The 144,179-nt window shown below is 36.9% G+C and overlaps 1 protein-coding gene and 1 long non-coding RNA gene across 2 annotated transcripts; both read left to right on the forward strand.

The window, feature by feature from the left end:
• The first annotated feature begins 13,249 nt into the window (after nt 1–13,249).
• Nucleotides 13,250–78,498, forward strand: LOC128583725 (uncharacterized). The gene is made up of 3 exons (XR_008379538.1): nt 13,250–13,539; nt 76,392–76,548; nt 78,314–78,498. It is a non-coding gene; the product is annotated as an uncharacterized LOC128583725 (long non-coding RNA).
• A 30,320-nt stretch (nt 78,499–108,818) lies between these two features.
• Nucleotides 108,819–138,101, forward strand: TDRD15 (tudor domain containing 15). Its single transcript, XM_053589313.1, has 2 exons — nt 108,819–115,044; nt 132,941–138,101. The coding sequence occupies exons 1-2, from the start codon at nt 108,819–108,821 to the stop codon at nt 132,967–132,969; spliced, it is 6,255 nt and encodes a 2,084-aa protein (XP_053445288.1). The 3' UTR covers nt 132,970–138,101.
• The last annotated feature ends 6,078 nt before the right edge of the window (nt 138,102–144,179 follow it).

The following is a 144,179-nucleotide window of genomic DNA, read 5'->3' on the forward strand; positions in this document are numbered from 1 at the left end:
TACTTGGTAGAAATGATATCAAAACAAAGGCAAAAACCAGTATATTATTTGTCAGAGTAGTGTAACTGAAACCATCGGAAGTTTAATTCCATTGTTGTCAAAGAATTTACTCTGTATAATTTCAATTCCTTTAGATTTATTTTTTTTATTTTTTTTTTCCTTTAGATTTATTGAGATTTGTTATGGCACAGAATATGGCAAATGTTCCATGAGTCTTGAAAAAAATGTATATTCTGCTGAGTTTGGGGTACTTTTCCATAAATGTCAATTAAGTCTTCTTGGTTGATGATGGTATTGAATTCATTTATATCCTTGCTAATTTTTTTTATTGGTTCTATAAATTGCTGAGAGTGGGGTGTTGAGGTCCCCAACTACAAATGAAGCTAGAACTCAAAAACAAAAACAGTAAGTTCTCTTAGTATCAATCAATCAATGAATCAGCAGCAAAGCATTTATTGATTACTTTCAGCATCCTTAGCCCTATACTGGGTGGTGAAAGAATGAGGAGATATGGGCTTAGTTAAGAAACCCAGGTGTTGGGGCAGCACCTGTGGCTCAAAGGAGTAGGGCGCTGGTCCCATATGCCAGAGGTGGCAGGTTCGCCACAAAACAAACAAACAAACAAAAAAGAGACCCAGGTGTTTACATCATGTATGGAATAGATCCGTGTAGGCTCATGTTGGTATGCTGAAACATTTTTGACTTCCAATTCTAAAGATTTTTACATGTGTTCTATTGATTCATCTGATTATCCAATTTGGTTCTGGGTAAGCAGATGGAGCAAAGTGAAGGAAGGCAGGGCTTCCAAACGCTGGGTGGTCTTTGGAGCAACTTACTTTTGTTAGGAAACAAGTTAATCCCAGGCAGACCCAAAAGATTTCCACGAGTTACTCAGAGCTGGGTATGGATGCCTCCTTTACCCATAGGCCTCATGTTTTAAGGGCCTGGACCCGCAGAATGGCTAAGAGCACACACTCTGAAGCCCATTCTCAGTGTGGCCATTTATGGGCTGTGTGATTTGGAACATGTTATTTAATCTCTCGTGTCTCTCCTCCTTGTCTGTGAAAAGGAGATCATACTAAACGGTACCTATCTGGTAGGGTTTTGTAATTATTAAATGATTTAATACTGGTAAGATCCTTGGCACAGTAAAGATGAGTAAAAAGTTTTTTCTGCTAGTTCACTCTGTTGTGGAGGAAGCAAGGTCTATATGAATAGTCAAACTGTAAGACCAAAAATTGCCTTAGCAAAGATGGGACAGGTGCCAGAGTCGTGGGTGGTGGCTATGGGAGGTAAACCGTTAGGAGAGATTTGCAGAGATTATCATTCCTTGGATGTGAAATGGATGGTCAGTTTCCTATTTTACTTGTGTTTTACTAAATATGTCCATGTTTTATTTTGTTTTTTAGTAGGTGGAATTTGTCCTCTCATTTCATATAGAAATACTAACTTCTCATTTTATGAATATCTTCTTCAGATTCTTACGTGGTATCTTTATGGTTTCAGTGGAGTTTATGCAGAAAGCTTACAACTTTCAAATCTTTTTCAGGTATGCTGTCCCTTTATCTAGATCTAACACTTATGAAAAATAAATAATTATTTTCCCATGAAATTATAAAGACGACATCCTCATAAGTATCATTATGTGATAGTGTTTATAATCCAATTTAAAAATCCCTGGTTGGACTGAAAGTTGAGTTGTCTCAGAGCCTCCTGAATGTGTGGGAATGAGCTGGGCTGCCCTATTTTCAAGACCCAGCACCTAAGACCTAGTCTTCAGGACCCAGTATCCCAGACCTAGACCAGGATGAAAAGTGTACCCTCACAGTGAAGTTTGTTAGAATATCCTCATGTGAAATAATTCAGAATCAGAATTCATGATTTTGTAATGGTAGGAAAATAATTTTCAAGATTGTAGTTTCATAAAAAATGAATACTATTACTAGATGGCAAAATGCATCTTCCTGTCCACTCATCTAATCATTCACACCAAACCTGCTTGAGGCTGTGACGCTCTCGGACAAGCCACAATACTCACCTCCTCTGCCAAGGAAAAAGGACTTTAAGCCCTTGGGCAAAGTAAGTATCTTCTTTACCCTCAAAGTATGGGTGTTTGACTAAGTCATCCAAGATCCTAAGATTTTGTATTTCTTGCCCTCTCACTCTCTGTAATTCTATACTTATTATAGAGTTATGTAAAACCACACTATCATATCATTAAAAAAGTGGCCCTGGGCGGTGCCTGTGCCTCATAGGAGTAGCGCGCTGGCCCCATATGCTGGAGGTGGCGGGTTCAAACCCAGCTCCAGCCAAAAACTGCAAAAAAAAAGTTTCCCTTACAGGACCTTGTTCCAGCCTGCATATACAGGTGATCAATGTATATTCATGACTTGTCAAGGCTCTGGTATGCCAGGCTAAGAGTGCTAGACCCGCTATGAGCAAGGAAATACAGTCAGGGATTCTATGCCTGGAGAGATGAATCCAGCAGCAACAAGCACATTTAAAGGGAGGACAGGTAAAAAGGAGCACGAAAAAGGAAAGGCCAAAGAAGCAAGAAAGACACAGGAGGGGGAGGTGGCACCCGGCCTGTCCGCTCGTCATCCTGCCCACCACCCCTCCCACCCCCACCCCCCCCACCCCGTCCTCCTGCCTGCCCCCAGGCCTGGCCCCTACCCCATCCCCGTCCTATCAGGCCCCTGGCCTGCCCTTGGCATCCTGTCCTCCCACCATCCTGTCCACACCCGTCCTGCCAACCCCTGTCCTGCCCCACCCCTGTCCTGCCCTCCCCTGTCCTGCCCGCTCCCCATCCTGCCTGCACCACCCCTGTCCTGCCCACCCCCCATCCTGCCCGCCCCCCATCCTGCCCGCCCCACCCCTGTCCTGCCCACCCCCCATCCTGCCCGCCCCCCATCCTGCCCGCTCCCCATCCTGCCTGCCCCACCCCTGTCCTGCCCGCCCCCCATCCAGCCCGCCCCCCATCCTGCCTGCCCAACCCCTGTCCTGCCCGCCCCCCATCCTGCCTGCCCCACCCCTGTCCTGCCCACCCCCCATCCTGCCCGCCCCCCATCCGTCCTGCCCCACCGCTGTCCTGCCCACGCCCCATCCTGCCCGCCACCCATCCTGCCCGCCCCATACCTGTCCTGCCCACCCCCCATCCTGCCCGCCCCCCATCCTGCCCGCTCCCCATCCTGCCTGCCCCACCCCTGTCCTGCCCACCCCCCATCCTGCTCACCCCCCATCCTGCCCAACCCCCATCCTGCCCGCCCCCCATACTGCCCGCCCCCCATCCTGCCTGCCCCACCGCTGTCCTGCCCACCCCCCATCCTGCCCGCCCCCCATCCTGCCCACCCCCCATCATGCCCGCTCCCCATCCTGCCTGCCCGCCCCCCATCCAGCCCGCCCCCCATCCTGCCTGCCCCACCCCTGTCCTGCCCACTCCCCATCCTGCCCGCCCCCCATCCTGCCTGCCCCACCCCTGTCCTGCCCACCCCCCATCCGGCCGGACCCCATCCTGCCTGCCCCACCCCTGTCCTGCCCACCCCTCATCCTGCCCACCCCCCATCCTGCTCACCCCCCATCCTGCCCGCCCCCCATCCTGCCCGCTCCCCATCCTGCCTGCCCCACCCCTGTCCTGCCTGCCCCACCCCTGTCCTGCCCGCCCCCCATCCAGCCCGCCCCCCATCCTGCCTGCCCCACCCCTGTCCTGCCCACTCCCCATCCTGCCCGCCCCCCATCCTGCCTGCCCCACCCCTGTCCTGCCCACCCCCCATCCGGCCCGCCCCCCATCCTGCCTGCCCCACCCCTGTCCTGCCCACCCCCCATCCTGCCCGCCCCCCATCCTGCCTGCCCCACCCCTGTCCTGCCCGCCCCCCATCCTGCCCGCCCCACCCCTGTCCTGCCCACCCCTCATCCTGCCCGCCCCCCATCCTGCCCGCCCCCCATCCTGCCTGCCCCACCCCTGTCCTGCCCGCCCCCCATCCTGCCCGCTCCCCATCCTGCCTGCCCCACCCCTGTCCTGCCCGCCCCCCATCCTGCCTGCCACACCCCTGCCCTGCCCGCCCCCCATCCTGCCCGCTCCCCATCCTGCCTGCCCCACCCCTGTCCTGCCCGCCCCCCATCCTGCCTGCCCACCTCCCATCCTGCCCGCCCCCCATCCTGCCTGCCCCACCCCTGTCCTGCCTACCCCCCATCCTGCCCGCCCCCCATCCTGCCTGCCACACTCCTGTCCTGCCCACCCCCCATCCTGCCCGCTCCCCATCCTGCCTGCCCCACCCCTGTCCTGCCCGCCCCCCATCCTGCCCGCCCCACCCCTGTCCTGCCCGCCCCCCATCCTGCCCACCCCCCATCCTGCCCGCTCCCCTCCTGCCCGCCTCCCGTCCTGCCCGCCCCCGTCCTGACCGCCCCCGTCCTGACCGCCCCCCGTCCTGCCTGCTCCCCATCCTGCCTTCCCACCCCTGTCCTGCCCTCCCCTCATCCTGCCCATCCCCCATCCTGCCTGCCCCCACCCGACCCTGGTGAAGATGGGCACAGACGGCTAATGTTCAGGCTCTAGAGGCTCCGCCTGGGCCCTGAGCCTGTGAGACCGAAGCTCATGTCACCTTTCCACAAGTCACCCCTTCATCACTAATTGACAAATTCAGAAGTGGGTCTTCCTGTCCTAAACCTGGTTCTGCTGTGCCCAGGAGGCCCCTGAACCCTATGCCCTAACATATGGGAGAGCTGATTATACAAATTGGGTCATTCTTGTCATTCTTGTCACCCAACCAAATGTGACTGGAGGGGCCAAGGGGAAAAAATCACTTGGGACACGAAGCACCAGCTTCAGGAATTAAATTTCTTACAAGTCCAACTGCTGAAACTCAAAGACCAGTTTTTCCTGGTAGCTGCTGAAACAACCTGCGTGACACTTGGACTAGCTTTCCTACCACCGTCACTCACCAATAAGAGATTGCCAGCTCCCCAGAGCTTCTCTACTGACAGTCAACATTCTTTCAAAAACCATGTGTAACGTTACTCTTTCCAATAAACCCCCCAGCCTTCTCTTTGTTCGTCAAATGTACCAAAGACCAGCTCGTCTGTGTGTGCCCCAAATTTCAATCCTTGCTTCCTAAGTAAAATGTTTCACATTTAGAGACCTGTCTTTGTAATTATTATTTGACTTTGACAGATACAGCCTCTATGTCAGAGCAGCAGCCCAGCGCAGGGGTTAAGAACATGACACCTAAAGCCAGCCTGCCCGGTTTGAACCCTACTTGGGCACTTATTAGTCATATGACCTTGAGCAAATCACTTGAATTCCTTATGCTTTATTAATAGTTTCCACACTATAAAAATGAGAGTAATCACAGCCCTCTCTTATAAATGGGTGTAATCACAGCTGTAATCACAGCTCTATCTTAGAGCCTTCGTGAGATAGGAATCTTATTATAAGTAATGCATAAATAATACTTTCATTTGCTCATGATGTAGGTTAGCAGTACCTAGCAAAAGGTGGCTAGGTCCGATACGAGGATAAGCTCTAGACACTGTTGCTATTACATGTGGTCCAAACCTTGGTCTTCAGATCTCCCCTACAGGAGTTGGTACAGTTGATGTGATGCCTGTCTAGACCTTTCTGGCTCCTCTTCTGTTGCCCTTTGGTTCACCCCGGATGGATTTTTTTTCTGGAAATGAAACACAGCACCTATCTATTTAGCTTGAATCATGTATGACATTACCATTTTTGTAAGTCACAAATTATTAAATATTTCCTGTGGTTCAGCCTAAAGTAAGTAATGTTCTTGGCATAAAATCTGCTCACTAAAAACCTTTGCTTAACACTGAATTAAGATTTTGACCAACTCTACTGCCTTGTCAACTCCCCAAGTCCTGGCAGAGCTCATTTTTGGCTTGCTGCTTCCTCCATTAGCCTAGAACTGAGGAATAATAATAATTAATAATAATAACAAAGGATCCTTTATAGCTGAAGTCTATATGTGAAAAGTCTAAGAGGAACAGAAATTACCTCAACTTGGAATAGTGTGGCTGCTATTTTAACCCTCCTATTAGGATACAAGTATAACATAAGCATGGCTAATCATATAGTCTTTTACCCCATCTGCCTCATGTGGGTCCCCAACTTTGAAAGACTAATGTTCTTCAGCAAGCTACAGAAATTATGACAGTCAGTAAAACAATTAGCCAAGCATTGTAGCTTGTGCCTGTAGTCCCAGTTCCAGCTTGGGCAGCAAAGCGAGACTCTTTCAAAAAAAAACAATAGTGACTATTGAAGGGAAAAAATTCCACGTGTTTTAGTATAGTGGATGGTTTTTAGCAACTTTTATTATCTGTCTGGTTTGTCTTACCATAGAGAATGTTTATCCTTTGTGGCTTATGAAATTGCTTGCAGCTCTATACTTTAGAAAACATTGTTATACTCTGAGAAAAAGCACAGAGTTTACTTCTTAATTCTTTTTTATGATTCAGTAACGAGATACAATATTTTTACTTCAATAGAATTCTTTGGGATTTATAAAAATGAAATATTTGGAATTGGAAATATAAAATTTCTGGTACATGGACCACTAGCTCACTATTTAAGAAAAAGAATCTATCAGTTTATAACAATGAAGCATGAAGCTATAAAGAGGGTAGAATATATTTCTCCTTTCTGAGCTGTCTGAAAAATGCCACTGTACCAACTTTAGTCACTATTCCCATTACCATCTAATGTTTTTTTGAAATACAGAATCATAAATGAAATGAATATTTTTAAATCGCCATGTTACATTTTCACTTTTAATCCATTCGTGGTTCTAAAGCTGACTCATACTATTTTCTGTTATCTTAGTGGCCAATCAGAGCTTATTTTGTACAAATCTTATACAATTCTCCAAAATCAATATTAGATAACTAAAGATACATGGTATGGTTAACTGTTCACTTTCCCTATCCTTTATTACTCCATTAGTAATGACCCAGTTATGATAGAGATAGTTATTGATTTAGAATGTTGAGAAGAATAAATAGGGGACATTGTCCTCTTTCTAAACCCAACTTTTTCACTGTTGTCAGATCACTGCTTTTAGTAAATGAATTGATTTTGCTAATATTAATTATCTACAAGAAACTTATTACTCTAAATCATTAGGATTAAAACAAGCCCATGGTGTGGCATTGCTTTCTTTAGGTGAGGTATTATACAAAGAAAAAGAAGCAATTTCAGATTAGATATCGAATTAATTTTCTGTCGACTTGGGAAAGCCACAAGCTGGGAAATTAGGCTGTGGTTAATCTTCTGATACAACAACCTGGATTTAGATTACATAATTGTTTAAAAGTTATTTGGTAATTTAGAGGACAATTCCTGCAGGGAAACTTTTCTGCACAAGTTCTTCTGTAATAAGGTTATCTGAGGTTAAGAAAACAACAAACAAAAAACAACTCTCTCCACCACAGGTAAAAGAGAAGAGAAACAGTCTAATAGCTTAAAAGAACAACTTTTTGGTTTGTTTAGATTCATATTTTTAAAAATCAGATGTATATACAAAGTCTGATCAAATATACAATTAGCTGGATATGGTAGAATCAACCTATTCTTTTCTCTTAATATTTCTTTTTTAATTTTTTTATTAAATCATAAACACATAGATCATGTATACATTCATGCATTCCTGGGGTATAATGTGCTGATTTCATATAGAATTGGGAACTCTTACATCACTCTGGTTAATATACACCTCATCTAATTTACTTAGTTATTGTGTTAAGACATTTATACTCTATACTAATAGATCTGACATGTATCCTTGGATTATGCACCATAGGTGTGATCCAACCATTCACCCTCCCTCAATCTGACCTCCCCCTCCCCTCCCATCTTCCCCTTCCTCCTTCATCTTGGGCCATAGTTGTGATCTATTCTTCATAGGAAAGTGTGAGTTATTGTAAATTGGTTTCATAATAGTACTGAGTGGATATTTTTTCTTCCATTCTTGAGATACTTTACTAAGTAGGATGTGTTCCAGCTTCATCCATGTGAACATAAAAGAGGTAAAGTCTCCATGTTTTTTAAGGCTGCATAGTATTCCATGGTGTACATATGCCACAATTTATTAATCCATTCATGGGTTGATGGGCACTTGGGCTTCTTCCATGACATGGCTATTATGATCTGAGCTGCAATGAACAATCTGGTAAAAATATCTTTGTTATAAAGTGATTTTTGTTTTTTTGGATATATACCTAGTAGAGAAATTGTAGGATCAAACAGCAGGTTTACTTTTAGTTCCCTGAGTATTCTCCTTACTTCTTTCCAAAAGGGATGTATAAGCTTGCACTCCCACCAGCAGTGCAGAAGTGTTCCCTTTTGTGCACATCCACTCCAACATCTGTAGTTTTGGGATTTTGTTATGTGAGGCACTCTTATGAGAGTTAGATGACATTTCAAAGTGGTTTTGATTTCTCTGATGATTAAAGATGATGAGTATTTTTTTATGTGTCTGTAGGCCATGCGCCTGTCTTCTTCAGAGAAGCTTCTGTTCAAGTGCCTTGCCCACAATAAAATGGGATTATTTGTTCTTTTCTTATTAATAAGTTTGAGTTCTCTGTGGATTCTGGTTATCAAACCTTTGTCAGAAGCATAACCTGCAAATATCCTCTCCCATTCTGAGGGCTGTCTGCTTGCTTTACTTACTGTGTTCTTGGCTGTGCAGAAGCTTTTTAGTTTGATCAGATCCCAGTAATGTATTTTTGGTGTTGCTTCAATTGCTCAGGGGGGGTCTTCCTCATAAAGTATTCTCCAAGGCCAATTTCGGCAAGTGTTTCTCCTGCACTCTCTCCAAGAATCTTTATAGTTTCATGTCTTAAGTTTATAGTTTCATGTCTTAAGTTTAAATCTTTTATCCAGTGAAAGTCAATTTTTGTTAACGGTTAAAGGTGTGGGTCCAGTTTATAGCTGGAAAATCCCAGGGACTCAACCATAAAACTCTTAGAAGTGATCAAGGAATACAGTAGTGTCTCAGGATACAAAATCAATACTCACAAATCAGTAGCTTTTATATATACCAATAATAGTCAAGCTGAAAAAACAGTCAAGGACTCTATTCCCTTTACATTTGTGCCAAAGAAGATGAAATATTTGGGAATTTACCTAACAAAGGATGGGAAAGATCTCTATAAAGAGAATTATGAAATTCTGAGAAAAGAAATAGCTGAAGAAGTTAACAAATGGAAAAACATACCATGCTCACGGCTAGGAAGAATCAATATTGTTAAAATGTCCATATTACCCAAAACAATTTACAAATTTAATGCAATCCCTATCAAAGCACCACCGTCATACTTTAAAGATCTGGAAAATATAGTACTTTGTTTTATATGGAACTAGAAAAATCCTTGAATAACCAAGACATTCCTCAGAAATAAAAACAAATCAGGAGGAATCATGCTACCAGACTTCAAACTATACTATAAATCGATAGTGATCTCTTAATATTTCAATAACAACAATCATAGTGACAGAGTCCACATGGGGTCATCTGCACTGTTCAGACTGATGGCAGGAGTGGGATTGGCTGTATTACATAACAAATAGTTGTTTTCAACTTGTTTTTAGATAATGATGCTCTGGCAGTATGGAGGTTGGAATGCTTGCAAAATGCTATCCTCAGTAGTGACATATGATACTACATTTTGTAGGAAATCAAGGTCGGCCCTTAGATTTAGTCAAAACACTTCAAATTGATCTTCTAGGGAGTAGATATTCCAGGGATATTCTGATTCTGAGAATCTACTCTGGCTGCCTGTTCACTAAACCAGATGGAAACCAGCTTCTATAACTCTAAAGACCACCTCCAGATAGACTACCATTTCAGGAAAAGGCAGTGTTTTGAAATAAAATTACTTGAACAAAGCAAAGCAAAACGGAACAACAACAACAACAAAAATAAAGACTACCTCCTTTCCTTTTATCCAACGTTATAGGACTAGTTTTCATACTATGAGAATATATAAAAAATCCTCTGGGAGAATATAATCATTCTTAAATATTTTTTGACCACTGAGTGCTTTGATAATCTGATAAGAGGCAGCATCCTTTTATAAATATCTACAGAAAATGCCCAGAAAATTTTGCACTGAACTTCAAGAGGTTCTGAAGCCCCTGAAATCCATCCATGGACCCCAACACCTCCTTAGTTAAGATGTTTACTGTGATAACTAGAGGACCTGGTTCATATTTTCTTCATCTCAGTGTCTGACGTGACTTTTAGCCCCAATCCAGGGCCTTCAGTATTGCCCCAGAGACCTGCGTTGCCTTGACAGTGCCTGTTGGTAGAGCCATGCCAAGTCCACAGGCAGGTTGTGTCATTGATGGTTCATCAGTGCAAATACTGAAGTTTCTGTAACTACATCCTAGTGGTGAAAGTTCACTCCAGTGCAGAACATCCAGAGTACAAATACAGCAGATCCGGGATGGCAGATTTCTGCCATCCTCCCCCTCCTACTCTGTCGTGACTGTGCCAGGGTCATTGGGAAAATGATCCAAAGGAGAAGAAATCCAGGCGATGCTTGTGACAGCTTGTATAATAGTTGCGGTAAAGCAGGCAAGCAAGAGCTCGGGGATACGGGAAGTTGGCAAAATGTTTGCCTTATGTGTATAGGGCTTGCCTCTGAGCCCATCAAGTGGCTCCACACTGTGGCTCAGGCAGATGGCTCTGACAGACCACCCTCTCCCCAACTGGGCTCTGACTTCAGCCTCTAGTCTGGTTCCTTCTCTTTTGTTTCTCCATGAGCCAAATCCTACGCCTATTGCTCTGAACAGACCCTCTAGAAATCTTGTTGAAGATCTTAGCTCATCTTAGACAAGTAACTTAGCAAAGAAAAAACAAAAAGGAAGGAAAGAAAAATTCCTAGCTCTACCTCCCCTTCAGTGGTCTCCTGTTACTGAAGAAAAATTAATTATTACCTAACTATTCTGTTTTCTCTAGTTGTTTCTGGTCATTCTACTTCTGTGGCTAGGTCTTTGGGAACAAGATGTCCATAGGTACCACCCTAAGGGCATAATCGAGAAATATAGATTGAATGAGTTCAGAATCCAAATATTGAATTATTAGACTAGTAGCAGGGCTGACTTCAAGTAATTTTATGGACACTGGAATGGGGGGACTTACAGTCATCTCAGCATTTTTCAAACATTTTGGCATTTGCCATACTAACAAATCTTTTTTTCCATCACATTAGAGTATATACAAATGTGTATAATAGAGACAAAATTTACCTGAAACAAAACTTACCTGTACTACATGAAATACACTCTATTTTCTATTCTGTTACATTTCATAAAAAACAAATTGTGGTCACCACCCATTAAATTGATTTTCATGACCCACTTTTAGGTTGTAATTTGTTTGTAAAATATTGGTTTATCCTATGGGGTTGTAGTAATACTGACAAGGAATTCTACTTGCTTTGCATTCTTCTCTAACATCCATAAAAGGGTTTTCTATTTGTTAATTTATAATAACCAAAATGAATCTTTATAACAGCTTTGAACGGAGTTTTACCAGGATTCATAGATAACAAGTAGTGAACTTTGGAGTCAGAACTAGTCTTAAGATTCCAAAGTGAGGGCTATTTTCACTTTATTATGATGCATTTATCACCTCACTTTTGCCTTTCTACACTCTCCAACTTGCCTGGAGGTGCCAAAAGAGCTGAGAATGTACCTAATACCATGCTGGGTACCAGGAGGTAATGAATATATGGTAAACAGGATAGAACAATACCTTTGGCTAAAAGTCATGTCTGGGTTCGACATGATGTTTTGATATGACATCTTTGTGCCAAAACCTAATAATTAGGGGTTGACCAATGAGTGCACATGGGTACAAAGAAATGTCAATGTTAATGGAAATCAGGAAGGGGGGAGGGGTAACCCCCCATGGGGTCCAATGAATAAACACTCTTCAGGTGAGGGGCACACTAAAACCCCAACTGAAGCACTGCAAAAGGTAACCACATAAAGAATACATTTGGATCCCTTAATATTTTGAAATTAAAGATAGAACAAAAACCTTATGTAATGCTTTATGATCACATTTCCTACGCTGTGAGACATTTGTTGATGGTTTGGCAATTAAAAGTCTCCTAAGCTTACAGGGAATTCTTCAGTGAACTCGATTTGGTCCCTGCCTGTGATTAAACTTCTCCCAGAGCTCAAAGAGTCTCAGAATGGCCAATAAAAGCACCAAATGAAGGTTTTTGTTTCTGCTAGTTTTCCCAAACAGCTGGTTTCCCTGAGGCTGTAGTTTACAGGCCTGGCTTTTACCAGACTCTGCATCCATAATCAATGATAAGCTATCAAGAACATGCCCTTGGGCTTTTCCAGCCAAATCCAATAGCCCCGGGGACACCCCAAATATATATATGTTATAATGTGTATGTATATATATATTTCATACACACACACACACACACACACACACGCCTTGTGTACAGGGAGGTAGAGGACTCCAGTCTAGGACTTGGTACTGAACAAGCACAGAATATTTGCTGTATGAATCATTGAATGAGTATATAGATAAAAAAATTAAAATGTGAATGCCTGCTATATGTCTGCTGGTATTTGGGATTTTTTTTTATATGTATCTATAGGGAGCTCATTTCTTCCATGACGTAGAGGAGCAAAGATGATAATAACACAGTCCCATGGGCACTTGGGAAAGAAAGGCCAGGTGGAAAGAGGAGCAAAGGGAAGGAAAGGGAAGGTAAGAAGGGAAAGAAGAAAATCGGAGGAAACATCTGGCTGGAAAAGCAGGAAGGAAGGGGCCCAGCAACTGAATATTGATCACAATCTTGTTAGCTCTAGAATCATTTTTATCTTAACCTGTTACTCTGTTGGACTTTGTCAGACTCAAAGTACATGTTTCTAAAGATGGAAGTTCTTTTGTTTACTTGTCCTTCCTGAGTCAATTTTAAAAAGCCTGAGCATCTCTGTACGTTTTTTTTTTTTTTTTTTTGTACCTGATACACTTGTGAGCTGGGGTAAGGAATGGGAAGCAGTGGCCTGGTGGCTTCTACATCGAGTTCTTAAATGTCCTTCTCTAATGCAGAATTGACCAGAACCTTCTGGGCAGGAGGAAAATAGGTGGTGTTGCAGTGACAGGGCTAACCTTTCCACCTCATATCCGATAAGGTTTTGAGAAAAGAACAACATTCTTTCCAAAAGTCAGGTCAGAACCCTCTCTACAGTTTGATTTCTCAATCCAGCACCTTTAATGTCAAATAAAATCAAGGGCCTTGCCCCAAGTGAAGCCATCAGCAAACATCAGGACTCTCCTGGGGATTGTATTCTCCCACAACAGCTTTCAGAGTTATCACTTCCTAAGGAAAACAGGGCTTAATCTCTCCCTGAGGCACATGGAGATAGAATTGAAGCCAGGGTGGGAGGGCTGAAGAGAAGGCTGGTGCTGCTCGTGTGCCCTGGAGGAGCAGCAGGAGGAAGAGCACAGCCTGTGGAGCCAGACTGCCCGGATCTGAACCTGGCTCTGCCAATAGTATGTAAGTTCTAAGACCTTTTTGTACTTCATATGTGAAAATGGAATAAAATAGGAATAAATGAGTCAATAGGAGGGGCCTACCTAAAACAGTGCCCACACATAGCAGGCTTTCAGTGAAGTGCTATCCACTCCTAGGATGTAAGAAAAGAAATATTCATTTGCTAAATTCAAAGTTTATTTTGGTAGTTTGTTTCTTTACTTCAATAAGGACCAGCGGTTTCAAGGATTCTAGAATGTTAGAACTGAAAGAAACTTTAATTTTCCAGATATGTATATGAGGCCCAGAGAGCTGAGCTCTCCAAGGCCACACCGCTACCTGGTGAAAGATTCACGTCTAGTCTGGACTTCAGGCTTACTGATTCTGCACACTGTCCACCGTACCACACTTCAGGTCTAGGCCCAGAACTGAGACAGCACTGTCAGAGTGATGATAACAATCAGAGCTGCAGTAGCACCTCCGTGAGCCCCCTTGCCCCTCCAGAGATAATCTTCGGTTGGTTTTTTCATTCATCATTCACTCACTGATTTGAACTATCCTTAGAGAGTACAGTAAAGTAAAAGTAAGTCCTTGTTCTTAAAGGACTTCAGTTGAAAGTGGAGCAATGAGATATGGAGATAAAAAAAATTACACAGTAATATAATCATTTATATAAAATGCAAAGTATTGTAGTGCATCTTACAAGGGTACATGAGAAACTTAGTAAATGTAGAATGTAAATGTCTTAACACCATATCTAAGAAAATGCCAGGAAGGCCATGTTAACCAATGTGATGAAAATGTGTCAAATGGTCTATAAAACCAGTGTATGGTGTCCCATAATTGCATTAATATACACAGCTATGATTTAATAAAAAAAAATGCAAAGTATGAGAGAGTTTGGGTTTCTGCTGTCTATCTAGCTGACGCCAGTACAAGAGTTTATGATAAGGCGAGTACATTTATGAGCAACTGAAACAAATGAAGCCAAGCAAGGGAAAAAGATGCACAGATTATTTTTAAGATTAAATAAGCAAAAAATAACATCTGACTTGAAGGGTGAGGAAAGTCTTGGTGGAGTAGATAGTATTCCATATGAGCCCTGAAACATGAACAGGTAATGGAATTAAAATGCAACCCTTTCATCTCACCTCCATGAAGAATTGTTTTCTAAATATTGATATATACATATGCAAACATATATAGATACAAAGAAATAAGTTCTACATACATTTTCTATAGAATGTAGAAAACAAGTAAAAAAAAATATATTAATACAAAAGGCAAGTGCTTCAGGCACTTTCAGTTTTATTCCATGCTAGCAGGTCATCACATGTGACCTCCTAGTCTGTCTCTGGGATACAAGGCAAACCAGTCCTCTCAAGGCAGAAGAATGATCATGATCTGATTTAAAGAGACAAGTTGATAGACTGGACTACCCACTACGCCTTGTGTATCAGTGGAGGTTCCAAACACATTATGGGGTGTGATACTGCAGGCAGACACTCAGAGACCAGTGTAGTATTCCAGGCTACCCAGGGTGATGGGAGTAGAAATAGAACTATAGAAATAGTTCTATAACTGCTGGATTGTTTTCCAAAGAAGCTACCCCATTTTACATTTCCACCAGTAGTGACTGAGGGTTCCACTTTCTCCACATCCACATTATCTGTCTTTATATCCTTAATGGGTATGAAGTGGTTAACTCCTTGTGTTTTTTATTTATATTTCCCTGATGGTTATTAGTTATGCTGCGCAACTTTTCATGTGCTTGCAGGCTATTTATATAACTTCTTTAGAGGAATGTCTTCCACATTGTTTGCACATTTTAAAATCAGGTTGTCTTTTTATTATTGAGTTGTAAGAGTTCTTTATATATTATGGCAACAAGTTCTTTACCAGATATATGATGTGAAAATATTTTTATCTAATTCCTTGGTTTATCACTTTGTTGATGGTATCTTTTGAAATGCAAATATTTTAAAAAATTGATGAACTCTAATTTATGCATTTTTTTCTTTGTCATATGTACTTTTATTGTCATTTCCAGGAAACCACAAAGATTTACTCCTATATTTATTTCTAACAGCTTTATAGTTTTAGCTCTCACATGTAGGTGCACGATCCATATTGAGTAAGTTTTCTTCGTATGGTGTGAGAAAGTGATCTAACGTCCTTTAAAAAAACAATAAACTTCACTCTTTAGAACAATTTTAGATCTGCAGAAAAATTGCAAAGCCAGTACAAAGAATTTCCATATGCACTACACCCGGTTTTCCCTATAAGTGTGGTATATTTATTACAATTAATAAATCACAATTGATAAATTATTAACTAGGCTTCATAATTTATTCAAATTTCCTTAATTTTTATATCATTTCTTTTTCTTCCTGTTCAGTATCTCAGCGAGGATACCACATTACACTGGGTCATCATATCTCTCTAGGCTTTGTTTGGCTATGACAATTTCTCTGACTTCTCTTGCTTTTGATGACCTTGATAGTTTTGAGGAAGACTGGTCCAGTAGATTGAAAATTGTAATTATAAAATGTCCTTCTATTAGGATTTAAATGACATTTTCCTCAAGGATAGACTAGGGATACATGTCTTTTCACTGGAGTTATGGATTGTTTAAAGGAACACCATAGATGTGAAGTGACATTTGCATCACATCATATCAAAAGTACTTATTATCAATAAGACTTACTACTCTTGATGGTGACATTGATCACTTGGCTGAAATCATGCTTCTAGATTTCACTGTTGTAAAATTATTCTTTGATTTCTTCCTTTACATAATGTACTCTTTAGAGGGAAGATACTCTGTGCATTCCACCGTTAAGGAGTAGGGGGTTCTGTGGCATGTCCTTGAGGATGGAGTGGCCATGTAAATTATTTGGAATTATTTTGTGTGCCAAATCTATCTCTTCTCATTTATTTATTTACTCACACAATCATTTATTTGTATCTGCATGTATTCATGGATATTTGTCATAAATTATAATCCAAATACTACTTTACATTTTTGCTCAATTTACTCCAGCTTTATCCATTGGGGATTTTTATCATTTGGATCCAGCGTGCCCTTTTCACACCCCCATGGTTTTTTGTATGTGCATGTATATGTGTGTACTTGTTTAATGTCCCAGTCCTACAATCAGCCATTTGTCCAGGGACCTCTGGTTCCTGTTATTGGAGAATGATATTAGAAATCAAAGTCTGAGCACTCACTGCTGTTGAAGTATTATTGCTCTTCAGAGAGCAAGGAAATATGTGCCTATATTAACCAAGGCATATACACAACACATGTTTCTGAATATTTTATCTGCAACATCTCTACCTATATTAAGGGAAATGTGAGTTCCTACTATGTCTTCTAGTCTAATCCACATAGGTCATTCGATCACCTTTCCCTGGCTTATTTTTTAACATCCCGTGCCAGTACGGAGAAACCTGGCTCATGCTGTCCTCCATCCATTTCCTTTATTGTTGAAATGCAGAATGACACAGTATCAGAATTGTTAACTTGCCCTTCCAAGGGAAAGAAATTTTATCAAATACACCTAGAGTACAATGCAGACATATAGCTTCCTTAGCCATTAGTTTTACAGACTCCACTCATTTTCAAGTTACTTAGGTGAGTTCCATTTCCCTCCTCTCACTTCAGTGAGGTTGTTTCATACATTTTTAATCATTAAATTGATTTGTAATATTATTCATTTCATTGTGGGATTTCCCTGACCTCCTAAATGATTTTTATAATATTTGTATAGATGAAGACTTTCTCTTTGTGCTGTAAAATTCAGTAGGTTTTTTAATTTTTTTATTAAATCATAGCTATGTACATTAATGCGATCATGGGGCACCATACACTGGTTTTATAGATGGTTTGGCACATTTTCATCATACTAGTTAACATAGCCTTCCTGGCATTTTCTTAGTTATTGTGTTAAGACATTTACATTCTACATTTACTAAGTTTCACATCTACCCTTGTAAGATGCACCGCAGGTGTAATCCCAGCAATCACCCTCCCTCCGCCCACCTCCTCCCTCCCTCTCCTCCCTTTCCCCTTTCCCCCTATTCTTGGGTTATAACTGGGTTATAGCTTTCATGTGAAAGCCATAAATTAGTTTCATAGTAGGGCTGAGTACATTGGATACTTTTTCTTCCATTCTTGAGATACTTTACTAAGAAGAATATGTTCCAGCTCCATCCATGTAAACATGAAAGAGGTAAAGTCTCCATCTTTCTTTAGGCTGCATAATATTCCATGGTGTACATATACCACAATTTATTAATCCATTCCTGGATTGATGGGCACTTGGGCTTTTTCCATGACTTAGCAATTATGAATTGGGCTACAATAAACATTCTGGTACAAATACCTTTGTTATGATGTGATTTTTGGTCTTCTGAGTATATGCCTAGTAGAGGAATTATAGGATTGAATGGCAGATCTATTTTTAGATCTCTAAGTGTTCTCCAAACATCTTTCCAAAAGGAATGTATTAATTTGCATTCCCACCACCAGTGTAGGAGTGTTCCCTTTTCTCCACATCCACGCCAACATCTCTGGTCTTGGGATTTTGTGATATGGGCTAATCTTACTGGAGTTAGATGATATCTCAAAGTAGTTTTGATTTGCATTTCTCTGCTGATTAAAGATGAAGAGCATTTTTTTCATATGTCTGTAGGCCGTGAGCCTGTCTTCTTCAGGGAAGTTTCTCTTCAAGTCCCTTGCCCAGCCTGCAAAGGGATCACTTGTTCTTTTCTTGCTTATACATTTGAGTTCTCTGTGGATTCTGGTTATTAAATCTTTGTTGGAGACATAACCTGCTAATATTTTCTCCCATTCTGAGAGAGTTTGCTTGCTTTACTTACTGTGTTCTTGGCTGTGCAGAAGCTTTTTAGTTTGATCAGGTCCCAGTACTGTATTTTTGGAGCTGCTTCATTTGCCCGGGGGTCCTCCTCATAAAATACTCACCCAGGCCAATTTCTTCAAGGGTTTTCCCTGCACTTTCTTCTAGTATGTTTATAGTTTCATGTCTTAAGTTTAAATCTTTTATTCAGTGAGAGTCTATCTTAGTTAATGGTGAAAGGTGTGGTTCCAGTTTCAGTCTTCTACAGGTTGCCAGCCAGTTTACCCAGCACCATTCGTTAAATAGGGAATCTTTTCCCCACTGAATGTTTTTAATTGGCTTGTCAAAGATCAAATAACGGTAAGTAGCTGGATTCATCTCTTGGTTCTCTATTCTGTTCCATACATCTACCTCTCTGTTTTTGTGCCAGTACCATGATGTTTTGATCACTATCGATTTCTAGTATAGTCTGAGGTCTGGTAGCGTGATTCCTCCTGCTTATTTCTTATTTCTGAGTAATGTCTTGGCTATTCGAGATTTTTTCTGATTCCATATAAAACGAAGTATTGTTTTTTCAAGATCTTTAAAGTATGACAGTGGAGCTTTAATAGGGATTGCATTAAAATTATATATTGCTTTGGGTGGTATGAACATTTTAACAATGTTGATTCTTCCCAGCCATGAGCATGGTATGTTTTTCCATTTGTTAACATTTTCAGCTATTTCTTTTCTTAGAGTTTCATAGTTCTCTTTATAGAGATATTTCACGTCCTTTGTTAGATAAACTCCCAAATATTTCATCTTCTTTGGCACTACTGTGAATGGAATAGAGTCCTTAAGTGTTTTTTCAGCTTGACTATTGTTGGTATATATAAAGGCTACCGATTTACGAATGTTGATTTTGTAACCTGAGACACTGCTGTATTCCTTGATCACTTCTACGAGTTTTGCAGTAGAATCCCTGGTGTTTTCCAGATATACAGTCATATCATCTGCGAAGAGTGAAAGTTTGATCTCTTCTGACCCTATATGGATACCCTTGATTGCCTTTTCTTCCCTAATTCTGGTGGCTAATACTTCCATTACAGTGTTAAAGAGCAGTGGAGACAATGGGCAGCTTTGTCTGGTTCCTGATCTGAATGGAAATGATTTCAATTTAACTCCATTCAATACGATATTGGCTGTGGGTTTGCTGTAGATGGCCTCTATTGGTTTCAGAAATGTCCCTTCTATACCAATTTTTCTTAAGTGTTCTGATTATGAAGGGATGCTGTATATTATCAAAAGCTTTTTCTGCATCAATTGAGAGAATCATATGGTCTTTGTTTTTTAATTTGTTTATGTGCTGAATTATACTTATAGATTTACGTATATTGAACCAGCCTTGAGACCCTGGGATAAAACCGACTTGGTCATGATGTAGAATTTGTTTGATGTGTTGCTGGATTCTGTTTGTTAGGATCTTGTTGAATATTTTTGCATCTATATTCATTAGTGATATTGGTCTATAATTTTCTTTTCTTGTTGGGTCTTTTCCTGGTTTGGGGAACAGGGTGATGTTTGCTTCATAGAATGTGTTGGGTAGTCTTCCTTCTTTTTCTACATTTTGAAGCAGGTTGAGTAACATAGGTACTACTGGTTTGGGGAACAGGGTGATGTTTGCTTCATAGAACGTATTGGGTAGTCTTCCTTCTTTTTCTACATTTTGAAGCAGGTTGAGTAACATAAGTACTACTTCCTCTTTAAAGGTTTGGTAGAATTCTGACATGAAGCCATCTGGTCCCGGGCTTTTCTTTTTAGGGAGGTTTTGTATGGTTGATGCTATTTCAGAACTTGATATGGGCCTGTTCAACATTTCCACTTGATTCTGGCTAAGTCTTGGAAGGTGATGTGCTTCCAAGTATTGGTCAATTTCCTTCAGATTTTCATATTTCTGACAATAAAGTTTCTTGTAATATTCATTAAGGATTTTTCGAATTTCTGAGGAGTCTGTTGTTATTTCGTCTTTGTCATTTCTGATTGATGAGGTTAGAGATTTTACTCTTTGTTTTTTGGTTAGGTTAGCCAAAGGTTTATCTATTTTATTGACCTTTTCAAAAAACCAACTTTTTGATTTATTGATCTGTTATACAATTCTTTTGTTTTCAATTTCATTTAATTCTGCTCTAATTTTGGTTATTTCTTTTCTTTTACTGGGTTTGGGGTTGGAATGTCCTTCCTTTTCCAGTTGCTTGAGATGTCCCATTAAGTTGTTAACTTCCTCTCTTTCCATTCTCTTGAGGAAGGCTTGCAGTGCTATAAATTTCCCTCTTAGGACTGCCTTTGCGGTATCCCAGAGGTTCTGATAATTGATGTCTTCATTGTCATTTTGTTCCAAAAATTTGGCAATTTCCTTCTGAATCTCATCTCTGACCCAGCTATCATTCAGCATAAGGTTATTTAACTTCCATGTTTTTGATGCGTATGCAGATTCCTGTTGTTACTGAGCTCAACTTTTATTCCACGGTGGTCCGAGAAGATGGAAGGAATAATTTCTATTCCTTTAAATTTACTGAGGTTAGTCTTGTGACCTAAGATGTGATCGATTTTGGAGTATGTTCCATGGGCTGGTGAGAAGTATGTATATTCAGTTTTTTTGGGATGAAATGTTCTGTAGATGTCTGCTAAATCCAATTGTTGGATGGTTAGGTTTAAATCTAAAATTTCTTTGCTCAGCTTCTTATTGGAAGATTTATCCAACACTGCCAAAGGAGTGTTGAAATCTCCAACTATTATGGAACTGGAGGAAATCAAGTTGCTCATGTGTGTTAGAGTTTCTCTTATAAATTGAGGTGCATTCTGGTTGGGTGCGTAGATATTAATAATCGAAATCTCATCATATTGAGTATTACCCTTAACAAATATGAATTGACCGTTCTTATCCTTCCTTACTTTTGTTGGTTTAAAGCCTATTGTATCTGCAAATAAAATTGCAACACCTGCTTTTTTCTGATTACCATTAGCCTGAAATAAGGATGACCATCCTTTCACCCTGAGTCTACATTTGTCTTTTAAGATAAGATGTGACTCTTGTATGCAACAAATATCTGACCTGAGTTCTTGTATCCAGTCAGCTAACCTGTACCTCTTTAGAGGACAGTTTAAGACATGCACATTAATGGAGAATATTGATAAGTCTGGTAAAATTTTGGGTATCAATTTTTTCAAAAGTCCAGTGGACATTTTTAATCCTTTCACCACTGTGGAAGTTGGAGTTTGATCAAAAGTTTCTGAGTGAGTTTACTTTTGTGGTGAGGATTGGGTTGGTCTGTATGGAGGATAGGTCTGAGAATATCATGAAGAGCTGGTTTTGTTATGGCAAATTTCTTCAACATATGAATGTCATTAAAGTATTTAATTTCTCCATCCTAAATGAAACTCAGTTTAGCTCAATACAGGATCTAGGGTTGAAAGTCATTTTGCTTTAGGAGATTAAAAGTCGATGACCACCCTCTTCTGGCTTGAAAAGTTTCAGCAGAGAGATCTGCGGTCATTCTAATATTCTTCCCTTTGTAGGTAATGGATTTCTTACATCTAGCTGCTTTCAGAATGTTCTCCTTCATATTAACTTTAGTGAAGTTTATTACAATATGCCTGGGGGATGTCTTAGTGGGATGGAGTCGTGCTCAGGTTCTGAAACTGTCTGCTATCTGAATTTCAGAATCTCTTGGCATGTCTGAAAAATTCTCTTTCATAATTTCATGGAGAAGGGCCTCTGTGCCTTGCGAGGCTGCTGCATCAGTTTTAGGGATTCCAACGAGGTGGATATTAGCCTTCTTCGACTTATCCCAGAGCTCTCTGAGAGAATGATCCGTTTTTGCTCTGCATTTCTCTTCCTCTTTGAGAGTTTGGGAGCATTCAAAGGCTTTGTCTTCAATGTCAAAAATCCTTTCTTCTGCTTGCTCCACTCTGTTACTGAGGGATTCTACTATATTTTTCAGATCTTTGAGGGCTGCAAATTCTTGTTTCAGTACGTCAAAATCTTTGATGGTTTTGTCTTTAAATTTATTAAATTCTTGAGACAACTTTTGAATTTCTCCTTGAATTTCTCATTCCGACTTTTGAATTGCTCCTCGAATTTCTAATTCCAAATTTTCCTCCATTTTATTACTCTTGTTTGCAATCCAAATTCTGAATTCGATTTCTGACATCTCGGCCAGCTGTTTATGAATGGGATCTTCAGTTACATCTGCCATATCTTTCCTTGTGGGGGTTGATCTATTCTGGTTATTCATGTTACCAGAGTTTTTCCGCTGATTCCGCCCCATGATTGTTTTACACTGTTTGATTTTTCCCCTGGAGCTTTGTCAAGTACCCATACAGTGCTATGGCCTGAGAAACTGGGGCCCTGTTTGGTGTGGTGGGGCTAAGTGGTTCCGTCTTGTTTTCAGCTGATTTCTGTTCGACCCTAGTGAAACAGTTACTCTGGGTTGACATCTCAGCTGTGGAGAAATACCAGCAATTAAGTCACCCCGCCCCCCACAGGCAACAATTGGAAAAGGAAAATCAAACCTTCCTACAACCACACACCCAGGGCACCACCTGAATAGTCCTCAGGCGATTGGCTCAGTTCAACAGGTCCAAATCAATTGTCTCAGTCAGTACCTGTCTCAGGTGGGAGGGTTTAAAATGTCTCTGGCAACTGGATCACAGGTGTCTGGTGACTACTCTGATATGGCTTGCTCCAGTGCCGCGTGGAGTTAGCAGGAGCCACCCAGCAAATAGATCAGTCTGGGAAGGTTGATGCCTCCTTCCCTACCTTGCATCTCTGTCACTCCCAGTCACTGATAGCCCCGCAGTTGGCTGACCCAGTTGCCTGTAGTGAACAAGCTATTCCAGGGGTTTGTACCTTCCTGGATCACAGGGAAATCTATTTCTTCTCAGCCAGGCCACTGTGCTCTGCCTCTATCTAGCAGAGGGAGGTCAGTCTTGACAACCTCGGGCACTTGATGGAGGCTGGGAGGGTGTTCACTCAGTTCCAACCCTGCCCTGATTGATGTTACTGACAGAACAGAACAACTTTGAGGGAATTTGTTTCTGTCGCTGCTAAATTCCCCTGCAGAAGAGAAGCTGTTTTGATTTCCCAGAGCTTGTACCTCAGGCCCTGTCTTTGCTCTTGCAGGTTTGTATTCGGTTACCTGTCAGTTCTAGCCTCCTGTCTTCCTTTGTCTACAGGCAATCCCCTGAGGGCCGGGTGTGTCCTAGGCTCAGTAAAGCGGTCCTCTGGGTCAGCCCTACCCTGGGAACTTCCCGGTCTGTGAGGGCGTTTCTAGTCCCTGCTCTCCACCCAGGTTGGTACCGCCTCAGGCAAACCCTTTACTGACGGCGCCTGCATTTCCATCCCAGATCTGTTCTGTGGTGGTTGCCACCTGAGTAGATTATCGGCCTCCTCTGGTTGCCCAGGGGGACAGGGGATGTGGCTTCAGAATATCTGGGAGTGAGCCCTATTGTTGCCAAAAGACGGCTGCTTCTCTGTGCCTTGGGGCACTGCCGCTCCGGTGTGGTTCCCTCTCAGCCAACCATCATCTCCTCACTCCTGTGCCCCAGAGTCAGCACTGACCAGCTGCATTTTAGGCACTGTCCACACCCCTCAAGAAATCACCCAAGAATCTGGACTCCTGTGGGACAGGCCTGTGGACCTCAGAGTGAGAGTGGAGGGGAGTTCTGGGAGCTCAGAGTTGCAGGTAGAGAATATATACAGTTTTATATGGTTTTATGCTTGGCAGGAGAATGCCCTGGCACCCTAGTAGTGGAGGTAGGTCCAATTTTTAGAGGGTCTCTCCCATGGAGTGTAGTGGGAGGACTTTTGAACTCTGCTCGTTTGTTTGTGGGGCACTCTGAGCCATTTTCATGGGGGAGGGGACTCCCGTACACTTGGTGATGGATTTTGTACCTTTTGTTTGTATCCTTGGGGTCACAGCTTGCCTCAGTGGGGTTGATGTGCATTCTTCAACCTTCTCTCTTGGTGCAGCTCAAATCCAGCAGGTTACTTGCTAAATTTCTGTCCTTTAACTCTCCTTCTGGATGGGAGCCTCTGTGGAAAGCTGGCTTCAGTCAGCCATCTTGTGTCCACCCGAAAATTCAGTAGGTTTTGACAAGCACGTAGTACCCCAAATCCATAATTAGTGTATCATATATAATAGTTTAATTGTCCTAAAAAGTCCCCCATACTTCACCTATTCTAACATTCTTTTTCTTCCCTCAAAACCCTGGAAATCACTGCTTTTTAACTCTCTCTATAGTTGTGCTTTTTCCAGAATGTCATAGAATTAGAATTATTTTATATAATTCCATATATATGACACAGATTGGATGGGCTTTTTTCACTTAGAATATGCATGTAAGATCCTTTTTGTGGCTTGATAGTTTATTTTTTTAATTACTGAATAATATTTCACTGTGGGGATGTTATCACAGGTTGTTCGTACATTCACCCATTGACAGATATCTTAGTTGCTTTTAGTTCTTGGCAACTAAAAATACATGCTGTAAATAATTGTGTGTAGACTTTTTTGTAGGCACTAATTTTCAAAATAGCTGGCTAAATACCTAGGAGTTGCATTACTGTACCATTCATTAAGATCATAAGTTTAGCTTTGTAAGTCTTCCAAAGTGGCTGTACCATTGTGCATTCCTACCAGCAATGAATGAGAGTTTCCACTGCTTTGTATCTTCACTAGTAATTGATATTGTCAGTTTTTCAGATACTAGCCATTCTAATAAAGGTATAGTACTATATTAATCTTGTTTTAATTTGCAATTTCTCAATTAGATACGATGTTAACCATGTTTTCATATGCTACATTTTCCATATGCATATCTACTTTGGTAAGTTGTGTGTTTCAGGGGTGGCAAAACTTTTTTCTTCTCTGCCATACATTGGAAGAATAAGAGTTGCCTTGGGCTGCATATTAAATATAAAAACACCATTAAAAGCTGATGAGCAGATACAAGTTCTGTGCTTGCTTTGTGCCATATTCAACACCACAGATTAGCAAAAGAGAGCTCAAATAATCAGCACAGTAGATCTTTTGCCCATAAATTAATTGGGTTGCTTTTTAAATTGTTGACTTTTAAGAGTTCTTTATGTATTTTGAATACATGCCTTTTATCAAATCATGTGTTCTCCAAATATTTTATCCCAGTCTGTGTATGGTCTTTCATTCTCTTAACAGTGTCTTTTGGAGGGAAGAAAATTTTAATTTTAATAAAGTCCAATCTGTCATTTTTTTCTATGTTTGCTTTGAGAAGTTCTCTAGTTTTGTGTTTACATTTTTGTCTATGATCCATATTGAGTTAAATTTATAATATGGTTAGGGTCCGTGTTTACTTTTGCATTTTAACTTACATAGACTCATAATTGTTTAGTTTACATAGTTACACAATTTAACTTACTAATAGTTAAACTAACTATTACAAATTAACTAATTTAATAGTTACATAATTTAACTTACAGAGACTCACAATACATTATAGACTTACATAGACTCACAATTGTTTTAGCACCACTTGTTGAAAAGATGATACTGCATCTATTGAATTACCTTTGTTCCTCTGTCAAAGATGATTTGACTATACGTGTGGGTTTATTTGTGGGCTTTCTGTGCCATTCTAATGCTTTATATGTCTATTCTTTCCCCAGCACTACACTGTCTTGATTACTATAGCATCATAGTAAGTCTTGAAGCTGGGCAATTTCAGTCAACTGATTTTTATTTTTCTTCAGTATTGTGTTGGCTGGTGTATATGTTTTGCCTTTCTGTATAAACTTAGAATTAGTTTGTCCATATCCATGATAAAGCTTCCTGTGATTTTGATTGGGATTATGTTGAAAACATAGATCAAGTTGTGAAAAATTGACAATATTGAGTCTTCTAATATGGACAATGTCTCCATTCATTTAGATCTATAATTTCTTTCATCACAATTTTTCAGTTTTCTCCATAAAGCTCCTGTGCATATTTTGTTAGATTTATTTCATTTTTGGGTGCTATTGTAAATAACAGTAGTTTTTTAAAAATTTCAAATTCCAGTCTTTCATTTTTGGTTTAGGAAAGCCATGAACTTTGTATATTAGTAATGTAACCTGCAAAATTGGTATTATATAATCACTTTTAATTTTTTGGTTGATTATTTAGGATCCTCTACATAGACAATTATGTTATCAATACATGAATATAGCTTTTTCCCTTCATAATTGGTACATTTTAAAATTTCTTTTTTTGGTCTAATCCCAGTAGCTAGAATTTCCAGTGCAATGTTGAATAGGAAATGTGAGAGACATTCTTGACATGTTCATAATTTTATTGAGAAAACACCCAGTTTTCAGTATGATGCTAGCTGTATTTTTTTTTATAGATTTTTTTTTTAATCAAGTTGAGGAAGTTCATCTCTATTCTTAGTTTATTGAGTTTTTTTTAAATTAAGAACTGATATTGCATTTTTGTCAAATGCTTTTTCTGCATTAATTAATACAGAAAGTGGTGTATTTTTTCTTCTTTAGTTAAAGTGGTGGGTTATATTGATTTGAATGTTGAGCCATGCTTGAATACTTGGTCATGTTTTGTAATTATTTTTATTATTTTTATATATTTTTGATTTGATTTGCTGATATTTTTAAAAGGATTGTTGCATCTAGGTCCATGACAGACATTGGTCTGTGGTTTTCCTGAATCTTCTTATAGGCCACTGATGCAATAGTAACATTAGGGAGGGGAATAATTCCATAATTTTATGGTTGATTATCAGTGTTTTAGTGTGTCTGGGTCCCTGGAATGTGACTTTTATGTACCCTGTTTTCCCGAAAATAAGACAGTGTCTTATTTTAAAGTGTGCTCCCAAAGACGCGCTAGGTCTTATTTTCAGGGGACGTCTTATCTTTCCTGTAAGTAGGTCTTATTTTCAGAAGATGTCTTATTTTCGGTAAAACAGGGTAGCTTCCCCCCACTCAGGTAAGCCAGGAAGTAGAGAGGGGACTGGAGGCAAGCCAGTGTACTTCCCTCAGGTAGGATAAGGCTCTGGGAAAGCCTTTTCTCTGCAAAGTAGGCCTTGGTTATAGAGTGGGTGATGAACTTATCTCAAAATGAGAAATTTTTCCTACCACCTCCTACAGCCATGGGATTTTTCTTGGTTCTTCACCATGACAACCTAGTGGAGTTTCTAAAGGTGAATCCTGTAAACATATGGAATTCCCTTATATAACTGAGGCCCCTGGGGGTGTCTCACTTTCAGACTAGTCCACATTCAGCCTCTAGAAAAATTTTTTAAATTATAAATTTCTGACTCTAGGGACTTCTGCTGAAGATAAACAGATCCCTGTGATTCTCTGGATTCAACTGTCTAGATTTTGGGGTGGATGTTTGTCCTAAAACTTCAATCCCCTGATAGATCCAAGAAAAGCCTTTGACTTTTGGTTTATTCCTTTTTTTTTCCTGCAATAATAAGATTAAGAGTGATGAATTCCAAGCTCTTTACACATAGAGCTGAAATGCATTCTTTGCATTTGGATATGAAAGTGCACCAGCACCATTTGTTGAAAAGACTATGTTTTTATCCACTTGACTTTTGTGGCATCCTTGTCAAAATTATTAAATGATAAATGTGAGAGTTTATTTCTGGATTCAGTTTTATTCCATTGATCTGAATATTTACTCTTATGCCAGCTCTATACTGTCTTAATTACAATAGCTTTTTAGTGAGTGTTGAAATTGGGAAGTGTGAGTCCTCCAAATCTACTATTCTTTTTCAAGATCGGCTCTATTAAATTTCCATAAGAATTTCATTTATTTATTTATCTATTTTTATTTATTTATTATTAAATCATAGCTATGTACATTAATGCAATCATGGGGCACCATACACTGGTTTTATATACCATTTGACATATTTTCATCACACTGGTTAGCATAGCCTTCCTGGCATTTTCTTAGTTATTATCTTGAGACATTTACATCCTACATTTAGTAAGTTTCACATGTACCCTTGTAAGATGCACCGTAGGTGTGGTCTCACCAATTACCCTCCCTCCGCCCATCCTCCCCCTCCACTTCCCTCCCTCTCCCCCTTTCCCATATTCTTAGGTTATAATTGGGTTATAGCTTTCATATGAAAGCTATAGATTAGTTTCATAGTAGGGCTGAGTACATTGGATACTTTTTCTTCCATTCTTGAGATACTTTACTAAGAAGAATATTTTCCAGCTCCATCCATGTAAACATGAAAGAGATATTTTAAAATCAGTTTTATAATTTTTGCAAAGAATCCAATGAAATTTTGAATAAGTTGTATTGAATCTATAGATCAATTCAGGTAGTTCAGTTCTGTTAATAGTATTAAGTCTTCAGACTCATTCTGTTTATTTAGGTCTTCTTTAATTTTTTTTCAGTGATATTATGGTTTTTAGTGTATAATTTCTACACTTCCTTTGTTAAATTTATTTCTCAATATTTTATTCATTTGTTTGTTTGTTTGTTTATTTATTTATTTATTTATTTTGAGACAGAGTCTCACTATGTTGCCCTTTGTAGAGTGCCGTGGTGTTACAGCTCACAGCAACCTCACTCTCTTGGGTTTAAGTAATTCTCTTGCCTCGGTCTCCCAAGTAGCTGGGACTACAAGTGCCCACCACAATGCCCGGCTATTTTCTTTTTTTTTTTTTTTTTTGCAGTTTTTGGCCAGGGCTGGGTTTGAACCTGCCATCTCTGGCATATGGGTTGGTGCCCTACTCCTTTGAGCCACAGGCACCACCCCCTGACTATTTTTTTGTTGTAGTTGTCATTGTTTTTTAGCAGGCCTGGGCTGGGTTCAAACTCTCCAGGCCCAGTGTATGTTATCTATGCACCAAGGTAGCTTTTTTCCTTTAACCCTAACCACTGAGCTAAGGGTGCTGAGCCTCAATATTTTATTTTTCAATGCTACTATAAATAAAAATATTTTTCTTAGTTTAATTTTGGGATTGTTCACTGCTGGTATATAGAGATGAAAATTTTTTGTGTGTATTGATCTCATATCCTGCCATATTGCAAAACTTACCTATTGGCTCTACTTACTGTTTTTTATAAGATTTTTAAATGATTTTTGCGTGCTTCTTTTATGTCACTTAAAGCTTCCTTAAGGTTCAGTGAAAGTGGATATAAAATTGCCCCTGAGATTTACCAATTAGGTCCATCATTATTCTAAGAAAATTCACTCTTAGTAAAGTGTTGGTGATAACATAAACAGTAGCTAGAATAAGTCATGGAGTAGAGAGGGAATTTTTTTCTTTTTCATGAGCTGGTTAAGAAGAGGGTATTTATAGCCTAAAGCCAGGAGCCAGTGGGGGGAAAAAAAGAATTTGATAATAGAGAAAAATAAATGGCTGATAAAGACAGTGTCAAAGGAGTCAGAAGGGCATGGGGTAAGCTAGACACTGGTTTTGAGATGCTTTGAGGGAAGCATCAAGGTATGGATCTGAAGGAGTGTGCGGACTAAAAAGTACATTAACACTACTGACAGAAATCAAGCAGGTGGTGGAGAGCATGCTCGATGACTTCAATTCCTCCATGGACTCCTCCCTCTATGGGAGTCCAGGTGATCTCTGTGGGGAGGGGTTTTTGAGGAGATTGGTAAAATTTGCAATAATTATTTGGAAAATAATTTGGAATTTAGGGATTAAAAAGTAGGTCTTTTTAGTAGAAACATGTACTAAGTATAGAATATAAATGTCTTAACACAATAACTAAGAAAATGCTGTGAAAGCTATGTCAACCAGTTTGATAAAAATATTTCAAATTGTATATAAAACCAGCACATTGTACCCCATGATTGCATTAATTTACACAGCTATGATTTAATAAAAGAAAGTTCTCTAAAGTCTTTTTAATAGAAAGAAGTCTATTTAAAAAGAATAGGAAATTCTCTAACGTCTTTTTAATTAAAAAAAAAAAATCCTCATTAGTACTAAGGCAACTGAAACTAGACCAGAATAAAGGCAGATGTATAAAAGATCCCTGGTGTAATTCCATCTTCTGGATGTTTTGCCAAGAAAGTCCAAGGCCCACTTGGCTTTGCATCCCCACCATGCCATGCCTTTCTGGAAATCTTTATTGTTTCTGAAGTGAATCTATGAGGAAATGTTTTTTGTTGTTTTTTTCCCAAGGCTCTAATGGGGAAAATAAACCTGCTATATGCTTGATAGGAGGATCCTGTTTCTGCCTCAGAACTTAAACAGAAAACCCTGGAATATATCTTGTGACTTAAAAATGAAATCCCAGCTTAAACATAAAATCCTGGAATAAATTTCTTAACATCTGTTCCAACAGAAATCAAAGTTTGAGAGAGTAATTTTTTCTTTCCCAGAGTTTGCTTATTCACAAAAAGGAGTAATAGATTGAGTATTGTGTTCCCTTCCACCCACAATTCATATGTTGAAGCCCTAACCCCCAAAGTGATGATATTTGGAGATGGGACTTTTTGGTAGTAATTAGGGTTGTGATGAGGTCATGAGAATAGGGCCCTAATAATGGCAATAGTGCCCTTATATGGAGAGAAACCAGAGGGCTTGCTCTTTTCTCAATGATTGCACATGACACCATGTGAATACACCCTAAAGAAAGTGGCATCTGATCACAATGACAATGATGGCACTTTGATCTTAGACTTCTAGTCTCCAGAATGTGAGAAAATAAATGTCCGAATAGTATGGCATTGAAGCCATACATTTCATTATGGCAGTCCAAGCTGATTAAGACTGAGAAGTGGGTGCTGTTGCAACCTACATGTGTGTAAGCAGCTTTGGAACTGGGTAATGCGTAGGGGGTAGAGACTAGAAGAATTCTGAGCTATACGCTAGAGACGTGAACATTAAGGGTGATTCTGGCACAGAGACAAGAAATATGTTATTGAAAACTGGAGGAAAGGCAATCCTGATTATAAAGTGGCAAAGAACTGGGCTGGACTAGGTTCTGGTATTTTGTGTGAGGTAGAACTTCTAAGCAATTGAAAATAGATGCATAGCTAAGGAGATTTCTGAGCTAAGTATTAAAGGAGCGGCGTGGTTCCTCCTGATTGCTTGAAGTGAAATGCGAAAGGAGATGCATGAATTGAGGAAGGAATTTTATACATGGTCTATGTGTTTATGACTTAATACAAAAATTTATGGAATGATTTTTCAGCCTATTTTTATTACAAAAAATAAAATAAGAGAGGTTGTTCTAAAGAGAATGCTAAGGGTGTGGCAAGCAAGCATCCTTATCATTTTGTCCAACTGGTTGCAGTAGACATTCGCTGTAATCAATTGACCAGGTTTCATGAATTTGGACCACCAACCAGACACCGTTAGCTTTTTTGGATGAATATTTGGTTTTAGACTGAGTTTTGGCAGTTCATCTTTATCCAACCATTGTGTTGAATGCTTGCAATTATCAAAAAGAATCCATTTTTCATCACACATACAAATGGTTTGCCTTTATGTTGTGACAGCAAAGAAAGGCAAGATTTGAGATGTCTCTTCTGATGCTTGTTTAATTCAAACAGAATCTGTCTATCCAGCTTGTTTATCTTGCCAATTTGTTTCTAATGGTTCAATATCACTGGTGTAGTGATGTCAAATCTTGATGCTAATTCACACGTAGGCTGAGATAGATTTGCTTCCTTTACAGCTTTCACCTCAAAATTACCCACCTTGGTCTCAGGTTGTCCAAGTGGCTCATTTTCAAGATTAAAGTCACCAGAATAGAACTTCTCACACCAGTGACATAATGTGCATTATTAGCTACATCCTTCCTAAACTGGGCTGATATTTCCAGCTATCTGCGCTGCACTGGTTCCATGACAGAACTCATATTTGAAAGTAACATGAATTTTTTACTTATTCTTGATTTCATGAAAATTACTCTAAAAAAATTTGAAAGATAATCACAAACCAAAACGTGCATTTGAAAGAATGAGGATGTGCCTTCACAATAAAAATAAAATGAGAAGTGTCATAGTGAGCTGTCAGAGATCTCAACTGTCAAACTTAGTACTGAAGGAAATTAGACATTTCATACTTAATAACCTAAATATATTTCATTGATCGATTTGTCTATTCACATGCTAATTTCAAGCTATTTAATATTTCCATAGCAGAGTGCTAAAATTCAAAGCCTCTGGAATCAGAGTGCCTGAAGTCAAATCCTCATGTCACCATTTATTGTGTGTGACTTTGAGATAGCTACTAAAATGTTATATTCAACTTCTTCATCTTTCAAAAGATATCAAAAATAGTATTTGCATTTGGCTTTCTTCCCTATATCTTTTTTCTTTATTTTTTTTGAGACAGAGTCTTACTCTGTCACCCTGTGTAGAGTTTAGTGGCATCATGGCTCACAGCAACCTCAAACTCTTGGGTTCAAGTGATCCTCTTGCCTCAGCCTCCTGGGTATCTGGGACTACAGGTGCCAGCCACAATGCCTATTTTTCTATTTTTTGTAGAGACAGGGTCTTGCTCTTACTCAGGCTGGTCTCAAACTCCTGAACTCAAGTGATCCACCCCCTCAGACTCCCACAGTGTTGGGATCATAGGAGTGAGCCACCTCACCTGGCCCCTTTCCTTCCCTCTTCTGAGTTGGACTATGTTGAAGGGTATCTTCAAGCCCTATTCAGAAAGTAACAAAGAACCCATAAGGATTCTTGGGTAACAGAAGTGTGCTGCACACCAGATCAGGTAACTCTGAGGTCCCACCCAAGCTAAAGTTTTCAAGTCCCTATACCACAAGGCTTCAAATTATCTCATCTTCTGTAACTCCTTGATATAAACATTATCATCATTTTTTCCCACATACTTGTGCATTTTTGCCATTAAAAATACATTTTCATATCAATTTAGAATGCATGTGTTTCAATACTTAGGAAGCTCAAGAGCAATGAAGCATTTTTCCTGTCCTTAAATGAATTCATTAATGCAGCTCTTCACGTTCCATAAATTTTCATTAATTTGTTAATTTGATGAAAACATTTACACACAAATATTCCACTAAAATGTGAAGTCTATAGACACCAAGAAGTTGATTGAGCCATTGATATAATCTTATAATAAAATATCCTGAACAAACACAGATGAATAAGACATGAGAATATAGTAGAAAGGCACTTATTTTGGAGGAGTTTGATTATACAGTCTTTGAGATAAAATTTCATTAGAACTACCTCTGTCCATCCTGTTTTATTTCAAAGACCTTTTATATAGTAAATTGTTTTTATGCTGGGAGCTTAACATTAACTCTTTTATAAACTTGGTTAATTATTTCCTCTTTTTTTTTTTTAAGATCTGAAATATTGGAATCCCAGCATCCATTGCAAAGCTTATAAATTTCTAAGCTCTTCTGGATTCTTACAAATTAAACCATCTTAAATAGCTACTTTCTGTGTAGCTATTACTTTAACACTAACATTTTTATTCACTTTATTATTCCAAAAGAAATCTTTCTATAATTAGGACGTCCTCGTGAGAGGATAATGAATGCACTCCGTATTTTTTTTTTTTAAACGATTCAAGGTCATTGCTAACCTTTTCACCCTTTCTCTTTGTTTTAGTCCTATTTTTGGAGCAGACATTGAACAAAGAAGACTACGTTGATGCTGTGTTTGACAGGAGTTCTTCCATCTGTGTTCATTTTTAAACAATTTAAACTTCAATTTCGGTATTTAGCCAATGAATTATTTAGAAGTGACTTAAAATATCTATATGTCTGGATTCAAGTTTTTTAAATTTCTAAGTTTAATATACTATGATTTGGTCAAACAGTCTTTAAAAGAATTTCTTATAATTTTCTTTGTGGTCTTTTATAGGATCCTTTTTTATGTTATTTGAGTAAATGAACAAGGTGTGTGTTCTCTGTAGGGTGTAAGGTCTTGGTGTATCTACTAGCAGAAGCTTGTAATTTTATTATATAAATACTCCCTATTGCTATTCATGGTAGATCATAGTAAGAGGCTTTAACAGACCACTGGCATTGAGATTCATTACTTTTCTGTTGTGATTTTACCCATTTTGTAGGAATTTCAAAATGATGTAGGGATACTAAAGTTCTCAGTATTATATCTTCCTAGTATATTATTTAACAACATGAAATGTCTTTTTTTGATACTTTTAATATTTTTGACTTTCAATTTTGTTTTGTCTGGTCATGTGTTGCTGTTACCAACTTTCTATGAGTACCTGCACCTGGGCGGTAAAGGTTTTCAAGCTTTGAGTCATCACAGTTTTCCTTCTCTCTATTAAGGTACACATAGCTAACCTCTTAAACATCCAACTGTATATTTTACCTTTTATTGCACAAAATTTATCAAATTCATATTTATTATTATTTAAAAATACACTCAGTCCTATTTCTTCACTGCTATCTTATTTTGTGTTTGCATTTTACCTTCTTTCTTTCACACTTTGTTTTCTCTTTCTAGCCTTTTCATGGATGAATGGAATTTTCTTTGTTCTTTCTTTGGCATGATGGGCACTTAGGTTGCTTCCAGGACTTGGCGATTATGAACTGAGCTACAATAAACATTTTGGTGCAAATGTCTTTGTGGTTCATTACATTAATAGAGGTCTAAGCCTTTGATTGTGTTTCTTTTTTTTAAATCTTGCTCTATAGTTGGTGGAACATTTCAATCTGAAGACTTATATTTTTCTTCAACTATAAGAAATTCCATTTTGTTATTTCTTCAGCTTTTACCTTCTTTCTCTTCTCACTATTATCTGTTAAGTAGATGTTATGGCTTATGGAACTCTTCTATGTTTTTTAAGTTCTCTCTTTTGTGGCATTGAGCCACATTCCTTGGCTCTGTCTTTCAGATGTTTATTATGTTTTCAGCTGTGCCCATTTTTCTAATTGTATTTACTGATTTTTTATTTTGATAATTACAGTTTTTTTTTATCTGCAAGGTTTAAATTTGGTTTGTTCCGTAACAAATGGTTCCTGATTCATTATTGTGATGTCACCTTATATTTGAAGACACCATACTTCTTAAGATAAGTCCTTTCCTTACACTTCATTAACTTTTTCATAGGTGTAAGTCTGCTGGGTTGTTTTTCACGGAGGCTACATGCCAAATGTCGAATCTTGACTGTGAGCTCATCTTGGTGGTTAGAAATCCCTGCTAGACCCTTTCTTTATACTTCTACTCAGCCAGGCTCAGGGGTGGTATAGAAATAGCTACTGAGGTTTGTGCTCCCATTGTGTTCAATGAGAGTGAGGAAAAGTTGGGATGTGTGCTGGGTGGATGCCCTAGAGGTCAGTCTTCTGGGCTTAGTCATTCTATCTAGGCATTGCCATGCCCTGCCTCTCCTTTTGTCTGGCTTCTCCCCTAAGATAGAGATGAATGGGCAGAAAGGAGGAGAATGGGGGTATACAAGGCATGGTCAGTGTGGGCACCCCAACTCATTTCCCTGTCTTTTGCCTTGGTTTTCACCTCTCCCCCTAGTCCTGGCTTCTGTCACCTCTAGGCACTGGTACCCATGATGGTGCTCCCACCTTCTGTGGTAGGACTTTCCATTAAAAGAAAACCATGAAGGCATGGTTTTGAAGGATTTTGAAAGACTTTCAAGACTGCATGGAGGAGAACTATCTGATGACCAGAAACAATAGGTTTGGACCAAACTCAAGTGAGTAATAAGCTTCTTTGGTGTCTGTCCAAAGTATGACAGGAGCAAAGTACAAGTTTGCTTCAGGTTTTTAGCAGCTATCATCTATCTAGCTAAGGAAGGTTCCTTCCATTCCTAACTTACCCACAGCCTCTGTTTTAATCAGGAATGTGTATTAAATTTTATTAAAAATTTTTGATATCTATCAACTATTTCTTACAGATTGTTCCCTTTAAACTTCCAATGTAATAAATTGCAATTATAGAATTAATAGAGTCCTCCAAGTAGTACTGTGTTTAAATAACACCATGATATAGTATTCTTTTAATGCAATGCTGGACTTGACTTTGTTTATAATTGCTGTAAATAAATTCAAATGTTTATTGGTTTATAGTTTTCTTTTTTATCCTTTACCCAATTTTGGCATTGAGTTTATGCTACATAAAAAGCATTTCAGCTTTTTCCTTGTACTTTAGCAATTTATATGTCATGAGTCATCAAGGCCTGGTGCCTTTTTAGGGGTATATTTTTTTACTATGGCTCTAATCTCCTCTAGTGTTATTGTTCTGTTCATGTTCTCCACATATTCCTGAATACATTTTGGTAATATTGATTTTAGAAATATATATTTTTGTTAGAAATATATATTTTTCTTCAGACTGTAATATTTATAACTATATCGTCCCTTTCAATTTAAAATATTTTAAAATGTTATTAGTATATCCCTTTTAAAATTCTTGTGCACAGTTCTTCTTGATTACAGCTTTTAAGGGTTTATATATTGTCGAAGAATGTGAGTTTTGATTTAACATTCATCTTTACCATTTCCAACTTGTTTACTTTTGCTTTTATTTTTATTAATTTCTTCTTGCTGCTTTCCTAGGTTTTATTTTGTTATTTCTTTCTGTTATCTTGAGTACTGTTCATTTCTTTTCTTTTTCTTTTTTCTTTTTTGGGCTTGTTTAATTAGAAGGCATCTGGGGCTATAGAGTTCCCTGTATTCCACAACTATTGATTCATAGAATTTTTTTCTAACATTTTCTGAGTAATTTTTTAGTATTATTTTTCTAATATCTTCTAAGTAAACTATTAGTTTCTAAAATTCAATATTGAATGGCTTCTATAATAAGAATTTTATTAGTGTGCCTATGTCACTCACTTACAAGTAAAATATATATTTTTTTCTGTTTTTCCATGGATTTTGGAAGTGTTTTGGGTAATACTTTTCATTTAGAAACTTGTTTCAGGTAAATAAGGAACCTAACCATCCCCACATTCCTCTATGATATACATAGAGGTACAATTTATTGAGGCACAATTTATTCATGCAAATCTTTTTGAGAATTATAGGAACAAACAAAAAGGAATGTGCATCTCTATAAGTGGCCTATTTCCTTTTTCTTTCTCATTGGGAAATGTATACATTGACCTACCTGTATGTGTATATATATATTTATATATATAACATCTGTATTCTAAAATTATCACAAAAGAGAGCTTTAAATAACCATTTAAAATTCCATTTTAAAATATTTTAATAGCCATGTGTATAAAACAAAGTATCTTGTTAATCTGACATGACAATTTATATTTTGTTACCTTTTTCTAAGGAATTAGAGCTGGATAGAAACTTAATATGACCATAAAAAATCTTTATATGATTTGTTATAGGGATTTAATGACATATTTTCTTTTGTTTCCTTTAATCATCTTGTCCATTAAAACTAAAGTTACATATTTTTATACATAATAAATCAATTGCATAGGAGCCTATTATATTTCATCTCTGCTCTACATTATTGCACCAGTGACAATACTTATAGGCTTTGTGGCACTTAGCAAGTATCTTAGCCAATTTGTATTTTAGTTTCCTCAAATGTAAAGTGGAGACAACCATGATACCTACCTCATAGGATTTTCCCAAGAAAATCCTAAATTAAGAGTCCATAATATAAAGTACTTAGAATAGACTTGGGGATAATGTTGGTGCTGTATAAGGTAGCTATTTTTATTATAATCTAGAAACAATTACAGGAACCTCCATTGAAAATATTATTGCTAATTTTCTTCTCATTATTAGCGTACCCTTTATTTGTGAGGGATGTTATACAGATTGTCATCATCTTCTCCCAAAGTCAGTGACGTAGGTGTTGTTATTCTCCATACCAGAAGCTAAGTGAAGTAATTGTTCAAATTTCTGAGTAATAAGTGATAGAAGTCGGATTTGAGTCCATGTCTGTCTGTCATCTAAGTCCACGCTCTTTCTATTAAATCACTTGGCCTTCTGCCACCACTCTCTGCAAAGTCTACCTTCAGAACCTCTTTCTGTCATCGCCAAGCAGAGCTTTATCTTTTTTTGCACACTAAAGAGACTGTGCTCAGAGAAACAGTGTTATCACTGCACTGGGATACTGTAGGCCTCTGACAAATTTAATGATTTACCACTGCTTATCTCAGCTTACTCCAGATAATTTGTCAATCAATATCTGGCCTTTGGGTTTTCTCTATACCATTTTTCCCAGTTCCTACTTTCAAAAAGGTATTTATGATTGCCTAGCCAGAGTATAGTATCTCTTGCTCTCTGCTACGCACTATAAAATTTCACTGAATGGATATTGTATAGGACTTCTAGAATTCAAGTTGAAACAATAGGAAAATGGCTGATTTCCAGGGTGGGGAGCGGTGGGGCAGTTCCTTGAAAAATGCTTCTTAGGTCTGAAAATAAATAGCTGTGGTTTGTGCCTGTCAACACGTGTGCTCAGCCTAGGGCTTCACATCCACGAGGGAAGCCTTCTTTAGTCTCTCCAATCCAGCAAGCTTACTACCCCTCATCTTGCCTCTCACAGCAGCCTTCAATCACAAAGTAGTTGTTTAGTGTTCTTGGTTGTTCTATATATTTGTCCAGTTTCTCCAATAAAAAGGCAACTTATATACCTTTTCTTTTGTATCATATCCAGAGTCCCCATATGCTCTGCCAAATAAGGACCATGTAGTGACGATCAGCTGCTTCTTTTTAACTGTAGCAAAATATACATAAACATAAAATGTATATGTACATTTGGTTAAAATGTTAATGTTTTAACCATTTTTAAGTATACAGTTCAGTGGCATTAAGTAGATTTACATTATTGTGCAATCATCACCACCATCTGTCTTGAGAACTTTTTCATCTTCCCCCAAACTCTGTACCCATTAAATGACCTTCCCTCACCCCCTAGGAACTGCCATTCTTTCTGTCTTCATGAATTTGACTCCTCTAGGTATCTCAAATAAGTGGAATCAAATAATCTTCCCTTTGTGTCTGACTTAGGCCACAAAACAGCATAATGTCCTCAAGATTCATTCGTGTTTTAGATATGCCATAACTTCATTTTTTCTTAAGGCTGATTAATATTCCGTTATATATGTGTGTGTGTGTAAATGGATATACACACACACATACGACTTCTTGCTATCCATTCTTCTGTCAATAAATTTTTGGGTTGTTTCCAACTGTTGGCTATTGTGAATAATGCTCTATGAATATCTGTCTGAGTCCCTCTTCTTTGAGTGTATACCCAGAATGGGATCTTACTGGCTACAATTACATTTTTTGAGAAACTGAAATACTGTTTTTCACTCTTTTGTCCTGGTTTACATTCCCACCAGCAATGTACAGGGCTCCAATTTGTCCCCACTTTCCTGTCAGTTGTTACTTTACCATCGCTCTTCTGACTTAACTTGCATCACAAATGAATAATTATTACTGTATCTAGTATCTGCCTTGTACTTCACAGTTGAAAAATTTTCTGCATACATTACACTTTTTAATCTTTATATAATCTTTGGTTTAAATATTTTAGCTACATTACAAAAGAAGAAATTAAAGTTTAGAGGTTTTATATCTCTTGCCCAAGATCACAGAGTTAATACAAGGAAAAGTCAAAACTATAATTTTAACCCTGATTCTTTTTATTGTTTGGAGAATTAAACAATCTATATTCTTTGCGATTGTCCTCTGCATGCTTTGTTCACTCTGAGTTATAGCAAGCGCAGCTCACACAATGAGAAAAGATTCCAGAGAAGGAGACCTACTGTTCTCCCATGTCTCCTGGGATTATCAAAGAAAATAAATGGCTTAAATAAGTAGCAGGAAGATTTAGGTTAGATATTAACTAGGTGGAGGGTGTTGGTGTGACATTGGAAAGGATTACCAAAGGACACTTTGAAGTAATTGACGTCCTGAAAAATGATATAGTTTAGGTTTCATCCCAATGCATGCTTGAAGGCACAAGAAGTAATTACATGAATCCTTGATAATTACAGTAGAACCTCTGGAAGTTGACTACCCACAGGGAGGTAACACACTGGTCTATATATGGAGGTGGTTGACATACGGGACTAGGCTTGATAAACTGATATGTACATGTGGTGCATGTCTGATCTATGAAAATTAAGTCAGCTTAAAGAGATGGTTGGTGTAGAAAGGTGGTCAACTATTGAGGTTCTACTGCATTTGAAAATAGGGGTTAAACTGGATGATATTACATAGTTTCTTTAAATTGTCTGACTTCATAACATAGATTATATCAAATGACTTTGGACTAATGAGGTAAGTTTCTTTTGGGGTTTGAGGGTGAATGCTATTTCCTTGACCCCTTCATTCTCAATCTATGGAGAATGCAGACCCCCAAACTCAGTTCCATTTTATGCCCTTGGAGTTCACTAAGTTCTCAGAGGAGATGTTGGAGATGATCAAACTCACCTGGGGTCCTGAGCCACTCCTTGGGCAGGTAACATTCTATACCCTGTTGTTTCATTCTGCTCCCTTGGAAGATTTGAATTGGACTGAGATTGAAGGGGATAGCTTCAACAGCCAACCTTTTTGGGTTGTCAGTGCCAAAGCAGAAAGTGGAGAGAAGGTAGCTCATTCAAGAAAGTGGGCTTAGAAAAAAAAAATCTCATGAGTAAATAAATTATGTGAATATTTAGCTAGATGCTACCACCAATTAGCTCTCTGCCTTAGAGCAATCTGTAGAGAATTTAGATATCTGTATGGTTCTACTCATGTCAGGCAATTCCTCCCCTCTGCTGAAGAACTGTAATGACCCTATATGCGAGTGACCCTATATGCAAGACCAATTCTGTAGCCTCGATGTGTGTAATATCCATGTATTTTTCTTCACTATTCAAAAGGAGGAATCATAACTTCTTACTCCACAGGTACTAGAAAGAAAAAGAATGAAGTGCATATGAAAAGTGGTATGTATTCTCAGCACTCTGCAGACCTTTCCAAAAGCATGTAGAATTTAAGGGAAAGGGCATGTGGTGGCTCTGGCCTGTAATCCCAACCCTCTGGGAGGCCAAGGCAGACAGATTGCTTGAGCTCAGAAGTTCAAAACCAGCCTGAGCAAGAGTGAAACCCTATTTCTACTAAAAATAGAAAAATTAGCCGGGCATAGTGGCACACACCTGTAGTCTCAGCTACCCAGGAAGCTGAGGCAGGAGGATCTGAGCCCAGGAGTTTAAGTTTGCTGTGAGCTATGACGCCACCGCACTCTACCCAGGGTGACGGAGTAAGATACTCTCTCAAAGCAAAGAAACAAACAAATAAAAAAACCCCAACAAAGTTAAGGGAAAACTAGAAATCATTTAAGAAAATGCTTGCTGAGAAATGTGAGGCAATGTGCTATGTAAAGAAAGGTGGTAATCAGTTAATGAGCAACATACTTCTGCAATTCAAAAAGATAAAAATAAGAAACAAATTATTGAAAAAAAAAGCAAAAATCCTGTCTCTCACTCACATCCTTTTAATTTCCTTTCCTATTCTTTGAAGCCCCCTTGTCAGGGGCCCTAGGCCCTTCTGAAGTAAATGGCTGGCAAAGAACTGGACTGAGAGGGCCAATCACTGAAGCACTGCTTTAGTAAATATCCCCGCTTTTGAAACAGGCCAGCACTGTGGACCTGGACTAGCGATCACATTGTTGCTGCCTGATGCAGCATGGTGAGTCTTTAGATCCACAGAGCACAGAAGGCACATCTGGGAAGAGTCCTCCGTGGTGAACCCATCCAACCCATCATTGTACAGATGATGAAACTGATGGCAGCAGAAGTGCCAATTATTTTTCTTTTAAATTTCAGAGTTAGACATTGAAGAATACAATGGAAATGAAGGTGAAAAGAGCAGGGGTGTACACAGTAATCTTAGATCCAAGGAGCCAACATCTGTAAGTAGATCTGACTTTAGGTGGCTCCTGGTATTCTACAGAGCTAACATAATAATCTAAGATCAATCCAGACCAGGTATTGTCTCAGTAAGTACCTGGGGCTAAGGTCAACAGAACCTAGTTTAGCATGTAGCTGATTCTCATTCTTCCCAGAACTTTCTTCTAATGCCCAGATAACTTCATAGTTTGTCAGATATCACCTGTGAAAGCTCGACCTCTTTCCTTCTGCCAGGCAGGTGGAGACTTCTGTTTCATCCTAATCTGTGCACGATCAACAAAAGTCTGAAAATCCCTCAATCACTCTTCTGTTTTTACTACTCAATCTCTTTCTCTCAATTTCAAGGGCCTAAATTTTAGTGTCTATGCTAAGAACTCAGTGGTGATATCAAGCACCTCTGGAACCCCTCCACTGACTGTGGCCATGCCCTGCAAGTGATGATAACAAGATTTGGCCAATTAGGAGTAAAGGAATTTCTTGGCACTACCAGCACCTCAAAGAGGATGCGTGCTGTGCACACTCCCACGGAGCTGGCTTGATTTCACAATTTTTCACACTCTATTACAATATACCACCCATTTCAAACAAGGTTCCTGTCTAAGTAGGCTTTGATGTTTTATGTAATCAGCTGTAAAGTTCAGGGTTTAAAACTCAAAAGCAGAAATCCACATTTTTTTTCTGTTCGGTAAGATTTCACATGTGAATTTTATCTTTTAATCACAGAAGAGCACAGTGAACAAAACGTTGTAATGGGAATATGAAACATTTTTTCTAACACTTCTCTATATTTAAAAAAATGTTCTACAATGAAAATGTATTTGTGAATTAGAAAAAATATTTTATCTTGCCAGGTGTGGTGGGAATTGTTGGGCTTTGTGAAATGGAATCTTCACCACTCAATCAATCAGGCAATAAAGTAAAACACGGGGTTGTTTGTTGGCTACTTTGAGGTTTTAGGACTCCATGAGAAATCTACACTTTTCATCATCAAAAGTGAACTTGGAGGGCCTGGGAGATGATTTTGACATGAATTTTATTGTTTAAAACCCATAATTCTCCAAGAAACCTCTATTTAAGAGGCTGAAAGGGAGCGGAGGGTGCTCCCCCAGGACAGGGGTGGACAGTGTCAACCCTCCCGTGGTTTCTGCTTCTTTGGTGTTTTCCTCAGTGTGACTAATTTAAATGCTCTTTGTTCTTTGTTCCTGAGTAAGAGACATCCCTGCCACGCAGCACATGGGTTTATAACTCTGGCCAAAGGTTTCAACAAATACAGATTTCTTCAATCCAAAGTTCACCTGTGTGTGTTCCCAGAAATAGAGAACAGCGCATGTCTGCCCACCACTCTCTAATCCCGTAGGCCTAGGGAGCAGCAGCAAGACGCGTGAGGTCCCAAAAGGACTTCTTATAGCTCAGGTGATAAGTCTGGTTCAGACAGGACAAGTCTGCCTTGAGGACACCCATGCACTTTATTTATTGCTCTCTTTTTTTCAAACTGAGATAGCACTGACACAGTTCAGAATAAAGAAACCATGTCTCTGTAACATTGACTTAGTCCGTGTAAAAGTTATAGCCAAAGATTTGATGAAAACGTGCTTTTGGTCCAGACAATGCAATATAATGTAATTGGTCGAGTTCTACTTAGGGAAAGAGAATGGGTAGAAAAAAAGACTCTAAGCAAGCAAAAAAAAGGACGAGATCTGGGATTAAGTCTAGGGATATGGAACATGGAAGGGATACAACATTTCTAATTTGGTATTTGGGATCTGGGTTCATGTCTCCCACCCCCAGGGATACCCTCCTGTGAAGAAACAGGGAAAGTGCATGAATTCTTTCGGGCCTTATGGGTGTCACTGACTAATTTGTTCCTTTAGCGTCTCACTAAGCATGGCTAGAATAACAGATAAAGCTCATCAGGGTGTGTATCGGGGTAGTACAGCTAGAATGTCTGAAGTCCATGTGAAATACCTCCTGAAAAACATTTGACTTGAAGCCAATGTAATGATATTAAACCAACCGTAGTGGGCAGCTTTGTATACAGCATCCATTTTGGAGCTCAGAACAAATACCAGGGGAACTCAGTATTATGGTACAGTCTGATTTATCACACGGTCTTTTGGCAGAGTCGAGGTACAATGTCAACCCTTGAATTACCTAATATGGGAAAGAGCCAGTTGGCCTATGGAACATCTGAAAATGAAACTCTACCTACCAGAGATGGGAAACTGTGGTTGCTACAAACTCTGATAAGAGGCTGTTGGTAACAGAACACCACATGAATACCAGCAATAAATCTCAGTTCTTGAGAAATTCACTCTCCAGTGGGAGAAGCAAATAAAAAATAACACTATTAAAAAATAATACTTTTTCAAGGCATGGTGACACATCCCTGCTATGCCACCTTTGTGGGAGGCTGAGGTGGGAGGATTGCTTGAGCCTAGGAGTTTGAGTTCAGCTTGAGCAATACAGTGAGACTGTTTCTAAAAGTACATACATCCACACATATATGTATGTATATTCTATATATTGATTCGAAGTGTAAGATCCAGGGTGCTTTCAGAACACAGAAGAGGGATTACCCAATCCAGACAATGAGGGTTGGGGAAGGTTGCCACTATATTTAGTTATCAGAAAATGAGAGTATAGTTGATACATCTTATCTTGAGGATGACACTTGTTTTTCCAAATAAATCAAACTCTTCCCAGAAATATTCCAACGGGCTTAACTCTTATTAGCTCTATGCAACAATCCCTTCAATGAATAGAAGGGAGGTCAGAAATGTGTGTATTTTGAGATGAATGCCAGTGTCACTGTAACCCCTGGTCACTGCCTTGTCTGCTGAATTAATATTTCTCCCTACACATTTGTCTTTAACAAGCCAGTTCTTTTCAAACTGAGCCCCTGGTTCTTTTCATGTAATTTTACAACATATCTCCATCTAACAACTTAAACTGTCTTGTTTCACTCAACATTATTTCTTCTAGAGGATAAAAGTATAGTGGCTTTAGATAATTTTTTTGGTAGACATTATGCAAGATTGTACTTTGCTTGATATTTGCCATTTTCCCTTCCCTGCCTTCTGCTATTTCAAGGTCTCCTGAACAATCAGTGCTCAAGCAGCATGAGCCTGACTATTATTTGCAGTGCAAGGTCTTACTTTATAACTGAAAACCTAGAAATATGTTCATTTACTATAAAGTGAACTGAGTGGACTTTAAAGTTGGAGAATGGGCTCTACCTGGAGGTGCATGGAAAACTCAAGGCCCTAAAAGTGAACTTCATTTTCTCAAGTTCCAATGAAGCTATTTATTTTCCACCACTTAGCACTTTATATCCAGAACAGGGTTCAACCAGCCTGACTCATGATAAAATTAGTCTGGTTATTGGCCACCTCTTATCTTTTTATTTTTCATTTTGCCAGTGTTCATGCATCCCTCATTCCTCTGGACTGGAGAGGCTGAAAGAACTCAGGAATTACACAGATGGACATTTTCAGTTGCAGGATGAAGTTATTCCAGGAGTATCTGTCACATGTATATACTTCATTCTACAGTGGGTTTTATAGTGGGATGCTTTGTTGTTGAGTAAGGGCCACACTTGAGGATTTTCAGCTGGAGCTTAGGCACAATGCAGGGTCACTTCAGTTATCCTGGAAATGAGCATAGAGGTAACCAGTGAAGAGATTATTTTGGAAAAAACATTTGCAAAAGACACTGCTAGTTCAAAAATAAATATTAGGCCCCCATTGATATCATGGAGATCTGCTAATGTGTTGGGTTATATTGAAAGATTTCATAACTGCTTTATTGAGATATAATTCACATCCTATAAAATTCCTTCAATTAAAGCATACAATTCAATGTTTTTTAGTATAATCACAGAGTTATGCAACTATCAACACAATCTAATTTTAGGACGTTTTTATCACCCTCAAAAGAAACACTATACCCAATGGCCCTTACACACCACATCTCCCCAGTCCATCCAAACCTTAGGCAATCATCAATCTACTTTCAATCTCTACAGATTTTCCTCTATTCTGGACATTGTATACATGTATAAATGGAATCATATGATATTTTGTGACTGGCTTCTTTAAGGTTCATGTAGATTGTAGCATTTATCAGTAGTTCATTCTTTTTTCTTGCCAAATAATTTTCCATTGTATAGGTAGATTATGTGTTGTTTATCCATTCATGGACGTTTGGGTTATTTCCACTTTTCGGATATTAGGGATAATGCTGCTATGAACATTTTTGTACATTTGATTGTGTACACATTTCATTTCTTTTGTATATATGCCTCGGAGGAAAATTGCTGGGTCATTTGATGATTATATATTTTGACCTGTTAAGAATTGAGACAAAACAAACAACAGTGAGAACTTTCCTAGGAGAATAGTAAGGATTGTAAAAGGAGATCATAGTAGGTACTGAAAGGGTCTGTCTCCAGCCAGACTGGATAATCTGGATATAAAGGGTGGCAACAAAAGTATTTCCTAAGCAGCCCTTAGAAAACAAAACCACAAGTAAACTTCCCTTTAGTTATAACTTTCTAAGATTTTTTTCTGATTCAGACATGAAGTAGGTCGATTTTTTTTTTTTGAGACTGAGTCTCACTATGTCACCCTCAATAGAGTGCTGTGGCTTCACAGCTTACAGCAACCTCTAACTCTTGGGCTTAAGGGATTCTCTTGCCTCAGCCTTCCAAGTAGCTGGGTACCTGCCACAACACGTGGCTATATTTTTGTTGTAGTTGTCATTGTTGTTTAGCTGGCCAAGACCAGGTTCAAACCTGCCACACTCGATGTATGTGGCTGGTGCCATAACCACTGTGCTACGGGGTGCCAAGCCAGTAGTTAGATTTTTTTTTTACTCTTGTAAATAATTTGTATGTGGCAGATCTCAGAAACATTTAGTTGGAAATCATATGGATTCAAATGCCTACACTTAGATCTGGATCTTATAAAGCTATACTGTCCAATAGAATGATTGCTAGCCATATGTGACTTCTAACATTAAATTAATTAAAATTAAGTAGAATTTAAAATTCAGTTCCAAGTCACTCTAGCCACACTTTGAGTGCTCAATAGCCACCTGCTGTTTGTGGCTACATTTATCAGACAGTGCAGATGAAGACTATGTCCTTATTCCAGAAAGTTCTGTCAGACAGGGCTGGGAAAAAGAACTAGGCAGTGGTTCTCAGATGTTGGTGATTTTACCCCTGAGAGGAATCTGGCAATGTCTTAAGACAGTGGTTCTCAACCTTCCTAATGCCGCAGACCTTTAATACAGTTCCTGTGGATTGTGACCCACAGGTTGAGAACTGCCGTACTTAAGACATTTTGATTTTTATAGCTTGGGGAAGGGAGTGTGCTACTGGCAGTCACCTGGCCAGCACTCAAAATCCATATGCCTGGGTTCCACCCTGAAGATTCTGATTAAGAAAGTTATGAAGAGGCTCTAGGGATTCATGTTGTTAAAAACTTTCCAAGTGATTCTTGTGGTTGGCCAGATTCAAGAACTGCTGTGTTAAAGTAGACTGACTCTCATCTCTCAATTTAGAAGAAAGTCACTTGGCAAACATTAGTGGTACTTCCAGGATAGGATAATGACTCTAAAGCCATTACCTCTTCTGTTTAATTCTCTAGCTATTTATTTCTCAATTAATGGGATCATTAAGCACTTCAGGTTTGCATTCATTTCCCTCCCCTCTTTTAAATTTTTTTTTCATTCTGCATAAGTCTAGTTTGCAAATGATGACAACTTGTTAAATATCATACACTTCCTGTTTATAAACAGAACAAATGACCTAGAAAATGTTTGGCAGCTCTTTGTTCAATAGTGTTTAATAGGAGACAGCTGAGCAAACAGGATTGGCAGTCCTCTAGGCAGTATGGCAAGGTAGATTATAGTCCATTCCTTTGCCAATAAATAACTTAATATGAGACCTGACAATTAAGTTTGCCAACTCATCCTAGAAAAAGAATTACATACTTCACTCCTAAATATTACTGTGGTTACCTTTAAAGTACTCCCCTATGCACTGACACCAGTGCCTAGTCTACTCATTAAAGCAGTTTTAGAATTCTTTCTGGAATGACCATCAGCGTGGTCTTAGTACAAGTTCTGACAATTAAGTTTGTGAACTCTCCATTGTGTGCTTATGTTGACAGCACTGTACAAACAACTCAGTGAGGTTTCATAACCTTGGTATATCAGTGTCTCACAACTGTGTTCATTTTAACATGTAGTGGGGGCTTGCTGAGTGGCATTCATTATTATTGTTGGGTGTCTTTGTATGCCTTAGGATGGTAGCTCTGGTCCAGAAAGAATTCCAAAATTTCTTGAAGGGTAGACCATGTGCTGGTATTGATGCATAATTTCCCAAACGGAGTACTTTGAAAGTGATTGTAGTGATATTAGATAAGGAGGTATGTAGCACTTTTTCTAGATGAATTTACTAACTTAATTGCCAGACCTTGTGCTTGTAAGTGAAATTCATTTTAAATGGTTTGAAGTTGCATACTTCAAGGTATGTATAATTCTGCTAAACTTAGAGGACTGTCTAAAAGAGTTAAATTTAGGTTTAACATTTTTTTCCTTTCTGCTTTCCATAATTCTGTAAGAAATTACAAAAAGGAAATAGTCCCTGTTATCAAGAAATTTCAACAGTAGTAAAATGAATTAATAGAAAGTACACATAAATACAAGTAACTATGAGAAAAGATAAATATTCTTGGAGGAGATATAAATCTGAGAAGAGATCCTTTCAGTTGAAGATCTGGGGAATTTGTAGGAAGCAGCAGTTTCTTTAGCTTCTGCTTCATTCATTCAATAAATTCTCGCTGTTGTCTTTTTCATGCAAGGTCCACCACATGAAGAGCTGGGGATTAGCAGACGTGATTCCTCTACTCATGGAATTTAGTCTCCTGGAGACTAGTCCATCAGTTAGCAATTATTTATTGTGTGCCTACTGTGTGCCAACCCTGCAGGCAGACAGGCAATTATGATTCAAAATGATAAATGTAAAGATAAAGGAAGGAGATGGTACAATTAATTCCTGGCTGGATTTTCATTGCGTTGACTCTTTTCTAAGTACAGACATTTCTCTGACCTCATTTTCCAAGGACAGGATCATAGAGCACTCACTCACCCTTAGCAATAATTAATCATGATATGGAATTTAACAGCTGCCATGTAATGATATATTGCAATTACCTAGTAGGCACTAGTATTAATTCTGGCGTTCTCTAGAAGTCAGTAAAGAATTAAAATTAAGAATCTGCTGATATAATTCTCAATTTGTTAATAACTTTGAGAAAATTTTCAGATAAAACTGATGTGTATTAACTTTTGTCTATGCCAATTTTGAGATTATTCAGGTATATGATCACTGTACAGGGTGTCACAGAAGTACAGATTATTTTGTAAATGCCCATATTTTGTAAAATTTTATGATGACCTTTGCAAATAAAGGTAGATTTAGCTTCAATTTTCTATTTCCCTATGTGTGGAGACTTTAAGGGACACTTTTGGGATGACCAGTACAAAACACTTTATTGTATGAAGTTTATAGTAATGGCTGGCTTTAAACAACCCTTAAATTATTTAAAATTATCTAATGTTTAAAAACTACACAACATGCAGAAGGTAATATAACAGACACCTATAGAAAATAATGAAAGATAATATATATTTTGCTTTTTATTGCCTTTAGCTTTCTTTGTCGGTTTCTTTGTAACACGAATGAAATAAAATATTAAAGCCAAAGTCCTCTTTTGTACTGTCCCTTCCATTCTTTCACATGTCCTTCCTCTTAGAGGAAAGTTAGTACATTGTTATATATTTAAGTTTTTATGTATTTCAATTTTTTCTAATGTATTTAAATTCTAATTCTTATGTATTTAAATTTTTTCTATATATGTATGCATAAATAATGCTGTATGCTATTGTTTAATATTCAATTGCATTTATCCTTTTGAAACTTGTTATTTTACTTCAAAGTTATTTTTTCATGATTTTTGGATGATTTTTTTCAGTTCCTACATTTTAACTGTAGGACAGGAGTGTATTGATTGCATGACTGAGGCACTTGACCCTACTGAGAGATAGGGCTTATCCTTTTTTGTATTCCTAGTATTCAGTTGACCTTATCTATAGCTCAGATCTCTTTTCCCTGTAATATTTTTTGTGTCCCTCTTCTTTCCTTTATTTGATGACTCCAGCTAGAGATCTACTTCATTAATTTTTTCAAAGATATAGATCTATTTTTTTTCTTATTTATTAATTCCTGTTCTTTATTATTTTGGAATATTTATTGGTTTCATCTTTATTTTTTTGGTCAGCTTTATCCACGTAGCATTCATATATAGTAAAAGTCACCATCTTTAAGTGAGTAATTCCATGAGTTTTGAAAAATGTTTACAGTGGTATGAGTACCAATGCCATAGCGGGGTGCGGTGGTTCATGCCTGTAATCCCAGCACTCTGGGATGCTGAGGTGGTTGGATTATCTGAGTTCATGAATTTGAGACTAGCCTGAGCAAGAGGGATACCCTATCTCTAAAACACTAGCCCCAGTTGTGGCAGGTGCCTGTAGTCCCAGCTACTTATGAGGCTGAGGCAAGAGGATCACTTGAGCCCAAGAGTGTGAGGTTGCTGCGAGCTATGATGCCATAGTACTCTACCCAGGGCAACAAAGTGAGACTGTGTCTCAAAACCAACCAACCAACCAACCAACCAAATCAAACAAACAAGGCCGTCAATATTCGGGACCTTTGTATCAGCCTAGAGAGTTTCCTCATGCCCTTTGCAGTCGATTCCATCTCTCTTATTCAAGACCCCAGGAAAACATTAAGTTGCTTTCTATTATTACAGCTTTGCTTTTTCTGAACTTCATAAGACATAAATACTATTTGGTCCTTCATGTATGGCTACTTTCAGTTAGGGTAATGCTTTTGAGTTATATCCGTGTTGTTATAAATATCAGTAGTTTGTTTCTTTTTAGTGCTAAATAGTATTCCATTGTCAAAAGTGACTCTGTTCTGTTCTGTGAATCTATGTCTCTACACAATTCACTGTCTTGATTATTTAGGTTTAGAATAAGTCATGGTGAGTAAATCTTGTAACTTTGAAAACAGCCAAATTTGATTTTGACTGGGATTGTGTTGAGTCTAGACATCAGGGAGAGCTGACATTTTAAAATTAAGCTATCAGATCCATAAGCACAGAATATGACATCATTTATTTAGGTCTTCTTTAATTTCTCTCAGAGACATTTTATAATTTTCAATGTCCAGGAATTATGTGTATTTTATTAAATTTATCTCTAAGTAGTTTATATTTTTGATTATATTATAGATGGTAATTTTTTAAATTTCAGTTGCCAATTTTTCAATTTTAACATGTATAATTGCTTTTTTAAAAAATTGACTTTGTATCCTGTTACCTGCTAAATTTGCTTAAAAATATAATAGTATTTTTTTATGGCTTTCTTAGGTTTTTCTACAAATAGGATCATGTCAACTGTGAATAAAGACAGTATTACTTTCCTAATCTAGATGCATTTATTTTGTTTTCTTGACGTACTAAACTGGTTAGAACCTACAGTACAATGATGAATAAAGTGTTAAAAATGAGCATTCCTTCCTTTTTTTATGCTGCTAGAAGAACATATTCAGGTTTTTTTAAAATTAAGTAATGATATTAACTGTAGGATTTTTAAAATCAAATTGAAAAAGTTTCTTTCTATGAGTAGTTAGTTTGAGGTTTTCATCATTAATGGGAGAGGAATATTATCAAATAGATTTTTCTGCCTTTATGAAGATGATTATATGGCTTTCCTCCTTTACTAATTTGGTGAAATATATTGATAGATTTTTTAAAATGTTAAGCCAAACTTACATTCTCAAGATAAATACCATGTGGCATTTCTTTATATATTTCTGATTTGATAAGCTAATATTTTGCTACGGTTTTTTGTATTCTTTCTCATAAAGGATATTCGTTTATAAGTTTTCTTTTCTTTTCTTTTTTTTTTTTTTTTGTGGGTTTTTTTGGCCGGGGCTGGGTTTGAACTTGCCACCTTTGGCATATGGGACCGGCGCCCTACCACTTTGAGCCACAGGCGTCACCCTATAAGTTTTCTTTTCTTTTATGGCTTTTTCTGGTTTTGATATCAGGGTAATTCTTGCCTCATCAGATGGGTTTGGAAAGCATAGTCCTTTTATTATTATTATTATTTTCGAGAATTATGCATAGGACTGGTATGCTTTCTTACTCAGATATTTGGTATCATTCATGAGTGAAGACATCTGGGACTAGATTTTCTTTGGGGGATATTTTTTTCCTACACATTCAACTTATTTAAGTGCCTTAGAGCTGTTCATACTACCAACTTCTTTCTGAGTGAGCTTCTATAGTTTGTCTTTTAAGGACTAACTTTGGTAGTTTGTCAATTTCATCTGAATGGTGTAAATTACTTATAATCCTCCCTTACTATTACTTAAATACATGTTTCATCTGTAGCACTGTTCTCTGTATCATTTCTGACACAGGTAGTTTATGTCTTCTCTCGTTTAATTATTAGTTTGAATAGAGTTGTTCATTTTAGTGGTCTTTTAAATAAGCCAGGTCTTAGTTTCTTTTATCTTCCACTATTGTTTATTTTATTAATTTTTGCTCTGATTTTTATTATTTCTTCTTCATGTTTAATTTAATATCTTTTAAGTGAGTTAGTGTAAAAGTTTAGAACATCATTTTGATAGCACTTGATTTATAAATTTTCTCCAAAACACTGCTTTAGATGTATTACATACATTTTGATACACTGCCTTTTAATTTTCACTTGGTACAACATATTTTCTATTCTCTTGTGATTTTTTTCTTTTACTTTTAGTTACTTAGAGGTGTATGTTTTAATTTCCAAATACTTAGAGCTTCAGTAGATATCTGTTTGTTTTGACTTCTAATTTAACTACTGTGGTCACAGCACATACTTTGTATGAGACTTCTTTTAAATTTATAGATTTGTTTTATTATCAAGAACATGGTTTATTTTGTTACCTGTTTTGTGTGCACTTGATAAGACTTGTGTATTCTGTGGCTGTTAGGTGAAGATTTTGTTAAATGTCAATTAGGTCAACTTAACTGAAAATACTGGTTAAGTCTTCTATACCTTTACTGGTTTTGTCTCTCCTTAGTCTATCACTGTTAAAATCTTCAACTATAATTATGAATTTGTCAATTTCTCCTTTCAGTTTTAACAGCTTTTGAAAGGTGTTTTGAATCTCTGTCATCATTTGCATATATATTAAAAACTGTTGCATTTTCTTAATGAACTGAACTTTAGACCATTATGCGTTCACTATGTTTTTCCCTGGTAAAGTTCCTTGCTCTGAAACCTAGTTCATCTTGATATTACTATGACCACTCCAGCAAAACAGCTGATTGTGGGGGCATGGTATTTATTTTTCTATCATTTTACTTTTAATTTACCTCTGTGTTTATGTTTAAAGTGAGCTCCTTTTAGACAACATATACTTGATTCTTGCTTTTTAATTCAATCTGACAACCTATGCCTTTTATTGGAATGTTTAAACCATTTATAATTCATGTGATTTTTAATATGGCTAGGTTTATATCTACTGTCCAGTATACTCATATCTCCTCCCTCAATTTTTCGTCTTCTTCTGGATTAATTAATTGATTTTTATAATTCCATTTTTATCTTTGCTATAAGGGTTTATGGTTTACATTTCTAGGGTTTATAGTTACATTTCAAGCTATTCGCAGTCAGCCTTTTAATAAAAAGGCTTTGGATAGAGTAAGAAAGAACTTTAAAGCAGTATACTTTCATGTCTATCGCTATTGCTGTTATAAAATGTACTTCTAATATGGTATCTATTCAATAAAATCTTTGGTTTTTTGTTTTATTTTAAACAATTACATTTAAAGGATTTTTTTTAAGGAGAAACAATATCTAATGGTTATTTACATATTAACATTTCCCAAAGACTTTTTTATGTAGATCTAAATTTCTACCTGTAATCACTGTCTTTCTGCCAGAAGAAGTACCCTTAGTATTTTTTGTAGTGGGAAAATTTGAAATTCTCTGTGAGTGATTACTTCTCTCAGCATTTGTCTATGTAAAAGTGTTTATTTAGTTATAATTTTTGAAAGACAGGTATTTTTACTTTGCATAGAATTTTCGATGGCCAGATTGTTTTATTTTTTATTTCAGTATCTTTACGGTATCACAGCATTGTCTTGAAATCTGTCTGGTTTCTGATAAGTTGCTTTTATTCTTTTCTTTCCTACTCTGTGCTGGGTCTTTCCTGCCCCTCTCTCCTGTGTCTTTGGAGATTTTTTTATTGATTATTATTTGTCATTAACTTGATTAAGAAGCATCTTAGTATGATTTTCTTCGTGTTTTTTTTCTGTTCGATTTTTAATGGGGTTTCTGGTTTTGAGGTTTTACAGTTTTCACCAAATTTGAAAAATTTCAGAGATTATTTCTTCACATATTTTTTGACTCCTTGTTTGATATGGTCCTACAGCTCACTGATACTCTTTCCTTTTTATTCCCCTCATTGTTTTTATTCTATGTGTTTCATTTGGATAGTTTTTGTTGCTATGCCCCCAAAGTACACCAATCTTTGGTTCTTCAGGGTCTAATTTGCTAATTTAGTGTATTTTTCATTTCAGATACCGTATTTTCATCTCTAGAAATTCAATTTGAGTCTTTGTTATCTTCCATTTTTTCTTCTTCATGTTCACATTTTTCTCTATCTTTTTAAAATGTGGAGTTGATTTTTAATACTGTTCTAACATCCTTATCTGTTAAATGTATCATCTATGCCGTTTCTGGGATGTTTGTTTGTCTTGATTGATTTCCACTCCTTCTGGTTATGGGTTGTATTTTCCTGCCTGTTTGCATAACTGGTGATTTTTCCATTGGATTCTAGCTACTGATGGGTGCTGGATTTTGTTATATTTCTTTAGATATTAATATTTTTAGGCTTTATTCTGAGATGTAGTGAAATACTTGAAATCTATTAGATAGGTTTTAAGGCTGGTGCTTTAAGCCTTAGGTGAATCCAGAGCTGCTTTAGTCTAAGGTTAATTTGCTCCCACATCTGAGGCAATACCTATTTGAGGATTCACTTGATGCTTTATGTATTAGATAGTCTTTTCACTCTGGCTGGTGTGAACAGGGACTATTCCTAGTGCCAAGTGAGCTCTGGGCATTGTTGTACCTACTCTTTTCTATATGGTTCTTTCCCTGGCCTCAGGTAACTTCCTTGCTTGCAAGTGTAGATCTGTATTCAAGCAAAAACTGGGAAGGGAATCCCATTGCTGATCTCTGGTGCTCTCTGTGTCCATCTCCTACCTTTTTGATTTTTCTGCCCTGAAAATGTTAATTGCCTTGGACTCCTCATATTCTCAATCCTGTCTTCTCAAGTCAGCAAGCACGCTGGGCCAATCTGGTCTTCCCTTCCTTACACTATAGTGTGGAAATTCTCTTCAGACAGTAAGCTGGGCAATCAAAATGTTTCCCTTACTTGTTTCCTTTCTCTTTGCCATCACTGTGCCTGTGTTCCAATGTCTGAAAACCATTGTATCATATTTTCTCTCCTTTTCTAGTCATTTCAGATGTTAGAATAAATCCCATCCCTATTTGCCTATCATGTTTGGAAGTAAAAATCTTCCTGAAAACTTTTATAGTTTTCCTTGTTTTCTCTCTGGTTTCTTGACTTGAAAACCTATTTAATAGGGGCGGCGCCTGTGGCTCAAGGAGTAGGGCGCCGGTCCCATATGCCGGAGGTGGCAGGTTCAAACCCAGCCCTGGCCAAAAACCACAAAAAAAAAAAAAAAGAAAAGAAAACCTATTTAATATAAATATATGTAGGATAATTAAAAAATAAATATCATTAAATAACATATTCATTTTAAGTAACATAATAAGTATTATCAAGGCTAGCCATTTATTTTTTTCACTCACGGATTTTATTGGTATTTGCTTTTACTTGAAATTGACCCTGAAATTTGAAAGAAAACTGCTGGATATTGACAGTTGTTAGAAAGTTGTTATCAATAGCATCACCCATTTTCTAAGGGCTAGTGTCAGGTAATTACTGTCTTAATTTAGGTATTGAATATATGCCAAATATCTTTATTAAAGTGGCTTCTAAGAATATATTTCTATAACCTCAGTGAGAAAAGATGAGAACATTTAAAACTCCTCAGGGAATTTCAGGTGAACTATTGTTTATAGAGCGTAGGTTTTTCTGATTTTGTTTTCTGGGAGTATTTAGCTGGGGAATAGAATGTCAGCAAGAAGAATGTGCAGAACTATACATTGGGATGCTTTATGCAAATGAAACTGCAATTTAATGAGTAAAGTCACTGTAGGTGATTTTAAAAATTAAATATAAGGCACACAGCCCTTCTAAATTAGGCACTATGTTACATTATGAAATTAGTTGTATAATTATTTTAAGAACTGAAAATGGCAGAGAAATGGAAAAAATACTAACAAGTTCTGATGAAGCAGAACTGATGATGCTGGATGATGATAAGCAATTTCTGGCTATTATATGAAAAGTCATAAAATATATGTTTTAATTTATTAAATATTTTCCTCCAATACTTCCACATTAGCTTTAATTAGTGAAGTAAGATGAGGCATTGAAAGAAAAATTTGTAAACAAAATCCCTAAGTGATTATAGATCGGAAGATTTGATCTTTACTGTAGGGAATGCATCAATCAATGATCTTTTAGTGACTGGAACAGCTCCTTTCAAATGATTTCATTTTTTTCATAGCCATATTGATTGCTATACATATTACTGTTGATCAGACAGTCTTTACAACAGTCCAATTTACTTAATACAATGTTTTAAACCACAAATTATCTTATCTGATTAATTTTGATTTTTTATGATTAGTTTTGATTTATGATTAATTTTGATTTATTTATATGTCTCCCCACTCTAAGTTTGTGTACCACACTGATAAAACCATTTCTGTGTTAACTATCTATGAGTGATTTTCTGCGTTTGAAAGCCATCTACAGTTATGTATATTTGCATGCCTATTTTGTTTTATTTTATTTTTACTTCAAAATATTAAGGAGGTACAAATGTTTTAGGTTACGTGGATCATTTTGTAATGACTGAGTCCTGGATATAGGTGTGTCCATCACCCAAACAGTGTTCATAGTACCCACTAGTTAAGTTTTTTCTTCTCCCGTTCTTCTGCTTTCCCCTCCCCTGCTTGATTTCCACTGAGTTTTACTTTCCTGTGTTCATGTGTGCTTATCAGTTAATTCAAATTTAAGTTATTACATGTGGTGTTTGTTTTTTCATTTTTGAGACACTGCCTTTAGGAGAATGGTCTTCAGTCCATCCAGATTGTTTCAAAAGGTATTTTTTTCATCTTTTTCCATAGCTGAGTAGTACTCCATGGTGTGTGTGTGTGTGTATCACATTTTATTAATTCAGTCATGAATTGATAGGTGCTTAGATTAATTCCATACCTTTGCAGTTGTGAATTGTGCTGCATAAACATTTTTTTTTTTTTTTTGGGCCGGGGCTGGGTTTGAACCCACCACCTCCGGCATATGGGACTGGCGCCCTACTCCTTGAGCCACAGGTGCTGCCCTGTGCTGCATAAACGTTTAAATGCAAGCATCTTTTATAGTGACAAGTGTTTTTTGTCCTTTGGGTAAACGCCCAGTAGTAGGGATTTCTGGATTGAGTGGTCGGTCTACTTTTGGTTCTTTGAGGAATCTCCATACTGTTTTTCATACAGGTTGTACTAATTTGTAGAACCACTATCAGTGTATAAGCATTCCTTTCTCTGTACACCCACACCAGCATCTATTGTTTTGGACTTTTTGATTAATGCCTTTCTAACTGGGATAAAATGAAATCTTACCCTTGTTTTAATGTGCATTTCTCTGATGATTAGGGAAATTGTGCATTTTTCATATGTTTATTGGCCATTTGCCTTTCTTCTTTTGAGAAAGTTCTGTTCATGTCTTTTACCACTTTTTAATAGGTTTGTTTATTTTCATCTCACTTATTTGTTTGAGTTCTTTGTAAATTCTTGTTATTAGCTCTTTATTAGATTTATACTTTGTAAATATTTTCCCCTATTCTGTAGGTTTTTCTATTTGCTCTGTTGATTATTTCCTGAGCTGTGCAGAAACTTTTTAGTTTAATATCTCATTTATTAATTTTTGTTGTTGCCATGCTTGCCCTTGGGGTCTTTTCATATAAATTCATTGCCTATGCTGATATCTAGAATTTTTTTGTTTATTAAATCATAGCTGTGTACATTAATGCAGTCATGGGGTACAATGTGCTGGTTTTATATACAATTTGAAATATTTTCATCAAACTGGTTAACAGTCTTCATGGCCTTTTCTTACTTATTGTGTTCAGACATTTATATTCTACATTTAGTAAGTTTCACATGTACCCTTGTAAGATGCACTGTAGGTGTGGTCCCACCAATTACCCTCCCTCATCCTCTGCTCTCCCCTCCCCTCCCTTTCCCCATATTCTTGGGCTATAATTGGGTTATAGTAGGGCTGTCATAGTAGGGCCGAGTACCTTGGATACTTTTTCTTCCATTCTTGAGATACTTTACTAAGAAGAATATATTCTAGCTCCATCCATGTAAACATGAAAGAGGTAAAGTGTCCATCATTCTTTAAGGCTGTGTAATATTCCATGCTGTACATATAAGACAATTTATTGATCCATTTGTGGGTCAATGGGCACTTGGGCTTCTTCCATAACTTAGCAATTATGAATTGGGCTGAAATAAACATTCTGGTACAAATATCTTTGTTAAGGTGTGATTTTTGGTCTTCTGGATATATACTGTTGCGTGATCAGAGACGCGAATGAACAGCAGCTTTGCCGTGGGTATAAACTTGCTCCTGTAATTATTAAATCAAGAAACAGACTACACAGTATGGGATGGCGTGTAGCAAAGTTCTTTATTCAAGGTTTTGATTTTATACCTTTCTAGTCACATACACACTTAATCTATCATCTATTATTTTCACCATTACCTCATTTTACCTATCTGAAATTAACTTGAAAGGAAATATCCTGTTACCATATCAACACAATCACTTTTGCAGTAAACATCTTCTTCTAGACACTGACTAATCTCTGGGCAGGTATCTAAATAAAGATCACAAAGAAGAAAGTAGCCACAGGGGAACAGAGTTAATGGAAGAGTATCTTCAAGCGTTCACCCAGTTTACTCAGGATGAAGTAACGACTGTGTCTTTCCTCAGGGCAGAGCACCTATAGACCTCTGACAATATGTTGTTAACATACATCAATCCTCTGGCCCGTATCTCTGAGGAAGGGCAGCATGCCTTTTGATCTCAGGCTTCATGGGGTGTACAGCTTCAGAGAATTGGCTTGTGGAATTTTTAACTCCAGGCAAGCTAAATCTGCGTGTGTCCCAGGGGGACGCAGGTCCCTTAAGCCTCTGGAAGAATAGAAAGTCATTTTAAACTCACACTTAGTTCACTTTATGTGCTTGATGTAGGATATGTTTATTTCTAAATATTATCCTACATATACCTAGTAGAGAAATTGTAGGATTGAATGGCAGGCCTATTTTTGGTTCTCTAAGTGTTCTCCAAACATTATTCCAAAAGGAACGTATTAGGTTGCATTCCCACCAGCAGTGTAAAAGTGTTGTCTTTTCTCCACATCCACGCCAACATCTCTGGTTTGGGGATTTTGCGATATGGGTTAATTTTACTGGAGTTAGATAATATTTCAAAGTAGTTTTGATTTGCATTTCTCTGATGATTAAGGATGATGAGCATTTTTTCATATGTCTGTAGGCCGTATGCCTGTCTTCTTGAGAGAAGTTTCTCTTTAAGTCCCTTGCCCAGCCTGGGATGGGATCACTTATTCTTTTCTTGTTAATACGTATGAGTTCTCTGTGGATTCTGGTTATTAAACCTTTGTCAGAGACATAACCTGTGAATATCTTCTCCCATTCTGAAGGCTCTCTGCTTGCTTTACTTACTGTGTTCTTTGGCTTTGAAGAAGCTTTTTAGTTTGATAGGGTCCCAGTAGTGTATTTTGATGCTGCTTCAATTGCCCAGAGGGTCCTTCTCATAAAACATTTGCCCAGGCCGATTTCTTCAAGAGTTTTTCCTGCACTTTCTTCTAGTATCTTTATAGTTTCATGTCTTAAGTTTAAATCTTGAATCCAGTGAGAGTCTATCTTAGTTAATGGTGAAAGTGTGGGTCCAGTTTCAGTCTTCTACAGGTTGCCAGCCAGTTCACCCAGCACCATTTGTTAAATAGGGAATCTTTTCCCCACTGAATGTTTTTAATTGGCTTGTCAAAGATCAAATAACGGTAAATAGATGGGTTCATCTCTTGGTTCTCTATTCTGTTCCATACATCTACCTCTCTGTTTTTGTGCCAGTACCATACTGTTTTGATCAGTATTGATGTATAGTATTGTCTGAGGTCTGCTAGCTTGATCCCCCTTGCTTAGAAGAATTTTTTTTCTGCATTTCCCTCTAGAATTCTTATGGTTTCATGCTTGTATCTAAGTCTTTTATCCATATTGAATTATTTTTTATGAGTGGTGAGAGGTAGAAATCCACATCCTTCTCCATGTGGCTATTCGATTTTCTCAGTACCATTTATTGAATAGGGTTTATTGTCTGGTTTGTCAAAGAGCAATTGACTGTACGTAGATGGTTTTATATGTGGATTCTTTGTTCTGTTTGATTACTCTATGTTTCTATTTTTGTACCAATACCAGGATGATTTGATTACTACAGCCTCATAGTGTTTTGAAGTCTGGTAATGTGATGCCTAACAGATTTGTTCTTTTTGCTTAAAATTGCTTTGGCTATTTGGGCTCTTTTATAGTTCCAAATGAAGTGTACAATTATTTTTTCTAGATCTGTGAAGCATGACTTTCATAATTTAATGAGGATTTTACTGAATTTGTAAATCTCTTTAGGTAGTATGAACATTTTAACAATGTTTATACTACCTATCCATGAGTATGATATGTTTTTCCATTTGTTTATATTCTCTGTAATTTATTTCCTCAGAGTTTTGTAGTTCTTCTTGTAGAGATCTTTCACCTTGTTAAGTATATTTCTAGGTATCTTTTTCTTTTTGTAATACTATGAATGGTACTGCATCTTTGGTTTGACTCTTGGCTTGACTGTTACTAGTATATAAAAATGCTATTGACTTTTGTATATTGAATGTGTATCCTGAGGCTTTGCTTAATTTATCAATTCTAGGAGACTCTTGGTGGAATCTATTAGGTTTTCTAGATAAAAGATCTTATTGTCAGTAAAGAGTAACAGTTTGATCTCTTCTTTCCTGATTTGGATACTCTTAATATTCTTCTCTTCTCTGATTGGTATGGCTAGAACTTCCAGCACTATGTTGAGTAGAAGTGGTGACAGTGGATACCCTTATCTTGTTCCAGTTCTTAGGGGGAATGTTTTCAATTTTTCTCCATTCAGTATGATGTTGGCTGTGGGTTTGTCATATATAGCTTTTATTATATTATGAGATATTTTACTTCTATGCCTATTTTGTTGAGTGTTTTTTATCATGGAAAATGCTAGATTTTGTTGAATTTTCTTTTATATATCTATTTACAGGATATATGATCTTTGTTTTTGCTTTTGTTTATGTGGTGAATCATTTTTATTGATTTATGTATGTTGAACCATCTTATATCCCTGTGATGAAGCCACTTAGTCCTGGTGATTTTTTTTTATGTGCTATTAAATTTGGTTTGATATTTTATTGAAGAGTTTTGCATCTACAGTTATAAGGAATTTTGCTCTGTAGTTTTGTTGTTGTTGTTGTTTCCTTTCCTGGCTTTGTTTTCAAGATGATACTGGCTTCATGGAATGAATTGGGGATGATTCCTTCCTTCTTGATACTATGAAATAATGTTTGTATTATTGGTACCAGGTCTTTTTTGTAGGTCTGATGGAAGTCAGCAGTGAATCCATCGGGTTGAGGGGTTTTTTTTTGGGGGGAGGGGGAGGTTTTGAATTACTGTTTTGATCTCTCTGTTCATTATTGGTCTCTTTAGGAGTTCTATTTCTTCCTCACTGAATCTTGGGAGGTTATGTATTTCTAGGAACTTGTCCATTTCCTCTATATTCTCTAGTTTATATGCATAGGAATTATATAGTATTCATGGATGTTTTGTATTTCTGCAGTATTAGTTGTAGTATCACCATTTTCATTTCTGATTAAGCCTTTTTCAGTCCTTTCTTTTCTGTGCTTGATTAGTCTAGCAGGGGTCCTCAAACTGCAGCCCGTGGGCCACATGAGGCAGTGTGATTGTATTTGTTCCCGTTTTGTTTTTTTATTTCAAAATAAGATATGTGCAATGTGCATAGGAATTTGTTCATAGTTTTTTTTTTTTTTTAAACTATAGTCTGGCCCTCCAATGGTCTGAGGGACAGTGAACTGGCTCCCTGTTTAAAAAGTTTAAGGATGCCTGGAGGGAGAGGCCTGCCAATTTTGTTTATCTTTTCAAAGAAGTAACTTTCAGGGTGGCGCCTATGGCTCAGTCGGTAAGGCGCCGGCCCCATATACCGAGGTTGGCGGGTTCAAACTGTCCTGGACAAACTGCAACCAAAAAATAGCCGGGCGCTGTGGCGGGCGCCTGTAGTCCCAGCTACTCAGGAGGCTGAGGCAAGAGAATTGCCTTAAGCCCAGGAGTCGGAGGTTGCTGTGAGCTGTGTGAGGCCACGGCACTCTACCGAAGGCCATAAAGTGAGACTCTGTCTCAACAAAAAAAAAAAAAAAAAAAAAAAAAAAGAAGTAACTTTCAGTTTCTTTAATCCCTTGTATATATCTTTTGTTTTCCAATTCATTTAATTCTGCTCTGATCTTCATTATTTATTTTCTCCTGTTGGCTTTGGGTTTGATTCATTCTTCTTTTCCTTGAGATGTGACAATAGGTTGTTGGTTTGTGACCTTTCTGTCTTTTAGATACAGGCTTTTAAAGCTATTGATTTTTCACTTTCAGGAATGCTTTTGCTGTGTCCCAAAGATTTTGTTAACTTTGTCCACTTAGTTGTTTAATTCGAAGAATTTTTTGATTTCCATTTAATTTCATTCTTAGCCAGTAATGATTCAGCAGCAGATTGTATAAATTCCATGACTTTGTGTAGGTATGGATGTTTTTCCTGTAATTGATTTCTACTTTTATTCTGCTGTGTTCTGAAAAAGTGCATGGTATTACTTCAATTTTTTTTTGTATTTGTTAGAACTGTTTTGTGGTCTAAGATATGATCGATCTTGGAGAATGTCCTAGGTGTTGCTGAGAAGAATTTATAATCTGTACTTTCTGCATAGAATGTTCTATAAAAATGTCTGTTAGGTCCTTTTGATTTAGAGTATGGTTTGATCTTTCTTTCTTTCTTTCCTTTTCTCTCTTTCTTTCTGTTTTGATGATTTGTCAAGCTCTGACAGTGGAGTGGTAAGGTCCCTGGCAATTATGATGGTGCTGTTTATTTCTTTGCTTAGCTCTAATAAAATTTGCTTTATGTATCTGGGAGCTCCATTGCTAAGTACATATATATTTATGATTATTATGTCTTCTTGTTGGATAGTTCCCTTTACCGTTGTATAATTACATCCAGCTAATTTTTCCTAATTTTTGTAGAGATGGAGGTCTTATTCTAGTTCAGGCTTGTCTCAGACTCCTGAGCTCAAGTGATCCTCACCCCTCAACCTCCCAAAGTGCTAAGATTATAGAGTTGAGCCATTATGCATGGCCAGGAATGTATTTTCAAATTTCAAAATACTTAATAAAATGTATTTTGTTACTTTTAATTCAGAATCAGTGAAACTTTCAAATTGCTAAAAATTTTGTGAATAGCTCTTTGATTAGTTTTTATATTGCCCCATATATATTTGAAAAGTATGCCTGTTCTTTCTATGTTATATATGTATATATCTATTGGGCCAAATTTGGTCAAACTTATACATCCTTACCAATTATTTTACCATTTGGGTTTATCAATTTAAGATAAAGATGTGCTAAAATTCCCTGCCATGATTTGATTTGTTAACTTCTCTCTGCAGTCTTCAGATTTTGCTCTGTATTTAGGTATTTTATTATACTTGTTTTGTGCTATACTAAGTTTCTAGTACAATATAAAATAACTCCAGAATCTCAATAGCTTCCAGCAAACATTTATTTCTTACTTACAGCTCTGTGGGTTGGCTGGGGTAACTATGATTTGGGCTGCTGGGTCAGGTCTATTCCATATGTCACTAAATCTAGGACCAGTGATTGCTCAGGGCATAGTTGTTTCAAAGAAAGAAGAGAGTCCCAGAGAAAGAGCCAAGTTACACAAGTATGTTTAAAGCTGTTAGATGTTATTTCTCTTCAAATCCCATTGGCTGAAGTAAATCATATAGTTAACCTCAACACCCTCTGACCCAAGGGTGGGACCACAAAACTATATGGTAATTGGTGTTAATACATCATTCTCTAGTGGAGAAAATAAAAAATTGGAAATAAGAACATAATATGCCAACAACAACAACAAAAATATATATATTCACAATTTTGATATCTTTTTGGTTATTAATTCACTCAGCAAAAAATTTATAAGTGAGTACAAAGTTTAAGAGATTACTCTAGGGCGGCGCCTGTGGCTCAGTCGGTAGGGCGCCGGCCCCATATACCGAGGGTGGCAGGTTCAATCCTGGCCCTGGCCAAACTGCAACCAAAAAATAGCTGGGCGTTGTGGTAGATAGGAAATATTAGTGAATTCCTACTCTAGGTAGATAGGAAATATTAGTGAACATAAAGGATAAAATTTTTACACCCTAATGGAACTTGCATTCTTTCAGGGGAGACACATACTGAAAAATAAATACAATGAATAAGTTGTAGTATTTTAGTTGCCATGGAACAAACAAACAAAAAAATGCAAAGCAGGTGAAGGGTGCTTGGTTAACAGGAGGGAGAAGAAGGAAGACTATGGTTTTAAATAGGGTGGTCAGGGCAGAAAAATTGTTTTATTATTAACTACTATTTTCTGTTCCCTTAGTTTTTTGTCATAAAACACATTTTGACTGATATTAATATGGTTAAACCTGCTTTATCTCCATAAAAATGTACATAATAAGAAAGGTTACTTTCAAAAACTTTTCTAATTCTTTATTCCCTCCTACAGCCAAACACTTTTCCAAGTACTTGCAGACGTTTTCCTTCTTTTCTTTTCTTTCTTTTTTTTTGGACAGGGTCTCACTATATTACTCTTGGTAGAGTGCTGTAGCATCACTGCTCATAACAACCTCAAACTCTTTGGCTTCAGTGATTCTCTTGCCTCAGCCTCCCAAGTAGCTGGGACTACAGGCACCTGCCACAATGCCTGGCTATTGTTGCAGTTGTCATTGTTGTTTGGCAGGCCTGGGCTGGGCTCAAACCCACCAGCCTCGGTGCATGTGACTGATGCCTTAACCACTGTGCCAAGCTGGCTTTTACTTTCAATTGAAGCTTATTTCCCCTCTTCATTAAACTGTGTTAGCCTTGTAATTTACTTCAGTCAGTTGAATTCTGTGGAATGAATGATGTACCAGTTCTGAGCCTAGGGTTCAAAAGGACTGTGCACTTGCCTCTGTCCTTTCTTGGAACCCAGCTGTTGCCACAAGTAAAATCCCATTGTAGCCTGCTGTATGATCAGAGACCACAGGGCAAAGACCTGAACCAGTGATCCAAAGTCCTACATGCTTGAGGGAGCAAAAACAAACCATATGCATTGATGCCACCAGATGATCCCATCTGAAGACTGGGAATCAGATAAATGCTTGTTGTTTTATGTGGTTGTTTGTTGTACAGCATTATTGTGGCAATGGATACTTGTTACATATGATATATAAATATATATATATTTATCTCTTCATTTTCAATTTTTGTATATGGTGCTGTTTGGGTATGTATTTTGCAAGTCTCATATAACTGAATTCTTTTTTTTAATATTACCTTTAGGACCTGTATCTTTACATTATAAATAAACTTATTTATACTTACATTTTCTTATAATGTCTAAAGTTAATCATACCTATAGCCTCATTGCACCAAATGAGATAATTCTTTTAATAAACTTTATCCTTGCCCCTATTGACGTCATTAACAGCTAGTTCTAGGTAATCATTACATTTTTTTACATGGTATTCCAATATTTTGAGGAATCCACACTTAATTTTAAATTATTTCACTAATGTGTTAGCAGCAATTATTTAAAGTCATGCTAATGACTTAATTCTAGGAGAGTCTTTTCCTTCTCATTTTAACCCTTCTGATACCAAGAGACATCTCAAAATTAGTATGTACATCTTATGAGGTGTCTGTCCTTCTTCCCCACCTTCAGAAAAGGATGCTATGAAATCGGTGCTGTAAATTAAAATTCCTGGTATCTTAGAAGTGGGTCTGCTATGTATACGATAATGCCAAACTCAGCTCTTACTTCACATGTGAATCCTTCCTTAAGAAATATTTGTTGAGTATCTATGTGTGATGCACTATGCTAGGTGCCAGAGCAATTGGTGGTGAACAAGACAGCTGTGATACCTGCCATCCCTCACCTTGCTGTACGTCTATAGTAAACAGTCACAAGGTCTCATCCATTTTTCCTTCTAAATAATTCTTGAATCTCTGGATCAAAACCTTGTCACATCTCACATTTATTACTGCAAAAGACTCCCTTGCACAATTCCATTTTCCCACAAAGTTTCGCTGATTTGGCTTCATCACTTCTTATATTTTAGTGGCTCTGTCATCTGTTCCAGGATGAAGTCCAAACTCTGTAAATCATCTTTGGCCTTCTAACCTGATTCCTGCTACTTCTTGGCTATATCTGTGAATAAGTCCCTCAATTTACCCTTGAATGGAATTGTTCTTATTTTTCTATGCATTCCATGGTATTTTTCTCTTCCCTGCCTTGGATTATATTATTCTGACATGCATCTATGTTTCGGTCTCTGTCTGGCCAACTCCTCATCCCTAAAGGTCTAATTCACTGTCACCTACTCCAAGAAAACCATCATCAACTTTTTAGCTCCCACCTCTGTGCCTTTAAGCTTAATCATATTTTAGTAGAAAAGCTTCATTCCTCATCAAGAAGAGCTTTTTCTTTTTTTTTTTTTTATTGTTGGGGATTCATTGAGGGTACAACACTGATTACATTTGTTAGGTAAAGTCCCTCTTAAAATCTTGTCTTGCCTCCAAAAGGTGTGGCACACACCAAGGCCCCACCCCCCTCCCTCCATCCCTCTTTCTGCTCCCCCCCCATAACCTTAATTGTCATTAATTGTCCTCATATCAAAATTGAGTACATAGGATTCATGCTTCTCCTTTCTTGTGATGCTTTACTAAGAATAATGTCTTCCACTTCCATCCAGGTTAATACGAAGGATGTAAAGTCTCCATTTTTTTTAATGGCTGAATAGTATTCCATGGTATACATATACCACAGCTTGTTAATCCATTCCTGGGTTGGTGGGCATCTAGGCTGATTCCACATTGTGGTGATTATAAATTGAGCTGCAATAAACAGTCTAGTACAAGTGTCCTTATGATAAAAGGATTTTTTTCCTTCCAGGTAGATGCCCAGTAATGGGATTGCAGGATCAAATGAGAGGTCTAGGTTGAGTGCTTTGAGGTTTCTCCATACTTCCTTCCAAAAAGGTTGTACTAGTTTGCAGTCCCACTAGCAGTCTAGAAGTGTTCCCTTCTCTCCACATCCACACCAGCATCTGCAGTTTTGAGATTTTGTGATGTGGGCCATTGTCGCTGGGGTTAGATGGTATCTCAGGATGGTTTTGATTTGCATTTACTAATAGATAGGGATGATGAACATTTTTTCATATGTAGGTTAGCCATTCATCTGTCTTCTTTAGAGAAGGTTCTATTCATGTTTCTTGATCATGGATATATGGGATTGTTGGCTTTTTTCATGTGGATTAATTTGAGTTCTCTATAGATCCTAATTATCAAGCTTTTGTCTGATTCAAAATATTCAAATATCCTTTCCCATTGTGTACGTAGTCTATTTGCTTTGATTGTTGTCTCCTTAGTTGTACAGAAGCTTTTCAGTGTAATGAAGTCCCATTTGTTTATTTTTGTTGTTGTTGCAATTGCCATGGCAGTCTTCTTCATAAAGTCTTTCCCCAGGCCAATATCTTCCAGTGTTTTTCCTATGCTTTCTTTGAGGATTTTTATTGTTTCATGCCTTAAATTTAAGTCCTTTATCCACTTTGAATGAATTTTTGTGAGTGGAGAAAGGTGTGGGTCCAGTTTCAGTCTTTTACATGTGGATATCCAGTTCTCCCAACACCATTTATTGAATAGGGAGTCTTTCCCCCAAGGTATATTCTCGTTTGGTTTATCAAAGATTAGGTGGTTGTAAGATGTTTGTTTCATTTCTTGGTTTTCTATTTGATTCCAAGTGTCTATGTCTCTATTTTTGTGCCAGTACCATGCTGTCTTGACCACTATGGCTTCGTAGTAGAGCCTAAAATCTGGTATGGTGATGCCCCCAGCTTTATTTTTATTACTAAGAGCTGCCTTAGCTATATGGGTTTTTTTCTGGTTTCATACAAAACACAGAATCATTTTTTCCAAATCTTGAAAGTACGATGTTGGTATTTTAATAGGAATGGCATTGAATAGGTAGATTGCTTTGGGAAGTATAGACATTTTAACAATGTTGATTCTTCCCATCCATGAGCATGGTAGTTCTTCCATTTGTTAATATCCTCTGCTATTTCCTTTCTTAGGATTTCATAATTTTTTTTATAGAGGTCCTTCACCTCTTTCGTTAGGTATATTCCTAGGTATTTCATTTTCTTTGAAACTATGGTGAAGAGAGTTGTGTCCTTAATTAGCTTCTCATCTTGACTGTTATTGGTGTATACAAAGGCTACTGACTTGTGGATATTGATTTTATATCCTGAGACATTACTGTATTTTTTGATGACTTCCAGGAGTCTTGTGGTTGAGTTTTTGGGATTCTCTTAAGTATAAGATCATGTCATCAGCAAAGAGGGAGAGTTTGACCTCCTTTGGGAGAGTTTGACCTCCTTTGCTCCCATTTGGATTCCCTTTATTTCCTTGTCTTGCCTAATTGTATTGGCTAGAACTTCCAGCACTATGTTGAATAGTAAAGGTGACAGAGGACAACCTTGTCTGGTTCCAGTTCTAAGAGGAAAAACTTTCAGTTTTACGCCATTCAGTAAAATATTAGCTGTGGGTTTGTCATAGATAGCTTCAATCAGTTTAAGAAATGTGCCACCTATGCCTATACTCTTGAGTGTTCTAATTAGAAAAGGACACTGGATTTTATTGAATGCTTTTTCTGTATCTATTGAGAGGATCATATGATCTTTATTTTTGCCTCTGTTAATACAGTGGATAAAGTTTATGGACTTGCGTATGTGAAACCAGCCTTGCATCCCTGGGATGAAGCCTACTTGATCATGGTGAATGACTTTTTTGATGATAAGCTGTAATCTATTGGCTAGGATTTTTTTTGAGAATTTTTGCATCTATAATCATGAGTGAAATTGGTCTGAAATTCTCCTTTTCAGTTGGGTCTTTTCCTGGTTTTGGTATCAGGGTGATGTTTGCTTCATAGAATGTGTTGGGGGAAGATTCCTTCCTCCTCAATTTTTTTGGAATAATTTTTGCAGTACAGGAATAAGGTCTTCCTTGAAGATTTGATAGAATTCTGGGGTGAAGTCATCTGGACCAGGGCATTTTTTTGTTGGATGCTTTTTATTGTTTCTTTAATCTCAGTGCTTGAAATTGGTCTGTTCAGGAGCTCTATTTCTTCCTGGCTAAGTCTAGGGAGAGGGCGTGATTCCAAATATTGATCCATTTCCTTCACATTGTCAAATTTCTGGGCATAGAATTTCTGGTAGTATTTAGAGATGATCTCTTGTATGTCTGTAGGATCAGTTGTTATTTCCCCTTTATCATTTCTGATTGAGGTTACTAGAGATTTTACTTTTTATTTATAGTTAGTCTGGCCAATGGTTTATTCATCTATTTTATTTATTTTTTCAAAAAACCAACTCCTTATTTCATTAATTTTCTGAATGATTCTTTTGTTTTCAATTTCACTGATCTCTGATTTGATTTTGAAGATTTCTTTTCTTCTGCCGGGTTTAGGCTTAGATTGTTCTTCTTTTTCTAATTCCATAATATGGGTTGTGAGTTTGTTGATGTGCTCTCTTTCTGTTTTTCCAATGTAGGCATCTGAAGTGATAAATTTTCCTGTCAAAACTGCCTTTTCAATATACCACAGGTTTTGGTAGCTTGTGTCTTCATTGTTGTTATGGTCAAGGAAGTTAACGATTTCCTGTTTTATTTCTTCCTTCACCCATTGTTATTCAACAGAAGGTTGTTTCATTTCCATGCCTTTGTGTGGGGTCAAATGTTTTTGTTATAGTTGAGTTCTGCCTTTAGTGCCTTATGGTCTGAGGAGATACAAGGTAAAATTTCAATTCTTTTGATTATGTTGATATTTGTTTTGTGTTCCAGGATATGATCAATTTTGGAGAATGAGAAGAATGTATATTCTTTATCTTTGGAATGGAGTGTTGTATATGCGTCTATCAAGCACAGCTGTTCCAGGGTCTCATTTAAATCTCTTATATCTTTGTTTAATTTCTGTTTAGAGGATCTGTCCATCTCTTTAAGAGGAGTGTTAAAGTCCCCTGTTATTATCATATTATCAGATATCATATTGTTCAGACTGAGTAAGGTCTGTTTCAAGAATCTGGGAACATTTAAATTGGGTGCATAAATATTTAGAATTGAAACATCTTCCTGTTGTATTTTTCCCTTGACCAATATAAAATGACTATCTTTGTCTTTTTTGACTTTAGTTGCTTTAAATCCAGATGTATCTGAAAATACGATTGCAACCCCTCTTTTCTTCTGAATTCCATTTGCCTGAAAAATGTCTTCCAATCCTTGACACGGAGTTTTAATTTGTCTTTTGAAGCTGGGTGTGTTTCTTGCAGACAGCAAATGGATGGCTTGTGTTTTTGAGTCTTACGTCTCTACAGTGTGGAATCCAAGCCATTAACATTTATTGACATAATTGATAAGTGTGGTCGTATTTTATTCATCTTATTTTGTGAGAGTCCATTGCTGAGTTTTATCTTTTGCATCAGTGTGGAAGTTAGGTTCTGTCCTTTAATTTCCAAGTTCTTACTTTGCTGCTGATCCATTGTGATGGTCAGTGTGTAGAAAGGTTGAAGTATTTCCTACAGAGCTGGTCTTGTTGTGGCAAATTTCCTCAATGTTTGTATATCTGTATAGGATTTGATTTCTCCATCAATTTTAAAGCTTAGCTTAGCAGGGTATAGAATTCTGGGCTGGAAATTGTTATGTTTAAGTAGATTAAATATAGATGACCACTGTCTTCTTGCTTGGAAAGTTTCATTAGAGAATTCTGCAGTCACTCTGATGGATTTGCCCCTGTAGGTCAACCGGCACTTACTCCTGGGAGCTTGCAGAATCTTTTCTTTTGTCTTGACTTTGGACAGGTTCATCAGAATGTGTCTTGGAGAAGCTCAATTAGAGTTGAGGCAACCTGGGGTCCAACATCCTTCTGAAAGCAGTGTGTCAGAATCTTTGGTGATATTTGGGAAATTTTCATTTATAATATTCTATAGTATGGCTTCCATTCCTCTGGGGCATTCTTCTTCCCCTTCTGGGATTCCTATAACTTGTATGTTAGAATGCTTCATAAAGTCCCATAATTCTGACAGTGAACGTTCTGCTTTCTCTCTCTTCTTTTCTGCCTCTTTAACTATCTGAGTTATCTCAAGAACTTTGTCCTCTACCTCTGAAATTCTTTCTTCTGCATGGTCTAACCTGTTGCTGATACTGTCCATTGCATCTTTAAGTTCCCTAATTGACTGCTTCAGTTCCTTCAGCTCTGCTATATCCTTTCTATATTCTTCATATTGTTCATGTCTTATTTGATTTTGTTTTTGGATTTCCTTTTAGTTATTTTCCACTTTATTAGCAGTTTCTTTCATTGTTTCCATCATTTCCTTCATTGTTTAAATCATGTGTATTCTAAATTCCCTTTCTGTCATTCCCAACATGTCTTTATAGGTGGAATCCTCTGTATTAGCTACCTCATGGTCCCTTGGAGCGGTTGCTCTGGACTGGTTCTTCATGTTGCCAGGAATTTTCTGCTGATTCTTCCTCATCAGTGACTTCTTTTATCTGTTTCCTTGCTCTACTTTTCCTTTCACTTCCTCTTTCTCTTTAATTTCCTGTGCCTATGGACTAAAGTTTCGATGAGTCCTTTTGGTAGAGGACCAGAAGGATGAGAAGGTTGAAGAGCAAGAAGGGATAAAAGAAAGAAAATAAAAGAAAGAAAGAAAAGTAAATATGGAATGTTATGCAGCCTTAAAGGAAGATGGAGACTTTACCTCTTTCATATTTACATGGATGGAGCTGGAACATATTCTTCTCAGTAAAGTAGCTCAAGAATGGAAGAAAAAGTATCCAATGTACTCAGCCCTACTATGAATCTAATTTATGGCTTTCACATGAAAGCTATACTCCAGTTATAACCTAAGAATAGGGGGAGAGGGAGAGGAGAAAGCGGGGAGGGTGGGCGGAAGGAGGGTGATTGGTGGGATTACACCTGCAGTGCACTGTACAAGGGTACATGTGAAACTTAGTAAATGTAAAATATAAATGTCTTAACACAATATCTAAGAAAATGTCAGGAAGGCTATGTTAACCAGTGTGATGAAAATGTGTCAAATGGTCTATAAAACCAGTGTAATGTGCCCCATAATCGCATTAATGTACATAGCTATGATTTGATAAAAAAAAAAAAAACAAAAACAAACAAATAAAAAAAGAAAATAGAGAAAGGAGAGGGGGTGATAATAAAAGGGAATATTGACAAAAAGAAGAGAGGCACAGAAAGAGGGAGACAGAATAATATAGGTGTACAGTAGGGTATTTTGACACAACTTTAAAAATTCCCAACCTCTGGGGGTGCCTGTTTGGATAGTTCTTTTGAGGTCAGCAGCTCTTTGATAACCTGATTGGACACAGTACCCTACCTCCACCAAGTAGAGAGGAAAGACAAAAGTGCTATAAATCAAACCAAAACAAGCAAACAGAAAACATTACAGAATAAAATTGGGTGAAAAACCAAATAATGGGGGTAGAAACACTAGCAGAAATGAAGTTCTAATTATTGAAAAAGGCAGCAATGGGAAATTGTATTTAAACTAGAAAAATGGAGACAGAAAAGAAAGACAATGAAAAAAAAGGAAAATAAATTTTGTATGGAAAAGGTTGAAATTAAAAAACAAATCAATAATGACAAAATAAACAAAAGACAAACAAACAATGATAACAAAACAAGCAAAACCAAAGCAGTATATATATCTTTTTGAATATTGTCTGGGCAACAGGTGGTCTTCTGGGATATGAGATGTTAATCACAGTACTGATACGACTGGAGGCCTCCGCTGATTTCTCAACCCCCACAGAGTGGAGACCCTAAATCTCTGTTCAGCCCTCTTAAAAGGCACTTTAAACTTCTAAACTTGGCTAAGCAGAGGCTTTCCGAGGAAAGTGCTTGACATTGGGATCACTTCTGAAGTGGCTATCTACTTACCCAGTGTGCCAAAACTGGTCTCACTCTGCCCCTGAGGGTTAAGGCTGTAAGGCGGCTCAGTCCCTGCCTTTAGGCTACTCAGTCACTAGGTTACTAGCTCCCCTCTGATCCTTGCTCTGTGACCCTGAGGGCTCCCTGTGGCCCACAGCTGAACACTATTAGGTCCATCCAGTTCAGCGGCTCAGTGTGGGGCCCTAGACAGCACCCAAAGTTCTCTGCACTCCTACTCAAGCTCTCCCCAGGGCAGTTCAACTATGTGCCAAGTCCAAAAACACCAAAACAGTTCACAGGTAAGGCCTTTCCAGTTTGGTACTGCTGCTGCTGCTGTACTTAACAGTTGCCGGCAGGATTAGACGGATCGAACACACGCACCACTTGCCAGTTTTCCACCATTTTTGTCCTCCTCATGGGGTCCAGAAGTCTCTCACTGACTCCCTGCATCCTCAAAGGGATGATTATAGGCAGATCCCTCCAGCCAAAGATGCCTGGAGTCTTATCTCCCTGGACTCACAGTGCCTAGTTGCAGGGAAGCTGTTACTCGGCCACCATCTTTCTGTAAGTCCCTCCAAGAAGAGCTTCTTAAGGGAAGACGTCTTCTATTGAGTGGGAAGAAGCTCAAAGGTTCTAACTATTGTTCACCTTATTTTTTTTTCAGACCTACATATTTCTAGGTACATATATAATTAATGCATGAGTTTAAAAGTATAAATGAAACAACAAATTGGAAGGTAGATTTCGAGAACTGTTAAGGGTCTGAGATTTTACCTTGCTGCAAGCTAACAAGTCAGCTTGCTACAATGTCATGAACACTGCAAGAAGAGTCAGAGTCAAAACCTATTATTATCCAGTTAAAGCAGCATGTGGGATGTGAGCATGGGTGCACTGGATCCTGGAGCTCCAGACTTGCCTGCCACTTATGTATCATGTTATAGGACAGGAACACTAAGTATAGGAAACGTGCCTCTTGACAGCGGCCTTGGTCTGGGAGAGGAGGTTACTGCATCTTCCAGGTTGCTCTCTGGAAACACAACCTTGAGAAATATTCCAGATAAAGAATGTCTGGACCTTGCCTTCTTGCCATAACCAGCAAGACATGTAGGAGCTTGAGCGATCCATGGAGTAGTATTTCCCAATAGTTAGAGAAAACAGTGAGATGCAGATTTTTTTTTTTTTTTTTTACTGTTATGATAGCCGAACAATAAAAAGCAGACTGAAAGAACTCCTACATTTCCATTTCACTTCTTTGGGCTATTTAGTGTGGGGGTAACACTTTCTTCCTTGGCCTCCACTGTACCATGATGTAAACTCATGATGAAGACCTTAAATTATCAAGTAACAGTTAAAATATCTAAGAAGACAGGAAGTGTAGAGTATAATACATTTACAGAAATTCTAGCTAAAATTTTTACAATAAAGATTTGATTCTTAAAGAACTATGAGTCAGGAAATTAGATAGTTAAGGTGTATGGAACTACTCAATCATTGATAACAATGGATAAAAACATTTAACATTACTTATTGTGACATTTAAGGCAATACTATGTTGCCTAAATTGATGTGTAGCTATATTACTAAAAACGTTATTTTCACATACTTGTCAGCTACTTACATATACCTTTTCAGCTGCTTATTGCTATACTTCAAATAAATACTGCATTTTATTCAATTTACCTTGACATCTTTAGATGATGTTGTGAATAGTGTATGAAGTACCTGCTTTTTTGTTTCATCATCAGTAATATGATCCATGACAGCATCAAAAAATGGTGTTTTCTACTTAAGGCAATCCCTGATAAGAGAAATTATTGCTCTAACCCACACCAATAGAAACACCAACATGTATCATTTTTCATAGTTCAATTTCTAATGTCTCAAAGAATCTGTCCCACAAAGACCACAGTGAATTTCAAGTGATTTTTTTTTTGTGTGTGTGTTTTTTTTGGCCGGGGCTGGGTTTGAACCCACCACCTCTGGCATATGGGACCAGCGCCTTACTCCTTGAGCCACAGGCGCCGCCCTCAAGTGATATTTAAGATTTAATTTAAATCAGCTTAGAAAAATATTTACTTGTATGTGGTATTATTTTTCTTCTTTTCTCCCACTACTCTCTAAATCAGTCATATTCAACTGGTGTGCTGTGAGAGGATCTTAGGGGTTTGACGAAAAATTTTAAAGATCATTAATTCAATTAAAGAACTGAATTAATTTCAATTGAAAGAAGTTCAAAGCACAGTAAGTACATTCTCTTTTCTACTCTTTTTTTGATCAACATAATTAGAGTGTGCCACAGAAGTTTAACTATAGGTTCAAGAGTGCCCTTAAAAGGTTGAAAATCACTGCTCTAAATCATAGAACTCACAGGAAGTATTAACTAACTTTTAATTTCCATCTGAGAAATACGTCACTTTTCTAAGTTCTTATCCTTGAATTTAACTAGATCCTGAACATTTGTGGAAAGAAATTGGCTGCCACATATTTGTGACTACTGTTTGGAAAGATGAACATCTGAACCTCATCACTGAGGCAGGAATGTACTAGATGACATTTAGGATGGCTTCCTAAATATCAAACAAGATATTGGAGAAACTCTGATGGTAAAACATATTACATGACAAGGAAACTTTACTCAAAAGTGAGGAGGGTTATAAGAAAAGAAAGAAATGGGGCAGAACATAAAAGGGCCAGTAAAAAGGAAAGTCCAGGGGAGAAGTTCCCAGCACAGGGGAGGCAAGGGCTATGGCTAAGGGGCTGGAGAGGTAACAGGGACTTTCAAGGACACATAGGAGGCTGGAGGCAAGAAGTGAGGGTCACGTGGGCTAGAAATAATTAGGAAAGACTTGCTCTAAGGCCTATGAGTCAGCACATGACAGGACAGAAAGACAGACCAGAGGTTAGGAGAAGGGGCAAAGGTGGGATTGCAGGAAATGTTAAGAAAAGGGGCTTGAAGGCAATAAGGGTGGAGCTTACAGCTAGCCCACCTGCAGGGCTATGCAGGGTAACCAGATGGAGCCGTGTGGGAAGCAAAGGGAGAAGGATGAAGCCTGGGGTTCAGGGAGCAGTAGAGGGAACACTATAGAAAGCTCCTAGAAAAGTCTGAATGTGCAGGGGAAGCCTTAGCCTTCTGGCTGTCTGGAAAGGGATCACATACGCTGAGCCCGGACACAGTTTCTGGCACTAAGGAAGAGAAATAGTGTCATGGAAACAAATGCTGCCCTTCCACATACCACTTAAAATGGTCCTGTGTGCCACCTCTGCTCATATTTTCAAACAATATTATTTTAAATGCCACAGAGTCATCCATATATGAACTGAACACTTTTGTGATGGACGTTTTATTGCTTCTAGTTTGTGTTGGTATAAGCATACTGTATTGGATGTGTTCCTGCAACTCTTTGCCTATAGGCACAATAATTTCATTAAGAGAAATTACAGGGGGTGGAGAATGAATTTGGGGAAGGGGAATGCCAGAGCAAAGGGTTTAAATACGTTTAAGGCTTCAGAAACATAATTGTCATATTGCCCCGGTTAACATTCTACTATGAGCATATGATGATATTTGCTTCCTCAAGTCCTTGTTAACACTGGGTATTATGGTCAGGTGTAATTACATCTTAAAGAGAATAGACATCTTCTAGGGTGACAGAATGACTGCAGATGCACAGGCATTAAGGGAGAGATTTTTTCACTAGTCAAGTTCGTGCTGCCTCCTGGTGGCACATAGGAAAAAATGACAAGACAGAAAACCAAGTCCAACTAGATAGAGACCATCTAAACAAGTCATCAATGTAAATTTATTTAGGGATAAAGGTCTAGAAAGTGGGTAGAAGAAAGGCAGAAATAATGGACTTGACCTTAGGATTTTAGAAAGTATTGGAACTAGAAGGAAATTCTTATTTATAAGTAGAATATGTGACAAAATTGTGCATGAGGCAAGATTTATTAAATGTAACAATAACAAAGGAAAATGATGTTGCGATGAGAGGCTCTGAGGAAAAGTCCCATGCTGATTCATTGAAGGGGTGTGGGACTGCCTATACCATGTGCATTTTGCATCTGTTTCTCCTACAAGACAGAGAAGACAGTGAGGTATAGAGAGATTAAGTGACTTGCCCAGCATCACAGGGCAGTTTTCTAAGGTAATTGTTTCACTGAAAAGAATGCTTTAAAACAGCAGATATGAACTCTGTATCTAGACTAAGTTTGGCAAAGAAGGTTTATTTTTACTTTGGAATCGTTCCCCTATGCAAAACACTATGCTCCCTAGGGACACAGGAGGAAAGGAAGGGGAAAAAGCTGCACAGAAAAATGACAGTGGTCGGTTGTCCTAAAAGGAGCTGCTAATCTATTGCTGTTTTCCAGAGTTCCATCCTCTGCTCTGTTTTCCTGTTCCTGGATAATCTCATCTGCTCCCAAGACTGCAAATCCCACCTGCACAGGCATCCATCTGCTGCTCATTCACTCTTTCACTTAGATTCACCACGTATAAGCAGTCTGCTCAGTACTGTTTCTCTGAGAACTGAGGTTGGAGAAAGACATCAAATAATCACAGGAATAAATACATATTTACAGACTTGACAAATAAAAGTTCATGTTACTATGAAAAAGTACAGTGCTTTTAAAACTTTTTCTTTCCTCTCATGCCTCTAATGTGCTCATATCTCTAATGATTTATTATTAATTGATTAATAATTGAGGTGTTGCCTAGAGTCTTTGATTGTTTTTAAGTGCTAAAATTAGAGATATTTGACTTAAAAGCTGATATTCTACTTAGCCATTAAAATCATTCTGATCGTTAATTTTTGGAAGGTTTAACAAAAAATAATTCATAAAAATATTATATGTGTCATCTTTTCACTTAGATGTGACTTAACAGATATGCTCAGAAAATATACCGTTAATTTCAACATACCTTCGCACGACTTTTCTTTTTTCATTCAGGAATGACATACATGTATCAAAGGGTATTCATTTGCAGTATGTAGATAATGATTATTTAACATGTAGATATCATTAGCAATGAGGTCTTTATAATGTGTTTATAATTTCTTAATTCTATAATGTGTTCATTTCCACAAAACCTTTGCATTGGAGTTTGTGGCCTAGATGAAATAAAGTACCTCTTCTTTAAAACTTCTTACCTACACTGTTAGGTTTGCTTTAACAGAATTCTCTGTCAGGTACATCCCATCATTTAAAATGGGAAAGTGATAGAAAAGTTCTTATTTTTCCTAGGGTTTCCAGATAAGATATACAATAGCTGGTTAAATCAGAATTTCAGAAATGGAATTTTTTTCAGTGTTTTAGTATATCTGGGCATTTATTTGTTTATTGTAATTCAAATTAAACTGGTTTCTGTATTTTTATTAGCTAAATATGGCAATTCTACTCTTGCTCAATGTCACATTATATTTAATTATTACCAGCCCAACATGCATCACAAATACTGTTTCTAATGCTGTGCTTTGCCTCTCACAGACATGTCAATAAAACAGGGAAAGACACAACAAACATACAAAGGTGGTTTCACTAAAGCTAGTATTTTAAACTCCTGCTTATTTGGTGTTTTCAAGGGGAATTTATGCCCCAGGGTAGGAAACAGTAATAAGTACAGGTAATGGGAACATTTTTATTTTATAAATTGGAGAACTGGGCTATAGTGAAAGGGAAAAAGAAAGGGAACTAATCAGCTGTTTCTGGTTGGTAGTAGGCTTGTTAATTAGGTGATCAGTATTAAGAAAGTACACATAAAAGGTGAGGATCTAGAAATTGATTCCTTTTAGATCGTTTTGCCTGTATACCTCCTTGGGAAGTCTTTGGGTATTTCTAAGTGAATGGTACTCCAGTCTGATGATGACTACTTACCCAAACTCAAAAGTCTTTTCAGAGGAAGTAGCATGGAAGCTACGAATAGAAAAATGAGAATGAGTAAGTCAACTGAAGCATAGGAAACATTATGGTTGATCAGATGTTCACAGAGACTTCTTCCAGCAGATCTCCAGTAAAAAGCATATAAGTCAGAAAGGGGTGTGAGTAGGTTGTCTCTTCACTTTATTGTTTCCTTTGCTGTGCAGAAGCTTTTTAGCTTGATATAATTCTATTTGTCTATTTTTGCTTTTGTTGCCAGTGCTTTTGAGGTTCCAAAAATTCTTGCCCAGAAAAAGGTCTTATAGCATTTTCCCTATTTTTCTTGTAGTAGTTTCCTATTTTTCAGGTCTTACCCTTAAGTTTAATTTTGAGTTGATTTTAGTATATAGTGAAAGATGGGGATCTAGTTTCATTCCCCTGAATATACAGATGTCTAGTTCACCAAACACCATTTTATTCCCAATAAATGTTTTTGACCTTTGTAAAGTATGAGTTGGCTGTAAGTGCATGCCTTTTTTTTTTGTTTTGTTTTGAGAAAATAGTTGCAAACTAACCTTGCTACAAGGCATTAATAACCAAATATATAAGAAACTCAACTCAATAGCAAAAACTGTCCCCAAATAAACTCATTAAAAATTAGGCTAAAGACCTGAATAGACATTTCTCATAAAAAGACATGCAAATGGCCAACAGACATATGGAAAAAATCTTCAACATCACTAATCACCAGGAAAATGAAAATCAAAATCACAAGAATCCTCTTACCCCAGTGAAAATGGCCATTATCAAAAAGACAAAAAATAACAAATGCTGGCAAGAATGTGGAGAAAAGGGAAATGCTAGTATACTTTGGAGAGAATGTAAATTAGTATAGTCATTGTGGAATACAGTGTGAAACTTTCTCTAAAAGCTAAAAATAGATCTAATATATGATCCATCATTACGTTACTATGAATAGTGCTGCCAAAAACATGAGTGTGCAGATACCTTTTCAGTACTGGACATCAACCTCAATGTCCATCAGTGGTTAAGAAAGAAAATGTGGTATATATACACAATGGAGTATTATTAAGCCATAAAAAGAATAAATTCAGTCATTTGCATCAACAGGGATAGAAGTAAAGGTCATTATGTTAAGAGAAATAAGCTAGACACAGAACAATAAATATTACATGTTCTCATGCACATGTGGGAGCTAAAGAAGCGAATCTTATGGGGGTAGAGTAGAATGGTGATTAACAGAGGGTAGGGAAGGAAGGGAGAGATGAAAAGAAACTGGTTAATGGGCATAAAAATACAGTTAGACAGGAATGAGACCTAGTATTTGATAGTACTGTAGAAAAATTATAGTTAACAATAATTTATGAAGTAGGTAGAAGAGAGGAATTGTAATGTTCTCAAGATAAAGACAGATAAATGTTTGAGTTGATGGATATTACAACTATACTGACTGGATCATTACATGTTCTATACACATATAGAAATATCATACAAACATGACATATCAACAAAAACTTTTTGAAAAGGAAAGAAGGGTGTATGTGTGAGGGGGTGGTAACTATAGTTAAAATGTCCTAAGTTCCATCTGTTGTCTAAGAACGAGGTAGAGATATTGATTAGAATTTGTTCAGTTAACAAAGCTTAAAAGTTGTAGAGTGATCACCAAAAGATAGTGCCAGAATTACTAACTCTCCAAGTGGTACAGAGGAAAATGGTGGGGATGCGTATAGCAAATGGGGTAGGGAAGGACAGGCCAATGAAAATGTTCAAGCAATCCAAGAGAAAGCAGTACTAGGGAAACCTAGAAAACATGTCAAAAACTTAACATAGAACATGGTAGGACTGCATCACAAAATATCAGAAATCATAATCAATGTCAAGGGGCCAAGGATTGTTGTCTCTACCTGAGACAAGGTTCTCAGATTGAGCAAACCACCAATAAGGAACTACATGTTATTTACAAAAGCACAATATAAACATAAGGACATGAAGAATTAGTAGATAAAAAGAATATAAAAATATATACCACAGCAACCCCAACTAAATGAAAATTGGCATGTCTAAATATCCATCAGGTCAAATACTATAAAGTAAAACTTTTTTGGACATAAAGAAGGTTATTACAACCTGGTGAAATGGTCAATTCATCAGGAAGAAATTTTAAACGTTTATGTAGTTTATAACATAGGTTCAAAATATAGAACAGAGAAATTGGTAAACTTACAAGAAATTGACAGAAATTACTTTCTATAACTGACAAAGCTGAAAACACATTAGAAAGGATATAGAACACTTGCAAACAATTAACAAACTTACTTAACAAATATATTTTATAAATGACCTGGTACGAGGCCATGAAGCAAGTATCAAGAAGCTTTAAGTAATGGTCTCATTATAGGCTATGATGGAAATCAATTAATGCAAATTAGTTAGAAATAAATACCAAAAAGCTAGTAACACATTTCTGCATTTTGGGAAATTAAGAAAAAATTATCTTTGACCCATCCATCTCAAAGGAAATATCATGGTATTTAAAAAATTGTAAACTGAATGATAAAGAAATTATGCCATAAAACTTAATGGATAGATACAACAATAATAGTACTTGATGGGAAATTCATAGCCTAAGTATATTTTTTAGAAAATATGTTGAAAATTAAGACATTAAGCACTCAACTGAAGAATTGAAAGTAAATAACAGAACAGACTCAAAGAAACAGAAAAAAAGGAAATAGTACAAATAAGGGGAAAAAACATGAAATGCAGAACTACAACAAGAAAAACTAATAGGGATGATTAATAAGACTTGTCAAGACAAAAGACATAAATAAATAAAATACAGAATCAAGGAAGGAACGGGCAAAAGAAACGTACTTGATGATATTTGTGAGCATGAAAGAATTAATATGGAAGGCACAGATTTTGTCTCCTTCAAAATAAGTATTCAGACGACTTTATAGTTGAATTACTAATTTTTCAAAAGACAGTTTATTCCTATATTATTTAAATTGCTACAGAATACAGAAAAACAGAGTTTTAGACAGTTTATTCCTAGATTATTTAAATTGCTACAGATACAGAAAGAATTGCATGGCTTATTTTATGAGGCCAGTGTAATTTTTTAAATTCATTTTTTAAAGTAATTTCAAATTTTACAGGAAAGTTACAAACAGAAAGAACGTGTTCCCTCTCCATTTGAAAGTAGCAATCAGTGTAACCTGGCTTATTGTACCCTCAATGAATCCCCAACAATAAAAAAAAAAAAAAAAAAAAGAAAGTAGCAAATTGTTGACATTTTGTAGCGAATTACTCACAGTAATTTACTGTCTATTTCCCATAAGCAAGCACTTTTTTCCTACATAATCGCAATACACCACTGGGATCAATAAATTAAGATCATACATTAAAACCATCTAACATACGGCCCAATTCAAGATTCTCCATAATAGAGAAATAAAATTAAATCCAATAACATATGTAAATATCTCATTAACTGGTGCTCAAAAAATAGCCATTCCTTCTATTAATCTGTTCCTTCCTTGGGGGCTCCTGGGTTTCTACCCTGGGTGTGGCTGCAGTTGCATGTTCTCCAACCCGTGCACAATCAGAGTGCCCCTTATGTCAAGCCATAGCCTCTACACGGCCTTGGTGCAGAGAATTTCCGTGGCCTGTCCTGAGTTACAAGTCTGTGCGGCTGCCCACCTGAGCTTGCGTTTTCACCACCCCACAGCGCCTCCACCTGTACAAGGCGAGACTGAGCTGGGAAGCGCACCCCGCGCAGCTGCGGGCATCCTGTTCCGCACGCGGCAATCAGGCTTTGCGCATGCGTCTCGGGCACCTGCAGCGCTACAAAGGGCGGGAGCGGCTGCTGCCTCCCGCCATCTTGAGCCTCGGAGGTGTTCTTAGAGTTCCGGGGAAAAAACGGCCTGATCCGTGCTGGGGCTCTCGGTAAGTCCGCGCTCTGCTTATTTATGGATAGCTCTCTCTAGGTCTTTCGGTTTCAAAGATTCCTGCTGCCACCTTCCAGCATTTTCTCCCTAGATTTGCAGTGGCTTTGGCTTCTTGGGGGCGCCTTGCCCTCCGCAGTTCGGTCCGTGGCAGGTCCGCTCAGCTCCTTCCTCCTTCCTCCCTCCTCCCCCTGACCTTGGCCTGAGCGAGCTCAGACTCACCAGGGGCTGCTTAGTCCTGCCTGCCCAGGAGCAGCTGCCCTTGCCCAGGACACATGCAGACTTGCGGAGGTACCCCTCCCCCCAGCACATTGGCTGATCCTAATGCTGTTTAAAAAAGTTTTTTTTTCTACCCAGTTAAGAACAAAGGACATAAACAGCCAAGGTTTGGATGGGTGTGCTATTTTGAAAAATTTATTTTTCATGAGTTACGTAATTGTAACACTTTAATAATTTTTTGAACGTTGGGAATTAAAAAAAAATCCCATCTGTTTGCAGCTTGTTGGAGGGTAACCTCCCTGATTTTCCAGTGCTATCTCCTAATTTATGTTGGTGTGGACCCTTCACATCTTCCTCTATGTGCACGCAAACACCTGTTCGCATATATGTGTTGGATATCATTTTTCTATTCTGTATCCATTACCCTGACAGCCCTCCTCCCAATTTAACAGAATTCCTAAGGTCTATTCAATTAAAGCCAATAAAAGTAGATTTAACTTAACTGTTTTTGAATTACCAATAGCAAGGAATAAAATAGAACGAATGCTCTCAGCAGTCGTTCTTAACTGGCCTAATTGCTGTAATATAAATGTATTTTTATTGTTAAACAGGGGTCGCGGCCCACAGGTTGAGAACTGCAGCCTTAGACTCTCTTAGAATCTATGATATATTCTATTCACCTATAAAAAAATCATTCAGGTTGTGTGCATCCACGTGTGTTTTACAGCTTTTCTGAAAACAGTAAAAGTGTGATCAAATATACATATTTGTAGTGTACAATTTGATATGGCACATGTAGAAATACACAAAGCCACTGATATAAAGATGATAAAACAACCCTCCCCCCAAATAAGTTTCCTTTGGTCCCTCTTCATCCCACATTCTCCTCCCCTCAGACAATCACTGATTTATGGCTATAGATTAAGTTTGCAATATTCTACGTTTTATATAGGTGAAATCATACAATATGTAATCTCTTTGCTTTCACTCATAATTATTTTGAAACTCATCTGTGATGTGTATCAGTGTTTCATTCCTTTTCATTCCTTTTATTCCTTTCCATTTCATTAATAGTTTCCATTTTATGCTATAAAGCTGGCAACTTTAACAGTAAGGTTCGGTCCATATGATTACATATTGAGTTTATTCAAGTGCAGGGTTTGAGGACAGTCACCAAGGAAGACATAGATTCAAAAAGCCTGGGGTTAATGCTGTGAAGTGGGGAGGGCTGGAGGATGGAGGGTCTCTTATACAGGAAAAGTCTGGGGAGGATTTCATCTTTTTCCACAATAGTTTCAGCAGTTTGCTTATAGGCAGTGTTTTTCTTTTCTTTTTTTTTCTTTAAAAAGGTATATTAATACACAATAAGCATGTAGTAGTCAAGGGGTCGTCTATCTCAGGGTCACTGCAAGGAAATAAAGGAAACAAGGAAATAAAGGAGGAAGTTAATCTATAACAAAAGGTCAGTAATTTAAGAGGACAAGCTCCATGACCGAGTTTTCAAAGTCTGCCTTCTTCAGGGCCTAATAACTTTTAGAAGCTCCTAGACTGTCTGTTTTATTTTCCAGTAGACATTTTATGGTTCCATTGTTTGTTGTCTTGAAAACACATTTGACTTGTTTTCAGTTTTTGGCTCTTACAAATAAAGTTGCTATGAAAATGTTTTTGCATGGACATATACTTTCATTTCTCTTGGATAAATAAATACCTAGAAGGGGATTGGCTTAGTCGTGTTGAAGGTATGTATTTTAAGTTTTTAAGCAATTGCTGAACCATCTTCCAAATTGGTGGTGGCATTTTATGGTTCCATCTGTAGTCTGTGACATTTCCACTTACCTCACACCCTCACTGATGGTGGGTATAGATACCCTTTTAATTTCAGCCATTCCAGTGGACATGAAGTGTTATTCTAGTGATTTAACTTGCATTCCCCTAGTGACAGTCATGTTGAGCATCTTTTTCAAGTGCTTATTTTTCATCTTTATATCTTCTTCGATGAAATAACTAAGTATTTTTCCCATTTATAAATTGGGTTACTACTGTCTTATGAGTTGTACAAGTTCCATTTTACATAGGTTAGAGATGGTTCTAGGTTAGCTATGTTTTGCAAATATTTTTCTTATTTCAGTTTTTTAGAAAGCATCTTTGTAGAGTGAGCATTTTAAATTTTGATGGATTCTGGTGTATTGATTTTCCCCACTTGTAATTCATATATTTTGTATACTATTTAAAAAATCTTTGCCAAATCCAGGTAATTAAAATTTTCTATTTTTTTTCCCTAGAGCAGTGGTTCTCAACCTTCCTAATGCTGTGATCCTTTAAGACAGTTCCTGTGGGTCATGACCCAGAGGTTGAGAACTGCTGCCCTAGTGGTCCTGTATATTTATAGCTCTTAACATGTAGGTTTATGATCCTTCTAGAATTTTATGATAATGAAGTCAAATTTTGCTTTAAGCATATGGCTATCTAATGGCTACATCATCATTTGTTGCATTGCTTGGCCCCTTGTTTGAAACCTGTTTCATCTTTCATTGACCTTGTATCTGTGGATTTTATTTCTGGATTCTCTCTTCTATTCTAGTGCATTTTATCTTCCCATTCCAATACCACAGTGTTTTGAGTACTGTAGCTTTGAAATTAGTCCTAAGTCCTCAAACTTTGTTCTTTTGCAGGAGTTTATCTGTTTACGTTGTTCTATTCTTTTGCATTTCCATAAAAGATTTAGAAACAACTTTTCAATTTCTACCAAAAGTCATTCAAGAATTTTGAATGGGATTGTGTCAGCTTTGTAGAGGAATTTGCGGGAGAATTAATACTTTAGTATTCACTTAGATAGAATGATAGAATCTTTGATAGAACAAATTTTTTAGTTTTATAAACAGTGCTGCAGTAAACATCTTCCAGCATGCATCCTTACATTTGTAAGGATAGATTACAAGAGTAACCTATATTACTATAACAAAATATGTGAGCATTTTAAGATTTAATTGGAACCACAAATTTACGTTGCTAAAATATAACAATTTATTCTCCTGCTTGGAACCTATGAACGTTCGTTCTCCAACTCTTGCTGTGAATATAATCATCCATTTATAGTTTTTACTAACCCAGTGAATGAAAGCAGAATTATTATTGTTTTCCCCACTAGAAATGTGAAGCATATTTTTATGTTACATTATTTTATTTTTGTTATTTTTTATGATAACTTTTTATCTATATTCCATGTCACAATTTTTATAAAACATCTGTTGTCTGTTCATGTGATAGTTTTGTTTATGTAGGAAGTTATATATATTGATCTCTGTTCATCATTTCTTATATGATGGGTTTCTGTCTTGTCTACCTGATCCTAAAGTATTTGAAATATTTTTAAAAATTTCCTTCTAACTTTATGGCACTTTTGAAAAGAGTTTATTTTTTTCTTGTCAGAAAAGATAAGTATAGTCCTCTATCTCACTGCCCGTCCCGCTTCAGAGGCTAATATTTCAGGGAAGATAGTAAAGCATTAATTTTCTTTTTTGGCATATTTCTATCCCTGGTGTTTTACTACTGAAATACCAGAAAGTGCTGTGTTTTTAATGCCAAAGAAAAGAAAAATGGATGTAGAAAAATCAGTAGAAAATCACTTCCATTCAGAACAATCCATGGGAAAATACATTTATGTTTTTTTTTCACTGTTTTAAAATTTTGAACTATTCCAAACACACATAATATAAACCCATTAACACAACACCTAGAATTAATGGATATTGTTATTTTGCCACATTTGCTTTAGCTATCTGAACTGGCCGGGGCTAGGTCTGAACCTGCCACCTCCGGCATATGGGACTGGCGCCCTACTCCTTGAGCCACAGGCGTATGTATCATTTTCATACTTGTTTTTACATTTTTACTTCAACCTTTATATAATGAAGTAAAATATGCAAGTAGTACATCGCTGTGGATGTGTATATTTTAGCAACTCTTTATTCAAGTTACATTTTTGAGATACGAAGTTACACAGTTTTGTTCATTTTCATACTATGTGGTATCTTTATATGAAATTACTCCTCTACCTAGGAACAGTTTATAGGTTTTTGCTCTTATAAACAGTGATACAAGGAACATCTCTGTACATTTATTTCTTTAAGAGAATGTTTTGAATTGTGTACCTTAAAAAAACGTTGAAGTCCTAACTCTAAGGACTCTGATCTTATTGAAATAAGATTTTTGTAGACGTAATCAATTTAAAGTGAGGTGGGTAGGGTCAGCCCTAATCTAACCTCACTGGTGTTTTTGTAAGAAGAAAATAAAAACAAAGACACACAGGTAAATGGCAGAAGTTGGAGTGACACAGCTGCGAGCAAAGGAGTGACAAGGATTGTTGATCATCACGAGAAGCGAGGAGAGAGATGTGGACCAGATTCTCCCTTAGAGCCTTCAGAAGGAACCAACCCTTCAGACACTTTGATTTCAGAATTCTGGCCTTAAAAACTGTGGGAATAAATTTGTTGTTTAAGCTACCCAGTTTCTTGTACTTTGTTATGGTCTGATAGACATAGACTATTGCGATAGGGAGGCATACAGAAATACCCGCGCAGGGGGGTATTTTACTTACTGGGTGATGCAGAATTGCCTTCCAGGTAGATGTTTTACTGCCAACATTGTACTCAAGTTTTCAATGTACTGAGTAATCTAACTCAGTATATTTAGATTTGTTAATATTTCTCTAATGGGTAAAACATTATCTTATTTTAAAATTTGTATTCCTGTGATAAAACAGTGAAGTTGACTGTCTTGTATTTACAAATTGTATTTTTCTATTGGGTTGTTTGTATTTTTACATTAATAACTGTCCTTTGTGAAGGATAGAATTCCTTTGTTCATCCACTGAAAAAATATTTAAGTGCCTTCTGTGTGAAGGAATTGTTCTAGGAGGTGGATACGGATAGTGAACAAAACAGACAAAAATTCTTGTTCTCATGGAGCATTCATTCTGAGTGTGAAGAGAAATAGAATGTACTCAATTCTAATATGAAGGCAATAGATGATCTAATAAAATAGGGGGTTGGGGAAAGAGGGATCGAGGAGAGGTGGAAGGGGTTGGGGGTTACAGTGTATGGCACATCTCTTGGGGGCAGGACGCAATTCTAAGAGGGACTTTACCTAATAACTGCAATCTGTGTAACCTAATTCTTTGTACCCTCAGTAAATTTCAAGCAATAAAAAAACCAAAATTGGATGACTAGGTAAACTTTATTGTCTATTACAGAAGCTCTCAAGGTGTGGTCCACAGATCCTCAGGGGTTCTTGGGTCCCTTTTAAGGGATCTGTGAGGTCAAACTTTCCATAATGATACTAAGACATTATTTACCCTTTTTTTTTTTTAAATAGCTTTATTGATATATAATTCACCATTTTAAAGTTAAAAATACGGTAGGTTTTAGTATGTTCATAAAGTTATGCAACCATCACCACTGCCTAACTCAGTGTTTTTTGTCATTTTATAAAAGAAACCAAGCAGTCACTCTCCATTGCCCCCCAGCTTCTGGCAGCAATAATCTATTTCTAAGAATTTACTCATTCTGGACATTTCATAGAAATTATGTGGTAATCGTACAACATACAGACTCTTGTGTCTGTTTTCTTTCACTTAGCATTGTTTTCAAGGTTCATATAGTATGCATGGGTACACCTTTTTTTTTTTTTTTTTTGAAAGGCTGAATACATTCCACCATATGGATGTTACTACATTATGTTTGTTTATTCGATAGCTGATGGGTATTTGGGTAGTTTTTGCTTTTAGCTATTACAATATTGCTGTGAACATTCTTGTGCACATATCTGTGTGGACTGGACGTAATGTTTTTTTCAATTTCCTTTGGCATAGATCTAGTAGTGGAATTGCTGTTTAACTTTTGAGCAACCGCTAAGGTATTTGCCAGAGTGGCTTCACCACTTACAGTACTACTCCACTTACAGTGCAGGAGGGTTCTGATTTCTCTGTATCCTTGCCAACACTTGTAATTGTGCCTCTTTTATTTGTGAGATAGTCTTTCACTGTCACCCCACTGGAGTGCCGTAGCATGATCACAGCTCAGTGCAACCTCCAACTTCCCAACTCTCATGCTGAAGCAGTCCTCCTGCCTCTGCCTCTGAGGTGGTATGCCATTGTAGTTTTAATTTGCATTTTCCTAGTAACTAATGATATTGAATGCCTTTTTAATATACTTATTGGCCTTTTGTATATCTTTTTTGAAGTGTGTAGTAAAATCCTTTGCTCATTTTTAGATTGCAATATTTTTTATTGTTGACTCTAAGAGTTGTCATATGTATTGTTGATTAAACTCTTTATCAAATATATACTTTGCAAATAACTTCTGCCATTTTGAGGATTGGCTTTTCACTTTCATGATGGTGTCCTTGGAAGCATAAAATTTTTCAATTTTCCTGGTCTTCATATCCGAGAAGCCATTGTCTAGTTAGGTTATTGTCTTGGTATGTTTTCTGTTTATAACAGATTACCTGAAACTGAGTAATATTAAAAGGAAAGGAATTTGATTTTCACAGAAAGTGATACCTTACAGTAGAAACCGTAACTCCCTTGTAAGTTGTCAGGAGCTATTTGACTACAATGTTGTTATGTCCTAATAGACCCACTGTAAAGTCCAAGAATTGTAAGTTGAACCTTCCTAAATTGGGACTACCTGTATATTGTGAGAGGTAGGGGTCCACTTTCATTCTTTGCATGTGACGATTCGATTGTTTTAGGATCATTTGTTGAAAATATTCTTTCCCCATGAATTAATATGGCACCTTGTCACTACTTACTTTTTTTGGTGCGTTAATATTGACAGTGGTGCAAAAACAATGGTGGGTGAAACTGCTGGCACCTTCCTATCAATGGTAGCAGACTGCATCATTTTATTCTGCACTACAAACACAGTAATGTGAAACTGGTACTTTTTTTAAAGGGTTCTTGATTGAGCAGTAAAAATGAATATTGTTAAAGGTTGACCCTTGAGGACATTCCTTTTAATATTCCTTATGACATGGGAAGTACTCATAAAAGCACTTCTGTTGATACTGAACTGTATGGATTGACTTGAGGAAAAGAATTTGGTATTATCTGAGTTAAAAACTGAAGCAGCTTTTCCCCCCAGCAATACTATTTTTACTTCAAAGAACTAATAACTGTGTTTGTTCAGATTTGGATGTTTTGCAGAGTGAAGCAAGTTTGTTTTCGTAGGGAAAACTACTATTAATAACATTCAAATTTATAAGCAAAAAACTAGAAAGTTTGGGAAACTTGTATCTGCTACTTTGGGCTTGATGGCTTCCCAATATTTGATGGTTTCTGATCTAGCAGGTGATGTTAATTAGTTTGATTTGGACATGTTGGATAATGTCTTATGTCAACACATAGAAGATAAACTTAGTGAACCAATATTTTCAAATTAATGCATATATCTTATCAATCATGCATATTTGAAAATTCTATTCGAAGTTCAAGATAGACAAATGAACTTTAAGGTAACAGTAAAAACTCACATGATTTTATATCCTGTGTTGTGACTAACTTCTCAGAAACTATCACTCATTGAGTTTTGTGCATATCAAAGAATATCCTGTTATATGGGAAAACTATTAAAATTCTCTTCCCATTTCCAACTGCATGTTTGTGTATGGATGTACTTTCTTCACATACTTGACCCAAAACACAGCCTATTGCAACACATTGAATCTACAAGCAGATGTGAGATTCTAGTTATTTTCCATTAAGTAGACATTAAAGAAATTTGTAGAAATCATAAAACTATGTCACTCTTTTTACTGGGGTTTTTGGTTTTAAAAAATATATTTCGTAAAGACATGTTAACATTCAGTGGGTTATTTTAAAATGAATTAAGAATTTTTAAAATTTCCAGTTTTATTTTTAATATGGTAAATGTTGATATTAGCTACAAAAATGAAAGCTCTTTGGGATCCTCATTTTTCGGAGTGTAAATGTGTCCCAAGTCTAAGGGTTTGAGAACCATTTGTTTAATAGACGGTTGTTTTTGATAATTTTTGGGAGGGATGTTAGACTACTAAGTTAAGGGGAAAATACAGTTTTAATTAAAGTGTTCAGATAATGCTTCAGCTAGAAAGGAACATTTAAACAATGACTTGGAGGTGAGAGAGCAAGTTGTACACTGAGAGCAATCAAGCCTAAAGCTCAGAGGCAAGGAGGTTCATGAAGTGGTAAAGAAGGCATAATACCTTTAGTGAAATAAGGGAGGAAAGTATGATAGGGAAAAGAGAGAAAACGTGGGAGTCTTGGTGTTGATGGTTATAGTTAGATCTTTAGCCATTGTCATAGCCATTTCGATGGCTTTAATTTTCACTCAGTGAAATTAGGAGGTACTGGAATTTTTTTAAGCAGAGTAGTTCATATGAAATATAATTTTAAAAGATTACTCTGGTTACAATGCTAAGAATAGTCATGGGTCAGGGTAGGGTAAAGTTAACAACAGAAGACTAGTTAGGAACCTTGTATTACAGATGGAAGAGGAAGGTAGATTAGCCAGGGTGGTAGCAGCAGAGATGGAAGGAAGTGTCAGGTTTTTTTTTATATACTCTGGAGATGAACCCAATAGGATTTCCTGATAGTGGGATATGAGAGTGGAGTTATGAATTACTAAAGATATTTGGCCTGAGAAAATCTTTCATGTGGTAGATTAAATTGCTTTTAAACTTCATTTATAGTAGCTTCATTTTTTTGCCTGTGATTAAAAATTTTTTAGTGTTTTAATTTTTTATGATCTGAGTTTTTTTCTCTTGAAGCCTTCCTTAGTAAGATTAGAAAAAGTCTTGTATTTTCTTCTGATTCTTTTAGGTAGTTTAAAAATTCGTTAATCTATGGGGGCACCTGTATCTCAGTGGTTAGAGCACAAGCCCTATGTAGCAGGGGTGGTAGGTTTGAACCTAACCTGAGCCTGTTAAATAAAATAAATAAATAATAATAGTTAATCTAGCTAGCATTTACTTTTGCTTTCACTAAAGCAGAGTTATTCAACCTCAGCACTATTGACATTGTGGGTTACTTTTTTTGTGAGGGGCTTTTCTGTAAATTACAGAATATTTCTCAGCACCTCTGGCTTCTTAACCACTAGGTATCAGTAGCATCCATGTTGTTCTATCCCTAGTGTGACAACCAAGTGTATTTCCAGACACTGTCAAGTGTTTCCTCCAGGACAGACTTGCTCCTGGTTGTAGAGTACTTTAGTAAAGAATGTTAAATGGGAGGGGAGACAAGATGGCGGACTGAAGCCAGCTTTCAACAGAGGCTACTGTCCAGAAGGAGAGTTAAGGGACAGGAATTTAGTAAGTATCCTGGTGGACTTGAGCCACACCAAGAGAGAAGGTTGAAGAATGCACATCAACACCACTGAGGCAAGCTGTGATCACAAGGACGCAAACAAAAGGTACAAAATCCACCACCAAGCGGACGGGAGTCCCCCTCCCCCATGAGACCGGCTCAAGAGCCCCACAATTAAACAAACGGGCAGAAATTAAAGGCCCTCCCACTACACTCCAGGGAGAGACCTTCTAAAAACTGGACCTACCTCCCCTACTGGGGTGCCGTGGCGTTCTCCTGCCGGGCATAAAACTGAATAAAACTTTAAAAATCCTGTGCTGGCAACCCTGAATCCCCAACACTCCCCTCCCGCCCACTGAGGTCTGGAGGCCTGTCCCCCAGGAGTTCGGATTCTTGAGTGATTTCTCAAGGGGAGTGGACAGTCCCCGAGTTGCGACTGGTCAGCACTGACTCTGAGACATGCGAGCTAGGAGAGGGCACTGGGCTGAGGAGGAGTCACGCCTCGGCAGCACTTCCCTGCGGTGCGGTGCAGCAGCCCTCCCCGGGCAACATTACGGCCGGGCACAAAACTGAATAAAACTCTAGCTTCCCCGCTGAGCTCCCCTACTCTCACTCGGGGTCTGGAGGCCTATCCCCCAGGAGTTCGGATCCTTGGGTGATTTCTTGAGGGGAGTGCACAGTGCCCGAGCTGCGTCAGGTCAGCGCTGACTCTGAGACACGTGAGCGAGGAGAGGGCACTCTGCTGAGGGGAAATCAAGCCTTGGTGGCACTTCCCTGCGGTGCGGTGCAGCAGCCCTTCCCGGGCGGGCAACAGTATGGCCGGGCATAAAACTGAATGAAACTCTAACTTCCCCCCCACTCCCACTCGGGGTCTGGGGGCCTGTTCCCCAAGAGTTCGGATTCTTGGGGGATCTCTCGAGGGGTGTGGACCCAGCATAAACTGCGGCTGCTCAGTGCTGACTCTGGGGTGTGAGACAGAGGAGAAAAGGGTCGGCTGAGTGCCCACACCAGAGCGGCAGTTCCCTGGAGGCAGAGCAACAGCCGTTTTTTCTTTAACGGCAGAACGGCTCACTTCTGGATATTCTGAGGCCACACCCCCTGTCTCCCTGGGCAACCAGAGGAGGCCACCAGTGAGCGGGGGATTTCCTGACACTGCTCACAAACCTGGGAAGCTTCCAGGGCGGGGCCGACCCAGAGAGGTGATCGGACGCAAACCTTCAGCAGCAAAGAGGACACAAACCTCCAGCAGCAAGACGTTTGAACTCAGAACAGCCCTTCTTCTGTAGGCGATTTCGGCAGGTACAGAGACAGAACCCCGCAAAGTTGTCTGTTCTGTTCTGTTCTGTTAACAGCATCAATCAGGGACGGGGCTAAGCCTGAGTGAACATCTCCTTCTCATCACCTGCATCAAGCACTCAAAGATGTCAGGCCCCATCTCCTCCTGCTAAATAGCAGCAGTCTGCGGGGGCCTGGCAGACTTCCTTGTGACTCAGGTGCAAAGCCCTGGAGTGTCTGTTCACTGCAGGCAACTGGGTTAGCCATCTGCAGAGATACCAGTGACTGGGTCCGACGGAGGGACAAAGTGGGGAAGGAGACGTCAACCTTCCCAGACTGCTCTGTTTGCTGGGTGGCTCCTCCTGACTCAACGCTGCACTGGGATGAGCCATGTCAGAGGAGTCACCAGGCCCCTGTGATCCAGTTCCCAGAGACCTCTTGAACTCTCCCACCTGAGACAGGTGCCGATTGAGACAGTTGATTTGGACCTTTTGAACTGGGGTAATAGACTGAGGACTTTTCAGGCGGTGCCCTGGGTGTGCAGTTGTAGGAAGGTTTGATTCTCCTTTTCCAATTGTGGCCAGAGGGGGGCAGGCAGGGTGACTTAATTGCTGACTTTTCCACACAGCTGAGACTTCAAGCCAGAGTAGAAGTTGCAATAGGATTGAACAGAAACCAGCTGAAAACAAGACAGAACCACTTAACTCCACCAGACAAGACAGGGCCCCAGTTTCTCAGGCCACAACACTGTACGGGCCCTTGATAAAGCCCCAGGGGAAAAATCAAAGAGAGTAAAATAACAATGGGGCGGAATCAGCGGAAAAACTCTGGTAACATGAATAACCAGAATAGGTCAACCCCCCCAAGAAAAGATACGGCAGATGTGATTGAAGATCCCATTCATAAACAACTGGCTGAGATGTCAGAAATTGAATTCAGAATTTGGATTGCAGACAAGATTAATAAAATGGAATTAGGAATTCGAGGAGAAATTCAAAAGTTGTCTCAAGAATTTAACGAATTTAAAGACAAAACCACCAAAGACTTAGACACACTGAAGCAAGAATTTACAGCCCTCAAAGATGTGAAAAATACAGTAGAATCCCTCAGCAACAGAATGGAGCAAGCAGAAGAAAGGATTTCTGACATTGAAGATAAAGTCTTCGAATGCTCCCAATCTCTCAAAGAGGAAGAGAAATGGAGAGCAAAAATGGATCACTCACTCAGAGAACTCTCAGATAATTCGAAAAAAAGCAACATAAGAATTATAGGAATTTCTGAGACGATGAAGTGGCCTCCGAGGGCACAGAGGCCCTTCTGCATGAAATTATGAAAGAAAATTTTCCAGACATGCCTAGAGAATCTGAAATTCAGATAGCAGACAGCTTCAGAACCCCAGCACGATTCAACCCCAATAAGTCATCCCCCAGACATATCATAATTAGCTTCACTAAAGTTAACATGAAAGAGAAGATTCTCAAAGCAGCCCGGCGAAAGAAAACAATTACGTACAAAGGTAAGAATATTAGAATAACTGCAGATCTCTCTGCTGAAACTTTTCAAGCCAGAAGAGGGTGGTCATCAACTTTTAATCTCCTAAAGCAAAATAACTTTCAACCCAGGATCTTGTATCCAGCTAAACTGAGTTTCATCTATGATGGAGAAATTAAATCCTTCAATGACATTCATATGTTGAAAAAATTTGCCATAAGTAAACCAGCTCTTCAGGATGTTCTCAGACCTATCCTCCACAATGACCAACCCAATCCTATACCACAAAAGTAAACTCACTCAGAAACTTCGGATCAAACTCCAATTTCCACACTGGCGAAAGGATTAAAAATGTCCACTGGACCTTTGAAAAACTCGATACCCAAAATTCCACCAGACTTATCAATACTCTCCATCAATGTGAATGGCTTAAACTGTCCTCTAAAGAGGCATAGGTTAGCTGACTGGATACAAAAACTCAAGCCAGATAGACAAATACAGACTCAGGGTGAAAGGATGGTCATCCATATTTCAGGCAAATGGTAATCAGAAAAAAGCAGGTGTTGCAATTTTATTTGCAGACACAGTAGGCTTTAAACCATCAAAAGTAAGGAAGGACAAGAATGGTCACTTCATATTTGTTAAGGGTAATACTCAACATGATGAGATCTCAATTATTAATATCTATGCACCCAACCAGAATGCACCTCAATTTATAAGAGAAACTCTAACAGACATGAGTAACTTGATTTCCTCCAGCTCCATAATCGTCGGAGATTTCAACACTCCTTTGGCAGTGTTGGATCGATCCTCCAGCAAGAAGCTGAGCAAAGAAATCTTAGATTTAAACCTAACCATCCAATATTTAGATTTAGCAGACATCTACAGAACATTTCATCCCAACAAAACTGAATACACATACTTCTCATCAGCCCACGGAACTTACTCCAAAATTGACCACATTTTAGGTCACAAGTCTAACCTCATTAAATTTAAAGGAATAGAAATTATTCCATGCACCTTCTCGGACCATCATGGAATAAAACTTGAATTGAGTAACAACAGGAATCTGCATACTCATACAAAAACATGGAAGTTAAATAACCTTATGCTGAATGATAGCTGGGTCAGAGATGAGATTAAGAAAGAAATCACCAATTTTTTGGAACAAAACGACAATGAAGACACAAACTATCAGAACCTCTGGGACACCGCAAAGGCAGTTCTAAGAGGGAAATTTATAGCACTGCAAGCCTTCCTCAAGAGAACGGAAAGAGAGGAAGTTAACAACTTAATGGGACATCTCAAGCAACTGGAAAAGGAAGAACATTCCAACCCCAAACCCAGTAGAAGAAAAGAAATAACCAAAATTAGAGCAGAATTAAATGAAATTGAAAACAAAAGAATAACAACAGATCAATAAATCAAAAAGCTGGTTTTTTGAAAAGGTCAATAAAATAGATAAACCTCTGGCCAACCTAATCAGAAAAAAAAGAGTAAAATCTCTAATATCATCAATCAGAAACAACAAAGACGAAATAACAACAGACTCATCAGAAATCCAAAAAATCCTTAATGAATATTACAAGAAACTTTATTCTCAGAAATATGAAAATCTGAAGGAAATTGACCGATACTAGGAAGCACGCCACCTTGCAAGCCTTAACCAGAATCAAGTGGAAATGTTGAACAGACCCATATCAAGTTCAGAAATAGCATCAACTATACAAAACCTCCCTAAAAAGAAAAGCCCGGGACCAGATGGTTTCATGTCAGAATTCTACCAAACCTTTAAAGAGGAATTAGTACCTATATTACTCAACCTGTTCCAAAATGTAGAAAAAGAAGGAAGACTACCCAACACGTTCTATGAAGCAAACATCACCCTGATCCCCAAACCAGGAAAAGACCCAACAAGAAAAGAAAATTATAGACCAATATCACTAATGAATATAGATGCAAAAATATTCAAGATCCTAACAAGCAGAATCCAGCAACACATCAAACAAATTATACATCATGACCAAGTTGGTTTTATCCCAGGGTGTCAAGGCTGGTTCAATATACATAAATCTATAAATGTAATTCAGCACATAAACAAATTAAAAAACAAAGACCATATGATTCTCTCAATTGATGCAGAAAAAGCTTTTGATAATATCCAGCATCCCTTCATGATCAGAACACTCAAGAAAATTGGTCTAGAAGGGACTTTTCTTAAACTGATAGAGGCCATCTACAGCAAACCCACAGCCAATATCATATTGAATGGAGTTAAATTGGAATCATTTCCACTCAGATCAGGAACCAGACAAGGCTGCCCATTGTCTCCATTGCTTTTCAACATTGTAATGGAAGTTTTAGCCACCGCAATTAGGGAAGAAAAGGCCATCAAGGGTATCCATATAGGGTCAGAAGAGATCAAACTTTCGTTCTTCGCAGATGATATGATTGTATATCTGGAAAACACTAGGGACTCTACTACAAAACTCCTAGAAGTGATCAAGGAGTACAGCAGCATCTCAGGTTACAAAATCAACATCCATAAATCGGTAGCCTTTATATACACCAACAACAGTCAAGTTGAAAAAGCAGTTAAGGACTCTATCCCATTCACAGTAGTGCCAAAGAAGATGAAATATTTGGGAATTTACCTAATAAAAGACGTGAAAGATCTCTATAAAGAGAACTATGAAACTCTAAGAAAAGAAATAGCTGAAAATGTTAACAAATGGAAAAACATACCATGCTCATGGCTGGGAAGAATCAACATTATCAAAATGTCCATACTACCCAAAGCAATATATAATTTCAACGCACTCCCTATTAAAGTTCCACTGTCATATTTTAAAGATCTTGAAAAAACAATACTTCGTTTTATATGGAATCAGAAAAAACCTCGAATAGCCAAGACATTACTCAGAAATAAAAACAAAACAGGAGGAATCACACTACCAGACCTCAGACTTTACTACAAATCGATAGTGATCAAAACAGCATGGTATTGGCACAAAAACAGAGAAGTAGATATCTGAAACAGAACAGAGAACCAAGAGATGAATCCAGCTACTTACCGCTATTTGATTTTTGACAAGCCAATTAAAAACATTCAGTGGGGAAAAGATTCCCTATTTAACAAATGGTGCTGGGTGAACTGGCTGGCAACCTGCAGAAGACTGAAATTGGACCCACACCTTTCACCATTAACTAAGATAGACTCTCATTGGATTAAAGATTTAAACTTAAGACATGAAACTATAAAAATACTAGAGGAGAATGCAGGGAAAACCCTTGAAGAAATTGGTCTGGGTGAGTATTTCATGAGGAGAACCCCCCGGGCAATTGAAGCAGCTTCAAAAATACACTACTGGGACTTGATCAAACTAAAAAGCTTCTGCACAGCTAAGAACACTGTAAGTAAAGCAAACAAACAGCCCTCAAAATGGGAGAAGATATTTGCAGGGTATATCTCTGACAAAGATTTAATAACCAGAATCCACAGAGAACTCAAATGCATCAGCAAGAAAAAAACAAGGGATCCCATCGCAGGCTGGGCAGGGGATTTAAGAGAAACTTCTCTGAAGAAGAGAGGCGCACTGCCTTCAGACATATGAAAAAATGCTCATCATCTTTAATCATCAGAGAAATGCAAATCAAAACTACTTTGAGATATCATCTAACTCCACTGAGACTTGCCTATATCACAAAATCTCAAGACCAGAGATGTTGGCGTGGATGCGGAGAAAAGGGAACACTTCTGCACTGCTGGTGGGAATGCAAATTAATACATTCCTTTTGGAAAGATATACGGAGAACACTCAGAGATGTAAAAATAGATCTGCCATTCAATCCTGTAATTCCTCTGCTGGGCATATACCCAGAAGACCAAAAATCACAACATAACAAAGATATTTGTACCAGAATGTTTATTGCAGCCCAATTCATAATTGCTAAGTCATGGAAAAAGCCCAAGTGCCCATCGATCCACGAATGGATTAATAAATTGTGGTATATGTACACCATGGAATACTATGCAGCCTTAAAGAAAGATGGAGACTTTACCTCTTTCATGTTTACATGGATGGAGCTGGAACATATTCTTCTTAGTAAAGTATCTCAAGAATGGAAGAAAAAGTACCCAATGTACTCAGCCCTACTATAAAACTAATTTGGGGCTCTCACATGAAAGCTATAACCCAGTTGCAACCTAACAATAGGGGGAAGTGGGAAAGGGAGGGTGGTGGTGGGTAGAGGGAGGGGGATCGGTGGGATCACACCTGTGGTGCATCTTACAGGGGTATTTGCGAAACTTGGTAAATGTAGAATGTAAATGTTTTGGCACAGTAACTGAGATAACGCCGGAAAGACTATGTTAACCATTGTGATAAAAATGTGTCAAATAGTCTATGAAGCGAGTGTATGATGCCCCATGATCATATCAATGTATACAGTTATGATTTAATAAAAAAAAAAAGAAAACTATAATGTACTCTAAAAAAAAAAAAGAATGTTAAATGGAAGCCTTGGTTTTGAAATACACATATAAAAAATATTGTACACTATTTTAGTTTTATATCAATGCCATTAAAGACCTCAATTTAGAAACTACTCTGAATATATGGGAGAGTAGAGGATGGGAGGAAGAAAACCAAAGCACAGATGCTTCAACTTGAGTCAGTTTCATGGGACATGGTAACCTTGCCCAGTACTTGGCAGAGTTATAGCACAGTGATCTTAAATTTTGAAAACTGAATAATTAAAAAGTCGATTCTGTCACAGAAGGGTGCTTTGCTTATTTTTTTGTTTATTTTGTGTTTTCCCCCACTTATTCTTAACTCTTGTCCATGATTGTGTGATTTAGCTGAGAGAACAGCATGAAGTGGAAGTAACGTACACAGAGAACTAGACAGATATCAAAAGAACTAATCTGAAACACAAAACCTTTTCATCTTCAAATTTGTGGTTGAAAAATAAATTTTATCGTGAAGATCAGCTAAACTATACTGAAAACCTTAAAACAATGTAGAGCATTTTAAGGAATTATTAATATAAGGAGTTAGTATTTTATGTGCTTTATTTTTTTTATAAAATATTTAAAATTTAAATTTTTATCATAGTTCTAGACTTGTATGCTTCAATAATTTTAGCCACTAGTCAGTAACATATAGCTACTGAACACCTGAAATGTGATTAGTCAAAATACATACCATAGTTTGAAGACTTACTAATTAAAAAACAAGTCAAATGTCAGTAGTTTTATATTGCATATGTGTTGAAATAAGTTTTTGGATATATGATGCTGGATACATTGATTTAGATTATACAAAATAATTTCATTTGTCTTCATTTGTTCCCACAGAATTTAAAAATTTTGTGTGTATATGTGTGTGTGTTCAATTATATTTCTAGTGGACCCACTGGTCTAGATTTGTTAGATGTTAATTCACAAAAGACAACTTCCAGTGGGTGATGTCTCTATAATATGTTTTCTATGGAATCAAGGAATTCTAGTATGGAAGGATTTTCTGTATCAGTTTTAATTGTTTGAAGATTCTCTGGAGCAGTAGTTCTCTACCTTCCTAATGCCGAGACCCTTTAATACAGTTACTTCTAGAAACGAAAATAATTTTATGGTTGGGGGTCACCACAACATGAGTAACTGTATTAAAGGGCCGTGGCATTAGGAAGGTTGAGAACAACTGCCCTAGAGGAATTGTGGTGCTATGAATTTATTTAAATTTAATTTAGGAGTTTATGAACTTTGGATTTTAATTTATTTTGAAAAAATCTAGTTTTTAAAAAAATTCAAAAACTACATACAAAATTTAAAAGCAGAGAAAGTATTAGTGCCATCATATTATCTCTTTGATTTTTTAAATTGTGGCTTTCCATGTTTTCATTTAAATCTGTTCGATCACGTATAATTGCAGAAATATGTATACTGCTACATAGATCTGAATCTCATGATAACTGCTATGAAACACAATAATAAGGCACATATAACGAATCTGGTAGCTTGTGTTTATTAGAATGAATTGTTTTCTTTTACTGACTTGATAATTTTATTTATAAACTTATAAAATTATTAGAGCACTAATGAATCAATTTTATAGATATTTTCTATTTACTTTTTACATCTTATGTTAGTTTCAGAAGGATTGCTGCCACAAAAAAAGTTTGAAAAACCCTAATTTAATTCAACCTCTCATTTTACAGATTTAGAATCTGATTATAAGGAAAAAGTTTCCTAAATTTTACACAATAAATTTGAATCCTGATATCCAAACTGTATGTACACAGGGTAAGTATTTTCTGTTATAAAGTCATATTCTGAGGAATACAGTATTGAGTAGGGGTTAAATTTAGAACATTTTGATTTAAATTATTTCTTTAAAATAATATAGTTCATTATATGAAATAATTGGTTTCATTTTAAATTCCATGTATTGATATTTTCCTGAATTCTATATGAATTGTCAGTGTTTGGTCTTTGGATGTACAGGCCATGATGCTGAGCTTTCTTCATGATCCTATTGAGTAAACATTGGAGAAGCAGGTGAAAGAGGCTGTTTGGCAGCCACATAATAGGTTATTCTGTCTACCTGATTAAGAATTCTTTCTACTGTGAGGCTCTTTGGTGAGTATTACGTAGTACCAAATTCTTTTCTTATGGGCCAAATTCTTAGAGGCTCACCACATACCTCTTCTTCAGACTTTTTTTGTAACATGTGCTCCTGTCTTGCTCTTTCGGAATTTCTAATTCTTCTGCAGAAACCAGTAGTTATTGCATGTTAGTATGTATAGACTCACGAAATTTCTTCTTCAGGGAAGGTAGACTTAATGGTAGATCTGTCTACTATGAAGATTTCTTTTTATTTCTCAGTCAGGGTTTCCCTTATGTTGGGGTGGCAAAGCCTCACAATCTATTTCTGGATATTAGTGGCATTAAGTGAGAGCCATGTGTAAACTAGGCTTGATTATTTTACCACCTCTAATGTGAAACTCCCCATGAGGCCATTTGTATTATTAGAGGGTGGGACAGTGGTGTGGAGATAGGCTTTTGGTAGTAACCTGTTCATATACTTGTGCCTTTGGGCTTTTTATTTTTATTTTTAGCTTATACATATTGTATATACCACTTTTGTTAATGGAATTTTTCTGGGTACATCTACTTATGCCCCCCCCCAACAAATTGCATGGTTCCTGAAAGATGTATGTACTTTTCCTTTCCCATTTTTCTTATATGAATGGTTAATGGTGAGCCTTTAGGTGAATGCCAGGAAGAAAGTTCTTGGTATAATCCAATATATAGGATCTGTTCTTAAGAGAACCTTGTCTTCTCTTCAAATAGGGAATTACAGGGCTGTAAACTAAATAAAGTCTAGGAATTGATTGATGGCTTGTGACTTTAAATAATGAAAACTTAACACCTTTTGTGTTTTGAAGGCATTTGGATTATTCTAATGAAAGTCTTTGTTACTGTTATTGAGCCATCAGTGGGCACATTACACTGGCTTTTGGAAAAAAAAAACAACTTTTTTGTTGTAAATTGACTGGCAAAGAGACAGGAGGAGGAAATTTTCAAATCTGTCTCCTGGAGCTGGGAGCTATGTGCTTTGTGCTGGGTGCTGGTGCAGGTTTCATAAGTGGTCATGAAGTGTGATCTGATTGAATCTTGCAATGAAGTAATACTGGGAGGTGTATTCTGACTGGATTACTATGGGATGATTCCAGTGCTTGATCTAATTGGATCTTGAATCATATCTTGTGGTATCTGGTTTGTAATTTAGTCCCTGTTCTTTGATCTGAGTGCTGAGGTTGTATCCATAGTTACATGTTTAGTTCATCTGGGCATACTCAGGTTGTATAACTTGCACCCTGGTGGTCTATGGCAACTGAAAAACAACTCCTCATTTTATTACACAAATTTGAACCAGATTGGGTCTGTGGCTGTAGCATTACCCACTGATATTTTTATAGAATACCAGAGTCCAATAAGGGTAACCCAGAGTCTCTATAGATCAGATCACACTCATTACCACACCAGTGTATGTGGCCAGCGCCCTACCCACTGAGCTACGGGCGCCACCTGTGAGTTTCTTTTAAGTGACTCTCTTCATTTTTCTTTTAGGTCTTGTTTTTTTTTTTAATCCTCATGGAAAGAAATTGGTGCTCTTCCTTCAGTCCAGGAAGAGTTGAGCTATATTGTGACACAGTAAATGTTGGCTCTTGCCTGAATTTGGAGAATATATTTCTTGAATATTTGCCTTACCATTTTAAGAATCCAAAAAATCTGGAGAGTAGCTATGGTAGAGAACTTTACCTCTCTGCTAAAGACGTCTTCCCTTTCTCCCTTTTGTGTCCAGCCAAGCTAGTGACAGGGCCTGAAAGTCTCTAATCCGCGTCAGTGTCTCTCCATGCTTCGTTTCCCTTAGTGGTGTCCAGGCTTCAGCCTGTCACCCTCAATCAGAAGAATTCTGAGGTTGCATAATGATGCTAACAGTGTCCAAATATTGCTAATTTACACAGAGTGGGGAAGGCAAACTGTGTTGTCTTTTGGTTCACTATCTGCCTTGCTTCTAGGATCCACCAAGAGTGATGTGGGTTGTTGGGAATAGTCTGCATGGGGGAAGACAGTTTTCTCACAAGATGGGAAAGAACTCCCTCATGGGCCAAATTTGGTTCCTTCCATTATGTCACCAAATTTGGTGTCTGTCTAGTTATGAGTAGAAATTTATTAAAGTTTATGAAATGAAGGTTGCTTCAGTTTTCCAAGGATGATATATATTCTCCTGATTTTTAAAAATGTTTTCTTGTTTTTTTATTCTTTCCCCCTTTCCTTCCTCTTCCTCCTCAACTTTCCCCCTTATTTCCTTCTGTTTAAATTATTTTTATGAATTTATGAGGTGCATGTGCAGATTTGTTATTTGTTGTGTAGCAGTGAAGTTTGGACTTTTTGTGTGACCATTACCCAATTAATGTATATAGTACCCATTAAGTAATTGCCAACTCCATGTACCCTTGCCTCATTCCCACCCTTCTGAGTCTCTGATGTCTATTATTCCATTCTCTAGGTTCATGTGAACTCTTTGTTTAGTTTCCACTCATAAGTTAGAATATATGGTATTTGTCTCTTTGTGTCTGTGTAATTTCACTTAAGATAATGACCTCCAATTTCATCCAAGTTCCTACAAAAGATGCGATTTCATTCTTTTTGATGGCTGAGTATTCTTGGGGTGTGTGTATGTGTGTGTATGTGTATATGTATACACATGCACACACATATACATACACATATACACCACATTGTCTTTATTCAGTCATCAGTTGATAGACCCTTAGGGTGATTCCAAGTTTTTGCTATTGTGAATAGCTCTGCAATAAATGTACAAGTGTAGGTATCTTTTTGATCTAATAATTTCTTTTCCTTTGGGTAGATACTCAGTAGTGAGATTGCTGGTTGGTAGCTCTGTTTGTAGTTTTTTGAGACATCTCCATATGCTTTTCTATAGAGCATATAGAAAGAGCATATAAGCATCTCCATATGCTTTTCTAATTTACGTTCCCACCAACAGTGGGGTAAGCATTCCGTTTTCCCCACATCCTTGCCAACATCTTTTGTTTTTCACTCTTTAATAATAGCCATTCTGACTGGAGTAAAATCATATCTCTTTGTGGTTTTAATTTGTATTTCTCTGATAATGAGTAATGCGAGCATTTTTCATGTGTTTCTTGGCCATTTGTATGTCTTCTTTGAGAAATATGTTTATGTCCTTTGCTTACTTTTTAATGGGGTTATTTTTCTAGCTGAATTGTTTGAATCCCTTATAGATTTTGGATATCAGTCCTTTGCTGAATGCACAGCTTGCAAATATTTTCTCCTGTGCTGTAGGTTTTCTTTTTACTCTGATTATTTCTTTTACTGTGCAGAAGCTTTTGAGGTTAAGGCCATTTTTTTTTTGTTGTTGTTGTTGCTGTTGCATTTGTCTTTGGAGTTTTGGTCATTCAACTATTTGCTTAGGACAATGTCTAGATGAGTATTTCTTTGGTTTTCTTCTAGAATTTTTATAGTTTAAGGTCTTACATTTAGTGAGAGGAAGAGATCTAGTTTCATTCTTCTGCAAATGGCCATCTAATTTCCCCGGCACCATTTATTGAGTAGAGTAGCCTTTTTCTGGTTTGTTTTTGTCTGTTTCGTTATAAGTATGTGGATTTATTTCTGGATTCTCTGTTCTGTTTCATTGATGTGTGTCTGTTTTTATATTAGTACTATGCTGTTTTGGTTATTGTAGCCTTATAGTATAATTTGAGTTCCAGTAATATGATACTTCGAGCTTTGTTGTTTTTCTTTAGGATGGCTTTGGTGTTTGGACTCTCTCGGTTTCATATGAATTTTAAGATTTTTTTTATTCTGTGAAAAATGACCTTGGTTTTTTGATAGAAATTGCATTGAATCTGTAAGGTTGCCTCGGACAGTGCGGTCATTTTAACCTATTCTTCCAATCCATGAGACTGGATTGTTTTTCTATTTGTGTCATCTGTGACTTTTTTTAAATCAGTGTTCTGTAGTTTTTCTCAGAGATCTTTCACTTATTTGTTAAATATATTCATAGGTACTTTCTTTTTTTGAAGGTATTATAAATGGGATCAAGTTCTTGATTTGGTTCATAGCTTGGTCATTGTTGGTACATGGAAATGCTACTGATTTTTTTTCCAATTACTTTTGTATCCTGAGACTTACTAAATTCATTTATCAAATTTAAGAGTCTTTTAGAAGAGTCTTTAAAGTTTTTTATAGTTATATGAAAGATTACATATATAAAATATATATTAATCTATAATAAGACATAAGATAATGATATAAGATTATATCATCAGGCTTGGTTCTCATAGCTCAGTGGTTAGGGCGCCAGCCACATACACCTGGGCTGGCAGGTTTGAACCCGGCCTAGGCCAGCTAAACAATGACAACTACAACAAAAGAAATAGCTGGGCATTGTGGTGGGTACCTGTAGTCCCAGATACTTGGGAGGCTGAGGCAAGAGAATTGCGTAAGCCCAAGAGTTTGAGGTTGCTGTGAGCTGTGATGCCACGGCATTCTACCCAGGGCAACATAGTAACACACTGTCTCAAAGAAAAAAAAAAAAAAAGGAAAGATTATATCATCAGCAAACAGATATAATTTAACTTTCTCTTTTCCAATTTAGATGTCCTTTATTTCTCTGGCCTAATTGTTCTGGCTAGGATTTCTAGTACTGTGTTGAAAAGGAGTAGGGAAAATGGGCATCCTTGTCTTTTTCCAGTTCTTGGGGGGATGGTTTCAACTTTCCCCATCCCCTATAATGGGGAAAAGTTGGGTGTGGGTATGTAATATACAGTTTTTATCATTTTAAGTTATGTTTCTTTGTCTAATTTCTTGAAGGTTTTTATCATGAGGGATGATGAATTTTATTATATACTTTTTCTGCATCAATGAGATGGTCATATAGCTTTTGTTTTTATTTCTATTTATGAAGTGAATCACATTTATTGATTGGAATATGTTGAACCATCCTTGAAATAAACTCATGTGATCATGGTATATTCTCTTTTTGATATGCTGTTAGATTCAATTTGCTCATATTTTGTAGAGAACTTTAATATCTGTGTTCATTAGGGATATCGGTCTGTGTTTCCTTTTTATGTTCTATCCTTTCATGACTTTGATATGAGGGTGATCCTGACTTTGTAGAACAAGTTAGGAAGGATTCCTTGCTCCTTGACCCTTTGGCACAGTTTCAATAGGACTGGTACCAGTCTAATTTGTGTCTGGTAGAATTGAGCTGTGAATCCATGTGGTCCCTGGATTTTTTTTCCGCTGGGAGATTTACTACTGATTCAGCCTCACTATTCACCCTTCGTTTGTTCAGGATTTCTATTTCTTCCCAATTCAAGCGTGGGAGGTTTTATGTTTCCAGGAATTTATATATTTCTTCTAGGTTTTCTGGTTTGAGTATAGAGATGTTCACAGTATTCTCAGATGATCTTTTGTATTTCCATGGTATCACTGGTAATGTCTCCTTTTTCCTGGCTGTGTTTATTTGAATTTTATCTCTTGGATAATAGTATAGATGTCTACCAGCTTTATCTTTTCAAAGAACCAACTTTTCATTAATCCTTTGTGTGTATATGTGCGTGTGTGTGTGTGTGTATAGATATGTCTCTATTTTGTTTAGTTCTGATCTGTTTTTTCTTCTAGCTTTGCATTTATTCTAATTTTTCTAGTTCCTTGAATGAGCTTAGGTTGTTAATTTGTGATTTTGGGAGGGGATTGGCATTTAATTCATAAAATTCCTCTTCCTTCACACAGTGTCTCTTGTCAACTCTCTCTTATATTCTAGTGTTCTTTTCCAGACAATCTAATTGAAGAATGGCTATCTACTTGATATTTTGGGTTCCTTTCAGAGAAAGAGGCATTCCTTAGCTGCATCTAGTTAGGCATTTTGAACCCTGCTATTTCTTGGTTCTTTTAAGGAAAACTTCAAAAATATTGAAAATAGTAAACAGTTTTATGTCACACACATTGTGTTTAGTGTATATAATTTTTACAAACATGTTTAATTTGATAAACTAGAGGCATAGAATTTTTAGTGTGTATTTACATACCAATTTAATGTAAAGCTAATTGCATTTAATTTTGACAGCTGTCTTTCCAGAAGGTAATTAGTACTCATTTCCTTTTTAGAAAATGGATTCTACGTCTGTCTTACCAACATTTTTAGATGTGGATTTGACAATATTACATATTGAATGTCTTCCCAAGGATATCCTGGTGAAATTTCAAGGCAGAAATAATAGTGAATGTGAGTTTGACTACCACATATTGCAGAGGGAAATACAACATATTCCAAAAGTGAAAAATAATGTGGACATTGATGAACTTTGTTTGGTTGAAGAAAGAGTTTCTGGAGAATGGCAAAGAGGAAGAGTTGTGGAAAAGAAAAATGAACTCTATACAGTGCTTCTTATAGATCGTGGAGAGGAACTAAGGGTTGATAGTACGCAAGTTGCTTCAGCATGTGGCAATTTATTTGAGCTACCGCCACGGGTAGTATTTGGTATTTTCGCCAACATACTACCAATTGGCCAAAAATGGTCTCCTAAGGCTTTGAATTATTTTAAGTCATTAGTAGGAATACATGTGAAAGGTTATGTACAAGCTATTTTACCTCTGCAAGTGATTCTTCTTGAAGTACCAAAAGTGATATCCCAGGCTCTTGAGTTACAATTAGGAAGATTTATTGATGGAGATTCATTTCATCTTATTGTGGAAATGTTAAAAGAATTCCCTCAACGAATGCCAGATTTATTACAACATAAAAGACCTGAATTGTCATTAAGGAATAATGATACTTCACTTGATATTCAACATGTTCTGGATAATTTGCAGCCATCTTTGTCAGTAGGAAGTACTGAAAGTATAAAGGTATCATCTGCACTGAGCCCAAGTAAATTTTATTGTCAATTAATTAAATGGATTCCAGAGCTAGAAAACTTGACAGTATGTATGACTTTGCATTACAATATTATCAGTCAAGAAACTAGTCCCACGTGTGATAATTTTGGACTACTTTGTGTTGCCAAAAGGATAAATGGACAGTGGCATAGAGGAATTCTTCAGCAGCTCTTGCCCAATAATCAAGTGAAAATTTGGTTTATGGATTATGGAAGTAGTGAGGCTATACCTTCAATTCATGTAAAGAAACTTAAACAAGATTTTATTTTAGTACCATTATTTTCATTTCCATGTTCTCTTACACATTTGCACAGTCCAGATAAAGATGCAAGAAAGTATCAGCTGAGTGTATTTAAACAAGCCTTGTTAGGACAAACAGTATATGCACACATTGATGAGTTCAATAAGGACGAGCATTTGTATTATGTGACATTACAAAGTCAAGAGTCTACAATTAATTCCAAGTGTCTACTGAAGACTGTAGGCACACAAATACTTTGTTCAGTGTCTGATTCAGAACTCACCAATATCTCTAGTAGGACTGGTGCTTCTGATGTGAACACTTCTGCAGTTAAGAGTTTTATTGGAAACATTGAATGGTCAGTAGACTCGCTAAATAAAAATAATGTTTTCAAAGTCGGATTTCCTATTAAAACTGTAGAAATGGAGACAGAGGCTGCCTATGTAGCTTTTGTAGTTTATGTATTAAACCCATCAAATTTCTGGGTACGCATTAATGACCATCAGAATGAATTTCAAGATCTACTGACAAATATAAACAAATTTTATGATTTATGTGAAAATGATGAAATGATTCTAAGAAAACCTGAACCTGGATTATTTTGTTGTGCTAGATATAGCAAGGATGGACGTTTTTACAGAGGTGTCATCACTGAAATTAATGGTCATAAGATTAATGTTTATTTTTTGGATTATGGGAACACTGATTCCATACCATTTTTCGATGTAAAAATTTTGCTTCCAGAATTTTGTGAATTGCCTGCCTTAGCTATGTGCTGTTCACTTGCACATGCATTTCCTATTGAAGATTTATGGGTGAAGGCTGCAATTGATTATTTTAAAAAAATAGTTTTGAACAAAGCAATTTTACTTCAAGTTATGGCAAAAAGAGATGACAAGTACATTGTAAATATTCAAAGTATTGAAGCCTCAGAAAATATTGATGTTGTCTCTCTTATGTTACAAGCTGGCTATGCAGAGTATTGGGAAGTAGAACCAGAATGTTTAAAAAAATCTGTAAATGGATATTCAATGTTAAATTTGAAATCTAAAAACAAGGTTAATATTAAAAATGTCATCTCTGCCCTTCTTGAAGGACCTAAATCTAAAAAGAACCATTCAAATAAGGAAGAGGAAAATAACTTATCTTTGTCAAAATCCTCAGCTATTAATTTATTAGATTTAACAGATCCTTTTACCTCTGTGGGGAATGCTTCATCATGGTCTTATAAAGAATATATCTTTAAACCAGGAACAGTTCTTGATGTTAAATGTTCTTCTTATTATGGCCCATGTGACTTTTCATGCCAGCTCCGATGTAAATTAGAAGACCTAAAATTGCTGATGGAACAAATTCAGAGTTATTATAGCATTAATTCTGATCCTTATCAGATTGGCCAGATTGCTTGTGTTGCTAAGTATTCCAAAGATGGGAAGTGGTATAGAGCTGCTGTTCTGACTCACATATCTAAAAAAGAAGTTGACATAGTATTTGTTGACTATGGTTACCAGGAAAGAGTTTTGATTAAAGATCTTTGTGGTATTAATCCACATTTTCTTTCTTTAGAAGGTCAAGCGTTCAGGTGTTGTCTTGACCATTTAGTTGAACCCACTAGTTGTAAATTATTGAACTGGACGAGAGAAGCATCTAGAGACTTTGGGAAATTTCTCTCTTCATCTGGAGGGCTATTGACTTGTATTATCCATGCCTTAGTTCTTATAGATCCTAACTGTTTATGTAATTTGGTGGATTTACAATCTTCATTTACCAGTGCAAAAGAATTTCTTATTAATTGTGGCTCTGCTCAGTATACCACATTATCAAAGCCACTTCCATCTTCAGTTAGTCTTTATAGTTACTATTATTCTTCATTTAATATAAACATTGGAAGTGAAGAAGAAGTATATATCTCTCACATATATAGCCCCAAAAAGTTTTATTGCCAGCTTGGTAGAAATAATAAAGACCTAGAGATGATAGAAAAAAAAATCACAGAGATTATTAATATTAAAAGTTGCCCAAAATATGATTCTAAGAAAATGAGATTGTGCATATCTAAGTACATGGAGGATGGCCTCTCATATAGAGGTTTGGCAATGCCAACAGGTTCATCATCTGACTTTCTGGTCTATTTTGTGGACTTTGGAAATAAGCAATTAGTAGAAGAAAACATGTTGTGGGCCATTTCTGATCAGTGTCTAGAGTTGCTGTTTACACCTGTGCAAGCAATTAAGTGTTTTTTGTCAGATATTAGAGATGTAGATATTCCAGCAGAGATCAATAGCTGGTTTGAAGACAGTTTTTTGGGAAAACCATTAAAGGCAGTAATATTGTCCAGGGAGGAAGATGGTCAGCTAGGTATGGAATTGTATGATGGAAATCAACATATAAATCAGAAAATTAAAATGTTACTTCATGCTTACAGAGACAAACATTGTGACCAAGCACACTGTTTAGAAGAGAACCATAAAATACGTGAGAGTAAGAGACTCACTGCTGCTTTGAAAGGCAAAATGGAAAACGACTATCACAATAATATGGTAAATAAATCCAGTCTGGTAACATATTCTGAAAGCAAAATAGATCAATTAATGCATCCCCAAAGTCTTTCGAAACCATCATTTTGTTATAAAATTGAACCTGTGCCAAAAAACAAAGCGAAGAAGTCTTTGAATGATGGACTTAAAAGTGTAAAAATCGTCCCTCGGTATGCACATATTCTTGACGAAACTGGCGTGGCCCAAAAATCAGTAAAAGTTGTATCACAATCTTTTATCAGAGAGTTAAATCAAGCAGCCTCACAAAGCCCTAATAGACCACAAATCAAAGACCTTCCTCAACCCAAAATTTTCTTGAATACCAAAATTAAAGGGTATGTTTCTGATATTAGCAACCCAGCAAGTTTCCATATTCAGCTTGCTGAGAATGAAAATGTAATCGTCAGACTTGCAGATGCCTTAAATGAAAGAAGAGGAAGTAGAGTGAAAGAGAGAAAATCAGCTGAACTTCTGGTTGGGGATCTTGTGGTTGCGGAATACTCTGTTGACAGCGCCATTTACAGAGCAGTTATTAAGAAAATTTTGCCAGAAAATTCTTTTGAAGTGGAATTTATTGACTATGGTAACACTGCAATTGTAAACACATCGAAAATGTATGAACTTAACAGGGAATTTGTAACCATACCTCAGCTGGGAATCCATTCTTTTCTTAGTGGGGTAAAATGGAATGAGCCTGATGAAATATGGGACAGCAAAATGGTCGATTTTTTTGCTTCAAGAGTAAGTAACAAAACAATTTTTTGTGAATTTTTGAAAAAGCATGAGCAGAAATGGGAAGTGAATATAATTTGTGATGAAAAATATGTCATTAATGAACTACTAAAATGGACAGCATGTTCCAAACCAGAGAAGATAGCATTGCAAATACCTCAGATTGTCTCTCAAAAGGTTAGCACTGAAATAAAGAAAGGAAGATCAAATGAATGTGAAGGGTCTGTGATCCTTCAACAATCCTACCAACTAGTTAAGATTCCTTGTGAAGAGTTAAAACCTGGACAGCTTGAAAAAGCTGAAATACTTCATGTTTCACAAAATGGAAGATTTTATGTTAAGTTATCCAGAAACAAAAAAGTTTTATCAGATTTAACATTATTAATTGCCAAAGAAGAAAAAAACTCTTCTCTTTTATCAGTGGAAAATATTGAAAAAGGTTTAGAATGCTTGGCAAAGTCCAAAAAAACTTTGAAGTGGTATCGATCAAAAGTAGAAAAAAAGTACAGTGATCAGCGAGTGCTCGTCTTTTTGGTAGATCGTGGTAGATATGAAATAGTGCCTTTACGTAATACCAAGGAGCTTAGTAAAGAAATCAGAAATATTCCAAGACAAGCTGTGTCTTGTAAGTGGATTTGGTTTGAAAATTCTAGGAACGTGTCATTTGAGTCCATTGTGTGTTCATTCACTCATTTGGAAATAAACATCCTTTTTCTGAAGTATATAGATTCTGTTTGGGAAGTAGAAATTTTAGTAGATAACCTGTTACTTTTGGAATATTTAAATTTGAATACAGTTCTTGTTGAAGAGAACAATCGTAGCTCTTTAGGAATCGCTTTCAATGTTGAATCTAAGATTCCTGTGTCATCATGCTTAATTCGATCATTTACTTGGGCACAGCTCCAAAGTGGTAGACTTTATTCTGGTATTGCCACTGCTATTTCTGATCCATCAGACTTCTGGGTTCAGTTAGAAGATTTCTTTGATACAATGAAGTATCTCTTTATTCTGCTTTCTGATCTCCCAGAAACTTTACAGACTTTACCTCAAGAACTCATAATTCCTGGGTCTAGTTGTTTGTTCAAATATGAATTGGAAGATCAATGGAATAGAGTAGAAATTTGTGAAGTCTCTGATCAGTCTTTACTTCTCATATTGATTGACTATGGATTTTCTTTGTATATACCTTATTCAGATATAATACATCTTAAAGTTGTTCCTGAGGAACTTATGAATTTGCCAAGGCTAAGTTATCCATGTATCTTACATGGTATCCTACCTGCTGAAGGGAAATATTGGAGTGAGGAAGCCAAGAGCTTTTTAAAAGATTTCCTAAGTAAACCAGGTTTAGTTTTTCTGTTCAGGGAGTATAATTTTGAAACAAAACTAAAAGTAGATGTCACTCATGAGAAAAACAATTTGGCAGATGTATTAGTTGCATCAGGTCTTGCAATGTATTCTAAAGATTCAGCTAATTTTGTTGAAATTGTGGCCACGGGACCTGTTAAAACCCAGGGTAAATTACAGAGTAAGCCTATTTGCCCATCATCAGATCAAAATTGTTATAAAGAAGAAAATATAAATTACACATGCACTGAGAAACAAAAGCCAAAAAAGCAGCAATTTATAAAGAGGAAAGATTTCTGTAAGAACCTCTTAAAAAAAATCCGTATTAGTAAAAGATTACATTCTGGAAATTTAACACTGAGAAAGAAAGTTGGTGGCAGACAGCAAAATCCCCAAGGTGTCATTACATTTGATGCGTGTGCAGTGGCTTCATTTTGGGAACTGCCTGATGATTTAAAGAATAACATCAATTGTGTTGAAAATATTTTTGAAAAACTACCCACTGACGGAAGACAGGAACATAATAATACAATGGACTTGAGAATAACAGTAAAAGAGTTGCATGTTACTGAAAAAATTCTATCAGAAGAACACTTTAAAGGTAAGTAGCTCTTTTTAAAAAATAGATTCTTTTCTACTGATTCTATTTTTGATTCTTTAAACATTTTTCATGTATTAAAATTATCCACATTGGAAATACTATATTGCAAGCAAACTTACTAGAAAATCTGAATAAATGGAGAAACTGGGAATGATACTTGGACTATAAAATGATTCTTCCATATCTTATTGGATGGTAGAATGCAGTGAAAGTAGATTTTAAGTACACATGCATGCAAACATGAATGACATTTTACAGATCATTTCAAGGGTTTCATAATACTCCTTAGGGTCATCTATAGTTCTCAGGTTAATAAATACTGCTCTTAATTAGTGAGCTTCCTGGGCTCATTTTGAAGAATCTGTTTTCTGTGACGTATTGTTTCATGTCACATGCAATATACCTTTAGGTTTTTTTAAGTATGCTTCTAGGATATTTCTAAATCAGGTAGACTTAAAAGATAAATTTACTCTAGCATATTTCTTGTTAAATATTTTGGACATCAAATTCTAAAAATATTAAAATTTTAATATCTTACAATAGTGTATGATTTTGCTTGTGCACGTAATTATTTTCTGTATGGATTAGTTACTGAGGAGTTTGTAGCCTAAGAATGTTTTCTAATGAATGTTCTAATATTATAAATTTTATAATATTCCATATTCTGTATTCTACACCTAACTAACCAAATAGGTTACACTCTTTGAGGTGTCTTGTTTTTATTGATGTAATGTTAGCTAGTGTATTATTTGAATTCTTATTTGAATACATTATGGTGAATTGATAAATGCTTTAAAATTGGCCCCCTTTTCCTTATAATTTTTTCATCTTTATGGTAGCAGTGGCTATAACAGTGACAGAAACAGCTACTATATTTTGAATGCTTAATTAAGTTCCAGGCACTATGTTAATAGCTTTATATGTATTACCTTATTAATGTTTATTACCACAACTCTATGAGGTGGGCTGTTATTAAGGTTTAAGTGAGCCTAATAAGTTGTACCCTTTTTGTCCGAATTCTAAACCACTTTTGAAGAAACCATCTCAGAAGGAGAAAGGCAGTTGGAAAACAAATTGCCACACTTATACAAAATAAATCCAAAAACAATATTGATGAATGTAGCTCATATTCCAGGAAAATTGGCTTACCAGTACCAAATCAAGGAATACTTATATTTAAACTTATCTACATAAGGCACAGATAAGAAAACCTTCATACGAGAGTCTATCCATGTAAAACGTATGGCCAGAGGCAGTTCTCTCCAAAAAGAATGGGGGAGAGGCTAATCTAATGTAGGCATTTCTCTTCCCAAGTGACTGAGTTGATTACTCCCCTCCTGGAAGCATGGCAGAGAGATATAAAGAGATTAGGAGCAGTTTGCACACAGAGTTCCCTACTCATAAGTAACTACTTCTGTTGGAAGGAAACATCAGGAATGGGGAAAGAGAAATCTCCTCTAAGGTTACCATTTTATTAATCTCAGGGAAAACTAAATATCTTGACTATGAATTTAAAGCTGATAAAGAAGTAATTGAGTTATTAAACTTGTATCTCTGACTGCTTTTGTTATTTTATACTCCCTTTTGAAAACCTTTGGCCATCGAACCATATGTTTTGACTATTTTTTTTCAAGTAAAAATTTTTTTTTTTATTTTTTTAATATTTTCTTTTTTTATTGTTAAATCATAGCTGTGTACATTAGTGCAATCAAGGGGTACAATGTGCTGGTTTCACATACAATCTGAAATATTTTCATCAATGTTCATGGCATTTTCTTAGTTATTGTGTAAACATTGTATTCTGCATTTAGTAGGTTTCACCTGTACCCATTCTAAGATGCACCATAGATGAGGCCCACCCATTGACCTCCCTCTACCCTGACCTCCCCCTTACCTTCCCCTCCCTTGGCCCTTTCCCCATATTCTTGTGCTATAGTTGGGTTATAGCCTTCATATGAAAGCTATACATTAGCTTCATAGTAGGGCTGAGTACATTGGATACTTTTTCTTCCATTCTTGAGATACTTTGACAAGAAGAATATGTTCCAGTTCCATCCTTGTAAACATGAAAGAGGTAAAGTCTCCATCTTTCTTTAAGGCTGCATAATATTCCATGGTATACATGTACCACAATTTGCTAGTCCATTCGTGGGTCGATGGGCACTTGGGCTTCTTCCATGACTTAGCAATTATGAATTGGGCTGCAATAAACATTCTGGTACAGATGTCTTTGTTTTGTTGTGATTTTTGGTCTTCTGGGTATATACCTAGTAAAGGAATTACAGGATTGAATAGCAGGTCTATTTTTAGGTCCCTAAGTATTTTCCAAACATCCTTCCAAAAGGAACGTATTAGTGTGCATTCCCACCAGCAGTGTAGAAGTGTGCCCTTTTCTCTGCATCCACGCCAACATCTCTGGTTTGGGGATTTTCTTATGTGGGCTACTCTTAGTGGGGTTAGGTGATATCACAAAGTAGTTTTGATTTGCATTTCTCTGATGATTAAGGATGATGAGCATTTTTTCATGTGTTTGTAGATCGTGCATCTGTCTTCTTCAGAGAAGTTTCTCTTCAAGTTCTTTGCCCACCCTGAGAAGGGATCACTTGTTCTTTTCTTGCTAATATGTTTGAGTTCTCTGTGGATTCTGGCTATTAAACCTTTATCAGAGGTATAACCTGCAAATATTTTCTCCCATTCTGAGGGCTGTCTGCTTGCTTTATTTACTATGTTCTTGGCTGTGTAGAAGCTTTTTAGTTTGATCAGGTCCCAATAATGTATTTTTGATACTGCTTCAATTGCCTGGGGAGTCCTCCTCAATTCACCCAGGCCGATTCCTTCAAGAGATTTCCCTGTACTTTCTTCAAGTATTTTTATAGTTTCATGTCTTAAGTTTAAATCTTTTATCCAGTGAGAGTGTTATCTTAGTTAATGGTGAAAGGTGTGTGTCCAGTTTCAATCTTCTACAGGTCGCCAGCCAGTTCACCCAGCACCATTTGTTAAATAGGGAATCTTTTCTCCACTGAATGTTTTTAATTGGCTTGTCAAAGATCAAATAATGGTAAGTAGCTGGATTCATATCTTGGTTCTGTATTCTGTTCCAGACATCTACTTCTGTTTTTGTGCCAGTACCCATGTTGTTTTAATCACTGTCGATTTATAGTGTAGTCTCAGGTCTGGTAGCATGATTCCTCCTGCTTTGTTTTTATTTCTGAGTAATGTGTTGGCGCTTCGAGGTTTTTTCTGGTTCCATATAAAATGAAGTATTATTTTTTCAAGATCTTTAAAATATGACAATGGAGCTTTAATAGGAATTGCATTAAAATTATATATTGCTTTGGGTAGTATAGACATTTTAACAATGTTGATTCTTCCCAGCCATGAGCATGGTATGTTTTTCCATTTGTTAACATCTTCAGCTATTTCTTTTCTTAAAGTTCTCTTTATAGAGATCTTTCATGTCCTTTGTTAGATACTCTCCCAAATATTTCATCTTGTTTGGCACTACTGTGAAAGGAATAGAGTCCTTGACTTTTTTCGGCTTGGAATTGTTGGTATATATAATGGCTACAGATTTATGGGTGTTGATTTTGTAGCCTGAGACATTGCTGTATTCCTTGATCACTTCTAAAAGTTTTGTAGTAGAATCCCTAGTGTTTTCCAGATACATGATCATGTCATCTGCGAAGAGTGAAAGTTTGATCTCTTCTGACCCTATGTGGATATCCTTGATCGCCTTTTCTTCCCTAATTGCAATGGCTAAAACTTCCATTACAATTGCTCTTTAACGTTGAGCAATACATATTGCAATTTAACATTGAGCAATACAAAGAGCAATAGAGACAATGGGCAACCAATCTAAGTGGAAATGATTTCAATTTAACTCCATTCAGTACGATACTGGCTGTGGGTTTGCTGTAGATGGCCTCTGTTAGTTTAAGAAATGTCCCTTCTATACCAATTTTCTGAAGTGTTCTAATCATGAAGGGATGCTGGATATAATCAAAAGCTTTTTCTGCATCAATTGAGAGAATAATATGGTCTTTATTTTTTAGTTTATGTGCTGAATTACATTTATAGATTTACATATATTGAGCCAGCCTTGAGACCCTGGGATAAATCCCACTTGGTCATGGTGTATAATTTTTTTGATGTGTTATTGGATTCTGTTAGGATCTTATTGAGTATTTTAGCATCAATATTCATTAGTAATATTAGCCTATAATTTTCTTTTCTTGTTGGGTCTTTCCCTGGTTTGGGGATCAAGGTGATGTTTGCTTCATAGACCGTGTTGTGTAGTATTCCTTCTTTTTCTATATTTTGGAAGAGGTTTAATAATATAGGTACTAGTTCTTTTTTAAAGGTTTGGTAGAATTCTGATGTAAAACCCTCTGGTCCTGGGCTTTTCTTTTTAGGGAGATTTTGTATAGTTGATGCTATTTCAGAACTTGATACAGACCTGTTCAACATTTCCACTTCATTCTGGCTAAGTCTTGGTAGGTGACATACTTCTAAGTATTGGTTGATTTCTTTCAGATTTTCATATTTCTGAGAGGTTCTTATAATATTCTTTAAGAATTTTTTGAATTTCTGAGGGGTCTGTTATTTCATCTTTACCATTTCTGATTGATGAAATTAAAGATTTTACTCTTTTTTTCCTGGTTAGGTTGGCCAAAGGTTTATCTATTTTATTGACTATTTCAAAAAACCAACTTTTGGATTTATTGATCTGTTGTATAATTTTGTTTTCAATTTCATTTAATTCTGCTCTGATTTTGTTTATTTCTTTTCTGCTGTGTTTGGGGTTGGAGTGTTCTTCCTTCTCCAGTTGCTTGAGATGTCCCATTAAGTTATTAACTGCCTCTCTTTCCATTTTCTTGAGGAAGGCTTGCAGTGCTATAAATTTCCCTCTTAGGACTTCCTTTGCAGTATCCCTGAGGTTCTGATAATTCGTATCTTCATTGTTTTGTTCCAAAAATTTGGTGATTTCCTTCTTAATCTCGTCTATAACCCATCTATCCTTCAGCATAAGGTTATTTAGCTTCCATGTTTTTGTATGGGTATGGAGATTCCTGTTATTGAGTTCAACTTTTATTCCATGATGGTCTGAGAAGATGCAAGGAATAATTTGTATTTTTTTAAATTTGCTGAGGTTAGATTTGTGGCCTAGGATGTGGTTGATTTTGGAGTATGTTCCATGGGCTGATGAGAGGAATGTGTATTCACTTTTGTTGGGATGAAATGTTCTGTAGAAGTCTGTTAAGTCCAGATGTTGAATGGTTAAGTTTAAATCTAAATTTCTTTGCTTAGCTTCTTTTTGGAGGATCTATCCAGCACTGCTAAAGGGGTGTTAAAATCTCCAGCTATCATGGAACTGGAGGATATCAAGTTGCTCATGTCTGTTAGAGTTTCTCTTATAAACTGAGGTGCGCTCTGTTTGGGTGCATAAATATTAATAATTGAAATCTCATATTGAGTATTACCTTTAACAAATATGAAGTGTCCATCCTTATCCTTCCTTATTTTTTAAAGGTAATACTATTGCATCTGTGAATAGGATTGCAACGCTTGCTTTTTTTCTGCTTTTCATTTGCCTGGAGTATAGATGACTATCCCTTCACCTTGTGTCTTTATTTGTCTTTTAATGTAAGATGCGATTCTTGTATGCAGCAGATATCTGGCTTGAGTTTTTGTATCCAGTCAGCCAACCTGTGCCTCTTTAGAGCACAATTTAAACCATTCACATTGAGAATATTGGTAAGCCTTTCGAGAGTCCGGTGGACATTTTTAATCCTTTTGCGACTGTGGAAGTTGGAATTTGATCAAAATTTTCTGGGTGGGTTTACTTTTGTGGTAGAGGATTACACTGGTCTTTATGGAGGATAGGTCTGAGAATATCCTGAAGAGCTGGTTTAGTTATGGCAAATTTCTTCAACACATGAATGTCATTAAAGTACTTAATTTCTCCATCATAAATGAAACTCAGTTTAACTGGGTACAGGATCCTGGGTTGAAAGTTATTTTGTTTTAGGAGATGAAAAGTCGATCACCATCTTCTTCTAGCTTGAAAGCTTTCAGCAGAGAAATCTGCAGTTATTTTAATATTCTTCCCTTTGTAGATAATGGTTTTCTTTCATCCGGCTGCTTTCAGAATTTTCTCCTTCATATTAACTTTAGGGAAATTGATTATGATGTGTCTGGGGGATGTCTTATTCAGGTTGAGTTGTGCTGGAGTTCTGAAACTGTCTGCTATCTGAATTTCAGAATCTCTTGGCATGTCTGGAAAGTTCTTTTATAATCTTATGGAGAAGAGAGTCTGTGCCTTGTGATGCCACTTCATCGCTTTTGGGGAATCCCTATGAGATGAATATTGATTTTCTTAGAATTATCCCGGAGCTCTCTGAGAGAGTGATCTGTTTTTGCCCTCCATTTCTCTTCCTCTTTGAGAGTTTGGGAGCATTCGAAAGCTTTGTCTTCAATGTCAGAAATCCTTTCTTTTGCTTGCTCCATTCTGTTACTGAGGGATTTTACTGTGTTTTTCAGATCTTTGAGGGCTGCAACTTTCTTGTCTCAATGTGTCAAAATCTTTGGTCATTTGGTCTTTGAATTAATTGAATTCTTTTTATTTTATTTTATTTTATTTTATTATTTTTTTTTTTTGTAGAGCCAGAGTCTCACTTTATGGCCCTCGGTAGAGTGCCGTAGCCTCACACAGCTTACAGCAACCTCCAACTCCTGGGCTTAAGCAATTCTCTTGCCTCAGCCTCCCGAGTAGCTGGGACTACAGGCGCCCGCCACAACGCCCGGCTATTTTTTGGTTGCATTTTGGCTGGGGTCGGGTTTGAACCCGCCACCCTCGGTATATGGGGCCGGCGCCTTACCGACTGAGCCACAGGCGCTGCCCGAATTAATTGAATTCTTGAGACATCTTTTGGGTTACTGCTTGGAATTATAATTCGATCTTATTTGATATCCAGATCCTGAATTAGATTTCTGACATCTCAGCTATTTGTTTGTGCATGGGATCTTGTGCCATGTCTGCCCCATTGATCCTTGGGGCAGTTGATATACTCTGATTATTCATATTGCCAGTGTATTTCCGTTGATTTCCTCTCATGATTTTTTTTTTTTCACTGTTGCTTCTGGCCATCCTCGGAGTTGGGGAGGTGTCTCTCCAAGATTAGACCCCAGCAGGATCACTCTATTGTTGCTGGATCTTTGTAGGGAGTGACCCCGTGTGGCTCCTTTGGGGCTGCCCCCGCCAGGGAGTTCTGGTTGTGGAAGCAGCTCCGGGGAGTGACACACTCGGATCCAGCAACAGTGTGGGGGGTGGGGTGGGGGGGTGGGTGGTGGTGGTGGTGGGGGGTGGTGCACATGGTTCTGGGAGTTCCTGGCACCCAGTGACTTTGGCACAGAGGGCCCAAGGCTCCAGCAGTTTCTGGCCAGGAGAAGGACTGCACACAGAGGCAGGGAGGGCTCCGGAGGGCACGCGGCTATCAGAGTCCCTGGCCAGACCATTGGGCCTGTGTGGAGGCCGGGAGGGTATAGAAGGGAGGACATGAGGTTGCGTGGCTCCTGGAGTTCCTAATTAGGGTGTGCAGAGGCCCAGTGGGTGTGGGTCATGGGTCACGGGGGGTGGGTTGCAGCACGGCTCGTATGGAAGTCCAGGCAGGTGCGGGTGGCGGGTCGCAGTGCAGCTCTTATGGAGGTACGGGCGGGCACTGATCGTCGGTTGCCGCGCAGCTCTTACGGAGGTCTGGCTGCCCTTTGTACTCCACTGGCTTCAGTCTTGAATGGTAGTATAGATTTTCCAGATGTTTGAATGTGTGAATAAAGTTTCCTTTTTAGTAGAACTAGAAAAGAAAACCTTCAAGGAGTTGGCTTTGTTTTGAAGTGATGTGTTTCAGAGTCAGGAGAGCTGGTCTGAGATCTCAGAGGCGCACAGCTGTATTTTCTGCAGCCTTCCAAATCTGTGAACTGTTTTGGTGTTTTTGGACTTGGCACTCAGTTGAACTGCCTTGGGGAGAGCTTGAGCAGGAGTATAGAGAACTTTGGGCATTTTCTAGGTCCCCATACAGCCGCTGAGCCTGACAGAGCTGATAGTGTTCGGCTGTGGGCCGCAGGGAGCCATTGTGACATTTTGACTCTTTGTAATACCTTTTGTTCCTTTACCTGTGTGTGTACCTACCTACTTTGTTTTTTTACATCAAATTCTTTAAGATCCCACCTTGGGCCCCTACTTTTATTTCCTGGCACTGGTAGCATATAATGAATTACTAAGTGAGTTAAAGTGAAAGTAACTATTGTAAAAGCCATTAGAAAACCAAACAAATTATACTTAAAAATTAAAAATTTTGAAGTCCTATTTAAGGAAGAAATCATAACTTTGTGGCAAATACAAGAAACATTTCATGGATTAAGAATATATATTTGCTATAATCATAGCTTTAAAACAAAACAAGAAAACAATAGAAAAAATGGATTTTATTGCCTTTACTATGCAAACTCATACCCCCTCTGTTTCTCTTCTGTTATTGCCTGTAGGTATTCTTAGTCTAGGGCAAAGTGGTATTGTAGTTCCTCTTGATTGAAGACATCAGTATTTTAAACTCTTGTCTGTTTAAGTATAGAAATGGGGCTTAAATGCAGTGCTTCTCAATCTTGGTTTTGCATTAGATATCTGGGTTCCTTTCTCTATTTTTTTTCTTGATCTCTCTTACAGACATTTTTTTTTTTTAATTGCTCAGGGGATGTGACCTCATCATTGGTATTTTTAAGATTTCTACATGATACTAATGTGCTGCTAAGGTTGAAGGGAATTTCCTGGGTTATTTTGTGAGAGAAAATGATTTTGGACTTTGTGTGAAAACTCTTTAGACTCCATTCCTTCCATATTTGGAGTCCAGACTATGCTTATAATGAGTCATAGTAATTCTAAGCTCATCTTAAATCAGATGAAATATAATAGTAAAAATATCATGTTAGAGAGGCTCCATGTCAGGGATGTCCACCCTCCAGCCTACAGCCTGTGTGCAGGTTATTTGAGGGCTGTTTTATTTTTTTTTTGTGGTGTGGGATACCCAAAAAGTATGCCCAGACCTTTTCTTTCATTTATCAACTGTCATTGGTTGTGTGTATTTAATGTGAAGCGCAAGGCAACTCTCCTTCTTCCAATGTGTGGCAGAAAAGAACAAAGGTTGGACACTCCTGCATAATGCATTTATTTTATCTTGCCCTCAGGTATACTAATCATAGAAGTCGCTGCCCTTTAAATTTAGAAAATTGACTTATTTTCCCATAGTTTCAGCCTATTTACACATACCAGTATTTAAATATTCAAAGTAATTGTTTTTGTTTTCAAACTATTTTCTGCAGAACAAAAATTGCTAGTCTTTTTTTCAGGATGTTCTTTCATGTTTTTTTCATTGTTTCTTTGTGTGCTTGTTCCTGCCTGGAAGTTCTTGTATAGATCATTATGAGAACTAGAGACTGAAATAGATGTGGGTTTTTTTTTGTTGTTGTTGTTATTGTTTGGTTGGTTTTTTAGTACAGAAGTATTTGATCATTGTTTGGTAATGAAGCAATCCTTGATGGTAATATGTGCCTACCCTCCTACAGTTGTTTATTTAAACAGAAGACCTCTTTGGAAGAAATATGGAATGGCAACTCAGTTTTAGAGAAGAGTTCTTTTTTGATATTTTAAGTATGATGTAATATCAAGACATCCAGAGGGGATTGGCTGACATATGAAATGCTAGCTTAAAATCTGAGACAACACCTAATGTATAATACAGATTTATGCATCACTTGAATTGGGTGGTAATTAAAACTGGGCATTGAGGCCAGACTTTGAGTTTGAAATACTTTATTCATAGTTTTACAATTAATAAGAGAAATTTTTTTTATCACTTTTGTACCTCATTTTCATCACGTGTAAAATGGAGATCATAATACTAACTGCCTTATTGGCTGGTTGTGAATAAGAAGTTAAGACATGCAAAGCATTTTCAGTAGTGCCTGGTATATAATATTATAAATGCTTACTGTTAGAAATCTTACTAATCCTAATAAAGCTATATTTGCTTTGAAAGTAGTTTGATAAAATAGTTAAAACAATTTCTGATGCTGCTATGCAAGAAATTGAAATATTTAGAGTGAGATACACACATTTAGTGTAATGGTCACATTCATGACTAAACTTCTGTTCTGAAGGTAGGATTTATGTGTAAGAGATGATGATAGGTCCAAAGAACAGAATGGGTTATGTATTATGTTTTCCATTGTGAATATATATTGCTGAATTAAGATGTTTTTAGTTGACATATAATTATACATATAGTATGTGCCATAGTACGTTATAATTATGTATTTGTGTCCAATTTTGTTCCTCCTTGTGTATTTTAGGAATTAAGTGAAAAAGAAATCTAATAGTAGAAATTTAAAAAGTAAGTCTCAAATAACTCTAGTGAGACTCATGCTTTAGAAAGTATATTAGAACATACTCATTTTTTAATTTTTGTTTTTCAGTAGAGGGAGATGAAAGCTCAGATTGCTTATATATCAGTTTGACAACAAATGACACATAAGATAGTAATTACTACCTTGGTTTAGATGCTGCATCTAGAATAAAATGGTAAGCATAGGACAACAACTTCCAATATTAAAGCATGTTAAACTCATCTGGATTGTTTGAATTATTTCCCCAGGAGACAGTGTTAGAATGCTGCAGAAATTTTCTGTATTATAGAATGTGAGCCTTTGATTTCAAAAAGATTACTTATGAAATGTGGCTTGTCAACATGGAGTATCTTGAAAATATTTTGATGAAGTCTTCTTTGTCTGATTTCAGAAGGAACAGATGATCATGTTATTACTATCTTCTGACATTTTTCAGGTGTCTTTCCTGACTAGAACCTTTGTTTCAGTTGCTGTTGCACTGTTGTTAGTATATGTGGAATTTATGCAATACAACCATATCCCTGGAAAACAATAGGAGCATGTAGGAATGACATTTAGTAAAAGGTTATGGACAAGAGGTCAGACTTAACACCCTCTTTCTCTGTGTTTGGCTTATAACATTGTATTTTTCTGTCTTTCATTTTATTTTATAGCTACTGTCTGGGGAAGAGAAAAAGCAATATTTTGTCATTGTATTTACTATTGAATCAATTTATTTTCTAAGTAAACATTAAGCCAGTTCACAGTATTGTTGCGGTGGAAAAATAGAATCACAAACTCATATAAATGCACTCATTAGTTAGCATAACCCAGATAATTCTGAATTTAAAGGATATTTGGGAAAACTTAGAAAATTCAATTATATCAATATCTGTATGTTTATGTGTTCTTTTTGGATTGGGAAATAATTTCCAGAAGTACTGTTATGAATATATGTGAGTTTGAATTTAGTATCCCCATAGTTAAAGTTTACTCAGTACTTGGAAACTTCATGTATCTTTTTTATGAACAAGTTAATCTCTAGCTTGTGGTTATTTTAGAACAGAGAACTTAACATTTACTCTTAGTAGTCTAAACTCTTTGAATACTTTTGTGTCATTCGCTTTTCCTCAAGCCCTGCAAGTTCTTGAAGATTAATTTCCACAATTACCAAGAGCGTTTCCCTTGGAAAATAATCCATTTTACACAACTTATGTAGTTGTTGTATCTAACACTGGAGTTCTCTTGTTGTCTTGTTACCATAAAATATTACAGAGTTAACAATTTTTGTTTGTTAAAGGAATGAACGTGAATACCAATATTAAAATTATGCTGAGATAACTTTTGGGATGGGTTACCAATACTGAGTCAGGAAAGACCTCATTTGCCTTTAGTCTTACAGAATCCTCCTAACTTTATTCATGTCTTGAAGTATAGTATTTTGGGGAAAGGATTAAAAACATACAAATTAGAACATTTATTTTTAGCATTGAAATTATTAAATACTGTAAAAAATGTTTTCACAAGTCTATTTTAGTCAATTCCTAACTGATTTTTTTTCTATTTAAATAGAACTCCAATAAAGTAGCTGAAGATATGTCTAAAATTAGGTTGCCGTAAAATAGTATTTAGTTTAAAACTATTTTAACGTTTTTATTTTGAAGTTTTTTTTTTTTTTTAACTCTCCATTAACTATCTTATTACACCATAAAATTACAGTATGGAAAATGTATACTAATAGTGGGCTTTCATTTGGAATTTCAAATAAAAACAAAAAGCAGCATATTTATCTTAGGATTTATATTTTCTTAGGATTAAGTTTTAATATATTTTATAGATAATAGTCAATATTAGAATTCTTTTGTCTACCCTAAAACACTGTTAATTTAATATAAAGTTAGTAGGATATGTTATCTTATAAATTCTGGCAACAGATCTTTTATTAAAAACTTGGAGAACAGTAGAACATTACATTTTTATGTATTTTGGAGCTTAGGATTGTTAATTATACCCTTTATGTTTTATTTTTTTTCTAATTTTTCTCTATATAGAATTTTCAAAGTCATGTGAAAATAGCTTTCAGTATGGAAAAAAGAATAATTCATTAGAAAGAGTGAAGATTGATATTTTTAAAAGAATATTCACATATCATGTATTTTTTCAAGGATCTATACTGTTATGAAATAAAACATATCTAAATCTGTTAAATGAAGACTGATTACCTAGATATTTGTATTTTCCTACCATATAACCATTTGATTTTACGTTCTTCTACATGAGTTACTTGGTTGGTTAAATGTCAGTCTCTGATTTTATCTGTGTATCTTGACTTAATGTTAATATAACTGTTTCTGATTTTTAGAGGGTCCTTGAACTCTAGTATTTAAAAATACTTATGATATTGTTGCTAGCTTTAATTTGTGTATATCTAAGGGAAATCTTTTTTGTTTTGCAAATTGAATATTTTTGAGTTAAAACTTTTCTCAATAAAATATTTTCAGTATGCATCTTCGAAGTCTGAAAGTACATGTGTATTTTAAAAGGGTAATAGTAACATTAAAAGGCTAATATAAATTATAGTGATGAAATATTAAACTCATCTTAAATTTTCCTTTTAACCAAAGATAGTTTTTACTCACTTTACTCATGATGTTCTTATCTTTTACAATTGAGTGGAAAAAAATACTCAATACACATTTTCTGCTTAAATGTCTTCCATCTTTCAAAATATGAGTCCTTTTAAATTCTTTATCCTTTCACTTTAAAAGAAATTCTGAATTTTTGAAAATTACAAATTTCTTTAATTTTTAAATTTATTTGGTCTGTAGTTTGGGTGCTAAAATTACCTCAACATCTTTCAAAAATCTCTAGCATCCAGTTTAATTTTTGTTCTTTTATAATATAACCTGAGAATATTAAGGTTTCTAATATTTGTTCCTCTTTGGTTATAATCATTAACAGCTATGGACTCTTAAGTAATGGCTTTGTTTTGTTTGCTTTTCTCATAATTTCTTATTAATCATTAAGTGATCAATTGTTGACCCACACTACTGTTCCTATTGCTTTTATGTAGACAACCTGAATGCTCAGTTAACTCCCAGGATGTTTCCACTGTAGTGGGGATCAAACTACAAACTCTTCGAAGCACTTTGTTACCAGGGTGTCTTCTGTGCTCTCAAACTCTTAACAGCGCCACTGCATGGCAGCCCAGTGTTGGCTTAGGACCCAAGGGGAGTTAATCACCCCAGCCTCTAGGCTTTACTCTCTGTGGCTCTGCTCACTGTGAAACCCAAATTTCATCTACCATACAGCTTTGAACTTTGACCTCTGCATCCATAATTCAGCAAAACTGTTGCTTCATGCTTGGTCTTCACTTCCCAAACTAGGGTCCAAATAATTTCCCTAGGGAGAGAGGTTGGGTGAAGAAGGCATTTTCTTGGGGGTGTCTAATTTCTCAAGGATTCAGCTCTTCATGGTTTGCTTTTCAATGCCTGCAATCTTATGCTGTAATGGTTTGTGTTCAGTTGTTGTATAATAGGGGGATAAGTCCAATATTAGCTAGTCACATGGCCCAAACCAGAATTTGCTGGTTTTCTATTAACTTTTCCACTGGACGTGGAAGCACTTGGAGGTAATCTAGGCAATAACCTGGGTTATGAGTACATTATTCTCTGCCCTCTTGTGCATTCTTTGTACTCAGTATAAGTCAGATGAAACATCAAAACCAGTATAGTATCTGTCTTTTTGCCTTTTAGCTCAGTAACATGAGGAGCCTGAAGTAGGCAGATAAGTTTCAGATTTCAGTTCAATAGAATTTATTTATTTATTTTGGTTTGCCTGATAGAAGCATTCTTCCTTAGTGAATCAAGACTTTTAAACCAACAAACCCAGAACTGGAAAGATGGGAAGCATAACATTTTTCTGCTGGTGATAGGATTTTCTGTAACTACTAAAAGGGCATCCCTTAATTGGACTGTAAGACATCCATGTTGGGGTCATTTCACTGAATCTTAGAGAACTTGCTCTAAATCAGATCTGAACATTTTCTTTGTCGCTAGTTATTGGGAATCCTAAGAGACTAGGTAGGTAATGAGAGGGAAGGCAGTGCAGGAGCAGTAGATGCCAAGTGGAGGGCATTTGTATGTATAGCATCTGTGCCTGCAGGACCTGTCCAATCTAGTCTCATATACAATATTTCCAACCTGATGGAGTGCCGCTGTGCTTACCCAGCTGTGACTTCATGAGTCAAATACTTATTTTGTAATGGGTGGCTCAGATTATATGACAAATTGGTGTTCCACAGTCAAGTGGTTCAAGTATTTTTCCCACGGCAGAGACATTATGATAAAATATCGGAAAGTTCCCTTGAGGAAGGCAGGAAGGAACACTTTTTACAGAATCTTTCAGCTGTTTGGCAGGGCCTTTTTTCCAGTGGACTCAGTCATCTGCAGTCAGGCTATTTTGAGTCAGTGAACTCATTCAGTTCTGGAGATGGGATGAGGGCAGTGACTACATTCTAGTGACTAAGTCAGTCCCCAGGCTTTGAGGTTTTTTTCTTCTGTAGCTCAAATAAAACTTTAGTTGACTTCCCTCTATTTCAGTTCTAGGAATGTCGTGATTGATTAATCACTGCCCCAGATTTCTCTGGGTGAAACCACTTTAATTGCTGCTCTTTCTTCCCCTTGTAGTAGTCACATGTGCCTGCCTCTTGGTTTCTGCCACTTTGGGATCCGATCATTCTTCATGATTATGGGGAGCCCAGTTTAAGCACATCATTTTTCACTATCATTCCTGGTATACAGATAATAGTCACTAGAGTCTTTACACATATTTCTCAAAGCCATTGTGAAAGGACTATTTTCTGGATTCTCCCAGGGGAACACAGGGAATGGGTGAGCAGGTCACATATAATAAATACACTTGTACTCTTATCTTCCCATAAGCTGTGGATTTCTTTTCTGTAAGGGATTTTCACAATTTGACATGTATCAGATCTCCTTGTTAGGAATTTTAATTTCTAACAATCTGATGATGTGAATGCAGCTGATATGGGGACTACACTTGAAACACACTTTTCTACATACCAAATTGTTGAGCATCATGGCTTTAATGTAGGATGCTATGTACATGTACACATTTAACTCAGCCAACTGAGCAAGGCCTTAGAACCACTCTGAGCTACTTAATATAAAACATTATAGCAATTACATAAAATCAGGTAATTGAAAGTGCTCACAAATATATCAATGCACACAGCTATGATTTAATTAAAAAAATTATAAAAAAAGAAAGTGCTCACAGGCTCTATAGCAGTGTTTTTCACCCTTTTTTGAACCTATAGTTAAACTTTCACAGTACTCTTAAATACATAATGTGTTTTGGACTGCTTTTGAAAACAATTAATGGTCTTTAAAAGTTTTTGTGGCAAGCCAGTTGAAAGTCCCTGGTTTGTAGGATATAGAGTATGTGATGCTTTATCAATAAAGGTGAAGGATACAGCACAGCTGGAGAAAGCGCAGCAAGCAGGAGAGGCTTTGCTCAGGTACCGTGACATTCATATGTAGATGGCGAGCCATCAGAACACCTGTGAGATCCTGGGGCTCAGGGATGTGTCACATGCAACATGCACATCTCAGGAAGGGTCCCCAATTTTTAAAAAAGTTTTATATTTTGTTTCAATGATGTAAAAATAGTTTTTTTTTAAGTTTTATTATACCTTTTGCATAATAAAGTTTTGTTCTCTGTGGGAGATACTCCTCAAACATCTGTTTTGTCCACTCATCTTGAGTGATGGGACTAGAAAAGATAATTGGTACTTCTTCATGGGCTGAAGGAAAACCTTCGCGTTGACAACAGCACTTGATCTTCTTTACCATTTATGTCTTGGTAAACTGATGTAAAGAATTTTATATTTCAGGAATGACCAAGCACTTTCTCTTGCCCTCATCCTCCCTTCAAAGAGTATAGAGGAGTGATGCTGCGTGAGCTCTGAGGCTGCATCACACGTGGCTCTCTGCCTTTGCTTTGCTCACGGGGCGGAGGGGAGAGATACTTGTGCTCATGCTGAGCTGCTATGGAGGAAGCCTAACTCCTCTGGAGTTGCCATGCTGTGAAAAACCCCAAACACAGGGACAGCATTTTTAGGCACTTTTTGATAGTTTCAGTCTGTGAGGCTTGTGGAGCCAAGTAAAGCCAACTTGTTTGTCCTTTCCAAATTTCTGCCTCGTAGAATCTATGAGCATAATGTCTTTTTTTTTTTCTTTTTTGGCTACTAAGTTTTAGAATAAATTGTTATGTAGACATAACAAACAGATTTGGGTACCAGAAATGAGATGCTGCCGTAACTTTTGTACTGAGCCCTGGGCAGAAACTGGAAGAGCCTTGAAGAGAGATAAAGGTGGGCCTTGAGTAGACTATCAGCAAGGGCTTTAAGGAAGGTGAGAAAAATGTTGCTGAGGAAAGGAGAGTGGAGAACATTGAAGGAAATTTAGCAAAATTGCTACTGCCCTAATATGGAAAATTGAAAATACAGCTTATGAACTCAGGGATCAGGCTAAAGAGATTTCCAAGCAAAACATTAAAGGTACCAACTGTATATATATATTTTTTTCTTATGGTAAGATATGGAGAGAGGAAATGAAGCTTAGAGACTTATTTGCTTTTTAGGATATAAGAAAAGCTTAGAGAAATACGTATAGTATAGGAGCCAGAACTTGCTGGATTTAAAAATATTCACTTTTAGTCTCTTCAGATGGAAAAATTTTCTCCTTTTAAAAGGGCCCCCAAAGCAAAGATCAAATTCATGGTGCTTCTAGGAAAATATCTCTAGGTAAAGATGAAATCTAGATTTGACTGTAAAAGACCTTAGAAATAACCTAAGTGGTTTCTCACTGATGCTTTTAAATAGATACAGTGGTCTCAAGGTCATTCCTGTTCCTCCCAGGGTGCTGTTTTATAGCAGCATCACTGGGAGCTTCTGGTGATGAATGACTTATTCCAAGGAGGCATGAAAGTTTATCTAGCTGAGTAGACTATTGATCCACAGGAAGCCTACAAAGTTTTTAAAGGATTTGTATCAGTTTTTACTGGAAAAATAATAAAAGAGAGCCCTGTCTATTCCCAATGTCCCATGAGTATGAAATAAAAACACGTTGAGACTATTGCTGAGATGCACATGTGGTAGAAGAAGATGACTTGCAGGGTGAAACCAAAGCTTAGAAAGAGGAGATGAGCCATGGAGAACAATTCCTAGAAATAGAACTAAGACTTCATCAGACCACTGGCACCATATATGGAATTTTGGAAATTCCTGTGGACTAATGACTGCTATATAGCTCCTGGTCCTTTTATTATTGTTTTTCTTTTTTTTTAAATGAGAGTGTCTATAGAAGTCATTCTATTCTGATCTTACCTATGTTACTGCATATGTTTGTGTGGGCTAACATGCTACTTTGTTTCATAGGTCTTCAAATCAAAAGGAAATGTACTTGAGGAACCTCTTCTGGGGAGCCTGATTTGCACCTGATTTAGATGATGAGATCCAAGACTTTGTCCTGCTGTCATAATGGAATGCGAGTTTGGAGGTCTTTGGCATGGGTGTAGTGTATTCTGCATATGGGAAGGAACTGCGTTGTGGCAAGAGAGAATATAGTGTTAGATTGTATTTTCTGATGATTATCACAATATTATTTTCCATTTAACATGTTCTTATCCAATGTGATCTTTCCATTCCTTACCAAGAGGTAGGAGTATAATTGCCCTTCCCTTACATATGGAAGGCTTGAGATTGCTTTGACCAATAGAATAGAGTAGCAGTGATGTCATCTGACCTTGGAAGGCTGGGCCATTATTATCTGAAATGCTTGCATTTGGACCATCTTTTGAGAAATATCACTACCTGATACAACCAGACTGTGAGAAGCCATGTAGGGAGATATATAAGGACTCCTGTTGACAGTTCTAGGCCCTAACCAGTCAAGTTGTCCTTATTGGGCCATGACATTATGTAGGGACAAGATGCCTCCATCATGCCCTGTCTGAATCCCCATGCTACAGGATCCTTAACTTTAATAAAATAGTTGTTTTAAACTCCGAGCTTTGAGGTAGTAACTGGAACAAGTAGGTAACTTAAAATCACATTGTAAAATTCATTAGATCTGTTTGTATACTAAGGGTTATGGGTCTTGCTAGTGAGTAAAGTATGAGTTTTAGTGAAAAGTTGGTGACACAAAATTTAGCTGCTTAGTGGCTTGCTTGCTTAGTTATTTCGTGTGGAACTGCTAAGTCGTGTGGCTATATCTGAGTTCTAGATAGTTGATGTGCCATTGTAAATTACTTTTCCTTGCTTTATTTGTAACCTTCCATTTAATTTGCATTTTGTTCTACTTGATTAAAAACTCAAAAAATATGATTATTTCATTTGATTTTATATTCTGTACACAATAGATGGACAACAAATGCATATTGGTTGATTATAAAATTTGTCATCTTTTCAAAGGGCATATTTCATAAGTTAAAAAATAACGTGAAAATGTTACAGGCATCTTAGTATATAGGGATGAGGTATTCCCTATTTACTAAGGCATTAGTTAGCCAATATTAACTTCTTTATTAATAAGATTTATAGTTTGAGCTTTAAGAAACTTCTTCTTCTGGTAATCTAGCCTTCTAATTTGGATATTATAAATGTCAAATATACCATGAAGTAAAGATGTAGATAAGGGAGCAAATTTTCCCAGCAGTTATGAAAATATTTTGGGGGGGTTTACTGACATCTAGTGGTACACAGTTCTATATGTTTAAATTTCTTGCTTTCTTTCTTTGACTTATTTTTAAAAGCTTTTGAGGACAAAGAGTTTGGGTCTCTAAAGTGAGGATAGCCTTTTGTTGAGGATGCATCATATACATACACCTTATGTCAGTTAACGTGTGTGAATAAACATGATCATGCTATTCATTCTTAAGTATAGTTTTTTCCTGCACTGCTTCTTTTCCTTTATTTGGGTCCCTTTTCTTCCTTCTTTCTCCATTTATATAATTCCTCCATCCTTGCCCTTAGGTAGGTTTTAATAACAACCTAAATTTTCTCCATGTGCATATAATTTAGTGCATGAATGATCTTCTATAAACATGCAAATACAGTGTACATGTTTTGTTATGACTTAGAAAAGTAAGAGCATACATGATTCTCTGCATTTTGCTTTCTCTATAGCATACTTCTTAGAAATATTTCTAAGATAAGTAAAGTGGTTCTATTTATTTTACACGTATACTACTAATAAATGCACGTATACTACTTAAAGTTGTGATTGTATTTCAATTTTGTTTTTAGCAACTTCTCTTTTGATAACCATTCTTTTCAGCTTTTTGCCACCTTAAAGATAGCTATAAATACATATTCATCCATATCTATTTTTACAAAAGACAGCTTTTTATCAGTGGGATTGCTGGGTAAAAGTGAATTTTTAATTTTAATAGATGTCACCACATTGCTTTCCAAAACAGCTGAAATGTCTATGAGCAATGTATGAGGTGACTTTCTCCCTGTGTTTTCTCTACTAATCCCATTAGTAGATTTTATAACATTTTAAACATTTTTGCATGTGTGAGAGGTATAAAATGATTTATTATTTTGGGCTTTTTGATTACTAGTGAATTTGAACACTTTTTACAGGTTTGTTTACTCTGAATTTATTCTTTTATGAATTTTCTAATTTTAACTTTTGTACTCTTTATATTTTTAGATACCTCTTTGTTTCTCATCCAGTTTACCAGATATTTTTATGGCAGAAGATCATAGCAGGGCTTTCACTTTTCATGTAGTTAATCGTGTCTATCTGTTGTTTTTGTGACTTTGGTTTTCAGATATGATGAGGAAAGTCTCCCTCTCAGATAGATTATATTCTTCCAGCATTCTCTTGCCCTTTCGCTTAGCTTTGCAGTTTTTATTTGAGTTTTTAGTTTGAGTTTTGCATTAAAGTCTTAATTCATCTAGGATTCAATTATTTTATTAAAGTTGTCAAGTGGAAAGAAGACATATACACAGTAAAGTACAGTATTAAAGAGTTATCACATAGTGAAAACACTCAATATTGTTACCAGTCACTCAGAACTGTTTTTGCCCCTTCAAATTACTAAGCCTGTAACCCCCAAACTAACCACTATTCGTACCTATGATAATCTCCTCCTGGCTGCTTTTTACATTTGTGCTTCCTAAACTGAATCCTTAAACACTATAATTCAGTTTATTATTCACCTTGATGTAAAAAATTTATGTAGTATCTGTTTTTTAGGATTGATACTTTTGGATTTGTTTGTAAATTTTGTCCACATTTCAGTGTGCAGCAGATTGTTCTCTAGCTGCATGGTATTCCACCACGGGAATATGTGACTCCTTATCTAGCCACTGTGTCCAGCTTATGGGTGTATGGACTGATGCTGTTATGACCCTGTGCTGGCCCTTCCTTTCCTTTGCAGTTTCTCAGGTTTGAGATTGACAAATTTTATTACCTTGGCTGGGTCTGGGTTTGAACCCGCCACCTCCGGCATATGGAGCTGGTATCCTACTCCTTTGATCCATAGGCACTTCCCTGTATGTATATATTTTTAAAAATTGTTTCTTGCTAATCTTATAAAATGAATTCCTACTTTATATATTATTCTGGCTTGTTTGGTCATAAGGACGTTTTTGAGGTTCTGTCACTTTGATGCATATATAGTTGACTCATGCTTTTCTAGATTTGTTGGTATGAGCTATGATCCAGGTCAACCTGGAATGCTGTTGTCATTTTTAATTTTTTTTAACTGTGGTATAAATGAAGGGTACAATTTTTATTTTTTTTTTTGCAAATTGATGGCAAATTTTGCCAAGACCATTTATTAAATATTCTATCCTTTTCCACAGATTCACCTACAATCGTGTCTGTATTGTCTTATATATTCTAGGATCTATGTTTTCCACAGGAATCTTAAGATCATTTTTCTTATCCACAGTAAGAAAAAATTATATGGTGTTTTAATAAAGATTATATCATACTTTGAATATTTATCTTATTCTGGAGAACTGAATTTTTTGATATTGGGTTATCTCTTTCATGAATCTAGACGCTCTTTAGATTTTTTTTTTTTTTTTTTTAAGCAGGAAGGTTGGTTCAAAGCAAGCTAGACTGCTACATTTTTTGTTTTATCTGGTACTGAATTATGACTTTAAATAAGATTTCAACATATTATTTGAGTCCTAACCTTTCTAGATAAACTGTTGAAGCAGAATCTTTTTCTTATTTCTATTTGCAGATTTTTTTCTGAATTAAAGAGAATCTACTTTTTAAAGTATATTTTGTATTTTATCATTGTATCAAATTACTTTATTTCTCATTTTTGATATCTTGGTTATAAACTGTCATCAATGAAATAAAGATGTATAGCATATTCTTAACATTTGCTTCCGTATTTTGTAGCGTGTGTTAAAATTTCCAAGAAAATGGTGGATAACGTTAATTGTGAATACTACTCTAGTTATTGAATCAAATAGGAAAGAATTTAGTTTTAACATACAGGATATTTGCTGTTTTTATTTATTTTCAACTAGTTTCCTTCTGATTTTACTCATATTTTTTGTTATGAAGAGCTACCAGATAGCATTAAACATCTTTTCAGTATTTATTAATGAAGTCATGGCATACTACTTTTTTTCATTTGTTGAGATAATCGTTAATGTTTATAGATTTTCTGAATTGGAATAATTCTTACCATTCTGGAGTAAATTCTACTTGGTTAGATTAGATAAAACTATGATCCCACATAATCCAGTCTTTTAGTAAACTGTTAAATAAAACAGACACATAAGAATTTTATAACATTTACATCCTTTAAATAACTAATACCCAATACAATGAATGTCACCCGTGTGGCCAAAGAATAGAAAGTTGTATCACAGAAAGTTCCTAGGTGAATTTACTTCCAAATCATAACCAGTATTCTGAATTTTGGGATTATTCATTCTTTAATGTTTGATTTTTACCACTCATGTTTGCATCTTTAATACATTTTAAAAATTTGTCTTGTTAACCTTATAAAATGGAATTCTTTGTGTATTTTTCTTTCTTGTTTGGTCATTAGTGAAGTTTTGAGTCTCATACACTTTGATGCATGTAGTTATGGCTCATTAATTTTCATTGCTTTATGATACCTTACTATATGAATATGCTACAGTTTATCCATTCTGTTTGATGGGCATGTGTGTTGTTTCTAGTCTTGGTATTCTACAAATAACAGCACCATAAAACACATTTGTATATGTCTTTAGTGCATATGTATGAGGGTGTATTTCTAGAACTAGAGCTGTGAATTCATAGGATTTGGAAAAAAATTTATTAGTTACTCAGACTACATTGTAGAATTTTTGGAATTATAATCACACCAACATTTTGTGAAAATTGCCATTTCTCCATATTCTTACCATTTTTAAAGTTGTTTGACATTTAAATATTTACTAATTTGACTGTGAAATGAATCTCATGTTTTTTTAACCTTGTTTATTTCCAAATAATTTTAAAATTATAGATACATTACAAGAATAAAATGATTTCTCTTGACTATTCACCCAGAGTCCCTGGTCAATCATGCTTGCCTTATTCTTTGAGTTTGTACGTGTGTGTATGCATATGTGTGTATTAATGTGTCTGTAATGTAGTCTCTAGGAGTGTGCATATATACACACAGCCACACATTATTTCCTTAACCATTGGAGATTAAGTTGCATCTCCTGTCTCTACAGGTCCTCTAAGCAAGGACGTTTTCTGCATAATGATGCTACATCTGTTAAAATGAGGAAATGAAGATTGATAGAATCCTCTTCCCAACCCATAGACCTCATTCACATTTTCCAGTTACTTCAAGATGTCCTTGGTAATTGTTTTTCCTTTCTGATCTCAGATCCAGTGCAGTTTCTCAATTTTCTTGATATTTGTGACTTTGATATTTTTGGGGAATACAGGCCGGATGCTTTGTGGAATAGCTCTAAATTTGAGTTTGATGTTTTCTTATGATTTTATTCTGATTATACATTTTGGCAGGAATTCTATATAAATGATCTTTTATTTTTATCAGGAGGCATGCAATATAACTTATCTCATTACTGGTGATGTTGACTTCTGTCACTGTCCTAAGAGGGTGGCTTCTAGATCTATTAAGTTTTGTTCTTACTTATTAAAGAGTAATTAAAAAGTATTGTGTAAGGCTGTATGAATAACCTCTTCATCAAACTTTCACTTAGTGGCATTCTTGATTCTTGTGTAATCGGTTATTACTATGATGATAGCTTTTTGATTTCATTTATTCATTCATTTATATAGCTAAATGAGAATGACTCTTGTATTTCTATTTGAATATGTTATAATCCATTATAAACATTGTGCATTTTGATCCCTAAATTGTCACAGAATTAGCCAATGTGATCTTCTTCAAATGGATTGCTCTATTATTTTGATATATTCCCATTATTCCTTAACTATTCCTTAGAGTATTTTAACCTTGGAATGAGCCATTTCTTGAAGGATAAGATACCTCTCTTCCTTCAGTGAAGAATGATAATCATACACTAGTGTCTAAACCTTGGTGAAGTCATTTATATGTTGTTTTCCTTCTATACCACCCTTACTCTTAGAAATATAATACATACACACACTTGTATAGATACAAATATATTACTAGTTTATAAACAGATAAGCCTACATATTTGTCTATTCCCATTTCAATAGTACATCCATTTCAATAGATTAGAAAGTATAAATTTATACTGAACTCTAATCCTAGCCTTCCCCTTGTCGTATTTGTAACTCTTTGTAACTCTGACAATGAGAAACCTGAGTCTCATAAACCTCAGTATATTTACCTATTCATTCAATCTCCTTTTAAGTAATTAACCATCTGACCAGCAGACCACCTCTACCACTTCAGTAAGTCTCCTTTCTCTTTTCAGTATGGTGGGTGTGTTTCCACTGTGGTTTTTGTGGGAATTTTCTTAGCTTACGTATTAGAAGGATTTTTTACGTGTTGGCACTTTACTATGCTGCTTTTGAAAAGTTCCTATTTCTTTTGCCTCTCTCCCTCTAATTGTCCACTTTTTCCTGTTGAATATTTGCAGATATCTTTTAGATTAATTGGCTTTCCTGAATCTTGTATATTGATGTCATTCTTAAGTCTGGAAAATTCTTGACATAATGTATTTCTTCTGCCCCATTCTCCTTTGGAAACTTCATTTACATGTAAATTAGATGTTCTTATTCTAGCCTCTTCTAATCTGTATTCCATATTTTTTATTTTTTTGCCTTTTGTTCTGAATAATTTCTATTTCCTGACCAGAAGTTCTTTCTTCAGATGTTAAAACCAAGGCATTTAGTTATTGTCAGCACTTTAAGAGATATTTGACTATTCTGTGACTACATATGTTTAGAGATTTCCTAAAAAGTTTACATATTACCTTAAACATATAGATCTGAAATAATGTTTAGTATGTTGTGATCTAGAAGTCAAAATTCATATTTTTGTATGAATTCATGTGAATTCATATTTTTGTGTGATCAGTACAATGTATTGAAAAGTCCATCCTTTCCCTATTGCGTGATATTAAAATGCAGTTGACTGGCTGCATATATACGAGTCTATTACTGAACTGTCTTTTCTCTTACCTTGATCCCTACACCTTTTTTTGCATTTACCAGATTGAATTAACTGCTCTGACTTTATAATCTTAATAACTGCCGAATAGCCTTCAGCTTTGCCCTTCAAAATTGCTGTATTTTTGGATCTATTGTTACTGTTATTTATGAGGTGGCTACTTGGTTAATTTTCATGCTTCATTACTATTTATTATTATGTTTGAGGTTTTTTTTTTTAATTTTTCTCTGTCACATCTGTCTCTACCCATTTCTGTTTTCCTGTTTCCATAACTCTTCTTGTCTCTGTCCTTTTCCTAGTCTTCTCTTTTTCCTCAGATTTACCTAATCACTAATCACAAGGGAAATGCAAATCAAAGCCAGAATGAGATATCTCACACTTGTTGGAATGACTATCATCAAAAAAGACAAAAGATTACAAGTGTTGGCAAGGATGTAGAGAAAAGTGGACCCTTATACACTGTTGGTGGGAATCTAAATTGGTACAGCCATTATGGAACACAATATGGAAGCTGTTCAAAAAATTAAACAGAACTATCTTATATATAGTAATTTCACTATAGAGCCAAAGGAAGTGAATACAGTATATTGAAGAGAAATCTTCACCCCTATATTCATTGTAGCATTATTCACAATAGCTAGAAGAGGTTGGAAACAACATAAATATACATTGATGAATGAGTGAATAAAGAAAATGTGATGCACAAAATGGAATATTAGTCAAGTCTTAGAAGAAAATCCTGACAGCATGAACCTGGGATATACTATAGTATATTGCATTATACTAAGTGCGATAAGCTAGACACCAGAAGACAAATGCTGCATGATCTCATATGTATATCCTAGTCATTTTTCTGCTGCTCTAATAATACTACAGTTTGGGTAATTTATAAAGAAAAGAATCATATTTAGCTCATGATTCTGGGGCTGGGACGTCCAAGAGCATGACTCTGGCTTATGTGTGTCATCTTGCTGCATCATGGCAGATGGCATCACATGGGGAGAGCTCAAGAGTGTGTATGTCCTCTCAGGAGGTCTCTCTTGATATTTTTATTTTTAGAGATATGGTCTGGCTCTGTCACCCAGGCTGGAGTGTAATAGTACAGTCCTAGCTCACTGCAACCTCAGACTCCTGGGGTCAAGCAATTTTCCTGCCTCAGTTTTCCAAAGCCCTAGGAATACAAGCACGAGCAACTGTGCCTGTATTAAGTTACCATTCCCATCATGGAGGCCACAGCCTGATAATCCTACCTAAACCTAATTAGTCACCTTCCAAAAGCTCCACCTCAATGAACATATGGGATTTGGGGATGAAGATGCCAACACATGAAATTTGGGGGACACATTCAAACCATAGCATTTTCCCTTTGCCCTCTCAAATTCATGTTCTTCTTACATGAAAAATATATTTATTCCATGCCAATAGACTCAGTGTTCATAATACCACCAATTCAAAAGTCAAATGTTCAGAGTCTCATCTGAGATTCAAAGCACAGTTCATCCTGAGATGAATTTGCCTCCAGTTGTGTGCCTATGAAATCAAGTTATTGACTTCCAAAATGCCTTGTTTGGACAGATATAATATAGACATTCCCATTCTAGAAGGGAGCATTAAGGAACAAGGAAGGGAAAACATCTCAAGTAAGTCTTGTTGACATAGAGGAAGAAACTTAGGCACAAAATATGATTTTAAAGAATTTACTTGAGCCGAGGTGAAGACAGCTACCTGGGAAACACAAGTTATCTTGGGAAGTGCATCATTAGGCCTTTGTTATAAGCAGGTTTTTAAAGGTAAAAAGGGGGACAAAGAGTGGGCCAATACAAAGTTATTTGTCAGAAATTGTTACCGATTTACAAAAAAGACCTTAACTAGTATTTGGCTATACATTGCCTAACTACAAGTGTATGAGTTACGGTGTTCAGTTTGTGGCATTGTTATGTCAATTTGTAGCTACTGTGGCATCAAGAATCCACACAGCAAGCAGCTTCATGAGAGATTTACTTAGCTCAAAGGAGGGAGATTCACCATGGGACATGGCTGCTGTCTCATTCCAGTGCCTCTTTAGGCCTGATAATTTAGGGGAGGCTCTCATTCCTCAGATAAAGTTTCCTTTTCAGTCTCAAACTGAAGAAAGAAAACAATGTTAAGTCTTAAAGCTGGAGATTAATCTCATTTGACTCAATGTCTGGGTAAACTAGTATGGAAGTTGGCCCCCTAACTTAGGGAGTATACTAGGCAATACCTCCCATGGCTTTGCTGGCCTCACCCTATACTTCAGCTCTCTTGGGTTAGCATCTCATGGCTGGAGATCACCCAGGCTGGTGTTGCATACAGGTAGCTCTATAGTACTCTTATTGGTGATGGTCCTACCCCGTGGCTCCAGTAGGCATTGTCCTGGTGGAGATGTTCTGCAGTAGCTGTTACATCATATTTCCAACTTGGCATTGGCCTAGTTAGGGTTCTTTTTGGTGGCTCCAGCCTGCAATAAGTCTCTGCCTGGGCACACAGGCTGTTGCCTTCAACATCCTAAGAAACCTAGGTGGAGAAAACCATGTCCTCATAGCTCTTGCATCCTGTGCAGCTGCAGAATTAGCACCATGTAGATGCTGCCAAGGTTTATGATACACCTTTGAGAGTGGTATTTGAACCATAGTGCCATGACTTAAAAAATAAATTTATCATTGAGAGAAGAACAGTGAAAAGATTTGGAAAACAGCCATGTTATGTAGGCTTCTTAGGAGAAGAAACAAAGGATTTGGCTCAGCTACCATTTGCCAAGGAAGAAGTACTGATAAAAGGGATCATCAAGACAATGGGAAAAAGACCCTAAAGACAGTTCAGAAATCCAGGCTCCCATCACACTCTTAGAGCTACAAAAGGGAAGAATGGTTTTAAGGGATGGGCCTGGGGCATCTTCTAAGGCAGTGTTTTTCAACTTTTATTTTTTATCTCATGGCTGACTTGAACCTATAGTTTAACTTCTGAGGCACACTTAAAATATGTCAATCAAAAAAAATTAAAAAAAAATATACTTACTGTGCATTGAACTTCTTTTGAAAATAATTGAATTAATGATCTTTAAAAATTTTTGTGGCACTCTTAAGATCCTGTCATAGCACACCAGTGTGCTGGGGCCCAGCCTTTCTAGGTCTCTGATGCCTACATTTGATGCACTACTTCTTGGCCCTTCCAGCTGTAGTTAAATTTATTCAAAAACATTTTTTATTTGAGGTACTATACCTATTCAACTCCAGGTGGTTCTGAGAATGTAATATAATTTATTTGCTGATAATATGTGGTCATGAGAAAAGTTTTGAGACAAAAATCAAGAAATGTAAAATCCACACATGTGGAAACAAATGAAGCCCTCCCAGCAGCATCAATAAGCCGAGCAGGTTGAAGCTTGCACGGGTGAATCAGAATTCTGTTGACTGTGTTTCCTGGAAGGGAAATAATGGACCATAACAGTATATCTTAAAATTTTCATAGTGACCTATGTATCTGATTATGTGTTTGTTATGTGAGGATAGATATTATTTTACTCACTTCAATTATTAATAGTTAGTATAGGCTGTGGTCCCCAACCCCCAATATGCAGACTTCAAACTGTATTTATAGCCACTCCCTATCATTCTCATCTTTGGTGTCTTAGGAACCAGCTGTATAGCAGGAGGCGAAGTGGGGGTGAGAAAGCAGAGCTTCATCTGTATTTACAGCCGTTCCCCATCACTCACATCATGCCTGAACTCTGCATCCTGTCAGATAGGGGTGGTGTTAGATTCTCATAGGGGTGTGAATCCTACTGTATGCTGCTTATGCAAGGAGATTTAGGTTGTGAGCTCTTTATAAAGATCTAACCCCCACCCTTACCCCTATCTATGGAAAATTTGTCTGCTATGAATCTGGTGCCAAAAATATTGGGGACTTCAAGATATAGGGATCAGCATATAATAAAAATTCCATAAATGTTTGTTGGCCTTGATATATAACATGCAGTAGGAACTATATTATGCACAACATATCAT

The sequence above is a fragment of the Nycticebus coucang genome, chromosome 4 (assembly GCF_027406575.1).
Source record: "Nycticebus coucang isolate mNycCou1 chromosome 4, mNycCou1.pri, whole genome shotgun sequence".
Taxonomy (NCBI): Eukaryota; Metazoa; Chordata; class Mammalia; order Primates; family Lorisidae; genus Nycticebus; species Nycticebus coucang.

What these genes read in the sequence shown, in the direction of transcription:
- TDRD15 (XM_053589313.1), top strand. Translation starts at nt 108,819, where the DNA reads ATGGATTCTACGTCTGTCTTACCAACATTTTTAGATGTGGATTTGACA. An exon ending in ATCAGAAGAACACTTTAAAG is followed by an intron (nt 115,045 to 132,940) that starts GTAAGTAGCTCT and finishes TTTGTTTCATAG; the next exon opens with GTCTTCAAATCAAAAGGAAA.